We start from the raw sequence: 144179 nt of genomic DNA on the forward strand, positions 1-144179 counted from the left end.
TCGGCCCATCCCAAGTGTATTGATTGGACCACTAGAATGAGCTGCGCAGTTATTGGAGGTTTTAATTAAAGTAAATAAAAATGTCACAGTTTTAATAACAGTCTCGTCAACGCTCTTTTATTGGCGATTATCTAAAATGTTGAGACAATAATGAAACAAAAAACTATTTATTTATATCTCTTAGCCAAATCATTCCCAAAGGGGAAAATGTTTCTTGTACAGGCCTAATAATGTAGGTTGTAATGAATATAATAGCAACTAGCTTTATTGTTCTCTATCATTTGAAAAGTCTACGCTAAGGGCCGATTTTAGAGGAGAACAGGCGGTGCTACAGACCAGCCTCCACAAGTGAGGGGCCCGCACAATAGATAAAAAAAAATAATTCATATTTTGACGGGTCAGAAACTTTTATGGTTTCATTTTTTTTTTGCTTGTTTACAAACAATACTTTAAATCGTACAGTTGGCATCACTGTCATGGTTAAAAGCGTCCGCGTATAGTGTGACAGTCTTCAAATTATATATTCCGGATTAGTTAGATTGCGTAAACCCTAAAAATGTACATTTTTCTGGTTACTAAAATATGTATATTAAATAAAAAAATTTAACGAAAGACAATCAAATTTAATTTGAAAGTACTCTCCCGTATGGCATGGCATGCTATTTGATATTACTATTTTTATTAATATGTGGATTAAAGTTTTAGAAAAAGTGTAGGGGCCTCCACACACTTAAATCCGGCCCTGTCTACACTCATCCATTGGCGGAGACTGGCGGGGTTGAACATATGGGGACAACGATAACGTTGCAATTAAGAAACGCTACAAATCTTGACAAAATCTACACCAGAAAAGGTCAATATATAGGTCAATATGGATTGGACTCCATGTAAGAACATTTCCAAAGGAAGACTTCCACTAAAGCAGCAAATTAAAATTCTGGCTGCAACCAAAAGTGAAAAAAGACGCAAAGAAGAGGAAAGACTAAAAGATTTATTACAAGTTTCACAAGATGAAATAGAAAAGGCTCAAATAAAGGAACAATTGGAATCAATAAATATGTACAAGTATAAAGGGGCCGAGATACGGTGTAAGAAACCTAGAATGGCGGAAGAGCCTAGTAAAGTGTTCTTAGCGATAGAACAGAACACACAAAGGACAAGACAATAAAAACCATAAAAGACAAAGATGGAATGGAAACGCAAAATGGTTCTAAAATCTTCAAAAAATTGTATAAAAAAGAACTGACAGACATAGACATACAGGAAAAATTCATAGAAAACTGTAAGACAATAACGACGACAGAAAAATTAATTACAGACAGACTCTTTTACGTTAGAGGAATTGAGGGCTGCCCTAGACACTACACAAAACGACAGACACCCCTTTTACCTTAGAGGAATTGAGGGCTGCCCTAGACACTACACAAAACGACAGACACCCCTTTTACCTTAGAGGAATTGAGGGCTGCCCTAGACACTACACAAAACGACAGACAACCCTTTTACCTTAGAGGAATTGAGGGCTGCCCTAGACACTACACAAAACGACAGACACCCCTTTTACCTTAGAGGACTTGAGGGCTGCCCTAGACACTACACAAAACGACAGACACCCCGTTTACCTTAGAGAAATTGAGGGCTGCCCTTGACACTACACAAAACGACAGACACCCCTTTTACCTTACAGGAATTGAGGGCTGCCCTTGACACTACACAAAACGACAGACACCCCTTTTACCTTAGAGGAATTGAGGGCTGCCCTAGACACTACACAAAACGACAGACACTCTGTTTACCTTAGAGAAATTGAGGGCTGCCCTTGACACTACACAAAACGACAGACACCCCTTTTACCTTAGAGGAATTGAGGGCTGCCCTTGACACTACACAAAACGACAGACACCCCTTTTACCTTAGAGGAATTGAGGGCTGCCCTTGACACTACACAAAACGATAAAGCCCCAGGTTCGGACGGTTTGATGTAAGAATTCTTCAAAACTTTTTTCCCACATATAGGGCCCCTACTGCTAACACTTTTAAAGCAATGCTTGAAACAGAGAGAAGAAGAAAATGTACACATTTTTGCCTTAGGTTATTTGGACAAGAACCTGGCTTCCGAATCGAGGGGTCATGAGTTCAAATTCCTGTGAAAATTGGGGTTAAAAAATCTTTATTGATAGAACATTCCTAAGTCAAACCTAATCTGTGCCTGACAATTTTTGGGGGTAGTAAAGGAGGTCGGTCATTGTGCTGACCACATGACCCTCCTGTTAACCGTCGATTATAAAAACAAGCCAATCAAAGAGTACTAATTAAGCTGCTTGGTCGTGCGCCTCGGTCTGTAGTTTCGATGGTCCAGAGTTTGAATCCTGCTAGCTCCTTTTCCACGCCGTCATGCCGGAGGGCCTTTTGGGCTAGGATGCATCATGTAATAATCTTCATTTCTGTAGGAGCGTCGGAAACGTGGTCGAGAGGCCAAGTGCACTTGGCTTGGCTTGGCTACCTAGAAGGGGGCTCGAGGTTCGACACCCGACTCGGGTAGAGTACTGAGCGCCTAAAGGCAGCACGGAAAACCAACTCCTAGATACCCCCCCCCCCAACTAGTCCACAAATGAGATTGGACCAAAGCGCTCTGAGCATGCTATAAGCATGAAAGTAGCACTATATAAAAGCTACAATAATAAAACGTATAAAGCAAAGCAAAATGGAAATTTTTTGATTGCTATAAGCGTCCGTACATGAAAAATGTCAATCATATCCGTCATTATTAGGTCTACCGACTGATAAGAAGTTTGCAATTTAGTTATCTAGCAATACGAAGAAAGACACCCCATTTCATCATAAAGTATAAGAAATAAACCTAAGCACTTAATTAAGTGCCGCAATTCTCATTATAACGTGTGATAAGAATGAAATAAACTTATTTTGCTTCTGGCCTCGACTTCAAAAGACTGGAACATTCCTATATAAAGATGCAGATGTCTCAGTCCTAGAAAGGAGTCATTTTCCAGTGCTTTGAGAATAAGACCGAAGTAAGTCTTTATGTGTGTCTTAACTGTCATGTACTTCTTTTCGAAACCTTTAAATGTTGATTTGATATTTTTAACGTTCTTTTTAGCTTTGGTCTGAGGAAAAATTTTATTGTAAATTGGTCAATAGGACAGAGGGTGTCATGTGGACAGAACAATGATCGACCGCCCCAACTAATGTCAGTTAGAGCTAGGTGGACTCAGAGGCGCCCAAAGATCCCGAAATTAAAAAACATTCCTGTTTTCACCAGGATTCGAACCGGGGCCGCCCGGATAGGAAGCCAAGCACTTTACCGCTCAGACACCGCGACTCCAAGTCTTGTATTGAGCCCAATGTAATTAGCACATAGCATTGAGATATGTATTAGTTATCATGATTATCACACAGCTTGCCCCACATCTAGTTTTATCGGTTTAATCACCATTCTTCTTCTTCGTTCTCATTATTATATTGGAGCGTTCAGATGACTAGACCAATATACGAGATGAACTGCGCAGTGGTTTCCAAATTAGGGAGCTCTCCTTGTAGTTCATTCAATTTGTGTTAATAATGTGACTTGAATTGATCTTTTAAAAAAAGCACATGAGTATATTAAAAAGAAAAGCTTAGACATAACTAAATTGTTGGTTTTATGAAAAGTTTTAATTAATAGACTCCACTCTCTCTCTCTCTCCCTACTATTGTAGAAAAACCCCAATTATAGATGCCAAGAAAAAAACGGATACAAGGGTTATGCCTTGGAGTTTATTTATCAGTACACTTATAAAACCATCTCGGACAGCGCTCAAACTGACCATTTAGCTGGCTAACGGGTGCGCGAACGCGTTTTTTTTTTTTTTGTTGTTGTCTAGGAGGCTTCACTGTTAAGTAATGTGCCCCTTTCAGACCTTGAAATCTATGGTGCAGATGGTGTAAAGGTCATCTATTTCTGTGACCCACGGTTGAGGGTGTCGTGTGGCCAGCACAAAAAAAAACAACAACCGCCTTTACTTTCCCCCTGCTAATGTCAGGTACCCATTACAGCTGGGTGGGCTCAGAGGCGTCCAAAGATCCCGAATCCAAAAAATCCCAGTCTTCACCAGGACTCAAACCCGGAACCCCCGGAAGCCAAGCGCTTTGCCCCTCAGCCTCCGGCGTCACAGTGACTAGCTTGAGAAACACCGTAATAGTGTGTCTAAGTAAAGACGTATCCAACACCTTGCGTGCAACTCCACTTTAATAAGAGACGTGTTTTTGTCTTGTGTAGTAACATCTCTCTCTCCGTGATGACTTGAATCTTCAAATAAATGGGCTAATAAAATAGTATTGACCAGAAATCAATAACAATAAAGCAATTGAGTTAATTACGTTTTTAGTCTATAAACATGTTTTTTTTTTATTTCTCTGTCTCTCCCTCCACTCTACGCCCTCTCTCTCATACACCCTCTCTCACCATCTTTCTCTCTCTCTCTCTTTCTCTCTCTAGTTAACGACCTCTTGTATTCCACTCTCTCTTTCTCACTGTTTCACTCTCTCTTTCTCATTGTTTCACTCTCTCTTTCTCACTGTTTCACTCTCTCTTTCTCATTGTTTCACTCTCTCTTTCTCACTGTTTCACTCTCTCTTTCTCACTGTTTCACTCTCTCTTTCTCTCTCTTTCACTCTCTCTTTCTATTTCCTTCACTCACTCTCTCTCTCACTCTCTCTCTCTCTCTCTCATTTGCTCTTTTCCTATAACTGATGTACATTCTCTTTATGTAATGTAAAACGCGTAAAAAAAAAAAAAAGCAATAAGTAACTTTAATAAACCAACGGTCCGCAGGGAAGACAAGGGAGGTAAATGTTACCCATAACAGTATCAACCTATCATGCCTATTAAAAAATATATTTGTGTTTGTATGTTTTCAATTGACTAAGACTAAGACTAAGACTAAGACTAAGATTGCTTTATTGATCCTTACGGACATTTGTTGTGATTACAAGGACACTTTTCTCATATAAAGACAACACAACAGAATACTTTGCAGCCACCGCGGCCATATGTCTACTACTATTTTTGTTATTTTATCTTTTGAGATTAGATTGTCAAGTTACGATAGCTTGTTGAGACTTAAATAAAGCCTTCATATTTCAGTAGAGGCGAACTTATATTAAAAGAGCGATTAAATTTGTAATATGTATTATTTATGGTGCTCTGATTACAGTAATTACAGTAAATTGTTTTTTTTTTTCGTTCTTTTCTAATTAAGTGTTTTAAATATTTTAATGTAATGTAATAACTGAAGGGAGGCAACTCAACGAGACATAGATGTTTATTTACACGGAGACATGACAAACACATAGGACATCTGTCCTGAACACAGCATCTTCATCTCGGCTCTAGACTTGGGCGGAAATCGTTCTCTCTCTCTCTCATGTCAACATCCTTCCAAGTCTAGTCACTAATAGTGCGCACCTTCTGCACTATCTTGGATGGCGGTGCGCATGGCGGGGTTATAGCAGTAATTTATATTATGATCACTAAATACTATAAACAATCTTAATGCGTGACGTGTGCTATATAGAAAACTAGTGTCATTTAAAGCGTCAGTAGATTAGCTAGCTAGCTTGAGCGGGGGTACAAAAATTTAATAGTTTCATTTCTTTTTATCTATCATTCATATCATAGGTTACTTTTCAAGAGCAAAATAATCGCTCTTACAAACAGAGGCTTGGAAAGCGAAACGAGAGCCCGGGGTTAGAAAGTTTATTGTCTTCCCGATCCATTTTCCACGAACACCCCATAGAAATATAGGCTTATAAATAAAAAGTATTTAATAATAATATATTATAAGCAACCTTGGAATGTATTACCTGACTAAAATATCTATAATAATTATTTTTTTGGCTCCTCTCTGCGTGTGGCTGCCCTGGAGGGGGGGGGTGACCCGAGTTTCTGGCTTCGAACCGGGGGTCCCGGGTTCGAATCCTGGTGAAGACTGGGATTTTCAATTTCGGGATCTTTGGGAGGGTACCTGGCATTAGTTGGGGAAAAGTAAATGCGGTTGGTCGTTGTGCTGGCCACATGACACCCTCGTTAACCGTAGGCCACAAAAAACAGATGACCTTTATATCATCTGCCCTGTAGACCACAAGGTCTGAAGGGGAACTTTTACTTAACATTCTGATATGACATTGACTTCTGGCACCGGATGGCTAGTCAACAACTAAGCCGCTGTTTTATTATATTTTAAATTATTAAATTTGAACTAACTTGAATAAACGTTTTTTTGTGAATAACGGAGGTGTTACTTTAATTACTATGTAGACAAATTCAACTTAAGACGAAATGTAATAAACTGATTTTAAAACAAACTAACGATAAAAGATATAAGATAAGATCCTAGGGTCGTTTCTCTTTCTTAACATAGATATTATAACAGAGCCACTAATCTGGAGTCATTCTACAAGACTAACAATTAATGATCCCTTTCTTTATCATCTTCATTCTACAAGACTAACAATTAATGCTCCATTTCTTCATTCTACAAGACTAACAATTAATGCTCCCTTTCTTCATCTTCATTCTACAAGACTAACAATTAATGCTCCCTTTCTTCAGCCATTAGAAACACACACACACACTCCATAACTATATTCCATACCATAATATCGCCAACGGGCTCGTCTGCTGTATTCCTTATTATTGTTCCCATACGAAGCTACCAGGGGCGGACTGGGTATCAAAATCGGCCAGGGCATTACCATATAAACCGGCCCATAAATGGCATGTCATATATTTTCGGTGTGGGGGGGGGGGGGGGTGTTAAACCCCCTCCGCAATATATATATATATATATATATATATATATATATATATATATATATATATATATATATATATATATATATATATATATATATTAGTGTGTGTGTATATGTAATTAATCTTCATTACATTCTTATCTTTCATTCTTTTAAACGTTTTTTCTACTCTAGAATACTCTCTTCCTATAATTAGTGAAAGGTAGTACACACCGCCAAGGGACAGTTACAGATAGGAAGTCTGGGGGAGCGCCGTAAGCTCCCCCGAATCAGAGCATTATTTCCGTTCTTTTAAGCTTTAAAAAATGCATATTCTGAGGTATCTACAGTGCAATTAGCCTGCTACTCTTCCGCTAAAAAAATCAAAAAACTAAATCTTCTATTCACTGGAGTCCAGCGACTGGTAGAAAATGGTAAAATGCTTAAGTTTTATATTGGAAAAGGGGGGGGGGGACCACAAAACCACTTTTGGCTACGCTCATGAAATTTGGTGACTCTTGTTTGCTTAAGTTGGCTGCACTGGGGCAATAAGTAAAGTTTCCCTTTCAGACAATGAGATCTGAGGCCAGTGATGGTTTGAATTCCTCCCCTCTCGGCTACGCCCATGTGATTTATCATAGGTGTAAGCCTAATTCTATTCAAAATATATAAAGTTTGATAACGCATCGAAAACTGGATGTATGCTTTCGTAGGCTTACATAATGTATTCTATTTATAAATCTACATGTATGTAGTCTGAAAACTATAAACACTACAATAGCAGCCTTAATGAGTTTCAAACTTTTTGGTATTACTTATAGATTACAGACGTTTCTTCAAAAAAATAAAACAATTAGGTCCTACGCATTTCACGTGTCAATCTAGTCATGCATGTTGATCTGTGACTTAAAATATGCTAAATCATTGGTTTTCCTGCCTGACAACCCATTCCTTTAAAGTGGTATCACCACAAATACAAAACTAGGGTCTATCGAGCCGTCATCCTCCTCTACATTGCTCTATGCCTCAGAAACATGGATAGTGTACAATTAACATGCAAAGAAACTGAATCACTACCACGAATGCTGAATGCAAAATGGCAAGACAAAATGCCAGATACTGAAGTCCTTCAAAGAGCGGGTCTGCAAAGCATCCACACATCCTGATGCAGTCCCAGCTGCGATCGGCAGGACACGTATGCAGAATGAAAGACCACCGCATCCCTAAACGACTTGTATGGCCAACTAAGCGAAGGAAAGCGCTCTTAAGGTGGTCAAAGAAAACGCTTCAGGGACACCCTCAAAGCTTCTCTGAAGGCGTTCAGCATAGACCCATCCACCTGGGAGACAGAGGCACTTGACAGAGCATCATGACGTCGCGCTGTGAAAACCGGTGCACAGGTTGCTGAGGAAAAGAGAACAAAGCTGGCAGAAGAAAAAACGCCAGAGAAGAAAAGCAAGGCCAATGACACTAGCTCCAGCTGAAATAAACTGCCTAGTGTACGGCCGAACATTCCGGGCTCACCAGCCACACGAGGAGACAAAAAAAAACAATGCAAGGCCCTCGGCCCCCTGGATGACAAAGTGGTCATAATCGAACTAGGGTGGACGAACTATATATATTCCTTTAAAAGATAAGAGAAAGCAGAACTGTTAGAGAGGTACCTCTAAATGTGAAAAGCTCTTGCTTCGTCCTAGTACATTCTCAAAAACGAGATTTGTATATGAATATATTATTTAAAATATAAATGATTCTAAATCTCCTCTCATTAAATATCGGATGTGAGAGCGCTATATAATAGTATATAAATTATTGTAATTATTGTAATAATTTTCATCATCAATGACTTCATACTAATCATAAGTTTGCCGTTAATCACAGAGGTATAAAATTGATTTAGATCTACTCTAGATTTTTGTTTGAATTAAATAATATATTTTTTTGTAAGCCTTAAGTGTAGTATTTTTAGATCTATGTTATTACAAATAAACAACAAGAAACTTACTTTTTCTTTTCAAATCGCAGATAATAGAACTTTATACCCATATTGTGCTATGAATAAGTTGGGTGGTTTGCAATTTCGCGGTTGTGTGTATATGTTTAAGTTAACTTCTATTAAGTTTTGTTAACGAGCTGATTGTCTCCCCTTTTGACGCATTATATCAAGGTTTTTTAACTTAACCTCTCTCATCCCTCTTTTTCGTTAACTTTCATGGAACCATAAAAAAACGGGTGAGGGAAGGAGCAAAACAAAAATAGGAGTTCCATCAAAGGCCCATGCCGACCAGCAAAATGATCAGGCCAAACACGGTTTCGTAGACATCAAAGTAGTGTTGAAGGCCATGCCGCTGCATAGCAGAAAGTACGGTCTAAAGTTTTACAAATGATAATACGTACAGTGTATAGTGTAATTCTTAAAATTATATTCTTGTTGAATGTCAAACAAAATTAATTGTAATAATAATTTAAAAAAAAAACAACAAGAAAACATGTTCAAAAATTAAATGAATGAAAGTGGAATTTAAACAAAAAATACAAATGCATCTATAAATGTCTTTAGTATCAAAATAGATGTAAAGGAAAAGAGTATACATGGCAAAATTAAAACTTTGCTAACGCTTAACACATTTCATTTGAAACTAAAAATTATTTAATTAATATAAATAGTTTATAATATAACGTTTATAATAAATAAATAAATAAATATATAAATTGATGTAAAAACTTCTTTGTTATACATTTTATATATTATAAATATATATTTAATATGCAAAATAATATTAACGTTTAAATCACTTACAATTTTTGTTAAATAATTCGAAAACGAATAATTTCTTTCAATCAGCTCCTACAATAAAATTTAAAAAAAAGATGTCCTAGTCCTCTTGGCTAAGATCAAAATATCGTATGCTTATATTAAAATCCTCAAAGACCAGCTTAGGTGACAACTTTCTAGGTTGGCATAGAAGAAAGCCCCTGGTTGCATGCGGCCTCAGAACGAGATAGCTGGACGTCAATCACGAAGGCCGCGGGATACACATTTGAGACCAAAAGAAAATCTGCTGCCGAGGACAATCTAAATCGACCACCTGCGGACAATGGTTGTGCTTGCCCTGAATGTGGAAAAATATGTAGGTCACAGCTGGGACTCCGCAGCCACGGGAAATACTGCATTCCTCACTGATCTTCGGACTCGAAGACTAGCCTTATTAGTTGAGAGGATATTAATTAGGGAACCGGACTTTATAACACTTGAGTCTCCCCCAACAATTAATGCAGATTAATGCAGATTTGCTTGTTTCTAAATCAAAGTTTATTGTAGTTGGGATAGAGAATAAGAAATTGTACATCGAACAAGTGACAAAGACAGGCAGTCAATCGATTCATTGCGGATCTATTGATTTTCTCTTTCTGCATGGGATGTGGTTTACTTCCGAAAATTGGTTGGACATTCAAACCCTCAATCATGTTTGCAAATTGGGGCCACAATGCTGTAGCAGTAGATCTTCAAGGATTTTGGTAAGAGTATTTGCATTTTAGAGCCAGAGCTGAAAGGAGCATTTCTGCAAGGTTTAATTTCAACGACTGGATTGCATCGACCAGTAATTATTTCTCCATCTACGAGTGGGGAGTTCTCTCTGCCATATTTATTTGAAGATCCTCCAACTAGTACAGATAGAGCCATTGGTTATGTAGCTCCGCAGCTCCAGTACTTACATCGAAATGTACAAATCCAATGAGTACCCGTAGCTCCAGTACTTACATCGAAATGTACAAATCCAATGAGTACCCGTAGCTCCAGTACTTACATCGAAATGTACAAATCCAATGAGTACCCGTAGCTCCAGTACTTACATCGAAATGTACAAATCCAATGAGTACCCGTAGCTCCAGTACTTACATCGAGATATACAAATCCAATGAGTACCCGTAGCTCCAGTACTTACATCGAAATGTACAAATCCAATGAGTACCCGTAGCTCCAGTACTTACATCGAGATATACAAATCCAATGAGCACACGTAGCTCCAGTACTTACATCGAAATGTACAAATCCAATGAGCACCAGTAGATCCAGTACTTACATCGAAATATACAAATCCAATGAGTACCCGTAGCTCCAGTACTTACATCGAAATGTACAAATCCAATGAGTACCCGTAGCTCCAGTACTTACATCGAAATGTACAAATCCAATGAGTACCCGTAGCTCCAGTACTTACATCGAAATGTACAAATCCAATGAGTGCCCGTAGCTCCAGTACTTACATCGAGATATACAAATCCAATGAGTACCCGTAGCTCCAGTACTTACATCGAAATGTACAAATCCAATGAGCACCCGTAGCTCCAGTACTTACATCGAGATATACAAATCCAATGAGCACCCGTAGCTCCAGTACTTACATCGAAATGTACAAATCCAATGAGGAAAAAGTCAGATTCCTACACTCTTTGTAGTTTGGGACAAAAGACCAGGTCAATGGTATGGAGAGCACACAAGTTGTGCAGCATCTCTCAAACTTCTGGTATGCACCAATAGAAGAGGAGCATCACATCCATGTTATTTGGACAACCCTGAGGCATTTCATAGATTACTGTAACTGGTTTTTGAATAACCTAAAATTAATTTGAAATTATCTGAAAAACAAAGATCATAGTGTAGTACAGTGATGACCAAAATACAGCCCGCGGGCCAGATCCGGCCTCGACGTGGTTTCATCCGGCCCGCCGATATGTCGGTACAAAGTGTAGAAAATCCCCGCACCCTCCAAAAAAAAAAATGTTGAAAAATATTTTTTCATATATATTAGGGCCCTTAATTTTTCTCTGGTGGATCGGTACATTGACCTTTAATATTAGTGCATTTATAAAATGGGACTCTGAATGTAAAATCTACCTGTGAACGGATCTTTCCTTTCTGAAGAACATGAAAAAAAACAACAACGTTGATTGTAAAGAAAGTGTGGCTGCTTTAAAAAAGAACAATAGCATTATAAAACAAATATTCCGTCAATCTTGGTTTGAGCCGCGAATAAAAGATGGTTAAATTACGCCTAGAGATACAAAAACAAAAAGACAAGAAAATGGTTCGGTTGTAAAGCTAGCTGCAGTGTTGCTCATATTTTAAGTAGAGAATTGCAGCCATTTACTGACGCTTGGAGAAAAAAAAATTCAAATATCCCATTAATTAATGAGTACAAGATCTACGAATCAAATAGTTTCAGGTTAAATTTTATTTCGTTTTTTTGTACCTTTTCGTTCTTGTGGTGTAGTACCTGTTCGTATATCAGCTTAATATTCAAATTATTCGAAGTTGTCCTTTTAAGGGAATCGATACTTTTGAGTACCTTAGGTACTTACGCTCTTAGCATAATCCTAATGATCCAGTATGCTAGCGTTTGCGATACATGCATTGCACTAATAACGCAAGATCTTCGATTCCGAAGAAAAATGATGAATGCAGTAATTCACTTGACTACGAAAACTCATTTACGACCTGAATATTTCCCACATCTGATGCAGACAAAGCCGTTGTCTATTGGGGATCTATTTAAGTATTCTTTTATAAATAATTTGTTTTAACATGATCACCTTTGATGCTGTAATGAAGCTTAAATTTTAATTCAGCTAAAAAATACATCACTAAATAATCCTTATTTATATCTCTAGTGCGTAAAGATACTCCTTTAAGACTTTGCAATTCGATGGGGTAGGTGATATAAAGTTCTTCAGTTTCTATCATGATATATGAGTGCTGGGACAAGTCCCCAAAAGCCCGTGGAGTCTGGGAGCGCATGAGGCGCCCTGACCCACTTCCCCGTAGTGGAGGCTGTCCAGGCCTGAGCAAGCTATTATAGCACAGTGCAGGACAGGCCACTGTCCTGTTGGCTCATACTTCCCCACTGCGTGTAAGAAGAGGAAACCGTGCCTCATATTCTGTATGACTGCCCCAGACCTTCTGATCTCCGTCTCGACAGGTCTGGGAAACCCAAAATTCTCGACCTGTATGGCGACATTTATGCACTACGCAAGACAGCAGGGTTTCTGTCCAGGGCTTTTGCAAGAGAGGATTTGAGCCTCTCAAGCCATTACTCAAATGGTGTTTGATGATGATGATGATGATCATGATATATTAATAAAAAAAAAAAGTAAAGCACTGCTTTCTGACCTAGCTATCTATGGGGCAGATGATGTCAAGGTAGCCCACGGATAAAAAGGGTGACATAAGGCCAGTACAACGATCTATCGACTAACTTTTCCCCAACAAATATCAAGTACCCATTAGAGCTGCGCGGAATCATAGGCACCCTAAAAATTTCGAAATTAAAAAATCCCAGTCTTCACCAAGATTCGATCTCAAGACAATCGGGCGCCTTAGCACTCAGCCACCACGCACCTAAACATATAAATTAATAAAATAAAGTATTTTCATAAAAAAAATATTTTGTATGTCTGATAACCAGTGGCCATTGTGGTGTCACAACGACTTCAGAGCTTGTCGATTAGTCTGATTTGTAAAGCTTATTTCATGTCTCAAGGGAGGTAAACAAGTATAACGTTAAAACATATACAGATTGGAGGATTACGGTCCAGTAGATACATAGACAGATAATTAGATAGACAGACAGAGATGCCTCTGAAAAATCGGAAAAATCTTGGAAGACAACAGCCATCCGCTCCATTATAACTACGTCAAGTCGTCGCGAAGTGAGCGACTTCTATCTATCAAGGCTAGAACCAAGCGGTACAAAAACTCGTTCGTTCCTTACTCAGTCAGACTATATCAACGCCACTCGTTGATCAGGAAACATGTAAAGCACTAAGATGCCTGTGTGTAGTCGCTCAACGAACTCTTTATATTGTGTCTGTTCTTATTATGTAAATGTTTCTGTCTTATTAAAGAGCCCTTGTAATCACAACAAATTTCCATTAGGATCAATAAAGCAGTCTTAGTCTTAGTCTTAGATAGATAGATAGATAGATAGATAGATAGATAGATAGATAGATAGATAGATAGATAGATAGATAGATAGATAGATAGGTAAGTAGGTAGGTAGATAGATAGATAGATAGATAGATAGATAGATAGATAGATAGATAGATAGATAGATAGATAGATAGATAGATAGATAGATAGATAGATAGATAGATAGATAGATAGATAGATAGATAGCTGGTCTATCAATTACTAAATCGACTGAAACATCGACACGTATTTACGTTTTTTTCGAAGATTGGCTTATTTAGCCTTAATAGATTTAGCCCTAACAGATTTAACCCTAACAGATTTAGCCCTAACAGATTTAACCCTAACAGATTTAACCCTAACAGATTTAGCCCAGGCTCTGTGTCAAAATGACCCACATCAAAGAATCCTCTGGACGCATCTGTTATGTCGCCACACAAGTGAACCGATTAAGCCACTTGTGTATGTAACACGATAAAAAAAACTACATATTAGACTCTAATCACTAAGACAGAAACATTTCGACTGGGCGTTCTTTAGTGTGCACCCATTCTTTGTTATTTCACAAATTAATTAATTCAAGAAACAGGGAAATGGCCATTTTTATACGCCGATATGTGTCATATCACTGTACAACAATTTTTTTTTTTTTGTGTTCACTCGATTCTCATTGTTAAGTAAAAAGATGGAAGACGGAACATTTTTACGAAACAGTGAGTATCATTTTATTGTTATGCACACATGCGACTCGGCTACTGTGTCTACCTCACTGTCCCTGGTATTGATATAACCCACAGGGTTATTCTCATTAATTAAAACCTTGTGCGACACCCTGCTCCCCCACGTAATTAAATCTTCGAGTGGCTAGGAGCCCCCACTTCATGGCGTCCGTATTGTGGGTAATATAGATCTACGTCAATGAATCCACACAAAAAAAATAAAAAAAATTGAAATTGCCACTTTAGTTATTAGAGTTATTACAACTAAGACTGACTTATGTTCATTGTGGTGATAAAATACTGACGACATTCCAGTTATAAGTAAATATATACTTTTACTTTTTCTTCTTTTTTAAGTCATAGAAAGCGATTACCACTTTTTTTTGTCATAGGTAGTTCGAGGGTTTGTACAATTTAATAAATGCTATTACATTGAAAGAAAAAAAAAACGGAGAATAGAGTATCCAGTATTTAAAGATTTGTAGAGCGATTGAGAACTTACTTGCGCACTCAGGGTTCTGAAATAAGGTAAGGTTATGGTTTTAGTTTTATTAGTGCTTTAGTCAAATAGGGGGTAGGTTATACTCTGTTACTTAAAGAAGATATTTTTCAAAAGGCAATTTCTCTGTCATATATGACAAACCTTGTTTAGGTCTATGTCAGTGTTTCTTTATCACGTGACGTCTGTTCCAGACATTTTTAGACAGTCTACCATAGGATGCACTGGCCTTGGGGATACGCAGGTCGATTTCATTATTGATCTTTTCGTTTCTGGAGATTGTGCTGCCAAGAATCTGTCCACTGCATTTATATCATGTCCATTTATTTTGATGCTTGGATTCGAGTAAGCTTTCCCTAGAGCAGGCAAGAAAAAAATACCAGATACTGAAGTCCTTCGAAGAGCGGTCTGCAAAGCATCCACACAATCCTGATGCAGACCCAACTGCGATGGGCAGGACAAAGCGTTTTTTTTTAATTCATGTATTTAAATATTCTACTATTGATTGGTCAGAAAAAATAAGTGGCCTATTTGGAGATTTTAGCGATAAAGCGAACAATGTCAAGGACGCTAAATTGAAGGTCACTGTTGCCAACTTCATAAAAAAGAATTGTGCCTTAATTTTAACACTATCCCAATGCGTGACAGTTGATCTGATATCAAATCTCCTTTCTTACCTCTACTTAGTTGCTCATTTGTTTTTAAATTTTATTTAACTCTTTCTCTCCGTAATTATTTTCCCACGTTTTGACGGATTTTTTTTCATTTTGCCCAATACTATTTCACTTCCTCTTATGATTAAGCTTCAATAGCTTTGTCATTTGTTATCAGAAAATGTTTTATTTGGTATAGAATTAAAGGGGAACGCATGGTCTTTTTATATAACACAAAATAAAGTTTACAAAATTAAACATTAGTTAAATTTAATGAGCTCTAATCAGCGACGGTGTCGCCAATTAGGAGAGAAAGAGTTAAGTCATAGAGTGCAAGTGTAATACTTCCTCTATATTAGAATTACTTTGTGTTGTAACCCGAAGGGCTTTAAAAAAGTGCATATATACTTTTAGTTACAAAAAAACAACTAGCTTAACAACACGTCCTTTATTCTGTACGCCGGATACACCAAAAAATAAAAGCCGCCATGTATGAACATCTCCAAGAGATATTTTAAAAAATTACTTGACATTGTGTAAGATAAATAAAAACCTAGCAAACGCGACGCATGCAACTTGTAGTTCATTAGTGCGTTATACATATATATAAGTTCAATTGTTCCTGTGTATTATGGAGTGCATTTGTGTGTCTATTTATATTGGCTGAGGATTTTTTGCTGACAACTTTAAAGATGAAATAAGACGGACGAATTTATAAAGAGGAGAGAACAGCTGATGAAAATCTGTAGGAATTTGAGTACAAGTCAGTAACAAGTCAAAGTAAAGCTCCTCTTTCAGACCTTGCTATCTCTAGGGCAGATGATGTTAAGATCAACTGTTTCATAGGACAACGGTTAACGAGAATGGTGCTATGTGGTCAGCACAACGACCAACCACATTTACTTTCCCCCCAACTAAAGTCAGGTATACATTAGTGTTGGGTGTGCTAAGAGAGCCCTAAAAAATCCAGAAATTTAAAATCCCAGTCTTAATTTGAACCCAGGACCCCAGGTTCGGAAGCCAAGCGCTTAACCACTCAACCACCGCGGCATGAGTCGAAGTAAGAGAAAGAAAAATAAAAAAGTAAAAGTACCCTATCAGACATGCAGATGATCTATTTCTGTGGCCACGGTTAACTAGGATGTCATGTGGCCAGCAAAACGACCAACTAATGTCGGGTACCCATTATAACTTGATGGACTCAAAAACGCCCAATGATTTAGAAATTAAAAAAAAATACAGTCATCACCATGATTCGAACCCGGGACCATCCCGTTTGGAAGCAAATCGAGTTGCCACCCATCAACTGCGACACCAGACTGTGTGCTTATTGAAGTGTTGAAGCGAGATGTGTTTCGCTTAAATTATCTAACACATTGTGATTTCATTGTCCTTCTATAATTATAGCTTCTACATGTATCTACATTGCAATGGAAAACTTTGGAAGCAATATTAAGAAATAGGGGTCATTGTATTGTATATTTACATAACATTTATGGACACGATTTCGTCAATTGGTAAAATACTAGCCATTATATTAGCCACGGCCTGCGGCCATAGTTAGGTATTACTGATATGGTGGATTGGATTTAGACCTATATTAAACATTTTTAAATAAAAGTAAAGAATGACAATAGGTTTAGACCTACCGTTTGTCTGTCTTTTTTTTTCTTCCCAATTAGGATATCAAAAACAATTTTTATAATCTGATTTTGTGGTATCTTTCATTTTTTAAAATGGCCACTGGGTTAATGACGCCTTAGGCGCCGATTCCCTGCTGAAATTTTCCACTAGGCGCAACGGCTTGTCTTTATCTTCTAAAAGCGAAATGTTTTGTTTTTAAAATAAAATATGCAATATGCTTTAACCTTAAAAAGATACACAATTTTAAAACTATTTGGAAGTTAAAATAAGGATGAATGATAATTACACAGCACATATCGATAACATTTACAGATATGTTTCGTTTGCCAAAATAACAGAAACATGCAAACACTTTGCATGATTAGTTTTTGAATGAAACCAAAGTGTGCGCTCACAGTAGACTGAAAGTTGACATTAAAGCTAAATCACACATCAATTAGAATTGTACAAAACTGCCTGAAATCACTGAAATTAACTTATAGATAATTAGATATTTCTAACTATTTTTTTTTTAATTGCTATATTGTATAGCACATTTTTATCTGTCTGTCTGTCTGTCTGGTAAAAAGTGTACACCTTATTTCTCCCACACCCATTCTCGGATCAAGTTGAAACTTCGCACAATTATTCATTGGCATCGACAAAGCATCATCATCTTCATCTTTCCTTTGCGTTCCTCATGGAACATAGGGCCTCAGTAAAAACACGACACTCTCCACGGTCTCTTGCTAGTTTTAAACTTGCCAGCTTTTTCATGTCCTCTCGGCTTCATACCGCATCACCATGTTCGTTTTGGTCTTCCTCTAGGTCTTGTTCCCTGGGGGTTCCACTCTAAGGCCTGCCTAGCTCTGTTGCTGGTATCTTTTCTAAGGGTGTGACCAATCCATTTCTACTTCCTCTCTAAGATCTGCACTTCTATATTTTTCTGTCCACTCATCTCCCACAGTTTGGTGCTTTCTTTTTTTGTCGTACCAGTGTATTTTTAGATGTTTCTCAGGCATCTGTTGATGAAGGTCTGTACTTGTTTTGTTGTTGTTGCTTCAGTTGTTCTCCATGACATTAGAGTTAAAGATTCTTAGTTTAGTTTTGTTAGAGATGTGGGGACATTTCCAGATTGGTTTTATGTGTGTAAATGTCTGACTCGCTAGATTTATACGAAGTTTAATGTCTTCTGCTGTTCCACCTGATACACTGACTACACTCCCAAGGTATATAAAACTATGTACTTGTTCTATGGTCTGAGAATCCAGTTCTATGTCTCCAATTTGTTTGTCGTTTATTTTAAGACAAATATGAATCTATAAAAAAAAACACATAACCAATGAGTCAATTAATTACTAGTAATTAATTATTTTATTTGATACCAAAACAATTGAAAAAGCTATTTGTCCCTCACGCATGCTCGGATCAAATTGAAACTTTAAACAATTATTTATTGTACCAAATAAAACATGAATCAATTTTTAAAAAATAAAATTAGTCAACTAATTATTGGTAATTAATTATTTTGTTTGATATCGAAATGATTTCTAATTTAGGTTCCAATACCATATCCTACAAAATGTTTATATTTCATTGACATAAAAAAATATGGGCCAGTATGAGGGTCGAATCCACAACATTATTATGAGATAACCATAAACCAGCCACCACTTCCGTGTTCGAAATTTTACCTTGAACTAAATTGTTCATTTTTGTTTACTTCAAATGTTCACACTCCATTTTCCATCCATGAAGAATGTGTTAGCTAATAGCAGGAACTAGCACAATGTTTACCTATGAATGTTTACCTCTGACTGTTTACCTGTGAATGTTTACTTCTGAATGTTTACCTGTGAATGTTTACCTCTGAATGTTTACCTGTGAATGTTTACCTCTGAATGTTTACCTGTAAATGTTTACCTGTAAATGTTTACCTGTGAATGTTTACCTGTAAATGTTTACCTCTGAATGTTTACCTCTGAATGTTTACCTCTGAATGTTTACCTCTGAATGTTTACCTCTGAATGTTTACCTCTGAATGTTTACCTCTGAATGTTTACATGTAAATTTTTACCTCTGAATGTTTACCTCTGAGTGTTTACATCTGAATGTTTACCTCTGAATGTTTACCTCTGAATGTTTACCTCTGAATGTTTACCTCTGAATGTTTACCTCTGTTTCACGTTCTCTTCATGTGCTTCTTCTACAGATGGTGCTGTCAAGTGTGATAAAACTGATTCCCTTATTGTTGCTGGTCCTCTCATTTAGCCTTGGAACTCCAGTCAAAGATGACCTGGAACCACCCACAACGCTTGAGGTAATCACATCTATCACTTGATTACTTAGTCATTGTCAGAGGCTTCACTAAGGGTTTTGTCACCCGGTGCGGTTAGCTTAGGATGTCACCCCACATAAACTTTCTCCAGTAAACACTATCATTAGTGATGTCACCCGGTGCGGACTGCACCCCTGAACCCCCCAGGTGACGCCTTTAGTCATTGTTGTGTATCGTGTACGAAACCCTGCGAAGACTGGGATTTTAAGGTACAGTATTGAAGAACGTCCAAGAGTCCACTAAGCTCGGGTAACGAACGGTATTAGACCTTAGTTGGAGACAATAAATGTGATTTGGTGTTGTGCTGGCTACACGACACCCTCGCTAACCGCTGCCTAAAGAAACAGATGATCATTACGTCATATGTCTCATAAATCACAAGGTCTGAACGTAAACTTCACAATCTCAATAACCTGAAGATTTGTTTTTCCTGATTAATACCGGAAATGGCCTAAAAACAGACATGTCTGGTCCCTGCAAATTAAAAAAAAAAAGAGCCTCACAGAAAAAAAAAATTACTACGAGATTACTTTTTATAGCTTACATAACAATTTTTTATGTATCTGAAATATATTTCTAACTCTTTTAAGTGTAAATTTTCATAATGATTCATAAAACAAAATAGAGACACAGATTTATATTACATATAATCACACAGTTAATGAATTTGAAAGCACTTTGGTTGTTTTTCTTCATTGAGTTGAATCGAATACTCTTGGATCTCTAAAGCCAATGGAATCTCCCATTCATCTGCCTGTCTGAACAAATTGTTCTGTCTGGGATGGATCCAAGCAGATGTAATTTGTAACATTCCTTTTGCCAAAGGCTAATATCTCAACACACTCGGGGGATAGGCGAGGCTAAAGGCCGAGCACACAGGGGAAACTCCCCCATATTCCTTCTCCTTACCCCAATGAGCCTTGCAGGTGTCTGCCATAAATCGCGGCACCGTGAAATATTGTGTACGGACAGTGACATTTTTGTTGTCACGGCCACCCTTACGAATTACTTGACCCTACGAAATGGATTCTTGTCTCTCTTCTCATTTCTTTTTGTGTGCAATAATAACTATTACTTTTAATTAGATGATAATATAAACATGCATGGTGTCACCGTGTTGTTTTATATGTTATGAATGTGGCTGTGGTTATCAATGTAGGCGTGGTGGTGACATTGGGTTCTTGTTACAAATCACTGAATAATGAAATGACGCTGGGTGTAGCAGACACAATAAGTAGTTTAATATAACACCACATAGTGAATACACCATACAATTCGACCCAGGAATGGTCAGTATTAATCCAACAGTAATATACGAATATCACAACTTAGTACTTATTCTATAACCAACTACTTTAAACATCTAACTCTACTGCTTATATCTTAAGTGACTCAATACAAGTGCTTGCTACAAGATCTCTATCTGGACTGACTGCCTTTAACTCTCTGGTTCACCTAAGGTCAAAAGTGTTCACCTTAGTGCAACATGGGTTGTGAATAAGATTCACAATATGGAATTAACATACACAATACAGAATTAGGGTTTCTACTCTATGGCACCAACTTTGAGGTGGTGACACATGGGAAGCAACTCAAACGCAATAGGCGCCAGTGGCTTAATTAATTAAAGTTACGTCACTGGTGCGACACGCTAAATATGTTAACCCTTAAAGTCCTACATCTTTATAAGCCTGTGACAAGAGCCATGACTGACAGCGATATGCTTAATGTAAATTACGGGGCCCTTGCCAGGCGCGGGGCCCAATTTGGGGCAATCGGTCAAATCGGAATAAGGCAGGCCCTGTTTGTTGTGGCTTTCTTCAATACCCATCAGTGCCATGGACTCAATCTAAAGGCACACCATCCAGGGGTTTGGTTAGCTTCCTTATTGACCTAATTGTCTATATTAAAGACCGTTTCCACCCTGGGCGCCACTTCGAGGCCGGGAAGCATTTCACAGGGAACTACTGTATTTTAAAAAAGCAACTATTTTAATAACAGTTTATAGGTTGTTGTTGTTTTTTTTTTTCAAATTAACAGCCCGAAACACCAGCGCCACCTAATGTAGAGGAGTCTGTTACAAAGGAGGAAGTGGAATCAAATGAGGAGTATGAGGATGCAGGAGGCGAACAAAGTCAAGTAGTAGAAAGGGAGCTAAGCAGGTCATTAAAATACTTATATTTATCTAATACATATTTTCACACTAAAAGTTACTAGCAGTAGTCTGCTCTTTGATTACACATTTCAACATCTCGTTTGCGTTCTTTAAGGAACAAAATTCAGTAGGAAAGAAAACAAATCGATATGAAGAAATGCGGTAGCAATATAATGGAAGCTAATGATAAACGTAATGAAACTAAAAGAGGAAGATTTAAGAGATTTTGTAATAAATTCACAAACAAACACCGTCAAAGACGCCCTCTTAAATAAGAAAAATCACTGTTGCCAATTCATACCAAAAAAATTATACTTGGTGTTGCAATGTAAGGATATTGGACATTTAATTCTACAGTTATGAGAAGCAGAAAGAAATAACTATATAGTGTATTAAAATACCTTCGGTCTCAGTACTGTCGTATTCCGTACACCAGAATCTGAACCATTCAACATGAAAATGAGAACTGACAAAATAAGAAAGCTACAATTTGTGTTAAAATTTCATAATATGTAGATGTGGAATAGGACGCGTGGTGGATGAGCGGTAAGGAGCTTGGCTTCCGAACGAGGTCCCGGGTTCGAATCTTGGTGAAATATGTGATTTTAACTTCGGAATATTTGGGCGCCTCTCAGTCCACCCAGCTCTAGTGGGTACCTGACATTAGTTGGAGAAAAGTAAAGGCGGCTGGTCGTTGTGCTGACCACATGACACCCTCGTTAATCGTGGGCCACAGAAACAGATGACCTTCACATCCTCGGCCCTACAGATCGGAAGGGGAAAGGGGAACTTAACTTTTTACTTATATGTGGAATGTGTAGCCGAGAGGCCAACACCGCTTGGCTACTGCTTGGCCACCTAACGAGAGGGCTCGAGTTGTGTTTGCGCAGCACGGAAACCTTCTCCCAGATAACCCCCTCCTCCCAAATTCTAGTTTCGGAAACGGGCTCACAATATCTCGGCGTCGACTTCACTGGACGGTGTGGGGTGGAGTGTGTGATAAATATGAGACATTGTCTTACATTACAAGCGTTGAGAACTGACACAAGTGCAGACATCAACAACAGACAAGCACTATGCTTCGCTACCTTCATGCGACACAGGACAAAAAAAAATGACTTGTTATTACACACGGGCTCCATTGCGGGCTAGGAAATGTGGTAACAGGTGTATTTGATCACCATATGTGTATGTATAGAGATAACTTTATAAAATAAATATGTAATAAAAAAAAATGTGTATATGACCAAATTCATTTAGCCTTCACGGAGAGATATGCAATTTTACACTCTCAAACTTCAGATAATTATGTATTTAATACAAATAGTATCTGAACAATTAACAAAGAAAATATGGACACTATTTTATGTTCAAAAAAAGGTCGCAGTGACAGAGTTGTAGAGTGCTTGGCTTTCGAGCCTAGGGTCCTGGGTTCGAATCTCGGTGAGGACTGCGATTTGAACTGCGGGTATTTTTAGGGCGCCCCTGACTCGGCCCAACTCTAATGGGTACATGAATTTAGTTAGTGAAGTTGAAGGCCGTTGGCCCGTTGTGCTGGCCACATGACTCCCTGCTCATTAACCGTGGGCCACATGACTCCCTTCTCATTAACCGTGGGCCACATGACTCCCTGCTCATTAACCGTGGGCCACATGACTCCCTGCTCATCAACCGTGGGCCACATGACTCCCTGCTCATTAACCGTGGGCCACATGACTCCCTGCTTATTAACCGTGGGCCACATGACTCCCTTCTCATTAACCGTGGGACACATGACTCCCTTCTCATTAACCGTGGGACACATGACTCCCTGCTCATTAACCGTGGGCCACATGACTCCCTGCTCATTAACCGTGGGCCACATGACTCCCTGCTCATTAACCGTGGGCCACATGACTCCCTGCTCATTAACCGTGGGCCACATGACTCCCTGCTCATTAACCGTGGGCCACATGACTCCCTGCTCATTAACCGTGGGCCACAGAAACAGATGACCTTAACATCATCTGCCCTATAGATCGCAAGGTCTGGGAGTGGAACTTAAATACTTTTTTACTTTACGTACGCACACAATGCTCATTTTAAACATTAATTATTTGTTGTGTTGTGAGTCATGCCGCATGCTGGCTGAGTGGTAAAGCGCTTGGCTTTCGAATCTAGGGACTCAAGTTCGAATCCCTATGGATAGATGACAGGGCGAGTGGTATGCTCTTTGGAATGTCACGATTGTTTCGGGCTCTACCCTTTCCGCTGCCATCACCGGTCATAGTACGGAGATGTTTGGGTTTGAATGTAATCATCTTGAAACCTTAAGGAACTACTGAAATATTTAAAATATCGTAACCACAGAAAATAGGGGTGTTTCAGCTCTGGGATTTCAGAACGACCCTAATGTTTACCTACCCTGGATGGGTATCTGATATACGATAGGTAATTAATGGTGGATAGTTTCCAATAAAATAAGTATGCTTCATTGAGATTAATAGATTTTAAAATTCCAGTATATTTCAACAACAAATGTATGCAGTGTAATTGACTAATAACGTGAGCCTTTTGTTTTTAAATTCCAGATAAATAATAATATATATATATGCTCCAGTTTTGAACTTGGTTGCAATAATTCAAATTGGTTTCTTTTATAATTTTTTTTTTCTAACTGTAACATAGATTCACTTACTTTTATTTATTTTTTTCATAAATAAAGTCTTACTTTGAACATAATAATTCCGTCCCTTTTTCTATAATTTCGAGTAAAGAGGTTTGACATTTCCACCAGAAGCACTTGAGAACTGCAAGCTACCAATAACCACAATCTTACCACCCTTGATACAAATTGCTCATTTAAAATATGATAGCCGAGGAGTCGTGGTGACTGAGTGGTTAAGCGCTTGTAGTTCCAGGTTCAAATCCTGGTGAAGACTGGGATTTTTTTTTCGGGAGCCTTAGGGCGCCTCTGAATCCACACCGCATGACAGTAGTTGGGGAAAAGTAAAAGCGGATGATTGTGCTGGCCACACGACACCCTTGTTAACAATTGACCTTTACACCATCTGCCGTATAAATCGCAAGGTCTGAATATGGAAATTTACTTTTTTTTGTTCTAATAGTACAGTGATCCATTATGAATTATCAAGAATAAATGCATAGTCAATCTCGTTTATTAAAAAAAAAAAGATAATAAGGCATGTCTTCGAGTCCGAAGATTAACGAGGAACGCAATAATTCCCGTGGTTACTGGTTACATTCCATTATTCTGCTAATTAACAAAACTTTATGTATAGCTGTTACAATAGGTAATATTTAATAATCTTTCTTTCTTTATATTAATTCTATGTAATGTTTTAAAACAAACCGGTTCGCTTTTGGAAGACCTACAGTAGCCGTTACACTTAAACTTAGCACGCTAGATAAAACGGTGATAATAGATTTGATTTTAAATAGCTTTCTTAGTTTTTGATAGCTTAAAGTAACAGTTGAAGAGGCGGACAGACAGACTACACACAACTAAATGCGGCTATTCACCTTACCGGGAAAGAAGGTGCTATTAATAATAAAAAAAACATATTTCTTGAAATATTTTTTCTTTATGTTTACCATGTACTGTGTTTGTATCTCTCAGACCAGGCAGTGTGTACAGGATCACTCTAGTGGAGAAGGGCACGACCAGAGGCAGGAGAGCAGTCAGCAACACGAATAAAATCTGGCCAAAAAAGATCCCTTATATCATTGAGACCTCTTACAGAAACAAAGGTAATGTCAATCCTGATGACAAACGTAATTATAGGAGACCAAAAGCCTCAGTAAAGCCTCAGTAAAATACTGCAAGAGTACATTTACATTTTAAACTGAATTGTGTGCCCAGACCGCTATCAACGCGTATACCTATTCAATACTAATACTACTACTACTACTAATAATAATAATCTAAAACAACAATATACCCCATCGTTATATCAACCGAGGGGATAATAACAACTGACCTCACAGACACCTTCAAGGCCCTTGGCATTCCTAGGAACATCCTCGCTGCCTGTCAGAGGGCGGTACTGCTTCAGACCTGCCACAACACCAGAAAAATCCTCGGTGGAAACTGATAAAGGGACTACGATGAATTTTGTTTCCCTTAACGAAACTCGACCCTGGCTTCGTCAGAGAATGAATGCTCGTTCTTTTATAATAATAATAATAATAATAACAATAATAACAACCCTCCACCAAGATCACTAATTTTAGTGTGTGAGACTCATGGCCGTCATTTTAAACTTGGTGTCAGAATTTTTCGCGCTTAGATGTGGAAAAAGGACTCAATGAGATGTACCTAGACTCTGATACAATTATTAACACATTGTACATTTAGGCAACAGGTGGGGGTTAGAGAATAACAGAAAGTTTTATTTATAATGCAGTATTAGGATGAGAAACTAAGTTGACCACAGGCGGACAATGGTTATGTCTGCGCTGTTTGTGGCTAAATATGTAGGTCACAGGTAGGGCTGCGAAGCCAAGTGAAATACTGCAATCCTCATTAAACTTCCACCTCGAAGTTAAACTTCCAAGCCTTTTTTTTTTTAGATTTATTATTATGAGATAATGAAACACACACCAATTAAAGTTCTTAGGACGCCTCAATTTTATTGAGGATACCACTTCTGACACCAGTTTTTGTGAACAAGCGTAACGAACTCAACGAAAGGGAATCATACTGGACGAAGATATTTATTTACATAAAGTAAAACATTTTTTTCCTTTTTGCTTTTCATTCTTTCTATTTTGTTTACTTTCTTTGTTTTTCGACTTTTCTTCGTTTTTTTTTTTCCTTTTTTTTTTTTTGCTCAGCACACCGAAATGCTTACGTTAACTCTTTCTCTCTGTAATTATTTACCACATTCTGGTGGAATCAACGCTGGTATCGTCTGTTAGGAGAGAAAGAGTTAATGACATTTTTCCGTATCTGTTTTCGGAAACGCTATTTACACACTCCCCTTGCAGGTATCTACTACACGATAGTACTGAAGCGAGCCATGCAGTATCTCATGGACAGGGTTTGCATCACATTGGTAGACGTGACGGGTCAGATCAGCGACACAGCCTGGTTGACAAACAACGGGTTCGAAACACAGTCTTACATCCGGATTACTGACAACGGAAAGTAACGAGTTTTTTTTTAAACATAAATTTCTTTTCTATTTGTGTCATATGAGGCACTTCTATACAAAGTTTATACAGCTTCCTACTTCTGTAATGTTTACTCCAGTGTTACCAAACCTAGGGCCGCGGGCTATATCCGACCTGTATCGCGGTGCGCATCTGGTCATTCGAAATTACTGCCTAAACTGTATATTGAAACATCATAGGCTGGGTTCCATAAGATTACTGCCTACAATGTATGGTGAAGCCTCAGGGGATGGGTTCCATAAGATTGCTGCCTACAGTAAATGATAAAGCCTTAGATGCTGGGTTCCATAAAATTGCTGCCTATAATATATGATGAAGCTTTAGAAGCTAGGTTCCTTAAAAATTACTGCCTACATTGTATGATGAAGCTTCAGAGGCTTGGTTCCATAAGATTGTGGCCTACAGTGTAGGATGGAGCCTTAGAGGCTGGGTTCCCCAAGAATTGACGCCCAAGCCAATCAATGGTTTTATACCTTTAATTAACTTGTAGATCTATTTCTGATACTAAATGCTTCATATATATTTGTTCTGTTACTCACTCTAGTTGTGTTGGAGAAATTGGTCCATCAAATTACGGCGGTCGACTTGTCTCCCCTTGTTCGGATTTCGTAAGTATTAAAGGGAAAAAAATAAATAGTTAAGAGCATTGCAAAAGTAATTAATTGTAGAATATTTATGAATGAATTATACTGGCTGTAGCTGGCGTCACGATTTTTTCCACGTGTTTATCTCATTTTTTCACTATATTTTTTTTACAAAGTTTATATCAACTCACAACGTCTGTCTGTCTGTCTGTCCGTCTGGTACAATTTATGTACACGTTATTTCCCTCACATCTCATTCCCGGATCAAGTTGAAACTTTGCACATTTTTCATTGTCCCTAAAATAAAAAGACATTAATTAATCAAAAAATTTACACATTAATTAGTTAATTATCGGTAATTAATTAATTAGTGGTAATTAATTGCTTAATCAAATTAATTAGTTAATTAATTAATTTAGTTTGATATTGATCAAGGGAACTAAATCTTAAAGTACTTATACATGTGACTATAAATACACAGTTCTTCCCATTAGATACGTTTGATGATTGAGTGTCGGCTCTTCGTTAAATTTTGCTTGCTTCTAGATAACATTAAGAAAATAAGTTTTAGAATATGTCTTCAGTTAAATCTGATTAGTGTAGGAATAATATGAATAATATCTCTAACTCTTGTAAGTGTTCACTCTTCCTTTGTACCATTAGAGCAGTGATGCTCAACCTAATTCGACCTGCGGGCCATTTTAATTTCCGACACTCGTGTCGCGGGCCACATGAACGAAAACGTAGGCCTACAAAAACGATAGACCTGAAACCCGTAGATCCTTTGCTTAATTAATTAATGGGATATTTGAAATGTATATTTTTTTCCCCGCCCCAGAAGATAGCTTCATTTCAGTACTAAAAATATCAGCAACATTGGGCTTCATCTCTGTACTTAGAATATGTGCTAGTTCTACAACCGAGTCATTTTCCTGTCTCTTTTTGGTAAAATATTCCCATCAATCCTCCAATTTCTAGGCCTAGTTTAACAACCTTTTATTCGCGGTTCAAACCAAGAATGCCGTCATATTTGTTTCATAATGTCGTTTATATGTTGTTTTATTTTAAATAGCCACACTTTCTCTATAAAACAAATATGTTGGCCTATTATCATGTTCCACAAAAAAAAGTAAAGAACCGTGTCACTTTTCTTGGTTGAAAACGTACATTCTACACTCAGATACCTATTTCATAAACGCACAAATGTTAAATGTCAAGGTACCAATCAATCAGGAGAAAAATTGAGGGCTCTAAGCCCCCTAACGTAAGTACAGATACATTTTTGCACCTTCTAATTCTTTTTTTTTTGGGGGGGGGGGGGAAATGGGGGGGGATTTTCTACACTTTGTGCCTACATTTCGGCGGGCCGGATGGAATCACGTGGTGGGCCGGATCTGGCCCGTGGGCCGTATTTTGGGCATCACTGCATTAGAGCATAGAGCAGATTGCCTGAGTCAGCCACAAAACCCATTACTTACAGTCTTTATAATTAACATACCCAACTAGATAGAGACTTGGATACGCTTAGGACTTAATAATCTTCTTAATTTGAAGGAACGTCTCTAGTTTATAAGAAGCGACAAGATATAGATATTGCTAGACGCTTCCGCGCTGTCTCTTATGCAGATTAGTCTGACGGATGTAGCACTCAAATAACGAGATCCAGTAAAACAGTCGAAAGGCCAACAGTATAATTTAGTCGACGCTGATAGTGACAAGTCGAACAAGAAGTTTGATAATAATGAACGGAACCGTCGAATGTCGTCAAGCTAAATCTCAATGTCCATACAAACACTGCCTCTCTCTCTTAAGCCTTCGAAAGTTTATACTTCGCTATTCTTCCTAAAATCCTAGTCTAGTTTTTACTAGTCGCATCATTGTCTCTAAGTTAAAACAAATCACTAATTGATAATCGTGTCACAACGGTGATAGAAATCTTCACTTCTGAAAGAACAGCCTAAACATGTATAACTGTCAAAACAGTGTGACTTTATAGAAATTAGATATTTTAGTGGACAGGGCAGATGATGTTAAGGCAATCTATTTCTGTCGCTTACGTTTAACGAGGGTGTCATGTGGCCAGCAAAACGACCTTTAATTTTACTTTACTTTTCAACCAGTAAGGTCAGGTTACCATAGTGCTGGATGGACTCAGAGACGCCCCTAAGGATCCCGAAATATAATAAATCCCAGTATTCGAACCCATGACCCCTCCATCCCCATCCGATTCGGAAGCCAATCGCTTTACCATTCAGCCACTGCGCCTTCAAGTCTTGAGAATGTCAATATATGTGTGCTTCTGATATTAAGATTGTTATCAAGTTTTAACGAAAGTCTATATCTAATGCTACAGTGGATCAACCTCCATGAAATGGGTCACGCCTTGGGTTCAATGCATGTACAGGAGAGCTCATACCGTGACAACTACATGACTCTCTACCCAGATAACATTCAGCCAAGTAAGTTTTCAGTTGTCTGTAGTTCGATTCTGATAATACTATTTATAAGCTGTATTTGTACATAAAAAAGATGCCAGGTGGAAATGGAGCTGGTAAGCCCTGTAATGCAACTCATCTAGGTGAGGCAGCGTGGCCGTAAAGGGCTACTCTGGTTTAAAGCCGCTGTCTTGAAATGTTAGGGAACATCCGCTGAATTGTGATGTTAGGGAACAGCAGCTGCCTTGTGATGTTAGGGAACAGCCGCTGCCTTGTGATATTAGGGAACAGCCGCTGCCTTGTGATGTTAGGAAACAGCAGCTGCCTTGTGATGTTAGGAAACAGCCGCTGCCTTGTGATATTAGGGAACAGCCGCTGCCTTGTGATGTTAGGAAACAGCAGCTGCCTTGTGATGTTAGGAAACAGCAGCTGCCTTGTGATGTTAGGGAACAGCCGCTGCCATTAGGAGTCTTTCCATAGCCACTGCATCTAAGGTTAATGTAAGCTGCATCAGTCAAGAGAAAGAAAAAGAAAGCTGCTCTATCAGCTAAAATTAGGACAAATTCATAAACATGCACGAACTGCGGCAAACTCTACCGCTCCAGAATTGGCTTGACCAGTCACTCCAGATTCTGCCCCGTCTCAAGACGAAACCAAACCAGTGTCTCATCTGGATTCATCCATTGTCTTCTGAGCCAGAGGGCGCCATATACCTTGCGGCGCACTGCAGGCTCTCTCTCGTACCTCAGAGAGTGTTAGACATTCATTAGAGACCTAACAATCATCAAACACACTAATGACAAGAATTATAACGATGATGATTATTCTAATTATATAAAGTAAATATTTGAGTGGAATTAGCATAATATGTTTGTATCGAGGTTGATTCGTAGAATATTTTTCTTAACTATTTTTGTTTTGTCTTTCGAAGGTCTCCTGTATTCTTACAGAAAGTACGCCAATGCTTCAGCTTTGATCAGCAGTTACTTTGATCCTAAATCAGTTCTAATGTACAGCCCAGGAGTGAGTAGTCCTAGAGTTAGTCACATTAACGTAATGGTCAATCCGTTTTAGTCAGCAATCACTACTTTCACTTATAAACAGTGGAGTAGTGAGCATAACTGGAGACCCGTGCACAGCACTTTATTGGCGCACCCCCCTATATATATTTATTTGCTATATATGATGCAAATTAATATTGTAGATCTACATATAGCAATAAAATGTAAATATTGTCGTTTTAATGTCTATTTAATTTGTAACGTTGAACGCTGTTATAACAGTTGAACTCATACACGGTTCACTGAATTACAATACTCAATCAAATTTGTCTATAATTAAACGTGTTCACTGAGAGCTTAATTATACACATTTCTAAGTTGTGATGAACACAGATCATTGTATCCAACACGCCGGTGTGCTAATTAGGGTAAAGTTCAAATGGCGTAACGGCTATTTATAAGACAAATCAAGAAACTAAATAGGGCCTAAGTCTAATTATGTGAGAATGTGTGTTAATTACAAATATATTTTATAGAACTGGATTTTGTTAAAAATTGAAAATATCCAGAAAATTTTTTTTGTCTTCGACATCTTTGGGCACCCCTCCGTTCTGCGAGTGGCGCCCCCCTTGCTCCCCTCACTCCGCCTCTGCTTCTAATGTTATATGAATGATAAGTTTACATGTGGCCTGAACCGATGACAATCGTTATAGAAGGCCTCAACACTGACCTGCAACGTCACAACATGTGGGCAGTTTAGACCAATAGCTGGTTGCCACATCGTACTGACCTGTGACGTGGCAACGAGCTATTGGTCTAAAATGCCCACAGGTTGTGACGTTGCAAGTCAGTGTTCAGTCTTTCTATAACGATGGCTCTCCCCTGAACAGTGCAAAGTCTGAAACAATGGGACAATGGTCTTCACTTATGTCACCACGTGGAGGCCGGAAATTTCGAGATTTCAAGCCTATAACCATCTTCCCACCAATGTTTCATCCCATAATTTTCAAAAAGATTGAACTATACTACTATTTTAAATGTTCACAGACCTGGTCTCGTAACGGCCTTGACACTTACTCCACGATCAGAGATGATTTCTTCAACACAGCCAGCGACACGTCCACCGATGACGTCATGTTCTACGACCTGTCTCAGCTGTACAAGTGTCGAGGTAAGACAGAGACAGCTTCAGGACAAAGACTTTGTACACTTTTAAACTAACGATTTGGGTCTTACCCATCAGAGACTAAGAGACACAGTTCCCTATGTTCCCTCGTTGTTTACATTTTGACTTCTAATTTCATTCTAAAAACATTTTACATAAATGATTTATTTCTTTTTTCAAAATGTATTGGGTCTTAACATCAGAGACTAGGAGACATAGTTCCTATGTTCTTAATCATTCTCAAACTTTTTTCTTAACGGAACAATTAATGTTGCGGGACACTTTGCTTGATTTTCTTACAGAAATTAATTCACGTGTTGGCCTACGTGTTAATTATTCCAGTAGTTCCGCACAGCGCAGTTTGGGGAACACTGTTCTAAACTTTAAATATTTGAAGATTGCCATATTCTTAAGTTTATTCCTAATCCTTATTTAAGTTTCGATTTTTAAGTCGATACTACTATGCTAAAAAGTGAACATAAATGTATATAGGCCCTATATATGCTATATCATCGGCCTCGTTTAGTTGTAGAGCGACTATAGTTCATCTCGAACACTTTTTCATGTGGCTGTGGAGCCCAATTTTGGGGAAACACTCCCGTCCAAATATGAGATGAAAGCCTGGGCATTGTTTATGATTGGATCGATGTCGCCCACACAGCAGTTCCCCCCCTCTCCGCGCAGCTGATGTGACCAAAGGAACGGAATATCCGATACAGATTGGGACCAGTAGCGCCTCAGGATCTGCAAGGATGTAGCATAGTGTGCCACAATCTGCCTAAGGGTCCACCAGCTCCTGATTTTTCCTCAGGGTTGTCTCCCGAAGCCTTTACTGTGTTTACGTATAGCCGCAAAACAGGGGAGGTTTGGATTCAGAGTTTTCCTTCTCCTAGATGGGTAGCCAACCTAGGCTGATGAGCCCCTCCTGCCAGAAGCTTACTGGTTTAGGCGCCATTTGCTCACCTTTGCCCCTTCTCCTGTCATTGATAACAGTTCCGCCGGGTTCACTATCTGAACCACATGTAAAGGCCAGGAGTTGGACTGTTTGTCAGAGGCTATTTGAGACTCATGCAATTGGAAGCATTTTATAGGTAATGATGAGCTTAGAACCATTACCACTTCCGGCGTTAACAACCTTGCGGAATATATATATATATATATTACATATGTATACATATATCAAATGAATAGTTTATCAATACTACTGTTTTATGACACTGGATATACCCATAAGCTAGCTATTTATGGATGTGCTTTCATTTTACGAAAATCTCCAATATTCATATAAAAAGCTACTAGCAAGCGTAATGCTAACGCTACATCAAATTAATTCCTATAAAAAAAATGACTGTTAAATCAATGGTTATATAAAAATTCTTATTTCCTAACACAAATGCATAACTGTTCTGCTTTTAGAAACAGTATCCAAGAAATCTGGTTACATTTATTTTTGGTAATCACATTAAAGGGAAACAATCTAAATGTAACTGTAACCAGTTATTGGTGAGCGAATTCTATGGACCTCATTCCTTCGTTACATTTTCCAGAGACATTCTGCAGCGAGACAGACGTGGACTGCTCCCCTGGGTACTACACACTAATCAAAGGCGAATGTCGCTGTGTCTGCCCCAGCGAAAGAGAGGAGAGCACTAACTGTAAAACTTTAAGGAACGGACGTAAGTGTTGGCACATTTCATTCAAGTGACTACTTCCCTTAGTATGGGTCCTTTTTTTTCTCTCCCCTTCCCTCATCATGTTCAATTTACGGTAGCTGACACAAAGGAGCGCATTTCAAACTACTAGACAGCTACTGTTGAGTACAGACATTTAAAAAAAAAATAGAGATTCAATCGAAACTTTGAAATACAAAGCTTCTTCTGCGTAAGGTGAAACAAAATATTTAGGTTACAGCTGGGTCTAAATTACTATAAAATACAGCAATTTTCTTTAAACTTTGTAAATAATACCTTATATTATTATCAAACCAAATCTATGAGTTATAGATGGACTGTTTTTTCTTGGCTAACTTCCATTATCCTATGTACTAGCCAAATATTACCCGCGGCCCGCGGGTCTTAATTTGCTTATCACTGATATGGTCAGCTGTCACAGTCTCGATTGACATGACCTGTTATATATTCACCTCGGGTTAAGAGGGTGAAAAGACACGTGAAACTCCTGATATAGAAACAGGAAGTAAGAATGACTAAATTGACTTTTAGTCAGTAGTATCTTTTGGTCAATGGAGAACAGTATTAACATTTGAGTTGAGTAGAGTCGTCTCTGGGACTTGAGACAGCACACGTATTTCTAATAGTGGTTTTCTGTACAGAGTTGAATACATATTATTGAAGTTTATTGTCACCCGCTGTGATGCGGACGTATTCTAGTAGAGAAGTTATATAGTAAAGGACTTTTATGTTTGATACCGCTGTTATGCGGGCGCAACTATATTTCTATGAATTAGATAATTTTTGTAACGACTAGCAGTGCGATATATTATTATTTATTTGTCTGCTGAAGATCTACTCAAGTCTTGGTATACCATTCATGTCCGTTATGTGTTAAGTGGACACACGAACCCCCGCATTCTTCAACATTACAAACATTAACAACTAGCATAATCTTTACATCAGCGATATAGTGTATTACGAAAAACAATTATAATACTGTTATAAATAAAGCGAATGCGTGAATGTAAAAGTATTGTAAATGGAGCTATTAATTAGATAATTGACCTAATTCTAAAATTTGAATCAAAAAGTTTGCTTATCGACCTAATTCTATTATTTTAATCAAACGTTTGCATATATATATTTTTAAATCTAGAGTCTAGAAACCATTATAATAGATGTAGATCTAAATGTACACTTATGTCTAATCCTAGGCTCTAAAACTCATAGTAGGCCTACATATTCCTACTTAGGCTACTTACCTAGATCTATACATAGGTTACTATATATTACATTAATGCAGCTTAATCTTAAACTACTATACATCTATAATATCGTTTTCGTTTAATTAGGCTATTAAATTAATTTACAGCATCTACAACAGCAAAGTGGCCACTCACGCCTTTTGTTTTATTTGCTGGAGGGCCACAGCATACATGTCCCGTCGGATTTACCCCTGGATGGTACTCTTTCACCGGCACCAGCCAAATATCCCAGGCTGTCACCAAGCCACCAGTTCTCTTTCCTGTCAGTGGTAAGACCAACGACATCCCTCTGTGTACCAAGGACGCCCCCAGCGATACGCCTATAGACTGGGAGTCCTGGCCTCCTGGTGGTCAGTACTGTATGGTCAAGCCAGCTAGTGAGTCTTGCGGAGGAGGTAAGATACAAGGGAGAGAGAGAGAGAGAGAAAGTAAGAGAGAAAGTAAGAGAGAAAGTAAAGGATAATAAGTAATGAAGTGGAGGTAGAGTTAGAGAGAGAGTGAGAGATGGTAAGAAAAGACTAAGTAAAAGAAAGAGAGAGGGAGGGTAGCAAACTTATTAATAGAGTGGTAAGAAGAAATTGAGAGAGAGAGAGAGAGAGAGAGAGGGGTGATGACTAAGTGAAAGTAGAGCAAAGAAAAAGAGAAATGGTCTAAGATTGGGAATGGAGAAACAGCTTGGTAAAGAGAGAGAGAGAGAGACAGAATAACAGAAAGGAATAACGAGGTGAGAAAAGGGAGTGAAGTCACACAAAGGTATACACAGAGAAAGAACTGTAGTGTGTGCTATTTGAATAAAATAATGAATATTCTTTTGTAGAAAGAAAGAGGGACAGATAAACTATTTGATTGATTGATTGATATTTTACAACTATTAAAAGAAAAAAATGTACCAACAAAAATATTTGTATTCACTTATAGGCTATTCCCCTTTACAATGGAAGCCTGACATTGAAAGAAATCAAATATTTTATTAATGTTCTCCAATGGTATATATAAATAGGCCTATATATATCTATCTAGTCCTGTTTAAGTATACCCGTCAACTGTTACGAATTTTGTTGGAACCTTTGGGACACCACTAGTCAGTCAACAAATTCCAATAATTTCTCTCTCCTGGCATTCTTAGAAATATAACCATATTTAAGGTTAGGTTAGAGGTGACAATTTCGATACGACAAGAACCAAGACAATTTGAAAGATCCAGTAAGTCTCTTTGGTATATGGTTGATTTATAAATTTATAACACGAAGTCTAAAAACATCTTTAGGCAAGAAACTACCCGCAAGGTAACTCAGCGCAACTTCTAGATCTGTGTCATAAATTCAAGTTGATTGCACTCTGTCGTTATTATTCCAGGGTTTGTGGAGTCCAGACTGGAAGTCCAATCGTTAGCAGCGGTCAGGTACAACGGAAGTATTGGTGACACAGTGGTAAACGGCAACAACATCACCCAGAAATACTGCTGCAGGTTTCAGGAATCCACAACTTTCCCAATAGACCTGCCCAACCGTGACCCTTTTAGACTGATGGTTCGAAGTACTTGCCCTAAAATAAGAGGTGAGATTTACATACATGTAGTGGACATATATATTCTAATAGTAAACTATATAGGATATACGAGCGTATGAGAGTAGGGTTTGATGTTATTAAGGACTTCTTACTATATACATAATTTATATGTATAATTACTAACTTGACATTAACTTTGGCTTTTACAAGAGCCTAACTCAGCGTACCCAGTCCTGTAGCATAGGCATGGTCTCTAACCACAACTCTAGCAAGCATGATTTCTAAAGACGAACCTAATGTCATGTGTTTTAGAACTAATGATGTATTTATGTGTATTATATAATAATATATATTTATGTGTATTGCATGTTTTTTATGGTGTATGATGAGCTTGTGCCTACATGTTACTTTGATAATTACTTAAACAGTTTTTGTGTAACTTTCCAGTAGTCTAGAAAACTAAATCGTCATAACATATATATTTCAATAATTATTAATAGTTTTTTTTTTATTTGTTATAATTTTAACAAGCAAGGTGCATAAATTTTTTGTAGGTCTTAAATCAGTGTTAACAAGAAACAACTTGTGGTCATCCATCTACACACTGACCAATGCCAGCACTTCCCCGTATTGGCCATTCTCGACCTGCTTGACCACATTCTCCTGCTACTACCTGCCCCCTGTCTACGGTCAGTGTTTACATTTATATGTTCAGGCTTCGTGTTATCTATAATATACATTTTTATCTTAGTCAAACGGGGGAGGGGGGGGAAGTAGCTGGGTGGTAAAAATATTTCAAGAAGACTCGATTTCGATGCTCAATTGGAGCTGAGTTGAGTTTGTTGAGCGCCCACTGGTCCACTAAAGAGATTGGACTATAGCAAACTGAGCATGTTAGTGGCGCTATACAAAAGCAATAAAAAAAAAAGGTTCCTTAAGTCATGGCGGAGACAGAAGTGTATCTTTAATGTCCTCCCACAACAGGAGAGTGGGGGGGGGGGGTAAAATTAAAGAAAATATATAAATATTTACCTTAATTAAAGAGTGAAACGTTTAGACGAATCGGGTAAACCCGACCCGCAGCCCGCGGGTCATATTCGGCTAGTATAGATATAGCTACAATACTGATCCAAACTGCTACAATTACACTTAATATATGTTGTATTTTTAAAAGTATTTTGCATATTTTTTATTGTTTATATATTTCTTTCTAAATACGTTAATAGGCCTACTCGTATTTTTAGTTGAGAAAAAATAAATGTTTCATGCATGTATTTGAAATGTAATAGTTTCGAACTAGTTGTCTTGGTACAGTGGTACTAATATAAGCTTTCTATCAGTTTGTTTTCAATAAATGTCTTCATTTTTCAAGCTGTCTATGTGTCTCTATGGAATAAGGGATTACTCAAACAGGCCAATATACGTGTTATTTATGTCGTGTGAAAATTCGCCGGGCTTAATATCTAAGCCACACGAGCAGGCAAGGTGCTGGACTTAGTTGTCAGAGGCTATTTGAGACGCATGCCATTAGGAGTATTTTATAGACAATGGGAGCTTAACCCCATTGACACCCCTGGCCATGACAACCTTTGAAACTAACTAACAGGTGAAGGGGTGAAGGCGGATACCTGGCGCCATAAAACCGGGAGCTTCGGGCAGATGGAGCTCGTCAGCCTAGTAAAGCAGTTCATCTAGGAGAGGGGTACTCTGACTTTAAACCCCCGCTGCCTTGCGGTACCGAGGCTTCAGGAGACAACCTCGAGGAGAAATCAGGAGTGAAGCCCCTTAGGCGTTGGGAGTATCAGCTACGAAATTCCCACCGGCAGCTTCTGCAACTGAGCTGGTGTCAAATGTAACGCGATGCATTCCTTTGGATCACATCAGCAAGGTCAAGAGAGGGATCATGACGCATGGGCCACCCATGACCCCTTTATCCAAGGCCCAGGAATACGCCCCGGAGAGGAAACTCTGGTGCTGCTGCAAAGCGTGTGAAAATACATTCCTTCATTGGGGTGAGGGTTAAGGTGGTTCTGTCATGGCCTGTGGTAGAAAGCTATTCTACTAGTCAAGGGGTTTCAGGCTTCAGCGATATATTCTAGGCCTGCTTTGATGAAAAGGAAACGGATCCGAGACTTTATTAAACTGATTCTTTATATATTCTTAGTTCCAGAATTAAAGCTTTGTATTTTTCGTTGAGGGGGTCTTTTAATTATTATTTGGAATTAAGAGTTAAGGTTAGGGATTCGAATCGATATTTTCTAAGTGTTCAGTAATTGTTTAAAAGAAGAAATCTATACTAAATTATATCACCCGAAACGCATTATCTGATTAAAACAATCCCATCGGAACATTGCGTCACTATTGTATCTAACAATCAAATATAAAGAGCGTTACATATGATATAACCACACAACTTTTCATCGCATTCAGAGAATGGAATTTCTTCAGTTTGCCGGTTAAATTGTAAGCTATATCTAGTAGTATACCAAACATCTAGTGTCTTTGAGGCCAGCGAAATAATTTAAATGGCAATGCCAAGGAAAGTAAATGTACTTGTTACAGGAAGTTTTATTTTCTTTTTTCCAGGATGTAATCAAGACATAACTCTGGATGCCACCACAAGGACAGCAACAGTTACCACCCCTGGCTTCCCAACTGCAAGAGAACCCAACAGAAGATGTTTCTACAACTTCAACGTAATGATACACCTGATAAATTAAAATGCCAATATCTATATAGGAAGAATTTAATCTTCATTATCACTAAGCGTGCTTAATACTTTGTATGTTTTTTATTAGGTGCTAAAATAATTTAAATGAACTGAACGGGTTCTCTGTTATTGGATTATTCATTATTCTACAGACTTTTAACTTTATTGAAATACTGAACTATTTATTAGATTTTAACACTCAATGACCATCTACCAATAGAGAATACACACTTGATAGCACTATAAGCTCACAGCCTTGTTTGATTGATCTATCTAACACAGCCTCATTTAAGTGACTGATTTATCCAATACAGCCTCATTTAAATGATTATCTAGCACAGCCTCATTTGACTGATTCATCTAATACAGCCTCTTATTATTTATTTATCAAACACAGCTTCGTATGAGTGATTTATCAAACACATCTTCGTTTAAGTGAATAATTTATCCAACACAGCCTCGTTCGACTGATTTATCTAACGCCGCTTCATTTAAGGGATTGATTTATGTAATACATTTATTAATTTATCCAACACAGCCTCGACTTTTCTTTTCAGGTTCCTCCTGGGTCACAAATCAAACTAACATTCAATACATTTGATTTGAGTGTGGCCAGTGATGACAACTTTCTTATCAAACGTTACCACAAGTGGCAGGATCCGTACAGGTCAGAGATCTAAGTAGCTTTTCAAGCCCTTAGAAAAAAATATAACAAGTTATTGGCCCTACAAATCTTATGAGACAGTTCTAATAATGATTTTATATCATTGAAAAGACAGTTTTATGACTGTGTTTTATCTATCTATCTATCTATCTCTAAATCCTGACTTACTCCTTGATTTAACTTTGAGTTTTTTTCTGTTTTAAATAGTTACCTATTAAGTCTAAATGATTAGAATTAGAAGATTTCCCTCAGTAAGCATCTAATTTCAGTCTTAGATCCATATTGTAATGTATCTGTTTTATATACTGACACTTTGCTGTTCTATACTGACGCTTTGCTGTTCTATAATGACACTTTTCTGTTCTATCCTGGCGTAGAATCGACGAGACCAATTTCCCGAAGGATACCATCAGTGAGGGAGACTATCTTAGTGTAGAGTACTGGTCAGGGTTTGATGTGACCACCAAGAAGGGAGTCAGTTTCACTGCCAGTGTGATACTACGTGAGTTTTAACAGTCTCTTATTGTCTATGTCTTACTTCTTAGTTTCTCGCCTAAAAAAAAGTTCCCCTTTCAGACTATAGAGTAGATGATGTAAAGGTCATCTGTTTGGGTGGCCTACAGTTAATGAGGGTATCATGTGGCCAGCACAACGACCAACCGCCTTTACTTTTCCCCAACTAATGTCAGGTATCCATTAGAGGCTCTCAAAGATCCTGGAATTAAAAATCCCAGTCTTCACCAGGATTTGAAGCCAGGACCTCCCGGTTCGGATGGCAAGAACTTTACCACTCAGCCGCAGCGCCTCCATTTCTCACCTAGGTTTTACTTTTAATGTGCTCATTACATGCATTTGGTTTGGCTTGTTTGTTTTACCGTTGTTGTTGTTCTATAATTATTCAATTTGCTTGGTTGTTATTTTGTGATTTTAACTCTTTTATTGCTATTTGTTTTCATTCCTTTGTTTTATACCTTTGTTCTAGTTTTCATTTTTTTTTTTTGTCTAACGCAATACAATCAAGTCCATATGACAAAAAGATAATACCTTTGTACAAACTTCATCTAAGTGATTAATGATTGAAAGACTAACAAGTAGAATGTATATGTATAATCACTTATGGTTGTTACGTTTAGGTGCAATTGACCATTCCAGCAAGTGGTCAAGAGTTCAAATCGTGTTGAATTTTTATTTATTTTCGACTTCGAAAAAATCCCCTGTCTTGCTATATTACAATTCAATTATTCTTCACACATACTTATGAGAGGAATGTTGATTTGTCATTGTACTGGCTATATAACACCATCGTGTACTTAGTTTACGGTATACCATTAGCCAATCAAAGTGATAATTGTTTCACTGGCCCTTTTCATTTTTGTTTGTTTTCAAAGCTGAAGAACTCTGCTATGATAGCGCACAGAAAGGGGCAGACTACTCAGGAAATACTTACATCACAGAAACGTACGAGGAGTGTCTCCCTTGGTCCCAGACAGTGGACTGTGATAACTTTCCAGAGTAAGAGACGGATTATGATTATTCATGACGTTATTTATAGAGTCGCTGTGTTTATGTGTCTTAGAAAGCATCTAACAAGTTAAGGGTTACCAGACATCCGGCAAAAGGACACATCCTCCTTTTTTATGTCAGGTCCTCCATCCATTTTGACCTAAGATGTAAAAATGTTCTGCTTTTGCTCTCTTCTATACAACAATGCCAATGACATATCATCCAATAATCGAACCTATTTCTTCATATCTTCAGGCTTAATCTCACAAACTCAATGTTATTTGACCAGTAGGCTACTGATACTTTAATCCTTTGCAGGGCAGAATTTATTAGATTTTAACACTCAATCGCTAGCTTTCAATTGCACAGCAACATAGAAGCTCTTCAAGTTCTGCATAAACAATTTATCGAAGTATAAGGTTTGTCTTGGAGTCAGCTAACAACCATTTCCTCCTGAGCGATGCGGTGAGGCTGAGAAGCATTGTCCAGGATAGTAGTAGATCTAGCCCTAAATTACTTCCCTTTCTCAATACTCATTGTTTTGGCCGGAAGTGTATAACCTATTCTCATCTATATTTTAAAATATTTTGTGAGAATTAGCAAATATTTAAGATCCTTCGTAATATTGTACCAACAAACACTTACCCATAATAAATTTCTATTCTGTACACACAGCACTGATGCTCTTTGGCTTCTACGATCAGAAAACTCATGTAGGAATCCAGAAGGAAGCATGTTGCAGCCCTGGTGTTATATCAGTAGAAACGGCACCTGTTGTCAGAAACGGTACTGCGACGTCTGTCAACTTCGTAAGTTTAAACAGTCTGACAGAGCTGTAACTTAGATCTACAGGCCGGCCCAAAAGTAGGGTTACAGTTTGGTCTTAGGCCACTTCAACCTATGCGGCGGAAGTGGGCCCCGCACTTTTATAATTCTAGGTGTAAATTATTAAATTAAACCATTTTAACTTATCATTAAAGGGTTCCTGGAATTCTCTTAAAATTATAAAATATAAGAAAAAGTCATGAAAATCTCCTGAAATTATTAAAATCTTCTGAAAACTGATGCAAATCTCCTTAAAACAGACAAAATTGTCATTTCGGGGTGTCATTCAATATGGATCCATTGTCAGCTTTCATTCAATAAAAATGTAATAATAAGCCGAATTTTAACCAAAATAAGAAGTTCAAATGCTTAATTTACTTCAATAGCCACTGGCATAAATCTATATCAAATTCTTAGGAAAAAAAAACAAAAGCGATATTTTGCTAGTTGATAGTAAATCTAAAAGACAGATCTGAATGTTTATCAGCTTTTTGTTGAAAAAATAATATCTACTGTAGATGGCTTGTAAAGTTAATTTGACAGTGATTTTGTACTTAGTAAAGTATAAATAAAATGCAAAGACGAATTTCTTTTCTAATACAAAATCTTAATTTTCACTTATTATCCTTATCATAACCCAAATTACGCCCCACGCAATCTTTTTCGCATAGGGCCTTGCAACCTGTAGTATCTGCCCTGGTTACAGTTATTTAACTACCTTCTATATGGTTGAACTGTGCGTCAGAGCGTCCTGGAGAGTTTGACGAATGTTGAAGGAAGACATCTTGAGCATCTGAGAGAGATTAGATTGTTTGTGTTCATGTTAACAAGTATAACAAATTCCCCACTGTTCTAGTGTCGAATTTTCTACTAAATATTCTTCGTGGTCACTGTAGACCTATTGTTGTCCACCCTGTAGTATCACAGTACAACAAAAAGAAATAATAATAATACTTATAATAGTTATAAGAATAATCTTTAATATCCATAAAGAAATTTGTCTTACAATTTGTGCATTACACCAAACAAAACGTAACTATAGAAAACTAAAATATACATTCACACCAGACTCACTCATAATTTAAATGTGAAATGTTTATATCAGATAATTGAATTAATAAAATTGTCAAATCAGAAAATCCTGACCCAAAGGGAGATTTTTTAATATTTCAATTGTGGTTGGTCTCAGAAAATCTTAACTTAAGCTGCAATTAACAATTTAAGAAAGCATCTAGCATTGATTGTGCAACTATGAATCTGTATCATAGATTTATGTTTGATCTTTTAATTAGAGCTAATTTTCTAGATGATGAGGTGGTAATGTCTTATCCTAGTGTAACATGTGCTTTATGCTGACACTTCCAGCTGTTAGATGTGTACAATCTAGAATAGGATTGGATATTTACTATTTATTTGTGTACTTGCTTAACTCTGTGTACCCCCTAGGGGAGCTAAGATGACCTCATCTCTCCACCAAACTCAGTTCTGAAGAAACTATCTTTGTCTTTTCCCTATTCATTCCAATATTCTTTTCCGTGCATGTTCAGGCCAGCCCAATATCCCTTTTCTTTATGAACTCCATTCAATTGCCTGCGTTGCAGCTTAGGTGTGGACTTTCATCACAAGGTGTGTCCTATCCACCTCCATTTTCCCATTTCTAATATCTTGGGCTGTGGGTTTCTGCTTAGTTCTCTCCCTTAAGTTGACAGCAGAGTTTGCGTACTTCATGATAATCAGCTGACAAGAATTGATAATACAAAAAGATATTTCGCATTGGGTTCGCATTCTCCTATTTGTATTTTATTTCTTTTATGAATAATTGTTAATTTCAATGACATTTTTTTATCAGAGACTATTGTTGACATCATCAAGAACTGCGCTGCTCTGATGGCTGCTGATCCTGACTTCTGCTCAACTTCTCTCAGTAAAAATGGTTGTGCCAAATCTTGTGGCTACACGCCACTACCTTTAACTAGAGGTAAGACTAACATATGATTGTCTTTCAATTTCTGTCTGTCTTCATTTCCTATCTGTTTATCTTTTGTGTTTCTCAATATAGCCGTCAAGATCCATAGGCATAGAACATGCATTACAGTCCAGTATGAAGTTACTGCTGGAGAGAGGGGCAGAAGGCTCAAAGAGAGCTTTAATAAATGTCCTCAACAGGCCCTGACTTTGTTTGCATTAGATGGAACAAATGTTTTTTTGTCATAACTGCTTGTTGATTAACATGAACGAATAATAACAAAACTCTAGATATAAACTATAGGCACCATATCAGCTATTTATTCTTTCGCCATCTTGGTTGACAACAACATTTTACAAGGGATGTTACTCCAAAACACTGAGTGGTACAACCTATATAAAAACATACATCAACACTGCTTAGCCACAAAAAAATACTGAATTCTTCTTTAATTTTCAGACTGAAAGACAGTGCCTGTCTAATTGTACAGGAACAAACCAATTATTACTACCAAAATTAGAGTTTTTTTTTCACTAGCTAGATCTATACAGAAAATCTTATTATAAAATTAGTATTATAATTATATTATATATATATATTATACTTTCCTGATTATCGATGTCTGGGACCTTACATATAGGGATCATATAGTAGTAAATCTATGTAATATTAACTGGCTAATTGTGAGTCTTCTTATATAAAATGTAACTATTTATATGCTTATGTTTAGGAACATGTGAGCCCCCAACTGTTCCATCTGATGGTACTCAGTCCAGTGATGCTAAGTCCACCTACAATGAAGGGGACATTGTCCAGGTCAAGTGCACAGATTCTCCAGCAGATCCGGTGTCTGAGATGAAATGTACTAGCTCTGGATGGACAGCCTTATCCTCGGCATGCAGAGGTGACCAGAGCTTAACTTGTAAAATGTTTGTTGTAAAATGTTTTACATGTTTCGAATGTTCCTTCAGAGTTGAAGATAATTACTTCCTAGTCCAAACCTCCCGCAGGACGACGGGGGATGGGAGCGGGCAGGGTTTGAACCTGGGACCATCGATAAATCTGAACGACAGTATAGCGTGCAAACCGCATGACCAGGCAGCCATCCAACTTATTTCTCAGTACTTTGATGGTTTCCAACTTAACATTCACATAACATCAGCAATAACAATTTTGACTCTTTTGTGAGAGAAAATCTTGATTTACTACAAAAATCGAAACTTAAAAATTTTTAGATTTTCTCATTTAACAGTATTTCTTTATGTCATAATGTTTGCAAAGAAAAATCATTCACCTGATGAACCATAAAAATAACATTTATAATTTTTTTAAATATTATATCGTTACACATACAAAGAATGCATCACAAATGAAGAGACTGGTAACAGGATTAATACAGTAATTGGACCCCCATGATGACCCACTAACCGCTGTCCAAAAACCCAAACTTAAACTCTATGACCACATTACAAGGTCCTCAGGGCTTGCAAAGATCTTCCTTCAAGGAACAGTACCAGGAACAAGGGGAAGATGCAGACAAAAAAGGCGATGGGAAGACATCAAAGAATGGACAGGCCTGTCAGTGATTGAAATTCTATCCAAGGCGAAACAGAGAGGATTGGAGAAAGATTTTGTGGGTTGCCCCAACGGCTTAGAGGGATAGGTGAAAGTTGTTACATCTACAAACTTGTGCATATCATGTGATTGTCTCAATTGTAATGAAGTCTAGAAGGTTATAGACAAAATTGCTGTAATAAAAAAACTTTGATAAAAAAATATAGAAATTTTATTTTAAGAGTTCCCTTCCATTACATTCTAGATGAAAAATTAAGTTCTTGCTAAAATTCTCTGTTGATACAAGAATATGTTTAAATATAAAAACACAAAATCACACCAAACCTTTTTTTTTTTTTGTTTCAGGAGGATGCGATGACAAAGTCAGTTTCTGCCAGGACATTTTAAGATCATTTCCCAGATTCTGTTCTCACACAAAAACAAGGGCTACAGCGACTCAGTATTGTGCCAAATCCTGTAGTATTTGCTCAGGTAATTATTATAAGTTTAGATAATTTGCAATTGTTTATGCACTCTAAACTATTATTCATTTTACTATTGCTTCTGTTTATATATCTTGAGTGAATGTGTACTATTTATGGGTGCACTATATAGCTACTTCTGTCTTGGAAGACAATGGATGCGCCTAGATGAGTCACCGCTTTGATTTCGTCTTGAGACAAGTCAGAATCTGGAGAGACTGATTAAGCCAATTTTAAGTCGGCAGAGTTTGCCACAGTTCGTGCATGTATATGCATCTGTCCTGGGGCTAGCTGACAGGGCAGCTTTCTTTTTCTTTCTCTTCACTGATGCAGCTTTTGGTCTCAACGAAGCTAGAACCAGCATGCAAAATCTTGTCTGTTGGGCTATCTCCTCCCACAGAATTTCGTTGATGCCTGTGGTTCTTATGTCTTGCTAGCTAACAGCTCTGTAGGTTAGTCTTGGGTGGCCCTTGGGTCTGACTTGGGTGCACTGGAAATATCAGAACTAGTCCACCCTAAGAGGGTTTCCAAACAGTGCCCCTTTAAGCAAATATATTTTGAAACTGTAAAAGAAATTACAAATACTAATACTTATGATAATCAAATTGGCACTTGAAGATTTTTTAGTATAGAGTAGGCTTTTTTCTAGTATATGTAGTGTGTTATTCAAAGGCTTAGTGATATCTGGAAACACTGGAACCACCTACACACAAAACACATTACCTAACTCTTCACTGCATGAATACAAATAATGTTTATTTACTATGAATGATAATTTTATGATAATCAGAATGCAATTGATAACTTTCGAAAAAATAAATATGATACAAACACTGATGTAAATCTATGACAAGAAATACATGAGTTATCCTATCATTACACCCAGCACTATCATTACACCCAGCACTATCATCATCCCCAGCACTGTCATCATCCCCAGCACTATCATTACACCCAGCACTATGATCAGCATTTCCATAATCATCTCCACAGGCATCATCAACCATATCATCCATGTTATAATCACCAGCATTTTTATTAACATCCACTTTATCAGTGTAATTCCAATATGCCTCTATCACCACCATTATCCCACTAATCTTTACAAATGTCAACTTCATTGCTGTCATCACTACTATGTTATTATCATCATTGTCTTTTTGTAATGAAAATGAATTTCCCAGCAAGCAGCACCTGCAGTTCTCCCAGTGTTAGCACTTTCACTAGGACATCCAGTGCGGAAAGTGTCAGTGGTGGGGTATTCATGAGCTTTACCTGTAGTCCTGGGCTCTACTACTGGTCAGGAGACAGAGAGCGGGCCTGTGGATTGAATGGAGATCTTTTGGGGAATAATTTGGACTGCCAAGGTCAGTAATTATTCGTGTTCATGTTTTTAAAGATCTATCTTGGCCCACTGGTCATTAGTGGTCATGTAATAGACTAGACTGCTGATGTCAGTTGAAGTTTTGTAAACATTTAAATCAACTGTTTTAACATTTTAATGATTGGAATAGCCTCATAAATACTTAAAATTAAATTTAAAACATAATTAAAAATGTATACAGTATATCTAGATTAGAAAAATAGATTTTTGTATCTTCCTATGTGCATATATTTGAAATATCCAACAAAGTAAAAAAAAATAATTATAATAGTATATTAGAATGTTTTATTCAAAATCTTACAGAATGAGAATTACCTTATATATCATGCATAGCTCGAGGTGTATTAAAAAAAACACCCAAATATATACAGATTATATAATTATACATACTTAACTAATTATTATAAAATATTTATATGCTAGTCTATGATAATAGTCAAATGCCAATCCAGTTTATTAATGCATATAGTTTCTTTTTTATAGTTCAGCCACCTATCACTGATGTGAACTTGAACTTGGTCAGAAAGAGGCTTGACCTTCTGAAGACTGGCACAGCGTACTTAATGGACTTTGATACATACAGGTTGTAGTCTTAAAACACTTGCAGTGATTGGTTGTAGTTTGAATCTTTGTGTCACCAATTGCCTTGAGTTGATTGGTTTTCATTGAGTCGTCATTTTTCTAGAGATTTTACAACTTTCTTAAACTAGTAGACGATGTCACTAATCAATAACTTTTTTGTCTCTTAATAACAAACACATCAAACAGATTTTCATATTTTCCGGCAAAAATGAAGATTAATATTTCCTAACCTTAACCCAAACCTCCAGCTGGTTAGCAGGATTTGAAGCCAGAACCATCTTGATGACATTCTGGAGCTCAAACCACAGGGCTAGAGTTCCAGCCTTTATTTATTAAGTTAAACAGCTGGCACTTATGTGTCCAACAGACTTTAGCCAAATTTTTCAATCTACAGTGTGTAAGGTCACATGTTAAAGATAGTTTCCTTTTATAAGTCATTCTGCACAATGTGCATACAGAGTTCCTAGTGCATGTCTGCCTATAAGAGTTGCCATGCTGTGAAGTTAGATGGTGGGCTTAGCTTAGGGCTTAGGTCCTCCCGCGCCGTTCGGCGCATTGGGCGGCAAGCTGTCTCCATAATGATCTGTCACTGGCAATGTCTGAAGCCTCTTCCCATCTGGTGTCCACTGTTCTGAGGTCCTCCATGAAGGTGTGTCGCCAGGTAATACGAGGACGTCCCTGTTTGCGCTTTCCTCGTTTTGGCTTCCATGTTATCGCAACTCTTGGTGTGCGTAATTCATTTTGACGTAGAACATGTCCCGCAAACCTCATGCGACGCTCAGTCACAACCTCACTAAGTGTTCGACTCCCAGTTCGGCAAAGGATTTCCTTGTTTGAGATCCGGTCTGTGTAACTGACTCCCAAAATCCGTCTCAGCCATCTCTGTTGAGCCACATTTAGTCTTTTCTCAATTTTGACAGATGACTTCCATGTCTCACATGCATATGTAGCAGTTGGAATGACGATTGTGTTGAGAAGGTGTATTTTTGTCTCGAGTCCAATGGCTTGGCTAGTCCAAATAGGCTGCAGCCTTTGGAAAATGCTCCCTGCCTTTCCTATTCGGCACGCTACATCATGGTAAGCATCTCCATCATTTGTTATGATGCTGCCAAGGTACGTGAACTTGTCCAGCTCTTCAAGCTTTGACTCGCCAAGTCTGACGGGGACACCCTTTGCCTTATATCCCACTCGCATAATTTTAGTCTTATCCAAGTTTATGCGGAGGCCAATTTTGGGTGCCTCTCTGTCTAGGCTCTCCGTCATTTCTTGAATGCATTTATTTGTAGCCCCGAGTAGTGCAACATCATCAGCAAAGTCCAAGTCCGTCAATTGGAGTTGTTCATGCCATGGAATACCAAAGGCAGTCTGGTTCATTGCTCTCCTCATTATGTAGTCGATGGCTAGGAGGAAAAGGAAGGGAGATAAGATGCACCCCTGTCTAACACCTGTCTCGATTGTAAAAAACTCTGTTGTTCCCTCTTCTGTTTTAATGCAGCAACTAGACTGACTGTAAAGGTGTCGTAGGATCTGGACGAATTTTTCTGGTATACCGTATTCTCTAACTATTTTCCATAGTGATTCTCGGTGGACACTATCAAACGCTTTTTTGAAGTCCACGAAACTGATCGTTAGCCGTTGTTGGTACTCAAGACTTTGTTCTATGATATTTCGTAAAACGAAAATCTGCTCTGTACATGATCTGCCTCTTCGGAAACCTGCTTGTTCTTCTCTGAGCCTTTCATCTACAGACTGTTGAAGCCGTCTCAACAAAACAGTGCTGAAAACTTTGCCTGGGACAGAGAGGAGAGTAATGCCCCTCCAGTTGTTACAGTCTGCCAAGTTGCCCTTTTTTGGAAGCTTTACAATCACTCCCTTTTGCCAGTCCTCTGGGACTTTTGAAGTTCGCCAACAGAGATTTAAAAGATCAGTCATTCTGTTAACAATGCACTGTCCCCCATATTTTAGCATTTCTGCTGATATCATGTCTAGTCCTGGTGCTTTGTTATTCTTTAGCACTGCAATGGCCATGGTAACCTCCTCAGCAGTTATTGGGTCTGTCTTGACCTTGAGATCATTGTCTGGAGAGGGGTCCTTGAATATGTAAGTTAGGTCTGGCGACAGTTGGTTAAGGGTCTCTTTAAAGTGCTCTACCCATCTTGCATCCTGTTCTTCTTTCGTTAACAAAGTTTTGCCTTGCTTGTCTTTTATTGGTGCCCCATGTCCACTCTTTGCTCCAGTGAGATCTCGGACAATACGATGGAGGGTTTTTGTGTCATTTCTGCTTGCAGCTGCTTGTGCCTCTTGTCCCTTCTGCTCAATCCAGTCCCGTTTATCTTGCCGACAGCTTCTCTTTACTTTCAGATCTGCTTCCCTATAGGCTTCTTCCGCTAGGCTGCGATCCTGTGTTTCATTTTTCTGATCTCGTCTACGTTTGGCCTCTTTCCTCTCATCTATCAATTTCCATGTTCTGTCTTGTATCCACCGTTCCTTGTATGAACCTCGCCTCCTTCCGATAACTTCTTCTGCGCACCCAATAGTGGTATATTTGAAGTTGGCCCACTCTTCTTCAAGGGTCAATATATCTGCAAGAGCCTCAAAGCGGTTCGTTAGTTTCAATTGGAACTGTGCTGCAGTATTGCCGTCTTTAAGCTTCTCTACATTAAATGGGCGGGGTCGTGTGGCTCGTTTTGGTTGGCGTTTCAATCGGAGCTTACATTTGCCACTGACAAGGTAGTGGTCTGAGCCGATATCAGCTCCTCTGCGGGTCCGCACGTCTAACAGAGATGACCTCCATCGTTTGGAGATGCAAATGTAATCTATCTCGTTGAAGGTTTCTCCATTTGGTGCACCCTGTAAAACCACTATTGCTACAGAAACGGCAAACTCGACACATAATGAAAACTATACATGCGGCGAGGGCGGCCAAACCCTGATGACGGTGTTGGATCAAAGCCAACTGGAAGTCCAATACCCGATACATGGCAAGCCTTTCAACGCAAGGAAACCGACTCTTATAGGCACGTGGAATGTAAGAACCCTGAATCAATGCGGTAAACTGGCCCAACTTTTAAGAGAGTTTGACTCATATCGGCTGGACATCCTTGGGATCTGCGAGATGCGGTGGACGTCAAGTGGAAAAATAATCAATGATGGCAAGACAATAATATATTCAGGACATGACAAGGAGCACATTGGTGGTGTAGGAATCATCATGTCTAAAATAGCAGCTTCAGCGCTAATTGCTTGGAAGCCGATCAGTGACCGCATCATTACAGCTCGACTCCAAACAAAGCAAATTAAAGTCACTACCATCCAAGCTTATGCCCCTACAGAGGATGCAGAAGATACCATCAAAGATCAGTTCTATAATCAACTACAAACCACTCTTGATGAAACACCTACTCACGACCTAATTCTACTGATGGGAGATTTTAACGCCAAAATCAATCCCAACCGAACTGGCTTTGAATATGTAATGGGACCATATGGCTCTGCAGAAAACATCAGTGATAATGGCGAGCGTTTGATTTCTCTCTGCGCATCCAACAGCCTTTCAATTGGAAACACATATTTTAAGCACAAACAAGTTAGATGGTGATATGGCAGGAATAAAACAGACAAATAGACATGTAATTGAGACAGGAAGCAGAAAAAGCTGAAGTTAACCAATGGGTCTCATTAGAATTTCAATAGAAATCACATAAGATTAAAGTGGACCTGAGGGATAAGACAATCAAAAGATAAATTATCTAAGTGGAGGTATAATAGGGATCACCTTGGATTGAAGTGGAGATTATTTAAAAAAATAACAGTAGAAAAAATCTTTTAAAAAGATTATCTTATAAATTTCCCCCTCTGTCTTCAATCACAACTTTACATAAGAAGTATTTCAATTAAATCCGTTATTCCTCGTTATAGAGCCAAAGTCCTGTGCTGTTACATTTGTTGATGGAACTGAATGGTCACCTTCTTTATAGTATTACTTAAAACATACCTTACTATTAGAGTTTTAAAATTTTAACATGTGGCTCCAATTTCTTTTCATGTCAGAGTTCCTTTCAAAGGAGTTATCACAAGATGGTATTACTTCTGTAAAACTCCAGGTGTCATGACATTTGCTGTTTATAGAAAAGTGAAGTAAGTTCAAGTTTTAGGATGTTTAATGTAACATGCTGTAATTGTTCTCTTATTTCTTTATAAAACTAAATTGACTATGGCAGGTAAATTCTCTTGGATGCTTGTTCAGAATTTCTAGGCCAAATATCATGCAAGACAATGGGGGATGTCAGCATTGAAATCTGGTACCATCAAGATGACAGTTCAGAGCGCTTACCACATGACCAGGCAGCCATCCAGACTTCTGTTGTTTTTTTTCTCTTTCCTCTCTCAGACCACTATCTACCCCACCCCTTTCTGTATTTCCTTTCACCTCTAATTATCTTTATCTTTCTCATTCTCTCTTTTGTTTGTTTGAACCTTAACCCTCTTCTCATGATTATGTCTGATATTTGAATCTTTCTGCTATACTCTCTAAACTTAACTCTGTCTCTCATTCACTTTCACTTTATTCTCTCAATCTCTGATTGTTACGCTCATTTCTCTTGGTCTCTTTTTTTCTTTTCTGTTACCCTCTTATTCTCTTTTTTTCCCCCCGTTTTTTTTTTCCTTCTTTTGTTAAATTATGTCTAATGTTTTATACATCTTGCTATTTTATTATATTTATTTTTCTCCTTGCTTCTCATCTTATGTTTGTTGCACACAGCCACTAGCTGTTTTTTTTTTCAAATTATAGCCCTTTTTACAATACTTACAAAGACTCACTCTGTCTGTCTGTATAAAAAGTAAAAAGTTAGAACATGTTTTTTTCTCTACATAAACTACATACAATATATGTTTCTTTGTTTCTATGTTTCTCCCATGTTCCATTGCGCAATTTTTCATAGAACCTGACAAGACACGAATCAATAAAAACAAAATTAACCAATCAATTAATTATTTGTTGGTGATAAATTCTCTTGTTTGATATTGAAATAAAGGGAATAAATTTTACTTAACGAGAGAGAGATGTCGATGTGTATATGGATTAATCCCCTTTACTACATTTTGACACATTTTTTTCTCTCTCACTTCCCATTCTCATATCGTTTTAATTTCGCACAATTATTTAAAGCTGATGACAATACAGAAAAAAAAAGAAACAATTAGTTAATGTTAATCATTTAGTACTAATTAATTGATTTCATTTGTATAACAGAATGGCAGCTAAACCCTGTAATTTTCAGTAAATGGTAGTAAATAGAAGCTATTTCCCTTATATTTAAGCTTTGTTTTTAAAAAGTATTCATTTTTATATCTTGCTACTATATTCTGTTGTCAATTATTCCTTAAAGGATATTACCATCATATTAATGTCTCTTTCATATAAAACAAAATATAAAAATCTCTGTTCATTAAGACTTAATTAAAAAAAAACGTTTTTTTGTCTCCATAGCAACGTATTCACCTATGTGGGAGCAAACAACGTTACATGCCAGCCAGATTATCTGATGACGTATTACGTTCCACTCCAGGACCAGATCTCAGTGCAAGAAAAAGATGTGTTCGCAGTCTTCTCTGCTGTAGCCAACACACTGTATGTCTCTGATTGCAACTCCAATGACAAAGTGTTGGTCAATCAGGTCATTGCTGCAAACAATTTCAACGAACTAGCCACTAAACCGGTTTCAGGAACTTATTGTCTGGTTCCATCTTATGCAGCCAGAGTTCAGCCAGGTATTTTAGTGTATTAATGTATTTAATTGTGGATACAACGTGTTATACTCTATCAATCAGGTGATGGTATTTTATAAACAATGTTTTGATTGGTCTTTCAGATGCCTAAGTCAGAGATTTATTTTATTTTTGATTTAAAAATTGCCTATTACTTTCCACCCTAACAAAGTTTTCATAGAAAGAAAATGTGTTTAGTCTTGATTGAGCAGTATATACCTAAAATGAAAGGAGGGGGGTAGAGATTGAAACAAGATATAGACTAGGAATTTTTTAAAGGAGATTTGACTCCAGAAGAGTTGTGTTTGTGAATGGCAGCATGGAAACCTTCTCTTAGATACTGACCTGTTCATAATGAACCATAAGGCACTGAACTCAGCAGAGTTGTGTTTGTGAATGGCAGCATGGAAACCTTCTCTTAGATACTCACCTGTTCATAATGACCCATAAGGCACTGAACGTGTTATGCAAAAGGAACAATACTAAGAAATTTTTTTTAAATTTTAAATTAATGCAATCTCTTTATTTGTTTATAGACATACATTATAAATCTTTTTTTTATATAAATTCTAGTTAAAATTTGTGATATGTTACTTTTGAATAAGTAAGAACCATAAAGAAGTGACTTATTAAGTTATTATCTTAACAAAATATTCAATAGTTTTGCATATATCAGATTACTAAATTGTCCTGGAATAAAAAGAACTGAATGTAGGGAACTCTGAAAGAGATTAACAGTCAATCATTTAGTTTAAAAAAAACATTTTTTGAGCAAAATTATGGACAAATAAAAGTGAATTCAGCCTATTTTTGTTGTGACCAGTTGTGCTAGTGATGATCTGGTGTGGCCTACACAACACTATGCCTTTTTAATTTTCTATTCCTCTACTATAGATGTAAAACATGTTATCACTGTTTTTTATTTTTACTAAAAACTCAGATCTGTAGAGAGATTTGTCGCACAGAGCTGTGTCTCTAAAGGATTGCTTTATACAAAGCACAACAATAATAGAGAAGAAGCACAAATGTGTTTGAATATTTTTATACGAGTTTGTCTGATCAGAATTCTCTGTACTTCGTCAGACACAATTATACAGGAGGCCTAATTGGTAAAGCGCTTACCTTCCAAACTGAGGGCCCTGGGTTCAAATCCTGGTGAAGACTGGGATTTTTTAATTCGGGATATTTGGGCGCTTCTGAGTCCACCCAGCTCCAATGGGTACCTGATATTAGTTGGGGAAAAGTAAAGGCAATTTTACACAAATAAAGCATTCCCCTCAAGTCCTGTAAGAAACTTTACCACCATACTATACACAGAAGACAACAATGATATAAATTAAGCGATTTGAATTGTTGCTAAACTGCTTAACATCCTAATCTGTATCTTAGAATTCTTTATTATTATTAACTAAATATAATTATTTTTATATACTGTTCACAAAACTATAAAATTATTTCCTTGCAGCTTAACTCTAGGAGTACTGACCTATGCAATGAACAAAACAGAATCTCAATGTTGAAAATTCTTGTATCTAAATATTCTATTGTATGCCACTTCTTTGTATAAAAGTTATTTTTAGAAATAAACTGCCCTGACCTATATATATATACATATATAATTATGCATTGTTTTTTTTAGTAAAAGTGTGTCACTTATGAGAGAGAGAAAGAGAGATGGTAATGGAAAGAGCTTAGATTAATAAAATATTAGGAAAAAAATAATAAATAGATTACAGAGAAAAGAGAAATTAGAGAGATTATAGGAAGTAGTTTTAGTTTTGAAAAGAAATAAGATTATTTTACTGTTAAAATTAAAAAGGATTATAGAGTTGCAGATGGACAGATCAATGTAAGTAGAGACCTAATCCCCAGTAGAAGAGACATTAAACAGAAAATAAATGGTTTAGAAAGGCTTACAGACGTTTCAGACCATAAGAAAATTTCCTGCCATTGACGGGGACACAAAGGGTGAAAAGAAAACCTATATTAACCACGCTGAACCATGGTTATGTCTGCTCTGGTGGTGACAAAATATATAGGTCGCAGCTGGGACTGCTTAGCCAGGTCATACTGTAAACTTTGTTAACCTTCTGACTTGGAGAAAGGCCCCATTTAGGCATGGTGACGTAGAGAAATGCAAATATTTATAAGCCATAGTACTAAGCTACTAGTCAAAACAATGAATGAAACTTTTTATACTTCTACCATCAGTAGTCTAATTCACTTTCCTGGTGTAATGATGCTTCACTGGCACAAAGATACAACTAAATAGACTAATTCAAAAAGCCACCACACGGCTACCATCCTGGTGAAGACTGGGATTTTTTTAATTTCGGGATCTTTGGGCGCCTCTGAGTCCACCCACCTCTAATGGGTACCTGACATTAGTTGGGGAAAAGTAAAGGTGGTTGGTCGTTGTGCTGGCAACATGACACCCTTGTTAACCGTAAGCCACAGAAACAGATGACCTTTACATTATCTGCCCTATAGACCACAAGGTCTTAATGGGGAAACTTTACTTTTGTACTTTACTTATTCTGACTATGCGTCCTAAATGCTCACTAATTATTATTATTGTGTTGGGCATGCAGGCTGAGAGGTGCACATGTACATATGGGCTATGTACAGGCATAGCCACTTTATTCGTGAAACTGCATGGACATGACCACCATTTCGCACTACTGGAAACACTAAATTTTAGTTAATAGAACCAAATATCAAGAGGACACAAATAAAGCGTTTTTTTTTCATTTTTCTCAACTCGACCAAATTGTGTCTTGATCACATTCTTGATCTAGGCCCTTTGATTAAAAAACTCCTTTTCGCAACTTTCAGTCAGGGTGTTTCAAGGTCATTTATAGTCATCGAGAAGTACACAGAAGCTTTGTCCATACTACGCTGGTTGTTTGTGAGTGTGTGTGTTAATGTTTGTACAATGTTTTATATGTTTCGGATGTTTCTTCAGAGTTGAAGATAATCTGAATCCTAGTCCAAATTTCTTGCAGGACGACGGGGGGGGGGGGGGGGGGGGGCTGGCAGCGGGCAGGGTATGAACAAGGTGCCGATCGACAGAGCGCTTACCACACGACCAGGCAGCCATACTCTATTGTTCCAGTAGTAGTAGTAGATTGTAGTCAAACTGTCAATTGGTTTGGACCAATAAAATATTATCTTATGCTATCTTAAAATAGAAATGATAAAATAAAAAAAACTTAGAGTGACAACACCAAGAAACGACACAAAAAGTTATTTTAGAAAGACTTTTAATCACTCTTGTTACATGTTTTATTAAAGAAACAGATTGTTGTATAGGTAGCCCAACGGTTAGTTATGTTTGGAAGATTGTGGCGGATAACTAAGGAAGACTGTACGGATTCAAAGAGGAATATTGTTGGTGATAAGGGATGTAGTACCTGATTTTAAGAGGAAGATTGTAGGTGATGTCAGGAAGTCTGTATATAATTTAAAGATGAAGATTGTAGGTGATGTCAGGAAGTCTGTGTATAATTTAAAGATGAAGATTGTAGGTGATGTCAGGAAGTCTGTATATGATTTAAAGATGAAGATTGTAGGTGATGTCAGGAAGTCTGTATATGATTTAAAGATGAAGATTGTAGGTGATGTCAGGAAGTCTGTATATGATATGATTTAAAGATGAAGATTGTGGGTGATGTAAGGAAGATTGTAGATCATGTATAGAAGTTGTAATTGAAAGAAGAAGATTGTAGGTGATGTAAGGAAGTTTGTAGGTGGTGTAAGGAAGTTTGTAGGTGGTGTAAGGAAGTTTGTAGGTGATTTACAGAGGAAGATTAAGGGGATGGAAGGACAATTCGGGACGATGTTTGGAAGACTTGGTCAACTTAACCTTTGACGTAATTTGAAAGCTCCCATAGCTTAAATAGACCCCGGTGGACAACGTCGTTGTCTGTCTTAGATGTGGCAAAATATGCAGGTCGCAATTGGGTTTTGCGTGGTCACGTGAAATGCTGCACTCAACTTTAATCTTTGGAATCAAAGGCAACAGTTTACTATCTATCTACTTAATTCAAGGCAGGAGCGTGGTGGCTGAGAAGTACAGAGCTTGACTTCCGAAATAAAGGCCACGGGCTCTAATCTCTGTGAAGACTAGGTTTTTGAATTTTGGGAGTTTTAAGGCACTCATGATTCCGACAACTCCAATAGGTACCTGACATTAGCTTGGGACAAAATAAAGGTGGTTGATCGTTGTGCTGGCCACATGACACTTCACATCATCAGCCCTATTTATTATGTTAGGATTCATTAAATTACCGTATGTAACATTATATTACGTCATATCCCCCTATTTAACTCTTTCTCTCCGTAATTATTTACCAAATTCTGGTAGAATCAACGCTGGTATCGTCAGTTAGGAGAAAAAGAGTTAATATACACTATTTTAATTAATTACACAAGATTACAATGATAAAGATAATAAAAGAAAGGAGGCGCGGTTGCTGAGCGGTAAAGCGCTTGGCTTCCGAGGTTCGAATCCTGGTGAAAACTTGGAATTTTAATTTTGGGATCTTCGGGCGTCTCTGAGTCCATCCAGCTCTAATGTATCCCTGACATAAGTTGGGCAAAAGTAAACGCAGTTGGTCGTTGTGCTGACCACATGACACCCTAGTTAACCGTAGGCCACAGAAACAGATGACCTTTACATCATCTGCCCTATATATCGAAAGGTCTGAAAGGGGACTTTACTTTTTTTTTTACTTATATATCTCAAGTTCGGAAAATGGTACCTTACATTTATTTGTTGTTTACTAAACTATCGGAAACATGGACAATTGTTTCTATATCAAGTAAATAAAAGTGTGGGGTCGAACGTAATGTAAAGATATAGAGTGCAAATGTCTAGAAGGAGAAATGGATTGGTTCCATGACACACAGAGGGGAATCTAAACATATATATTTAAAAAAAAATTAAACATAAAAACTCAAACATGTCAACAGTTATTAAAAGATTTAGCAACTAAAACATATTTTTAAAATAATTAACGAAATAATAAATTTAACAAATAAAATATGGATGAATGTATTGAAGGAATAAACCGACTCAATCTATGGTCTGCCATTGCTGTAACGTGAAAAGTGGATCATGTCTGAAAGTCTAAATACTATTTTTGTTCGCTTTCATAGTTTCTACATTTATGCATAAAAATTATATCAAAATGATTTTTTTATAACTCTAGTGAAAATTTAGTGACATAACAACGTAAAGGTTTTCAGTTGGATAGTTAAATGATTTTTTTTTTTAACAAAAAAGGACTTTTGGGGAAGTTTTCATTCAATTAGATTTGTAGTTCATGATTATGGAATTGTGAGTTTGAAGAACTGTTCTAGATTTTAAAATGGCTGGTGAGAGTTTGAGCCGTGCAGGTCTAAGCGAGGCAGCTTCATGGTCTGAACTGGGGAGTTGAATGTATTCTGGCGGTGGGGTACGACCTTTGACCTCGAAGTCTTCAAGATGACCAATAGCACTATGATTGTTATGGCAAGGCACGAAGCGAAGACCCCCAGGACGATGACTGCGGCCAAGTAGTCCCGTTGGTTGGTACACACCTCTGACACACCAGTGCCACCTAAAGAGAAACAAAATAAAATATGTTCATACTCTTCCGAAAATTTCGCTAATGCAAGTTAATAGTATTATTGCTAGTAATTAGGAAAAGTTAGTTCCCTTTAAGCATTTTCACGTTTTTCTTTTTTAACTTGATTTGTTTGTTTTTAAATCATTTCGAACTTCTATCATTTGTGGGATATATTTTAACTAAGACTGCAATCGCCCAGTCACAAAGATAAAGGCACATTCCATATGCTAGAACAAATTTGTACCAATGCTCCTTCTTCCCTATTGATATTAAAGCATGGAATGGGTTGCCTGAGCCAGCTGGGACAACCAGTGACTTGGCAGAATTTAGGTCATTGGTTAACGTGCATGACTCGTAAGACATAATCATCTTCTTTTTGAAATAACGTCTGTATTTTATAAGATAAGAAGATTGACAAAAGTACAGGGGTCTGGTGAGCTTTTGCCCCAAGACATTCGGCAAGCACGACCCTGCATTATAAGTACGCGCCATTCTCTTCATAAACCAAAAGCCCTACTTATAGGTAATTAACCCAGTTGCTGTGTATGAAAAAAAACCGTAACAAAAAAAGTTTTTGGCCCTCGAAGGTATGATCACTGCACTTTGACCAGACCTTAATCAGCATGGGAAAGAGGTGGATCTCTACTTTAAGGCAGTCCAGGTCATACCAATTATTTGCCAAGATAATCTTTCAGCAATCAAAAGAATCTTTTAAGTTGCAAGATTTTTCTTTCCACGTTAGTGCTAGATATATAAGCTCCAGTAATGTCGGTTGTTATTCAAGTTTTTTAGTCTTTTGTTTTAATCTGTAATCTTATTCTGCAAAGAAATCTGTGCTGTTGTTAAATCATTTAAGTCAATGCAACATTTGTGACAGTCAGCTGACAGCTCCAACTCTTATTTTAAACGTTTGTAGCTAGGTAACAATTTTTCCAAAATTTATCACCGACTTCGCAACTATAGTAAAGTATAATGTTTGTAGCATTACAAACAAGATTTAATAAAGTATAAAGTGTAAAGAATAAATATGTGATAAGTAACAATTTTTCCAAAATTTATCACCGACTTCGCAACTATAGTAAAGTATAATGTTTGTAGCATTACAAACAAGATTTAATAAAGTATAAAGTGTAAAGAATAAATATGTGATAAGTAACAGTGAGATTTATTTTTTATAGCTATTATAAGACTTAGTGAAGTATAAAGCTAGTATATTATTTATATTATTTATCTGTCTGGCATTTTCGTCTGGAGAGACACAATTTTCCCTTTGCAACTTCTCACGTGACCAAGAGACCAATCCTTGATACATTTACGGTCACGTGTTAGGGACTTGCAATAACCAGACGCAGCAGCGTTCTCTGGACTCTATAAAGTATAAAGCTGGTATAAGCAATAATGAAGTATAAAACCTTGGCGTGCACATCATTAAGGTTTCGCAGTATGTTTGGAAGAGAAAATCTTTTTGTGTTTTTTTGTGGGTTTTTTTTTTTTTTTTTGGTGGGGGGGGGGTGATAGAGATTTAATCATATACTGTGTGAGATGGGTGGCCAGAGAAATATCGAGGTGTAGATCTTAGAGAAAAAGTGGAGAAGAATTGGTCACATCCTCAGAAAAGTGACCAACAACAGAGCTAGACAGGCCTTAGAGAGGAACTCCCAAGACACAAGACGTAGAGGAAGACCCACACGTGGCGACACGTTGTACTAGAGGAAGCCGAGAGTACAGGTTAAAGCTGTTAAGCCATTAAACAACTAGCAAGAGACCGTGGAGATGGGCCCCCTTTTATACTAGGGCTCTATGTTCCATGAGGAACGCAAAGGAAAGATTACAATGATGAAATTACTTTCTTTTTTCTGTATATAGTGGATATGAGACTATAGGCCTACTCAGTTTTTTTTTCAATGACGTTTTTTTTGTCTACTTAATGTGATACAAAATGAACATACCACTTGTGTCTGCTTCATCAGGGTCAAGGACTTTGACACTTCCAGTGACAGTTGAGTTCCCAGCAGTGGCCTCCCTACGTTTTCTCTTTAGTCCTTCGCCCGTTGCTGTGGAGTTGTTCTCAGGGGCGGCAGGGGGTGGTGCTGTGGTCGAATTGTCTGCCGATGGTGCTGTGGTCGAATTGTCTGCCGATGGTGCTGTGGTCGTGAAATTCTGACTGGCGGCGGTGGTGTTTGAGGCTTGGGCTGGTGTGTTGTCTATGAACAATAAAAATGACATGTCTATATACAATATAAATGACAAAGTGTAACACTAAAGTTTGCCTTGTATCTACAAGCAATGTTACAAGCAATGCTACAAACAATGTTACAAGCAATGTTACAAGCAATGTTACAAGCAATGCTACAAACAATGTTACAAGCAATGTTACAAGCAATGTTACAAGCAATGTTACTAGCAATGAAAAGGTAAATCTTTGGGCAAATACTTTTTAGAGTGTAAAGAATAGCAGAGAAGGATTGAGGAGATAATATTAAAGAGTCTTTGTTACTTCGTATTTTTTTTGTCCCTACTTAGCCAAGACATTCTACAGCTTTAGGTAAAGTTTGAAATGATCAATCTAAATATGTATAAATGAACTATACAGATATTAATAAATTAGAATTCGAAAAAAATAAAAAGAATATCTCGAGATTAAAAATACATTTGTGACCTCTTAACATAACTAGAAGCTAGCAATATTTTCTGCCTCCTCAATAGTAACTGTTTCAGGCACTTTAACCACAATCGAACAATATGAAAGGAGGCCGGGAACAACTATAAAAAGGCATAACCCCCCCCCCTCCCACACACACACACACACAAGTCTCTCTGGTTGGTTTGCAGGATTAAGCCTGTTCAGTAGCTCCTGGAAATCCTCGAAGCAACTATTCTCTCTTTCATCAGTTGTTTTCTCCACTCTTGTCCTTTACTGGTCTCTTTTACTTTGCAAATCTAATAGATATCTTCTTGATGATAGATCTGCTCTGATACTGCGTTTCTGTTTTTGAATATTGCTTTAGTGCCTTTGCTTTTGCTGCTCTTGTTTTCCAGCTGTTCACGTCTGCTTTCGTCTCTCTTCTTTCCTCGATCTTCTGAGGAGCTTCTGCTGACATCCACTCTTTGGGGGTGTATGACTTGACTCAGTACTTCTTGGCATGTGGTGGTCAATTCTTCTTCTTCCTCGTTCAGATTTTTATGTTGGAGCGTTCAGATAACTAGACTAATAATAGGGAGATGAACTGCGCAGCGGTTTCAAAATCAGTGAGCTCTCCATATAGTTTTCTTTCTATTGGGGTGTTTTGGGGCTAGTGTCTTGTACGGGCCTCATGGTAAAGAGAGCAGTTTTGAAGAACAGAGGAGATCATTGTTTCTTTCACTTTCCGCCATTTCTATTCTACTGTCTCCTCTTCTAGCAGCTCTTCTAGATGCTGAAATTTGTTTGATAGGGTGACCTTGAACTCTTCCTGTTTTATGCAGTCTTTCAGAGCGTAGATGTTGTGTTGTTGTTGGCTGAATCCTCCTCTTGTCCGATCTTTTTTTCAACTACAGTTTCACTAGTGTGACCAGTAATAATAAAAATAAACAAAAATAATAAAATTCACTTTTAATAGTGACAAATACTGATATTTTTTACTATAATTTGTACTTTGTGAATAAACATACTATTTATATAAATTTATTTAATTTAATGGTTGTAAAATATGAAAATGATTAATATTCCAATCTAACAGACTGATAGGAACTGATTTACGCGATTGCAATAATAGAGATAAATTTAAAAATAGCGGAAGGCCAACAAGCAACAATCTCTCAATAGGTGTACATGTTGTTAAATAATCAGCAAACTGCTCTTCGCTCTGTAACGTTGCCACAAGTACAAAGCTAGCCATCGAGCTGTCATCCTCCTCACACTTACTTCTGCTTAAAAATATTTACTACCAGTCGACCGGCGGCGTAGCATACGCCGCTATTTTGCAGGGCCGGCCTTAGGCCACTGCAACCTATGCGACCGTAGTGGGCCCCGTACTTTCATCCGTTTCGCATAGGACCCCACAATGGTTAAGTCCGGCTCTGCAAAAAATTACAAACACTAAATAGCAGCGCCGGACTTAACCATTGTGACCAACAAGTCATGGGAGGACAAGTAATCTACTATGTATATTCACCCGTCACTAAATAGCAGGCCCGGACTTGACCATTGTGGAGCCCTATGCGAAACGGATTTCGCGGGCCAAGTTTGGGTAGGGAAGTGTATAATAAGTGAAATTTAATTAAGAGTTTGTATTAGAAAATAAATTCGTCTATGCATTTTATTCATTCTTTACTACGTACAGAATTACTTTACGAGCCTTGCGTGTAGCAAAGTCATACAGTATATCATAATAATTCTGTTTCCTACATAGATCACGCTCAATAGCAAGAATTACCAAATGTTTCAATCTATTTTTGAGAATTGTTGATCTCAAGTAATTCTTCATTAGTTTGAGGCGCGAGAAACTTCTTTTACCAGATTACACAATTACGGATAATGCATTTAATGTTTTTATTAATCGCGCGTAGGATTGAATGACACCCCAAAATGACAATTTTTTTTTATATTTCATGAGATTTGTATGAGTTTTCAAAAGATTTTTAATAATTTTCGGAGATTTCCATGACTTTTTCGTATATTTTGCAATTTCAGGAGATTTCCAGGAGCTCCTGGTAAATCAGGCAGCCGCGGGAAATCTGTTATAAGATATAAAATGGTTTAATTTAATAATTTACTCCTAGAATTAGCGCGGGTCCTATGAAAGTGTGGGGCCCACTGCGGTCGCATAGGTTGCAGTGGCCTAAGGCCGGCCCTGCAAAATAGCGGCGTATGCTACGCCGCCGGTCGACTGGTAGTAAATATTTTTAAACAGAAGTAAGTGTGAGGAGGATGACAGCAATTATCTTCTTTTTTGAAGTTAAGTCTGTAATATATAAGATAATGTAAAGGGCTTGCTGGCTACGGCCTGACTGTGATAAAAAGTATAAACGACTGAAATGCTACGACAAGATACGATACGATACAATACTTTACAATACGATAGAATACAATGAATATGAAGATAAGACGGTAGAATATGATACGATACTATATATCAGAATAGTATTCGCTCATACAATACAATAGACTACGATACGATAGAACATCATGCGATACAATACGTTAAATTACAACACGATACTAAATAGAATACGATACGCTAGAATACGATGCGATACTATAGAAATCGATACGATACGCTTGAATACAATACTAGACCATACAATACGATACGGGGATTTTCGATGTCATAGGATTCGATACGAAGCTGACGTAAATACTGTTCAGAAATAGAACAAGAACGCTTACCTTTGGTCGTATTACTGACGTCTGTCGAGGAACACGTTGGCATCTGTCGAAAACAAAATGTTTTGCTCATGAAACACACTTTTTAGTCTTTCTTTGTTATACAAATTAAACACTTGTAGCATTATGACGACCCTGAAAATGTTCAGGTAGCCACCCCCCTGTCTCTCTTTCCCCCCCCCCCCCTCCTCGTCGAAGTAGCCCTTAAGGGTCGAGATTACTTCCTTTTATGACCCTTTGACCAACGGAAGGCTTTTACTCGTGGCCAGGAATGAGAGATTGTATCTTCACCGACCCCTCTGTTCGGAGGTCCCCCATCGACTGGATGATCAGCACATTCGTTTTAATGTAGAGTCCTGAGGCCGAGCCTTCGAGGAGTTCCCACATATACATAGCAACATTGAAAAAACTATCTTTCAGAATCTCATATGGAGAACTGTCCTTCCCATGATGCATGCAATGCACGTAGTCATGTACTATGACCTGTAGTGCTATTTATAGCGGTTGGGGATTTTCCATTGCGAATAAGAATCGACAGTTACTGTAAACCTAGATGCTTTACAGCAGTGTTTCTCAAACGATAATGGGGGAAGGGTCGTGCCCTCCTTGAAGGGCAATGGGCACGACGCCCTGACAACGTGGTGCGGGAACAAAACCGGTAATTTCATTTTTCAACAAATATTGTAGTTTCATAGGAGTTATAAAACCCATCTTTGAATATAAGCCAAGAAAAAATGAAATTTTAAAGTTAAAATATTTAGGTAAGGCAGCGATTCTGCATCCCTAGAGTGCAAACCGCAAGGGTAGCACGAAGCAGTGACAGAAGAGACAAAAAAAAAATGACACAAATTAAATATTTCCGACGTCACACCAAATTCAAAGTAAATTGAATCGCGCTAAACGTGACCAAAACATGACCGCTACTAGGCTTGTCGCTTTTAACAAGATAAACCTTTCTGTCGCTAGGAAAAACAAGAAAATCGGTTGGAGAGATGATTACGTCCCGGACTTCTCTGAGATGTTTACAATGCTTCCCAGGCTACTCATCTGGCGGGGAAATATCTTTTTTTCTGCTTGCGTCATAATTAAAAGGTTGAGAAACACTGCAATGGGGTCTGGGTAATAAATATTATAAATTAGTTTAATGACTTTCTAGGTAAATTTTTTTTAACTTGATGGAAATATTGTAGTCTTTCACCTCAGCCACGGTTTGACCAACGGAAGGCTTTTACTCGTGGCCAGGAATGAGAGATTGTATCTTCACCGACCCCTCTGTTCGGAGGTCCCCCATCGACTGGATGATTTTTTAAAAAAATTCAACCTTCAACGGGTCTCGAACTAAGGGCTCTTATTGTTAACAGTCTAGTAGTTTCACTTAGCCACTGTAGCTTTTCCAAAACTCTTAAATCGAAACTGACCTGGCACTCGACAGAGCTGCTGCAAAGTTTGATGGCGCAGGTGAAATTTACGATATTATTATTGCCGTTAAACCTAAACGCCTTCAGAGAAATCTCAAACGAGGCGCTGTCTGGTCGTCTGCTGGTGACGTCGATACTTTTGTATCTCATTACTGGACATCTGAAATACAAAGGACAATTTCTGTTCAAATAGTAAATGGTCATTTAACTGCACGAACTAAAGGTAATAGAGATGTTGGATCCCTCGGAGATTTAGATGTGGTTCTAACGACCATTGGAGGAAACCTTTAATAGGCCCAGATTCTACACTGCCTTTGGCTTAACTTATTAGACAATCACAAATATATGACATCGTGAAAAAAAATCTGTTTTCTTTTGTGAATTACACTGTGGTTTGTCTTCTTTTAAAAAATAACTAAAAGATTTATTGAGCACTTCTTCAACCCCATGTGTTGTTTTTTTTTATTTGAACATTTAAAAATATACAAAGTTCCCTTAAATTATTTCCCTTTCTTCTGGTGGGGTTATAACTATGAAATTCATTGACAAAATCTAGATTAGCCATAATTTTAATAAAAACTTTAACTGCATTTTATTTTTATTTTGTGATTATTCAAACTTTGTTTCATCCTCTATATTATTTTCCAAAGGGTTTTGACTGATTAATTTTTTTTTGGAGGGGGGGGGGTCATTTGAAGCCGAAGTTGACTGAATACTTGTTTTTATGTAAGAATTTATACAAACAAATGGAAATGTAGGTAACGCTATATTTAGGCATAACAGGAAGTCTAAAATGAACAATATTAAAACTCTTGAATACAAGAGTTCACAAAGCCTGAGTGATAAAAAAAGGGTCTGACCAAAAAAGCAACAAAGGGCTCATTTACTACTTTCATATTGAATTCAAAAAACTGAACAAAAGTCTGCGATTGTGTTTACATTTTTGTTTTTTTTCGCGGTGGTGACGGGAGTGTTATGGAATTCGTGTGTGTGTGTGTGTTTCTATGGTGACGGCAACAAGAGGCTTGCGATTGGTTGTGAAGGATGCAATATAGGTGGCATTGTCGTCTCTTGATCTAATGGCAGACGACTCCAGAACGTGAGACGGAAAGGATGTGCTATTGTAGTGAGTTAGATTTTGTTAAAGAATATTATAACTTAAGTCTACTCCAGTTACTTTATCTCAGTTATGCCCAACGTAATTCGACTTGCGGGCCATTTCACTTTTCGACACTCGTGTCGTGGGCCACATGACCGAAAAGGTATTAGAAGCCTCTGGATCTAGTAGCCTACTTACATTAATTAATGGGGTGTCTGAAATTTTTCTTTCTTTTTTTACGCGCCTCTACTTAAAATGCGAGCGACATTTTAGCCAGCTTACCAACAAATCATTTTCTTCTTTTGTTTCTCCTCCAATCTCTTGGCGTAGTTTAACCATTTTTTTTAACTGAGACTCAAACCAAGAAGGACAACATAATTGTTTTATAATGCCGTTTATATGTGGTTCTTTTCTAAAACAGCCAAACTTTCTTTATAAATCAAATACGTTGGCTTATTATCACGTTTCACAAAAAAAATTAAAGATCCATTCAACTTTTCCTGGTATATTCTAACTTCAGAGTTTCTTCGGGTCTTCCATGTCATAACGTACATTTACTAATGTAAAAGGCCATTGTACCAATCCATCAGAGAAAAAGAGAGGCCCTAACGTACTTCAAGATACTTTTCAACTTAAAAAAAGAGGGGGGATTTTCTACACTTTGTGTCGACGTTTCTGCGGGCCGGATGAAACCACGTCGCGGGCCATATCTTGCCCGCCGGCCGTATTTTGGGCATCACTGCTTTATCTCATTTCAACTTAGTTTTGTTTATATTATAAATAAAGCTCTATTTAGTCTTTTTCACAAGAGGGAGTTATTTAAGTTATTTGTTTTCTTAGGATACATTACGCCTACAGCGGTTTAGCTGTCCACCAGCAATTTGGAACCATAAGTCAACGACCGGTAACAACAAGGGGCAAGGGGATTTAAAAATAAATAAATAAATATTAAAAGTATCATAATCTGATACTAGAATTACCAGGCCAAAAGGATAAGGCTAAAATATGTTATCAATACGATAGCTGGATGGAGTTATAGATAATGCGCTGTTGCCTACAGGGCAGATGATGTAAAGGTCATCTGTTTCTGTGGCCTACGGCTAACAAGGGGTCATGTGGCCAGCACAACGACCAACCACCTTTACTTTTCCCCAACTAATGTAGGATAAAGCTGGGTGTCTCCGAGGAGACCTAAAGATCCCGAAATTCAAAATAAAATTCTTCTATGAGATTCAAACCCAAGACCTTATGTTTGGAAGCCAAGCGCTTTACCACGTTGTATCAGAGATGGCTGTCTATTCCTAATTTTAATGACCACATTATTTAAAATCAGTGAATTTCGATAATTAAAATTCTCCAGAAGCGTGGCAGGTTACGGGCGCAGACTGTTCAATTCAGCAATAAAACAACCATTCCTTCATGGGCTATTGCCGAAACTAAGTGATAATGACGTAATTAGATATAAATAGACACACACTCCTTACCCATTTGTTAGGAACTGTATTTTGGAAGTGCTGGGACCGTCACTAGCCGTGCAGTTCTCTACCTTCAAGAGACTCGGCCCTAAAAGTTCGCACACAAACAGTAATTTTAAACGAAATAATATCCTACAGTTACATATAGTCTGCAATAGCAGAATGTTCCAGATCAGACAGTATCACAAAAGCTGCAAACACCTAAGTTCCATAAAGTAGCAAATAAAGAAACAACTAGAAACATCTTGAAAATACGTCTTTTTTTAAGACAATACCTCCTATACAAAATTTTACAGAGCGACTGTTTTTCTCTTAACAGTTAACTCTTTCTCTCCGTAATTATTTACCACATTCTGATGGAATCAACGTGTGTATCGTCGGTTAGGAGAGAAAGAGTTAATGAAAGTTAGATAAAGCGAATGTATTTATCTACTAGACTTTATAATTTTCCAATGACTGTCCTTTCGATCTAGCCTTAGAAGAAGAAAATGTTCCTAAACATTAATTTATTAATCTCTTGAATAAACAAGGCGTGGTCTAATCGAACAAATAAGATGGTTTGCGATTGAATCAACCTATTCAAGTCACCCTTTCGGAGTAGAGCCTTCTGGGTGGGTGGACGCGATTCTTAAGAATTTTCCAAGAAATTTGACAGTTGATGTATATCTTTGCGAAAAGAATTACTACTATAAGTATTGAAAGCATAAAAAGAAAATAATTGAAATTTGGCTTGAGAAATAGAAAATATTTATCTTGAAGGCAGTATACGTCTTCGGGTATTTCCGCATGTAGGCATTAATGCAGCGGTTCTCAACCTTTTATGCTCGCCGACCCCTTTTTACAATCCCCCACTCTGCCGCGACCCCCTCTCCTCTTCCCCCCCCCCACACACACACATTCAGCATTAGAAGAGTAGACAATAACAATCCACATTTTCGATAGTTTTAGGCGACCCCTGGCAAATCGTCAATCGACCCCCAAGAGGGTCGCGACCCCACAGGTTGAGAACCCCTGCATTAATGCATTAATCCTTCAAGAGTTGAATAAATTATAATGTTCAGGAACATTGTGCGCACCGCCATCTAGGTCTAGATCTAAAGGCCTATCATTGGAAAATGATAAAGTCTAGTAGATTTATTCATTGGCTTAACCAGGACTATTTGTGGGGAGGGGGGGGGGAAACGGGGTAACAAATGTTCCATTTTTTTAAAATTATAGCATTCATTGGTTACTAAGATAAAAAATATTCTCTCTGCTCGTTTAAATTATGTTTTGAAAAATATTTCTTTTGTTATATATGTTCAAGCGGCTTCTAGCCTAACAAATAGATGAATACAAATGAGAAATAATTAATATCTGAGCAAGTCAATGTCTCCGAAAACTCATTAAGTGCATCAGAGGAGTGGAATGGATTGCTGAGGTTGTAATAGATTCAGCAGTGTTGACCCAGCCACCACCAACACCGCTGGCTCACTAGATACATAGGGCGGGATACATTACCAATCAAAACACATCGTTTAATATTTTGAAAACTTTCAATAACAATTTGGTTTAGAGGGCTAGGTTTAAAAAGATTACAATTTCGAAACTTTACTTAAGGATGCATTGATATTTATTTCATACTTGCCTTTAATGACTATTTTGATAGGGTCACCAAGTCTAACTGCAGATTTATCTGTTAAAGTTTTGGAATCAACGCTCTGAATCTCAAGAGTGACGCTGCTTGACGATGAAGTGAAATTCACCTCTTTATAACTGAAATAGCCAATCAACAAAAAATTAAATGTAATAACAGAAAAAATAATATTAAAAAAGAATAATAAAACTAAAAAAATGTTTTCAGGGGCAGTAGAGAAATCTACGAGTAAAATCCACTTGTTAAATGCATTTTGGGTTAATAGACAATTCACACACATTTGACTAAAATAGTATGTCTTTAGTGCAAGTTATTGCGTGTGTGTTTATGCGTATTTGATGATGTAATACAAGTACTGTGTTGACTAAGATGCTATATCGTGTACCGGACACCTCATCTGTCCCCTTGACTTTTGTCGTAGGGGACGCTGCGACTATTCGCGTCACTAAAAAACATCAATTCTTTTCGGTCAGAAGTTACTCTTAGAAGAATATCAAGAGAGAGAGTCATGTTTAGTCTTACCCGTTGTCCGGCCAAATCTTATTTGGATGACCCTTTCTTCGTGCTCCCTGCCCTGTACCTTGAAGTATGACTTTGGACAGTGAGTCATGTCTTACAATAGGACCAAACCGGCTCAGCTTTCGTCTCTACACATTATGGAGGAGTTTCTCACTTTTGCCAGCCAGTGTTGATGCGTAAGATCACAAGCCCATTGATCTTCTTCTCCAGGTATTTGATTCCCAGAAGTATTTCAACTTTTCTGTGGCATTTACTCTCAAAGGCTTGAATTTTGTTCATCCTTATCGGTCAGTGTCCCACTTTCACAGGTAAAAAGAAGTACAGAGAGACCTCCTCATTGTTAAGTGTCCCACTTTCACAGGTAAACAGAAGTACAAAGAGACCACCTCATTGTTCAGTGTCCCACTTTCACAGGTAAACAGAAGTACAGAGAGACCACCTCATTGTTAAGTGTCCCACTTTCACAGGTAAAAAGAAGTACAGAGAGACCACCTCATTGTTAAGTGTCCCACTTTCACAGGTAAAAAGAAGTACAGAGAGACCACTAACAGTATAAAAAGAGAGGGATGTCTGGTAAATTGGTGTAGACACGGAGACCAGGTGCGAGTGGCAAGAAAAGTACATCTAGATTAGGTTTGAGAGATAAGTGTAGAGATAAGTTGAGCGATAAGTGTGGATATAAGTTGAGAGATAAGTTGATAGATAAGTTTAGAGAAAAGTGTGGAGAAAAGTGTAGAGATAAGTTGAGAGAAAAGTGTAGAGATAAGTTGAGAGATAAGTGTAGAGATAAGTGTAGAGATAAGTGTAGAGATAAGTTGAGAGAAAAGTGTACGGATAAGTTGAGAGAAAAGTGTATAGATAAGTTGAGAGATAAGTGTAGAGATAAGTTGAGAGAAAAGTGTAGAGATAAGTGTAGAGATAAGCTGAGAGATAAGTGTAGAAATAAGTGTAGAGATAAGTGTAGAGATAAGTGAAGAGATAAGTGTAGAGGTAAGTGTAGAGATAAGTTTAGAGTTAAGTAGAGATAAGTGTAGAGAAAAGTGTAGAGGTAAGTTGAGAAGGTGAGAAATAAGTTGAGAGACACCTTGTGAGATAAGCCCCAATTACCTTAAGGTGTGACTGACTTTGTAGTTTATAACTTTCCACACTGATATTGGACATTTTCATACAATGTTTGTAAAATATTTTGCATGTTTTGGAACTATTATTATCCATCTTTTTTGTGTATCAGGTGTAAACATTAAAGTAATGCTGTTAAGCTTAGTTGTTGTTTTTTTAATGTACATGATAATTTTTGAGCACATTTTAGCACCCTGGCGAAAACATCTCCATAAAAGTCATCCATAGCCTCCCAATATACACCCGAAGACATAAAAGTCATCCATAGCCGCCCAATATACACCTGGAGACAAAAAAGTCATCCATAGCCGCCCAATATACACCTGGAGACAGAAAAGTCATCCATAGCGCCCAATATACACCTGGAGACAGAAAAGTCATCCATAGCCGCCCAATATACACCTGGAGACAGAAAAGTCATCCATAGCGCCCAATATACACCTGGAGACAGAAAAGTCATCCATAGCCGCCCAATATACACCTGGAGACAAAAAAGTCATCCATAGCCGCCCAATCTACACCTGGAGACATAAAAGTCATCCATAGCCGCCCAATATACACCTGGAGACAGAAAAAGGTTGAGATCTGAAACTCCACCACTATTTACCCTGAACCTTGTTCCTCCACGAGTGTGGTCTGACTGCTGACAAAGATCGTATCTCCGCCCTGCACAGTACATTGGGCTGTGACTAGCTGATCCACTGGAGACTTGAATTCCTTGTCATACTGGACAAAGAATTTTCGAACAAATGTTGTCGATGAGGGCGTATCCTAAAATAAAACATGATCATAAAAAATTAACAGAATTATTTGTTTTTATCGAGGCCGTACAATCAAAGTTGTTGACAGATATATTTCTATTGTGGCACTATTATTATTCAATTATTATGCATAATCTCTAATCCTAGTGGTTACGGCCTTTGATTCAAGAGTATTTTTGACGTCACTTTGTAACAGACGAAAACATATAGACCAGTGGCGTAGCATCCATGCCTCGAATGAATGAGCCCGGGCCCACGACCACAGCCTGAGGCTTACCAACCATGGAGGAAAGTTCATTGAACATGGGCCCATCATTCGTGTCATAATTAGGCCCACGTGAGCCCTCGAAAAATATGAATAGCTTTATTTGTACAAGCCGATTTAAACAATAGAATTTAAAAAGGTACAATATTTGCATTTGAAGTCGTCTGGTAAATTTACCGATATACCTGACAGTCTGACTTGTGCATAGGTATGTCATGTACCAGACTTCTCGATTTTTTTATGTCGTACACTAACTTGCTAAGTTTGTCCAAATAAGCTTCAGACTTTGGAAAATGCTCTCTGCCTTTCCTATTCGGTACGCTACATCATGGTAGGCATCCCCAACGTTTTTTATGATGCTGCCAAGGTATGTGAACTTGTCCAACTCTTCAAGCTTTGACTCGCCAAGTCTGACGGGGCACCCTTTGCCTTATATCCCACTCGCAAAATTTTAGTCTTATCCAAGTTTATGCGGAGGCCAATTTTGGTTGCCACTCTATCTAGGCTTATTCTAGGCTCTCCGTCATTTCTTGAATGCTATTATTTGTAGCCCCGAGTAGTACTACGTCATCGGCGAAGTCCAAGTTCGTCATTCGGTTTTGCTCACGCCATGGAATACTAAAGGCAGTCTGGTTCGTTGCTCTCCCCATTGAGTAGTCGATGGCTAGGAGGAAGAGGAAGGGAGATGAGAGCCCCCCCCCCCTTGAAGATCTCTATCATTGTATTTACTGATCTTTCTGTTCGTTTTAAGTCATTTCTTTTTCACTCTGTTTTCTAGCTGTTTTTATGGCTTTAAAGTCACGGCTGGGGCTACGTAGTCAAGGAAAATAATGTAGGCTATTCCTCATTGATCTTTGGACTCGAACACAAGCCTTATTATGTCTTTAAATACAAAGCTATCACACCTTCAAGCTCTTAGTGAATCTTTTCTTTTTTTTTTTTCAGTTAAAAAAAAAATTCGATACAAAAAAAAAGTAAAATTTCTCACATTTTTCAAAGTTGCATCTCCACATTTACTCCCAATGTGCTTGAGTTCGATGCCGTATCCCTTCAGAAGTGTACTGTTTTTAACAAACGGGGGAATCTAAAAAGAAAAAAAAGAAAAAGTTATTTGAATGAGAGTTACAATTTGTAAGTGCTACAGAAGGATTCTAGGCATTGATGACATTCTGACCATTTCCAACCAAAATAAAAACGCATGCTAAGACTTACGGCAAAATTTTAAGTGTTATGACACAAATCGTAAATAAACACATTTAGCCACGTCATAATATTGATAAAACAATGAAAAATACGTATCACGTGACAGCCACTATGGATTACATAATTTGTATAGAAGACATATAGAATCACGTGGCTTAATGTTGTTTGTTTACGATTGGTGAATGAGGTCCAATAGACGCGAAAAGTAATTTGTTTCATTAAAAGGGAAAGGTTTTTGACGCTACTAGTAAAAAAACAAACTAGGATTTGAGGAGGAATAGCGAAAAGTAACGAGATTACTACTGAAGGCTTTAGAGAGAGAAAGGTTTTATGGACGTAGAGATTGAGTTGGACGGACGTTGTTAGGCGGTCCTCTTCATTATTATTAAACTTGTTAATTGACAGGTCAACGGCGTCTTGTACCTCTGTATTGTTGGTTTTTGGCCTGTGTGTTATTTCTCTATTTGAGTGTTACCTCCATTTGGACTTATCCACACAATATATAGCGCGGAGGTATACAACATAAGTTCCTCAGGACTCGCAAAGACCTTCCTGCAGGGAACAGTTCCAGGAAAAAGAAGAAGAGGCAGACACAGAAAGCGGTGGGAAGACAAAATTAAAGAATGTACGCGACTGTCATTTTAAGAAAGTCTAGGCAAAAAACAATAAGAGCCTCTCAAAAAGGAATGGAGAAAGAAGGTCGACGGATCACGTGTGTTACCCCAACATTTCAACAAACTATTAGGGGATACATAAAGCGGGAAGCTTCTTGCGAGGGTGAAGATCTATAAATTATACAATTAAGCTTCTACTACTTTCAAGTAACACACACACACACACACATTTGTTAGCACGAAGTTATTGGTAGTTTGAACTACCAGTAACACACACACACACACACACATTTGTTAGCACGAAGTTATTGGTAGTTTGAGCTACCAGTAACACACACACACACACATTTGTTAGCACGAAGTTATTGGTAGTTTGAACTACCAGTAACACACACACACACACACACACACATTTGTTAGCACGAAGTTATTGGTAGTTTGAACTACCAGTAACACACACACACACACACACATTTGTTAGCACGAAGTTATTGGTAGTTTGAGCTACCAGTAACACACACACACACACACAAGCACACACATACCATGTATGTCTCCGATAATCCATTTTAAAAATTAGTAGCACATAAATGTGAGAACTCTAGTTACCGTAATGTTGCCTGTCTCAATAAAGAAACACTCCCCTGGTTTGTCGTAGCCGTATACATAGATGTATCCCTGGAACTGGGGATCCCCGTAAGGATTTATGTTGACATACATTGCGTCATAGGTACAATCTACTTGTACTGAAAATAAATTTATGTTTTATAAAAACGAGCTCAATGTCAAAGTAAGTGATGATGTCTAGGTAAGCAATGATGATAATTAATAAGCATATTATCTAGGAAACTAATGATAATGTCTAAATAAGCAATGAAGATATCTAGCGTATTGTTTTGGTAACTGATGATGAGCGATGTCAAAGTAAGTGATGATGTCTAGGTAAGCGATGATGATGATAATCATATTATCTTGGTAACTATTTATAATGTGTAGATAAGCTATGATGGTATCTAGCCTATTCCCTCTGTATTGATGATGTCTAGATAATTAATATATAGCCTATTATCTAGTTAATTGATGATGATGTCTAGATAAGCGATAAGGTTATCTAGCCTATTATCTACGTAACATGTTGGTTTCTATATTAGTGATGGTAATGTTAAGCCTATTATCTAGGTAACAGATGATAATGTCTAGATAAGTGATGGTGATTTCTAGCCGACTATCTAGGTAGATGATGATTATGTCTATGTGAGTGATGATGATGTCAAGATAAGTAATGATGATATCTAGCCTATTATCTAGGTAACAGATGTTGGTTTCTAGATAAGTGATGGTGATGTTAAGCCTATTATGTAGGTAACAGATGATAAAGTCTAGATAAGTGATGGCACTGTGATGGTGATTTCTAGCCGACTACCTAGGTAGATGATAATTATGTCTATGTGAGTGATGATGATGTCAAGATAAGTAATGATGATATCTAGCCTATTATCTAGGTAACATATGTTGGTTTCTATATAAGTGATGGTGATGTTAAGCCTATTATCTGGGTAACAGATGATAATGTCTAGATAAGTGATGGTGATTTCTAGCCGACTACCTAGGTAGATGATAATTATGTCTATGTGAGTGATGATGATGTCAAGATAAGTAATGATGATATCTAGCCTATTATCTAGGTAACAGATGTTGGTTTTTAGATAAGTGATGGTGATGTTAAGCCTATTATCTAGGTAACAGATGATAATGTCTAGATAAGTGATGGCACTGTGATGGTGATTTCTAGCCGACTATCTAGGTAGATGATAATTATGTCTATGTGAGTGATGATGATGTAAAGATAAGTAATGATGATATCTAGCCTATTATCTAGGTAACAGATGTTGGTTTCTAGATAAGTGATGGTGATGTTTAGCCTATTATCTTGGTAACAGATGATAATGTCTAGATAAGTGATGGCACTGTGATGGTGATTTCTAGCCGACTATCTAGGTAGATGATAATTATGTCTATGTGAGTGATGATGATGTCAAGATAAGTAATGATGATATCTAGACTATTATCTAGGTAACAGATGTTGGTTTCTAGATAAGTGATGGTGATGTTTAGCCTATTATCTAGGTAACAGATGATAAGTGATGGTGATGTCTAGCCGACTATCTAGGTAGATGATAATTATGTCTATGTGAGTGATGATGATGTCAAGATAAGTAATAATGATATCTAGCCTATTATCTAGGTAACAGATGTTGGTTTGTAGATAAGTGATGGTGATGTTAAGCCTATTATCTAGGTAACAGATGATAATGTCTAGATAAGTGATGGCACTGTGATGGTGATTTCTAGCCGACTATCTAGGTAGATGATAATTATGTCTATGTGAGTGATGATGATGTCAAGATAAGTAATGATGATATCTAGCCTATTATCTAGGTAACAGATGTTGGTTTCTAGATAAGTGATGGTGATGTTTAGCCTATTATCTAGGTAACAGATGATAAGTGATGGTGATGTCTAGCCGACTATCTAGGTAGATGATAATTATGTCTATGTGAGTGATGATGATGTCAAGATAGGTAATGATGATATCTAGCCTATTATCTAGGTAACAGATGTTGGTTTCTAGATAAGTGATGGTGATGTTAAGCCTATTATCTAGGTAACAGATGATAATGTCTAGATAAGTGATGGCACTGTGATGGTGATTTCTAGCCGACTATCTAGGTAGATGATGATTATGTCTATGTGAGTGATGATGATGTCAAGATAAGTAATGATGATATCTAGCCTATTATCTAGGTAACAGATGTTGGTTTCTAGATAAGTGATGGTGATGTTTAGCCTATTATCTAGGTAACACATGATAAGTGATGGTGATGTCTAGCCGACTATCTAGGTAGATGATAATTATGTCTATGTGAGTGATGATGATGTCAAGATAGGTAATGATGATATCTAGCCTATTATCTAGGTAACAGATGTTGGTTTCTAGATAAGTGATGGTGAAAATAAATTTATGTTTTATAAAAACGAGCTCAATGTCAAAGTAAGTGATGATGTCTAGGTAAGCAATGATGATAATTAATAAGCATATTATCTAGGAAACTAATGATAATGTCTAAATAAGCAATGAAGATATCTAGCGTATTGTTTTGGTAACTGATGATGAGCGATGTCAAAGTAAGTGATGATGTCTAGGTAAGCGATGATGATGATAATCATATTATCTTGGTAACTATTTATAATGTGTAGATAAGCTATGATGGTATCTAGCCTATTCCCTCTGTATTGATGATGTCTAGATAATTAATATATAGCCTATTATCTAGTTAATTGATGATGATGTCTAGATAAGCGATAAGGTTATCTAGCCTATTATCTACGTAACATGTTGGTTTCTATATTAGTGATGGTAATGTTAAGCCTATTATCTAGGTAACAGATGATAATGTCTAGATAAGTGATGGTGATTTCTAGCCGACTATCTAGGTAGATGATGATTATGTCTATGTGAGTGATGATGATGTCAAGATAAGTAATGATGATATCTAGCCTATTATCTAGGTAACAGATGTTGGTTTCTAGATAAGTGATGGTGATGTTAAGCCTATTATGTAGGTAACAGATGATAAGTCTAGATAAGTGATGGCACTGTGATGGTGATTTCTAGCCGACTACCTAAGTAGATGATAATTATGTCTATGTGAGTGATGATGATGTCAAGATAAGTAATGATGATATCTAGCCTATTATCTAGGTAACATATGTTGGTTTCTATATAAGTGATGGTGATGTTAAGCCTATTATCTGGGTAACAGATGATAATGTCTAGATAAGTGATGGTGATTTCTAGCCGACTACCTAGGTAGATGATAATTATGTCTATGTGAGTGATGATGATGTCAAGATAAGTAATGATGATATCTAGCCTATTATCTAGGTAACAGATGTTGGTTTTTAGATAAGTGATGGTGATGTTAAGCCTATTATCTAGGTAACAGATGATAATGTCTAGATAAGTGATGGCACTGTGATGGTGATTTCTAGCCGACTATCTAGGTAGATGATAATTATGTCTATGTGAGTGATGATGATGTAAAGATAAGTAATGATGATATCTAGCCTATTATCTAGGTAACAGATGTTGGTTTCTAGATAAGTGATGGTGATGTTTAGCCTATTATCTTGGTAACAGATGATAATGTCTAGATAAGTGATGGCACTGTGATGGTGATTTCTAGCCGACTATCTAGGTAGATGATAATTATGTCTATGTGAGTGATGATGATGTCAAGATAAGTAATGATGATATCTAGCCTATTATCTAGGTAACAGATGTTGGTTTCTAGATAAGTGATGGTGATGTTTAGCCTATTATCTAGGTAACAGATGATAAGTGATGGTGATGTCTAGCCGACTATCTAGGTAGATGATAATTATGTCTATGTGAGTGATGATGATGTCAAGATAAGTAATAATGATATCTAGCCTATTATCTAGGTAACAGATGTTGGTTTCTAGATAAGTGATGGTGATGTTTAGCCTATTATCTAGGTAACAGATGATAATGTCTAGATAAGTGATGGCACTGTGATGGTGATTTCTAGCCGACTATCTAGGTAGATGATAATTATGTCTATGTGAGTGATGATGATGTCAAGATAAGTAATGATGATATCTAGCCTATTATCTAGGTAACAGATGTTGGTTTCTAGATAAGTGATGGTGATGTTTAGCCTATTATCTAGGTAACAGATGATAAGTGATGGTGATGTCTAGCCGACTATCTAGGTAGATGATAATTATGTCTATGTGAGTGATGATGATGTCAAGATAGGTAATGATGATATCTAGCCTATTATCTAGGTAACAGATGTTGGTTTCTAGATAAGTGATGGTGATGTTAAGCCTATTATCTAGGTAACAGATGATAATGTCTAGATAAGTGATGGCACTGTGATGGTGATGTCTAGCCGACTATCTAGGTAGATGATAATTATGTCTATGTGAGTGATGATGATGTCAAGATAAGTAATAATGATATCTAGCCTATTATCTAGGTAACAGATGTTGGTTTCTACATAAGTGATGGTGATGTTTAGCCTATTATCTAGGTAACAGATAATAATGTCTAGATAAATAATAGTGATTTCTAGCCGACTATCTACGTAGATAATGATTATGTCTATGTGAGTGATGATGATGTCAAGATAAGTACTGATGATATCTAGCCTATTATCTAGGTAGATGATGATATTGCCTATATGAATGATGATGATTCCTAGTCTATAATGTAGATATCTGATGATAATATCTACACAAGTGATGACGATAGAATAGACCCATGGTGTTTAACAACATCTCGGAATGTATTTGTTCATTCATATTTTTTTAGTAATAAAATTTAATGTGTAAAAAAAGTTTTATGTCATTTGAATTTTTGTTTTGTTTTTGTTACGTAACAAAGTTTCAGACCCCCCCCCCCCCGCTATTCCCCCTTGTAACAAATCGTATCAAATTTTTCACCCCCCCTTTTTTTTATAGTCATTACGTAATATCCGAACGTTCCGTTTAGTTCGCCTGCATGTATTTATAAAGCTCAAACACATTTCTGACATGGAATGGTAGTCAGTAGCAGTTGGAAACTAAAGGTCACTAAAGGGAGTGGGGATTATTGTCTAAATTTAGACAACTAGTTATGTTAAGACTAATACCCAAGTTTCAAGCAAATACCTAAGTTACATAAATACCTAATACCTAAGAGTATTTTTAAAGAGTAGTGAGAGCTTACCTCTTTGCAGAGTGCAGCTTTCTCCGTAATTACCCTCAGGGCATTCAGAAGCTTAAAGATAAACACATTTATAAATAATCATTATACAGTTATCTTTCGGGTATATTGTAGGTTATAAGCAATGCCTAGTAATTAATATTTTAAGTGAATGTATTTATGTCATTGAGTAATTAATACTAATTATTTATTATTATTGAAATGAATATACAACCAACGGATATGTCAAATGTTAGAGCGTGCATATTTGCTTTCATTGATTTGATGAGAAATTGAGAAATAAACTCCTGTGTTTAATTAATTTTATGAATTGTTACAAGCACATTAGTAGTTTAAGAAAAACAAATTTTTTTTTAACAAATCAATTATTAGTATCAACACGACCATCACCGTTATCTCTCCTTTGTGTTCCTTGTGGAACATAGGGACTCAGTAAAAACATTTATGTTCCTCGTGAACATAGGGCCTCAGTAAAAACATTTGTGTTCTTTGTGTAACATAGGCCCAGAGTAAAAAAAAAACATTTGTGTTCCTTGTGGAACATAGGGCCTCAGTAAAAAAGTTTGTGTTCCTCGTGGAACATAGTGCTTCAGTAAAAACATTTGTGTTCCTCGTGGAAAATAGGGCGTCAGTAAAAACATTTGTGTTCCTCGTGGAACCTAGGGCCTCAGTAAAAAAAAGTTTGTGTTCCTCGTGGAACATAGTGCTTCAGTAAAAACATTTGTGTTCCTCGTGGAACATAGTGCTTCAGTAAAAACATTTGTGTTCCTCGTGGAACCTAGGGCCTCAGTAAAAAAAAGTTTGTGTTCCTCGTGGAACATAGGGCCTCAGTAAAAAAAAACATTTGTGTTCCTCGTGGAACATAGGGCCTCAGTAAAAAAAACATTTGTGTTCCTCGTGGAACATAGGGCCTCAGTAAAAAAAACATTTGTGTTCCTCGTGGAACATAGGGCCTCAGTAAAAAAAACATTTGTGTTCCTCGTGGAACATAGGGCCTCAGTAAAAACATTTGTGCTCCTCGTGGAACATAGGGCCTCAGTAAAAAAAACATTTGTGTTCCTCGTGGAACATAGGGCCTCAGTAAAAAACATTTGTATTTTTTGTGAAATATAGGGCCTCAGTAAAAACATTTGTATTCCTTGTGAAACATAGGACCTCAGTAAATAACATTTGTGTTCCTTGTGGAACATAGGCCCTCACTAAAAAACATTTGTTTTACTTGTAGAACATAGGGCCTCAGTAAAAACATTTGTGTTCCTTGTGTAACATAGGGCCTCAGTAAAAACATTTGTGCCCCTTGTGGAACATAGGGCCTCAGTAAAAAACATTTGTGTTCCTCGTGGAACATAGGGCCTCAGTAAAAACACGCCACTCTCCACGGTCTCTTGTTAGTTTTTTTAATGGCTTCCCAGCTCTTTCCTGTCCTCTTGGCTTCATCTAGTACACTGATTCGCCATGTTCTTATAAGATATTTCTACTGAACTAATAGAATGTAAGCTCCTCTGATCGTTTACTATGGCGATTTATTAGTGACTTTGAAAATTTGGAGATATTTACACTGTGGTTAACTTCAAAGCAGTTACAACAAAAAAAATCGAAATAGTTTTCATCACAGCAACATGCCATTTGGATGAAATTGTAAAATCGATCATTTTAAAATTCTCAAATCAGGTTTTTATGTTTAGGCTTCATTATCTGAATCGCTAACAATTACCATAAGTTTAAAAATATTGACACTACATTATTTACATAACGAATTCAGTGTTTTAATTTAGCGCAATTTTATAGTTTGTGATCAGGTAATTACTAATACGATACAAGAGGCGCACTGGCTGATCTGTAAAGCGCTTTGCTTATGATACGAAGGGAGAGTAACCATTAAAGGATTACGGGCACGACATGGCCTAAATTGTGCCGATGTGTAAAAAACTCGAACTAATGCTCTGAAACGGGGTCCGGGGTTCGAATCCTGGTGAAGACTGGGATTTTCAATTACGGTATCTTCGATCGCCTCTGAGTCCATAATGGGTCGCTGACATTAGCTGGGGAAAAGTAAAAGCGGTTGGACGTTGTGCTGGCCACATGACACCCTCGTTAACCAAAGAAACAGATGACCTTACCTTACTTTATTATTATAGGAGCTACTTATTTAGCGCTACTTTCATGCTTATAGCATGCTCAGAGCGCTTTTGGTCCAATCTCATTTGTGGACCAGTGGAGGGGAGGGGGTATCTAGGAGTTGGTTTTCCGTGTTGCCTTTAGGGTAAGGGTTAGTGGACTCTGCCTGAGTCGGGTGTCGAACCTCGAGCCCCCTTCTAGGTAGCCAAGCCAAGTTCAAGCGCACTTGGCCTTTCGACCACACTTCCTACTTGCGCATGAATGTTAAGACTTGGACTCAACAACAATAAAAAAGATGTGAGTGGTTAAACGTAAAAAAGGCCATAAAGACACAGGAGTAAAAGTAAGATAGTGAGTGGTTAAACGTAAAAAGACCCTAAAGACACAGAAGTAAAAGTAAGATAGTGAGTGGTTAAACGTAAAAAGACCCTAAAGACACAGAAGTAAAAGTAAGATAGTGAGTGGTTAAACGTAAAAAGACCCAAAAGACACAGAAGTAAAAGTAAGATAGTGAGTGGTTAAACGTAAAAAGACCCAAAAGACACAGAAGTAAAAGTAAGATAGTGAGTGGTTAAACGTAAAAAGACCCTAAAGACACAGAAGTAAAAGTAAGATAGTGAGTGGTTAAACGTAAAAAGACCCAAAAGACACAGAAGTAAAAGTAAGATAGTGAGTGGTTAAACGTAAAAAGACCCAAAAGACACAGAAGTAAAAGTAAGATAGTGAGTGGTTAAGCGTAAAAAGACCATAAAGACACACAAGTGGGGACAAGAAACTCCGTCATTCCTAACCCCCGAAGGAAACTCCGTCCCATTGGTCAAGTCTTAAGGGCACTAGTCTGGTCGCTTTTTATTTTTGACCCTCTATAAAGTTCTCCGTGTGGATTCTTAGTAAGACTATAACACAAGAACATCCAATGTCTGACCTATGTTTCGCATAGCGAAGGGCGTTTTTAAACCAACCTTTCTCTTTGTTCTTGTTTTTTAATAAAAAAAAAAACAACCTCAAGAAACATACATTTAAACATTTTAAATTGTACTACTTAATATTTCTCCTCTTAATCAACTCAGAAATAAATGAAAATAGTGTCATTGGAAGCCATTTATCTCTATTCACGTAAAGTATACTGCCCTTAGCTGATCTGGAGTACCTAACAATTATAATTAGTACCACAAATTTGGAGCGAAATAGCAACTTCTGTGAAATTTAATATACATTGCAACAGGCTGTGTGTAAAATAAATAAATAAAATACAATTATAAAATAACAGGAGAAGGGGCGAAGGCGCCTTAAGTAGTCAGCTTTGGGCACGAGGGGCTTGTTAACCATGGCTGGCTACCCACCTAGGAGAAGGAAAACTTTGAATTCAAACCTCTGTTGCCTTTCAGCTATACCCAATCATGGGAAAGACTTCGGGAGTCAACCCTGAAGAAAAATCAGGAGCTGGCGACGCTAAGGCAGTTTGCAGCACACAGTGCTTCACCCTGGCAGAACCTGCGATGCCGCTGACCCCAAACTGTATCGGCAATATATATATTAACATCAATATCTATATAATTATTGTAAGAATACCACGATATCATCCACAGAAATGCATACAAATAGCTTTACATAAACTAGAAGCGTATTTGTACAATCCCACGGAACATTAATTTCGAGAACTGAGGGACAAGTTGTACAAAGCTTATTAAAACTCTTGTCTGTCTTGTCAAAAGTGTGTACACGTTATTTCTCCCAAACCCATTCTCAGATTAAGTTGAAATTTCACTCAATTATTTATTGGCATAGGCAAGGCATGAATAATTTTTTTTTTAATAATCAATGACTCAATTACTGGTAATTAATTATTTTTTAAACCAACAAGGGAAACTAATCCTGTAGTATTCACTCATATTTGTCTAACTTGTTGGCATTCTCCGATCATGTTAATACTTTAAATAATCATCTATTGTACCTAACAAAACATGAATAAATAAAAAAAAAAGTTAATTCATTATTGGTAATTAATTATTTTGTTTGATATGAAACAAGGGAAATAACGTGTACTTTTTTGATAGATATAGCTTTAAGGGTGGAGTTCTTCCCCTGTAAATAAGCTTTGTTTCTTAAAAAATATTTTTTTCCTTGTTAAAAAAAAAGTCTTACTGATGTTAGCACATCGATAGTTGGAAGCAGGATCTGCTGGTATACATATACACTCGCCAGAAGTCTGATTACAGGTTTCTTGATTCAGGCAATCAGAACCTTGCCTACGACAATCAAAGTCGAAGATTGAAGTCGCTCCTACCAGATTAGGAAAATAATGTATTCATTTAATATGAGGTAATAATGAGTTTAATATACATTGTTAATCCACGATTTCATCTTTTAATGCATACTCATTACACATATCATTTTTGAAAGAGAGAAAATGGTGAATTCAAAAATGGTGAATTCAAAAATGGTGAATTCAAAAATGGTGAATTCAAAAATGGTGAACTCAAAAATGGGGAATTAAAAAAAAAATGGTGAATTTAAAAATGGTGAACTCAAAAATGGTGAATTCAAAAATGGTGAACTCAAAAATGGTGAATTCAAAAATGGGGAACTCAAAAATGGTGAACTCAAAAATGGTGAACTCAAAAATGGTGAACTCATAAATGGTGAATTCAAAAATGGGGAACTCAAAAATGGTGAACTCAAAAATGGTGAATTCAAAAATGGTGAGCTCAAAAATGGTGAATTCAAAAATGGTGAATTCAAAAATGGTGAATTCATTGTAAAGAAAGTAGGGACTGCACTGACCAGGAAAGGAACCATGGACCCTCCTGTTTGGCAACTACGCTTAGCAGCAACACAGTGACAAGGGAACTAAACACAACGCAGTGACAAGGGAACTAAACACCAGCCCAACCAGATCTCGCGCTTACCACCAAGAGTGTTCAACAACAATTGGAAAAGGTCCGATACAGCTGTAAGGCATATATTAGAAAAACAACGGCCCTGTCTTAACGGCTTATCTTTTTTTTTAAATGACGTTACACTAGCACATGATAATAATAACAATAATAATAATAATAATAATAAAGGGACTACTATGAATTTTTTTTCTTTTTAACGAAACTCGACCCTGGCAGCGCCAGATAATGACTACTCGTTCGTTTCTGACATATTATCATTATTATTATTATTATCTAAAATAATGTTACCTAAACTAACAATACACCTCATATCAACCAAGGGGATAATGACAACTGACCTCACAGATACCTTCAAGGCTCTTAATATTTCTAAGAAAAATCTCGTTGCCTGTCAGAGGGCGGTACTGCTGCAGAACTGCCACATCACCAGAAAATTTCTTCAGTGGACACTAATAAAGGGACTACAATGGATTTTGTTTCTTTTTTTTTTTTTTAATTTGACCCTGGCAGTGCCAGAGAAAGAATACTCATTCGTATTAAACATAATAATATTAAGGCATAACTTCGAGTCCGATGATAAGAAGCGCTGCAGTGTTTTTCTCTATGGTTGCTACTCAAGTCTTCTCCTCATTCTTAAATAACATAACCGGTGTCTCCGGATTGAGTTCCCTTTTCGCCGTCTATGTCTGTCCTCGGCAGATTTACTTTGGGAATCGAAATTTGCGAGAGATCTCTAGCTGTCTCGTTCGGAAGCCGCCTGCCTTCTATGTCAGTTAAAGCAAGCTGGTGGATGAGCGTTATAGAACATAATGCTAAGGTAGTTTTATGTTGATATCAACAGTTGGGGTTGGAAGAACACAGATCAGCATAGACACACTTGACATAACATTATGTCATGTTATGATAGCCTTATGTACTGGTATGATAGTGTTATATCATGGTATGATAGCATTAAGTTCTGTTATGGTAGCATTATGTCCTGGTATGATAGTGTTATGTCATGTTATGATAGCATTATGTCCTGGTATGATAGCATTATGTCCTGGTATGATAGTGTTATGTCATGGTATGATAGCATTATGTCCTGTTATGATAGCATTATGTCCTGGTATGATAGCATTATGTTATGTTATGATAGCATTATGTCCTGTTATGATAGCATTATGTCCTGGTATGATAACATTATGTCCTGTTATGATAGCATTATGTCCTGGTATGATAGTGTTATGTCATGGTATGATAGCATTAAGTCCTGTTGTGATAGCCTTATGCCCTGGTATGACAGCATTGTTTCCTGTTATGATAGCATGTCCTGTTGTGATAGCATTATGTCTGTCATGATAACATTATGTCCTGTTTTGATAGCAATATGTCTTGTTTTGATAGCAATATGTCCTGTTATAATAACATTATGTCCTGTTATGATAACATTATGTCCTGTTTTGATAGCATTATGTCCTGTTTTGATAGCATTATGTCCTGTTTTGATAACATTATGTCCTGTTATGATAGCATTATGTCCTGTTATGATAGCATTATGTCCTGTTATGATAGCATTATGTCCTGTTATGATAGCATTATGTCCTGTTATGATAGCATTATGTCACCTGGACTCATGACAAGTATAAAGATTGTGTTGCCTTTAGTCGTAAGAGGCCATACAAAACTCGTTTCCTATAAATGTTTATTCAATTAGTGGATGTATGATTATATTAAACATGCCTTTAATAAAGATATTTAAAAATCATAAACCATTAATAAAATACAAATAAAAATAATTTAATGTAATGACAGGGCTGGTAAGTATGGGACCGAGAGTATGTGCGGTGGTCGAGTGGTAAGGCTTTTGGCTTCTGGCCCGGGGTCAAATCCTGATGAAGACTGGGATTTTTTAATTTTGAGATCTGGAGTCCACGCAGCTCTATTGGGTACCTTAACCGTTAGCCACAGAAACTGATATAAGCTTAAAAAGTGAGTACCTTAAGCGTCACAGAAAATAATTAAACCTTAGTACGTACCTGTCAAAACTAGCAGACAAGCCGATAGTGTTATTACTGCCCGGAACATTGTTCTTCTCGACAGAACCTTTGAATTAAAAAACATACAAAATCTGAATTATTCTCAGCCCGTATAATCAAGTCATTGTCATGTCGTTCAAAGTTTGAGGAGTAGTTTTTCCAAGGGCTGGGACTCTCATTTCAGAACCGAAATGTGTAGAACGAAAATTATAAAACAAAAAAAACTAAACACCGAAGTTAATTTAATTCTAGAATGTTATTGTTGTCTAACATTGCGTGATGTTAATTAGGAAATTTAACAAAGTTTCGTCCCAAGACGTGGCGACACACAGCACAAGCTAGAGCAGAATAGGAAACAGACGCACCACTCTTAACAGTTTCAATATTTTGTTTTTACAAGCTTGTATACACTCTGTCTGTCTGGTAAAAAGTTTGTACACCGTAATATTCCCTCACCCATTTTTTCGGATCAAGATAAAATTTTGCACAATTATTTCTTTTACCTGACAAAACAAAAATCTTCTTCTTCGTTCTCATTGTTATGTTGGAGTGTTCAGATGACTAGGCCAATACATGAGATGAACTGCGCAGTGGTTTCCAAATCAGGGAGCTCTCCATATAGTTTTCTTTCTATTGGGGTGTTTTGTGGCCAGTGTCTTATACGGGCCTCTTGGTAAAGAGAGCAGTTTTGGAGGACGTGGTCTGCATTCTCTGCTGATACTCCACATGGGCAGATTTCACTGGTTCCAATTTTGAGCTTCCGGTACATGTGTTGTCGCATTCTGTTGTGTCCGGTCCTGAGTCGAAAGATTAGACGTTGGTCTTGTCGGGATAGCTTATAGTAAGCGTCATCTTTCTTGTGATTTGGATGAGAGCTCGTCCATTTCTCATTTATTTTACTTACAATTAATTTTTTCAATTCTTCTGGATAGAGTGCAGATTTCTAATTTGAGTTTGTGTTTCCACACCAACTATCCTTGTAACCTTGTTACAGTTCTGTTTCAGTTTCCTGTCTGGTGATGGGGGGAAGACGGAAATTGTAGGGAGGGGGGACGGGTAAATGTTTGTACAGCAGTCTTCACAATTCAGCAGGTCGAACCCACTAAATATTGTTAGTTTGTATGACAATCTATACTATAAAATAGAATGTAAGGCGTATGTATGTATGTATGTGCCGAATAGAAATCAAAACCGTTTGACCAATCTTGATAAAACTTGGCATAAATGTTCCTTGGGTACTAACTGGGACCGTAGTGTATGTATTGTAGCCCTAAAACAAACATAAGACCCTCAAAAAAAAAGTTGACCGACTCTATGAAAGTATGGTATCATGTTGACATGAGCAAAGATCGAAAGGATTTAGATCTAGATCTAATTTTAAGAACTACACTTTGCTCAAATTGTTTTTTACTTTGACACATGAAAATTACTAAATATAGTCTATTGATTTCATTATTTAATCAAATTAAGCTTCAGATTTGTGTTTCAAAAGCATTTTTACATAAATTCGTTCCTTATATCTGCGAATTTGGAATTCCTGACGTACATTTTTTCATTAAACTTTACCCCAAAAGGTTACACATCTCTCTATTCCTAGGTCTAAAACTCGAATTCAACTCTAAGATGATAGAACGTCTCTTCGCAAAGATAGTTTTATACTTCAACACATGAACATACCAATTATAGTCCATTCATTTCATATTTAAATCAAATTAACATTTAAATTTGTTTCTCCAAAGCATTTTTCATACATTCGTTCGCTAAAGCTGCGAAGCTGTGTTGAGATATATTCTATTAGTTTCATTCATGAATCGCGTAATCTAATAAAAAAGGTCACGCATGCGCAGAGCGAAGCCTTTACGCACGCGCAGAATGAACTCTATCCAAGATTAGTCTAGATCTAGATCTATGTCTAACTCAAGATCTACTTTATACTGTAACACATGAACATACAAAATTAGGTCTATTCATTTATTATTTTCATCAAATATATGTAGGCCTACAAGTAAATGTTTTTATTTGAAAAATGAATTTGAGTCGATTAGCAATTTGATAGCTCCATTCATACTATCTTTATATTCACGCATTCACGCATTCCGCATCGCTTATAAAATTATTATTTCGTTTAATTGTTTACAAAGCACTCTCAGTGACTATATCGAAAGTGATACACAAATTAAGACCCGCGGGCCGCGGGTAATATATGTCTAGTTTTAATATAAATATCTATAATTTTGTTATAATATTTGAAGGATGTATGCAAAGTGTTTTTGACCATTTTTTAACTAATATCTGTTAGTGTTTAGATTTAGACAATTTTCAATGCCGTTACTCCTTCACTGTAATAACCTTTGTTCTAAGCAGTGCTTAGTTCCTAAGTTTATCTGTGCAATCCGGAAAAGAATCGAGAAGAAGATGAGGACCCTAATAGTCACCCCACTTCACGCAGACGTTGCCACCCAGGTCCAATGTTGGGCAGACCATCGCTCTGCTTCTTCCTGTCCTGTATATTAAATCTTATTCACAGTCTCCGTCACTGTGGATTCTCATACATTGAAGCTAATTCATAAATAGCAAGATTTTTTTTTTATAGTATCCGGTTTACTTATGCGGAGTAATGCAGTGGCATAGTAGCCATTGCCCAAAGTGGTTCTAAGCACCCGGAACCACAAACAATAATAACCCAAACGGGCTCTTTTACAGTAATATTTTTTTTTATGTGTTCGCAGTAAGAATTTTTATATTCGTAGATATTTTTACTTGACATCATTGTCTATGTAATTATTCTTTATTTATCTGATATATCTAGGATGGCTGCCTGGTCGTGCGGTTTGCGCGCTAGACTGTCGTTCAGATTTATCGATGGTCGAGGGTTCAAACCCTGCCCGCTCCCATCCCCCGTCACCCTGCGGGAGGTTTGGATTAGGAAGTAAACTATCTTTAACTCTGAAGGAACATCCGAAACATGTAAAACATTTTACAAACATCTATCAATAGCGAAACGATTTAAATTTATTTATGTAGTTTGAAATCGATTGAATTTAGGACATTTTTTTTTATTAAACAGTACATTATTTCATTTCATTCCGACATTTAACTCTTTCTCTCCTAACTGACGATACCAACGTTGATTCCACCAGAATGTGGTCAATAATTACGAAGAGAAAGGGTTAAAAGTAAAATAGTATAATAATAATAAGAAGAAGAAGAAGAAGAAAATTCTCGTTGCCTGTCAGACTGCGGTACCGCTGCCGACCAGCCACATCACCAGAAAATTCCTCAGTGGACACTGATAATGGACTACAATGAATTTTGTTTCTCTCTAATGAAACTCGACCCTGAAAGTGCCAGAGAATGAAGAAGCCGACTTGTTCGTATCTAACATAAAAGTAATAAAAATAGTAATAATAATAATAATCTATGAAAACAAAGGGGTAAATATTCTAGTAGATGGTTTGTTTGTTCTTTATTTCTTTAATATTACGTATTTATCAACTAGTTGTGTTCATTTCAAGAATTCTAGGAATTGAACATGTTGGAAATGTATCTTTACTTTTTGCAATTGAATACAATGAAATGAGCTATTCTTTTTGTATATTATGGTACGAAGAAATGTTTTGCGATGTCAAAACATCAAATACAGTAAATTGCTTGTAAAGGTTGAAAAAAAACAACATAGGTCGTCTGCTAATTATTAGTTGGAACGCGTGTGTGCGCATGACCGGAAGTGTGATAGTTTGAGACATGGACAGGGACGCGAGTGTGATATTTGCTATAAGAAATAATCAAATGTTGTGTTGATGATGACCAAGTTATTGCACAGCGAGAACCCCCCGAGGGACACCTACACGCATAGCAAGAAACGAGTGTACTTTCTAGTCAACTAAAATAGTAGAGAGCTGTTAATATATCATATATGTGTGTGTCGTGTATGGCTGCATGGTAGTGCGGTATGCGCGCTGGACTGTCATTCCGACTTCTCGATGGTCCTAGGTTCATACCTACTGTTGTCCCTGCCCGCTGTCATTCCTACTTCTCGATGGTCCCAGGTTCATACCTACTGTTGTCCCTGCCCGCTGTCATTCCGACTTCTCGATGGTCCTAGGTTCATACCTACTGTTGTCCCTGCCCGCTGTCATTCCTACTTCTCGATGGTCCCAGGTTCATACCTACTGTTGTGCCCTGCCCGCTGTCATTCCTACTTCTCGATGGTCCTAGGTTCATACCTACTGTTGTCCCTGCCCGCTGTCATTCCTACTTCTCGATGGTCCCAGGTTCATACCTACTGTTGTGCCCTGCCCGCTGTCATTCCTACTTCTCGATGGTCCTAGGTTCATACCTACTGTTGTGCCCTGCCCGCTGTCATTCCTACTTCTCGATGGTCCCAGGTTCATACCTACTGTTGTGCCCTGCCCGCTGTCATTCCTACTTCTCGATGGTCCTAGGTTCATACCTACTGTTGTCCCTGCCCGCTGTCATTCCTACTTCTCGATGGTCCCAGGTTCATACCTACTGTTGTGCCCTGCCCGCTGTCATTCCTACTTCTCGATGGTCCTAGGTTCATACCTACTGTTGTGCCCTGCCCGCTGTCATTCCTACTTCTCGATGGTCCCAGGTTCATACCTACTGTTGTGCCCTGCCCGCTGTCATTCCTACTTCTCGATGGTCCTAGGTTCATACCTACTGTTGTGCCCTGTCCGCTGTCATTCCTACTTCTCGATGGTCCCAGGTTCATACCTACTGTTGTGCCCTGCCCGCTGTCATTCCTACTTCTCGATGGTCCTAGGTTCATACCTACTGTTGTGCCCTGCCCGCTGTCATTCCTACTTCTCGATGGTCCCAGGTTCATACCTACTGTTGTGCCCTGCCCGCTGTCATTCCTACTTCTCGATGGTCCTAGGTTCATACCTACTGTTGTGCCCTGCCCGCTGTCATTCCTACTTCTCGATGGTCCCAGGTTCATACCTACTGTTGTCCCTGCCCGCTGTCATTCCTACTTCTCGATGGTCCTAGGTTCATACCTACTGTTGTGCCCTGCCCGCTGCCATCCCCCGTCGTCCTGCAGGAGGTTTAGACTAAATTATCTTCAAAGATATTCGAAAACGATGTTCTTGAAAAATACAAGATCTATGACTCTATGTATACCTGTGATTTTTTTTTTCAAAATCTCACATTTTTGGCCACACAGGGAAAACTCGTGGTCGACCGTTATATGAATTTTAAAATCTTTTATTTTCGTAAAATTAATTTTGGCTAGTCCTTTTGTGAATGAAATATTTCCGAATACGGTCATAGGAAAGAAAAACAACTTACGATTTACGTCACTCGGCTTATAGCACTATACTGAAACCTTTTCTTTACAAACAAGCAGGGGCGTAGCTAGGAATTTTCCATTGTTCGGGGGCCCGGGGGGCTTGACCTCTTTGGGGGCCCCTGCATTAGCTTAATACCAAATTTTCAATTAAAAAAAAAACACTCATTTGGGGCCCCTTCAAGTGGGGGCCCGGGGGGATTTTCAAATTCTTCCCCCTCCTCCCCCCACCCTAGCTACGCCACTGCAAACAAGAAAGGGACAGATGATGTAAATGTCATCTGTTTGTGTGGCCAACGATTAACAAGGGCGTCATGTGGCCTTTACTTTTTCCCCACTAATGTCAGAGCTAGGTAGACTCAGAGGCGCCCAAATATCTCGATATTAAAAATACCAGTCATCACTAGGATTCGAACCCGGGACCCCGGTTCAATAGCCAAGCGTTTTGCCGCTTAACCAACGCAGCTCCTTAATGAATCAGAAGGCCTAATTAAACAGTTGCTCTGTTATCCTTTTCACCTAATTAAAAGACACCTTTCACGGCTCTCCGCAATCAAAGCGTGAACAATTTGTAAAACACGCTAAACACAATAACCCAACAGAGCTCGGCCAATTTTATTTCATTATCTACATACGTACGACCAAGGCAGTCTAGTTTTTGTGAGCTGAAAATTGATCATCGTAACAGAGGTTCTCAGCAGAAACGCTTTCAAGACCAGCTTAGGCGCCAACTTGCATTAACTGACATGGATAAAAGAAAGCCCTTGGCAGCAGGCGGCTTCATAACTAGACTTAATAAAGGCTGCGGGAGACACATTTGAGGGCAAAAAGAAAATCCCCTGCCAAAGACAGACGTAGACGATGGAAGGAGAGTTTGTCTGTGCTGAATGTGGCAAAAATATGTAGGCCGCAGCAGGGCTGAGTAGCCGCTTGATATACTTTACATCTCTACGATCTTCAGACTCCAAGACAAGCTTTATTATCATTTTGTATGTAATCATTGTAAAACAACCCAGCGCTTTAAGGGTTAAAGAATAGCACTTGATTTTCGGATCAATTTCGCTTTATTACACTTACGAGGTGCTTATTTTTTTACTAAATTTCTTTTTTTTAATTGCGCCACTTTCTATATTGCCTCTGTACTAATATATTTGTGTGTATGTGTGTGTGTTTCCAACCACATTGCTGTAAAAGTGTTATGTATATTTTTCAAACTACATGGCCTATCAGCCCTTTGTATACCAAATAATTTGCTATTTATGTGTATCCGTCATGGAGTCTTGCATATGACTGACTGGGCTCTGTACTTGTTAACACCTATAGCTATTCAATTAGTAAAGGGATTTTTTTTTTAATTCTTAATAATAATAATAAAAATAATAAGGTTTGTTTTCGAGTCCAAAGATTAATGAGGAATTCAGTATTTCGCATGACTACGCTGCCCCAGCTGTGACTTACATATTTTGCAAGTGCTTACTAATATTATATTTAGAGATTTTATGTAAAGTGCTACTAACCAATTTTAATTAATATTTTTTGTTTTCATATTTAGTTCAATTTCGAATTTATTTCACTTTCTGTGGATTGATTTATACTTTATTGCCTTATTGTTCCTTAAATTTAACTCCTTCTCTCCTAACAGACGATACCAACGTTGATTCCACCAGAATGTGGTAAATAATTACGGAGAGAAGGATTTAAATTATATTATTTTAAAGTTTTAAATAAAGAATTTTGTTCACAGATGATTGAAGCATTGTAAAATCTCTCCACTTTTGTCAAAGGTATCCATTCATATAAAAAAAAAAGTGGAAAATACAACCAGAGTGAAGAAATTAAAAAAAAAAAGGGTTAAGTTCTCATGTTTCTTACTGTTTTTATTTTTTAAACATTTTTTTTTTCCTGTTTGCTCTGAAAGATTTGGTATGATTTGTGAACTATTTCTGTGTAGGAATTAAATTTCATTTAAAAATAAAAACATAGGAACATAAAAACAAAAAAACACAGATTTAATTTGAAAATGTTAGAACTTGATAAAAGTTTCTTGCATGTATATCATCTCTGGAATGTGGTGGTGCCCCCCTCCACCTTTCTTATCTTATATAATACAGACGTTACTTCGAAAAAGAAGATGATTACGTCCTACGCGTCATGCATTTAGTCATGCATATTAACCAATGACTTAAATTCTGCCAAGTCACTGGTTTTCCTGGCTAGCTCAGGCAACCCATTCCATGCTCTAATAGCACTAGGGAAGAAGGAGTATTTGTACAAATTTGTCCTAGCATATGGGACGAGGAATGTGCCTTTATCTTTGTGTCTTTCAGAGTATTTTATTAAATTTTGTTTTTGTATTTGAAGATTATGGTTCAGTGTTTTATGTATGATTGCTACTTTACTTTTGAGCCTTCTGTCCTGAAGGCTTTCTAAATTTAGTGATTTTACTAAAGGTGTTACTCTAGTCAAATGTGAATATTCGTTTGTTATGAATCGCACTGCTTTATTTTGTGTCTGTTCTAGTTTCTTAATGTTTTCTTGAGTTGAGGGGTCCCAAACGGAGGATGCATATTCTATTATTGGCCTAACCAAGGTTAAATAACATTTTAGTTTTATGTTCTTATTTGATTTATAGAAATTTCTTTTAATAAACCCTAATGCTTTGTTTGATTTTTTTGTAGTTTCATCAATATGTGGTTTCCATGACAGTTTTTCATTTATTATAACACCTAGGTATTTTGCGTTTTTAGTCTGTGTTACTGGTTTGCCATGAATAAGATAAGTGGAATTAATTTGTTTTAGTTTTTTTGTTACTCTTAACAACTGACATTTTTCTGGGTGGAAAGACATGCTCCAATTTGATTCCCATTTCTGAAATTCATCCTTTAGTAGGTTAAGTGCAATAAAACAAAATAGAGCTATCCCCTATGTATCAGTGCATACACAAAGAGGCGTTTCGCTGCAGGTGCTGCCTTTCTGAAGATGATGATTTGATTTTAGATGTTGAATGTAAAAGAAACTCTGGCCAAGATGAAGGAAACGTTTCAATGAATCAGTTGAATGATATAGACTTCAATACTTTAAGGTATTGTTTCGTTTTGTCGTGTGCCAATTTCACAAAAGGAAAAGTAAGCCAGTTTTTTTTTTTAAATGCTTCTAACGCTTCCTATTGGGCATGATTTAATCACGTAATATTTAGAAATTAAGTTTCTTTTTTTTTTTTTTTAATTATTTTTCAACTAATTCTATAGAAATGAGATTCAAATTAGTAACTTAATAAGTGGTGGACATAAAGTCCGAAAATGGAATATAAAAAGACGTATGAAGCATAGTTATCAGAATTGGAAAATCGGAAAACAAGGGCACCCGGCTACTAATACAATTGACAAGAAAGTCGTTGCTATTATTGATGTAAGAAAAAAACCAATGGAAGGATAAATTGCACGGATTGTTTCTATAAAATCAGAATATTGGACATTTCGTGACCAGATTAACGACGAGTCTTTATTTCTTCTTCTTCGTTCTCATTTTTCATGTCGGAGGGTTCATATCAGTAATCCTATATCTGAGATGAACCGAGCAGTGGTTTCCAGATCAGGCAGTTCTCCATATAAATTTTTATTCTACAGGAGGGTTTTGGGGCCAGAGTCTTGTTCGGAGCTCTTAATATAGTGTGCAGCTTTGAAGGACATGATCAGCATTCAATGGTGATGCTCCACAGGGGAAGGTTTCGATAGTCCCGACTTTTAGCTTCCAGAACATAAGTTGTCTCATTCTGTTGGGTCCGGTTCTGTCTCAAAAAATTATGCGTTGATCATGTCGAGATAGCTTATAATAGGCGTCCTTTTTCTTATAATTGGGATGTGAGCTGGTCTAATTCTCGTTTATTTAGTCTTCATTGAATATAGAATTTCCATAAGATGATTGAAATGCTGTGTGAATAAAACCCATAACTGAAAGTGTATCTATAATGTTAGCAAGTGTAAAAATGTTTTAGAAAACCACGTAAAAGATATATTTATAAGAGTTAAAATTCCTGTAAGCTCATTAGTATTTTGTTTGACAGCACACCTGACATAGTGCACACTGATCGGATTCATAAGTCATAAGATTTTAAGAAAGAAAAAAGCTGATGAGATTTACTTAGTTACATCAGTTTAAATGTCTAGAAAGGGGTTAGCTTGAACTTATGATATGTCGATCTCAGGTGTATAAAAAATGCTGCTTCGGTGTATGAATATGAAAAAAAGGGAGCCATAAAGGAGTACAGGAAATGTTAAGAACCAACAGAAAAGCTTTTTAACAGATGTGTATAACATTCACGTAATCTACATCGTCAACATTCCTTTCAGAAAATGCTTCTTGCTTAAAATTTTTGGTACTATTGAGATCATTTTTTTTTTTTCGTTCTAAAAGTATAGCCTTTAGAGATGCAGCTGAACATCTGTTGCCAGGTATCTTTTATTTTACTTATCGTTGCTTTATTTATTTTTTTTTTGGCTGGAAGGTTTACAGGGAGGCCAAAGATACATAAGAGTAGTCCTACCTTTAAACTATTGACAAACTGGTGGGTCATTAAACTTTTTTTAAAACCAAAAAGCATAACACGTTCGACAAAGGAACAGACAACACGTTCACAATGGGCTAATTATTTTTAAATGAAATAGTTCAAGAAATTAATTATAAGTGGTTGATACGCTTTTAAGTTTGAAATGCAGAAATAAAAAAAAAACAAAAAAACATTGTAATTTACTTTAGGTTGCATTGTTGCAAAATTGAACTATAGATACATTTTCATTATTAGTTGTTTAACTATCAATTAATGTCATTAATTATAAATTGTGTATTATGACACAACAGACCACATTTTTTTAACGGGGAGGGGCGGGGATAACACCCTGAAATGACCGCACCGGGTGACACCTAGTCTAGTGACGCCACTGGTTGCAAGTCTACCAAAAGCAAAGCATTCGCGGGGCTTACCATATTTTTAATAAATAGAACTTTCCTGATTTTAGGGCCTCCTGCATTTGAAAGGGGAAAAACAAACTGACAATAACAAATAATGTAAACGTCCGGTCGAGAACAAGATTAAAGAATCTGCGATGTAGGCCAATAAAAAGCAGCAGTCAGTCACCAAGAAATTGTAGAATGATCAAAGTAAGAAGCGTTACAACTCCACAGTGAATATCGGTACAATGATTGTAAAATGCTTTATATGTGTCGGACGTTCCTTCAGATTCTAAAGATAATAAAGTTGTAGCCTTAAACTCCTGCAGGACGGCAGGAGATGGCCCGGGGGGGGGGGTTCAAACCCAAGACCAATGAGACCATAGAACGTCAGTCCAGAGCGCATTCTACAGGACCGGACAGCCAACTGGAAAGTGGTCACTAAATACTCCTATATAACTTATTATATACTTCGATGATGATGATACTCTTTTATTCTTTCAGTGCGGGGCTACTCTCAGTGGGTAACTTCGCTAGCGTTGCTGGTGAAGACCTAGTTTATCTTTATAATAAAATCAAATATCTTAAATTTCATAATAAAATAAAAAGTTATGTTAGTTTTAGTAACTCTCACCACCCTGCAGATTTTTATTCGTTTAGGAAAACCTCAATCGTTTCGATCAAAATAGTTCGCAGTTAAAGAGTTAATCCTGCGTTAAAGTTTAAGAATAAAGATTCAGTTATAAGTCCAAATTGTTACCTATAGACCTTGCCAGTTAGGCCTACTGCCTAGTAAATAGGCTTTGTAAAAAGAACCGATTACAATGTAGGTAAAAATAAATCATAATTAATGACAAAATGATGAAATGGTTGAAACGGTTCAATCACTGCAGATGTTACATTTGGCAATTGTTGACAAATAGATAAAAAAAAAAACTACAACACTGCTTTATACCGCTCTCTAACCCAAACCAACTCACGTACACTCATGCAAACACACATCTCTATTTTTAATCCGTACATATGCAAGATACAGAGTTTAAAAAAAATCTGGGCGTTGTCCCAGATAAAGCATCTTGCTATTGGATTATTGATGGACGCTTACTAAATACACTCAACGGGCAATCCGTCTAATCGTGTGTTTATTTTAGCCTGAGCATAAACACGATGGACTCAAGATACTGGGAGAAAGTGTACTCATAAATAAACATTAACACTTCGCAACAGAAGACAGCTCTCACCACACACTAACTGTTTTGTTCATCTTTCAATAAAGTCTCAAGAATTTTATTGATTAATTGTTAGAAAAACATATAGACTCTTCTACTAGCTAGCAATGGAGAGTAGAGGACAAAGACTTTAAACAAATAAAGATTTTAACTCGTAGAAAGAGTATAATAGTCAGTGAATAGCGCTAAGAAAGCTTAACTCTAGAAATAGTAAAACAGTGAATAGCACTACAAAACAAAGGTTTTAACGCGTAGAACTAAAATGTAAAAATGTTTTACATGTTTCGGATGTTCCTTCAGAGTTGAAGATAGTTTACTTCCTAGTCCAAACCTCCCGCAATGTCAGTAATAGTACTACAAAACAAAGGTCTTAACGCGTAGAACTAGTCAGAAATAGCACTTCAAAACAAAGGTTTTAACGCGTAGAATTTGTCAGTAATAGCACTACAAAACAAAGGTTTTAACGCGTAGAATTTGTCAGTAATAGCACTACAAAACAAAGGTTTTAACGCGTAGAACTAGCCAGTAATAGCACTACAAAACAAAGGTTTTAACGCGTAGAACTAGTCAGTAATAGCACTACAAAACAAAGGTTTTAACGCGTAGAATTTGTCAGTAATAGCACTACAAAACAAAGGTTTTCACACGTAGAACTAGTCAGTAATAGCACTACAAAACAAAGGTTTTAACGCGTAGAACTAGTCAGTAATAGCACTACAAAACAAAGGTTTTAAAGCTTAGAATTTGTCAGTAATAACACTACAAAACAAAGGTTTTAACTCAAAGAACTAGACAGTAATAGTAGGCCTATTACAAAACCAAAGTTTTAACTCATAGAACTAGTCTGTAATTGTAGGCCTACTTCAAAACATAGGTTTTAACTCATGGAACTAGACGGTTATAGTACTACAAAACAAAGGTTTTAACTCATAGAACTAGTCAGTAATAGTACTATAAAACAAAGGTTTTAACTCATAGAACTAGGCATTAATAGTATAACAAAACAAAAGGTTTTAACTCATAGAACTAGTACAACAGTACAATTAGGGCTAAACAAAGACGTTGAGCTCATGTATAGAAAACTTCAGACTCGCCTCTTAGAAGACTTCGGACTCGCCTCTTAGAAGATTTCGGACTCGCCTCTTAGAAGACTTCAGACTCGCCTCTTAGAAGACTTCGGACTCGCCTCTTAGAAGATTTCGGACTCGCCTCTTAGAAGATTTCGAACACGTCTCTATCGGAAAAACTAACGTAGCGGAGGTTATGTTTCGGCTTCTAGTTGACCGACACTTCATATAGAAAGGTCTGTCAATCTCGTTCTCAGACCAGTGCTGTTCACAGTCCCAGGATCTAAACTCTTAAGGAAATCTTTATGAAGATCTACTAAGGGTTTGGCCAAATTTAAATGATCATTCGTCATGTGATATGTCGCTCATTAGAACTTACGAACCGAAATAATGTATGTAAGTTGGATTTCAATTTAGAATAATAGTTGTAGGCCTGCAACTGAAAAATAATGGCGAGTTTTTTTTCTAGTTAATTTAAAAGAAAGCTGAAAATATTAAAAATATAAAATGCCGCGAAAATCCTGTCGGAAACAATCCTAACCCCTAACCCTAACTTTTTTTTTCCAAAATCTCTTTTCTTTTACTTCTATTTGATTCTAGTGGAAGATTATTCATAGACATTAAAAGCTCTTTTAAAACCGATACATTTTCATAAATTTTTCAGAGATTTAACCTTCTTTATTCTTAGAGCATTATATTTGTGGTTTCCTTTAAAAAAAAAAAAAAGACGTACTAACAAGTATGGCTCGCTACCTTGAACCAAAACAAAACAAAAAAAAAGAAAAAAAAAACAAGTATGAACAATATCAGAACAATGTTATGGGATCAAGAAACTCACTATTTTGTCTTGTGTGTTTTCGGCAATGGAATCTTCTACTGATTAATAAAAAAAAAAGAAGAAAATAAAGACTTCATTGGGATTTAAACTCTTTCCCCTCCTCAGGTAGACGGTTTATATCACATCTCGTGATTATATCCATCCATTCCAGTGGCACTGCATCCATCATTATCTATAGTCTTCCACTCCTATCGACCTATTTACATTGACATTTTTCATGACGACCTTCACAAGTAAATCCTACTTATTAATTATACTTATTACCGTAAGCACTCATTCTCCGTCACCAAAAAAAAAAGTAGATTGGCTAGTAATAATGTTAAATGATATTTTGAACAAATTCTTGCTACAAAACACGTCTTATCAATCTAGAGTTGTGTATCCTACCTAATACAGCTGACGATAATGCCGCTTTTCTAGCATCATTCACACTGCATGGCTAACATCTTTTTCTAGCGTTACCATAGAATCTTTTTTTAGAAACACACACACACTCGGCATATGTAGTACAGTAAGGCGGCTCCTCATCCATATAATATAACTTTTTATTGAAGAGTTTCCGCTATCAAGTTTTATGAATAACTTTATTTTATTTTAATGAAGCATTTTTCGTTTACTAAGTATTTCTCAACATTTCTGACGGCTTTTTTTGGTTTAAAAGTTTTAGATCTTATTGGGAAACACGGATACAGGCAGGGCCGGCCCTAGCATTTGCGGGGCTCTATGCGAAACGGATCGCGCGGGGCCTAGTCTGGGTAGAGATAAGCATAATGTCAAAATTATTTTTTTTTAATTAGAAAATAGGCTTACTTTCGTCTTTGCAATAAATTTTTATCAAATGAAAGCTCGCAATGCCACTTTTTATTTATTGGCACCCCAAAATGTCAATTTCGTCTATTCTTCAGGGGATTTGAATAAATTCAAAAAAATTCAGGACTTTATCGTATATTTTGCCTTTTCATGAGCTTTCCTGGAGGCCCTGGAAAATCAGGAGGTCGCGAAAACCCTGTTATTTTATATACGTTATAATAGTTTAATTTAATAATGTACACTTAGAATTATCACGGGGCCTATGAAAGCGCGGGGCCCACTGCGACCGCATAGGCTGCAGTGGCCTAAGGCCGGCCCTGGATACAGGTACATAATTTGAATTAATCTAGCATCTTTCTTTTTTTTTTTTTGTATGCTATTGTGCAATATTTTATTTTTGTGTGCCATAACCATTTTCAGCTAGAGGCTGGTTTGGACAGTTCAAAGGCATTATTTACTGCGCTAGGTTGGACACCTATCTTGCATAGGGGATTACCGCATGCCAGATGGGATCTTTTTTGGCGAGATTAAAAGCAGGACGGGGTTAAAGAGGTGTCTCCGGAAGTGACGTAAAGATAAATTCAGGCTAATCTTTGCATGGAGGAAATCAACTGGCCTTTGAAAAAAGACAATGGACCTCATTCACCAATCGTAAACAAACAACATTTAGCTACCTGATTCTCTATCTCTTCTATACAAATTACGATCTAATTTTTAATACAAAATGGCTATCACGTGACAGTTTTTTTCTTTATTTTTATCAATGTAATCACGTGACTAAATGTTGTTTGTTTACGATTGGTGAATGAGGTCCATTGGAGAGCTCTCACGAAGGTCGCGGGAAACACATTGGAGGCCCATAGAAGAGCTCTTGTCGAAGACATGCGCAGACGATAGGAAAGCTTAAAGAAACATTCGGAAGTCCACGGCTTGGTCTGCAACAGATGTGGCAAAAGTAGCAGGACCGAACTCGATTTGCGTGGTCCAGTGAAATAGTCAGCCGATCCATTAATCTTTAAAACCAAAGATAATGCTTTATATGCCTACCTAAAGGTCTTATTGAGGATGCTCATTATAAAAATAAAGTTTTAATGAAGTTTCAAATTTCAGTAGTGTGTCTTGTGCTATATTCTTAAGTACCGGCATCAGACACAGTGTGTACAAAGGGACCGACCACTCAACCATTATCACACAATTGTATCTCATGACTAACTTTTTTTATTACCAAAAATAAATATTCAACAGTAAGTTTTATTTACACATTTGTCTACCTGCACCCTTAAGCTATTAACATTAATAAAATGTGCTTTTCATTTATTTGCAATTTTTTTTTTTGCGTTCTGTTAATTAGGATGACTGCCTGGTCGTGCGGTTTGTGCTCTGGACTGTCGTTCAGATGTATCGATGGTCCTGGGTTCAAACCCTGCCCGCTCACATCCCCCGTCGTCCTGCGGGAGGTTTGGACTGGGAAGTAATTATCTTCTACTCTGAAGGAACATCCGAAACATGTAAAACATTTTACAAGGAACTCCATTGTTTCCGATTATTTTTAAACATTGGAAAAAAATTTATATATCTTAAAAAGGTTACTAATTGTGAGTGGATTAAAAGGTTTACTTGTTTGACACTCAGTCTATGTTGAAAATCAATTTACGAATTACGAATTATATATATATAAACTGAGAACTGAGATCAAACATTTATACAGATGGCTGACTGGTCGTGCAACATGCGCGCTGGACTGTCGTTCGGACTTCTCGATAGACCCGGGTTCATACCCTACCCGTTGCGACCCCCCCCCCCCTCGTCCTGCAGAAGGCTTGGACTAGGAAGTAAATTATCTTCAACTCTGAATGAACATCTGAAACATGTAAAACATGTTTACAACCAAGTGATCCTCTCTCTAAAATCAAAATGGTCTTATTAAAATGTTTAGAAAACTCATTTGGAAAGAAAAAAGCTTTTGAATACGTTTTGAATAAGATAGAAGGTAGATATTTTTTTCTCTTATAAAATAAGTATTTAGTATTAATAACTAATAAGTTAGAAAAGTTTTATAATAAGATAGAAGGTATATATTTTTTTTTACTCTTAAAAATAAGTATTCAACTAAAGCTCACTATTATGGACATAACATTTTACTAAATCAAATTTCAAGTACTGTAACTTTCACCACTGCCTAGTACTGGTGTAATATTGTATTTGATTCGTGTCATACCACTGTCATTACAAATGAATACATACGTGTTTTCAATGTATTAACTCCGTGGCTGTTCACATCCCCACACACACACGCGACTGGTCCAACAAATCTGACGTCAAGACTACAACAGATGGGCAGGTCTGAGCCATCAATACAAAGTCTGATGTGTGAGAACACACAAAAAAAAAAAAACAACAACAGTTAAAAGAAACGGGTCTCGCTATAGATCGTACAGACTCTGTCTCCTTCTCATGACACACTTAAATAGGCATGTATTGAATAGATTTGTGAGTACCTGGTTCAATAGAAAGTTGCGTCCTTGTAAGTCAATTTAGTATTGATACATGATAATCAAAACTTGAGTCACACGACATACTTATGGTTGGAGAAAATAGATCAATTAATACAACTTTCCGTTGTATGTTGGTAAGAGCAATGCAAATGATAGGTCACCTATTAAAATCTTCTACTGGTGAGAATTCTGGGTCTACTCACTCTTACAATATTCGGAAGAAGACAATTGAATATACATATATTACATATATTAAATACACAGTATCAGTGGCGAAGCTAGGGTTGTAGGAGAGGGGGTCCAAATATGAAAATTATACCGGGTCCCATCTTGAGGCGTCCCCAAATGAGTGTTCCATTTTTTTTTTTTTACATTAAATATTTATCCAATGCCATTTGCATTTTATGTTGTTATGGAAATTAGAGACCATGTTGCATGTATTCCACACATTAGACGTATATATTTATTCAGTACATTATCTCATGTCATGATGTTGAATGTCAAAATGCGGGAACTCTAAAGAGGCTAAGCCCCCCACCCGAGCCCCAAAATCCCTTGCTACGTCATTTACAATAGACTGTTAAATGTGAATTTATTGGTTCAATAGAAGGTGAGTCCATGTGAGTCAGTTTATTATCGATGGATGATAATGATGATAGTCCCACATGATAGTTAGAAGTGTGGTCGAGAGGCTAAGTACGCTTGATCTTGGCTTGGCTACCTATGAAAGAGGTTCGAATCGAGTAGAGTTGTCTTTACTGAGCGCCTAAAGGCAGCACGGAAAACTTTCTTCCAGATACCCCCCTCCCCCCACCGGTGACACACAAGACTGGACCACAGCGCTCTGACCACGCTATAAGCACGAAAGCAGCGCTATATAAAAGATATAATTAATTTATTTTAATTGTATAATTAAAACTTAAGTCACACGACATTAGGATAAGGTTCGAAAAAAAGGAATATTTAGTAAAACTGTCTCTTTATGTTGGAAAAAACAATATTTACAATATTGTAACATTAAATTAAACCTTCTTTTGTTAAAAAATACCGTTCTTTTCTCCTAGAGCATGGAATGGGTTGCATGAGCGAGCCAGGAAATCCAATGACTTGGCAGAATTTATAATAAGGCTTGTCTTCGAGTCCGAGGATCAGCGAGGAATGCAGTATTTCCGGTAGCTGCGCAGCCCCCAACTGTGATCTACATATTTTGCCACACCCAGAATTTACGTCATGACAAAAGGCATGACGCGTAGGACGTATGCTAATCATTGCGCAGGGCCCAGTCTATGTAGGGATAATGATAATAAGTGAAAATTAAGAGTTTGTACTAGAAAACAAATTCGTCTTTGCATTTTATTTATTCTTTAAACGTACACGATTTAATTTGTAAAAATATCGCTGTTTTTTTAAAGATTGAGATAGATTTAGATATATATATAGATCTAGATCTATGTCTATGATCTATAGGGACCCCTCAACTCAAGAAAACATTAAGAAACTGGAACAGACACAAAATAGAGCAGTGAGATTCATAACAAACGAATATTCACATTTCACTAGAGTAACACCTTTAGTAAAATCACTAAATTTAGAAAGCCTTCAGGACAGAAGACTCAAAAGTAAAGTAGCAATTATTCATAAAACACTGAACCATAATCTTCAAATACAAAAACAAAATTGAATAAAATACTCTGAAAGACACAAAGATAAAGACACATTCCTCGTCCCATATGCTAGGACAAATTTGTACACATGCTCCTTCTTCCCTAGTGCTATTATAGCATGGAATGGATTGCCTGAGCTAGCTAGGAAAACAAGTGACTTGGCAGAATTTAAGTCATTGGTTAATATGCATGACTAGATGCGTGACGCGTAGGACGTAATCATCTTCCATTTTGAAGTAACGTCTGTATTATATAAGATAAGATATCGCACGTAGAATTGACGTTTTCAATATTGAATGACATCCCAACACGATAATTTTGTCCATTTTTCCTGGAGATTTTCATGAGTTTTCTGGAGATTTAGAATTAGCGCAGGGCCTATAAAAGTGCGGGGCCAAAAGCGACCGCATAGGTTGCAGTGGCCTAAGGCCGGTCCTGCATTCATATTGTGTACTTCTTGTGTTTCAGTGAAATAACAAAACTGTTTTACCAAAGTGAAGGCTACACTCCTAATAAAACATACATTACATTCACTTCAATACTTGATTAGATCCAGACTAAATATTCTTTTCAAATGGCTTATACCAAGAACGCACTACTATTTTTACAAAGCTTATAGGCCTATTAATCAACTCACTCTGTCAGGTTAAAAAGTGTGTACACGTTATTTCTCTTACACCAAATCTCGGATTAAGATGAAACTGCGCACAAAGGAACCAATTAGACAATTAATTACTTGTAATTCATTATTTTTTTTAATAGCAACAAGGTAAACTAATACGTCAGTATTCACAAATTTGGCTAAATGTGTTGGGTTTAGTCCCCATAAATAATTGTTAACGCTATTTCTGTCTCAAGCATTCTCCGATCAAGTTGATACTGTAAACGATTATGTATTGTACCTAACAAAACATGAATCAATAAACAAAAATACTCAGCTATTGGTAATTAATTATTTTGTTTGATATCGAATAAGGGAAATTAGGCATACTTGTAGCCTACATTATTGATATAAATAGTTTTAAGGACGAAGTTCTTCCTCTTTAGATTAAGCTTTTTTTTTTAAAAAAAAAAAAAGGATTTTTTATATTTTGCATGTTTCTTATTAATTTTCCATTCCAATTTCCGAATCTTTTTTTTTTCATATTGAATTGTTCCTTAGTTCCACGTGTGAACATATTACCAAAAAAAATGTACAGATAAAATGGCAGAAATTCTATATTGAGAAAACCAGACAGTTTACCGGCCCATATACCTCCACACCGTCTGCTTATGTCCCAGTGGAAAAGTGGCCAGATAAATTCAAGTGAGTAACAAGAAAAAGTAGAAAAAGTCCACAAAATCAAATGTTTATAAGAAAGTATACCAGTCAAATCTAGTCAACAGTATATTCGTTACAGCTGGGTAAAATATTTCATAGCAACAATGAATTTCTAATAAAACAGATATACACAATAGAACGATACGTTTGTAGCTATGAATAGCTGAACAATGACTCTACAACATTAGATTGTTTATAAAGTGTAGCACAGAGTAATTAATGTCTTGGCTAACTTATTTATCTCAGCCTCTGATCGATTTCATGTCAAGATTTGTACCGTAGAGAGTTTCAACTTGAAGTTCAAAACTAAAGTATGACTCAACGTCTTTACCTTGTCAATATATGACCGGTGGGTTAGAGTCTGTAAATCTGCTAGCCGTAGAGAGTTTCAACTTGAGGTTCAAAACTAAAGTATGACTCAACGTCTTTACCTTGTCAATATATGACCTGTGGGTTAGAGTCTGTAAATCTGCTAGCCGTAGAGAGTTTCAACTTGAGGTTCAAAACTAAAGTATGACTCAACGTCTTTACCTTGTCAATATATGACCTGTGGGTTAGAGTCTGAGTCTGTAAATCTGCTAGCCGAATTCTTATCTTATCTTATAAAATACAGACGTTACTTCAAAAAAAAAAAAGATGATAACATCCTACACGTGTTAATAGGTCAAACTAGTCATGCATGTTAACCAATGGCAGACGTTACTTCAAAAAAGAGGATGATTACGTCCTACGCGTCATGCATCTAGTCATGCATTGTTATTATTATTATTATAGCTTTTTATATAGCGCTACTTTCATGCTTATAGCATGCTCAGAGCGCTTTGAATGTTCTAAAATATTACGATTTCGGATTTTCACTATCTTTTCTAGTTTACGAGATCTAAACGGGACGGACGGACAGACCGTTCACACAAAACTAATAGCTTCTTTTCTCCTTTCGGGGCCGCTAAAATAAAGTTGATGACAGTGTCTACTTCAATACCATAATTTTTTTATTTTTTTTTTATATATGCACGATATTGGTAAGACGGATTTCTCAAATCTGGTGTGGTGTTAAGTCTATACCTGTGGTCCCTTTTGTGGCATCTCGGTTATGAGCAAATCCCCCCCCCCCCCCCCCACCAACGTATTGCCCATCTGCTTGGCATCAGCTTCCATAAAAGCGGTGCTATGTATTCTTCTTTCCTTGGGGCTTCCAGGTTAGGGCTTGCCTTGTTATGTTAGATGCAGGCTTGCGAAGATATGTAGCCTTCCTTGCAATATAATAAGAAGAAAGTCCAGCTGAGCGGAATAAAGTTTTCGGGGGACCGAAGTAAAATAACGAGCAGCTTGATTTGAAATAATGTGGTACATTTAAGAAAATAAAAAGTAAAGTTCCACTTTCAGACTTTGCGATCCATAGGGCAGATGATGTAAAGGGCATCTGTTTTTGTGGCCCACGGTTAATGAGGATATTATGAGGCCAGCACAACGACCAAGCGCGTTTACTTTTCCCCAACTAATGTCAGAGCTGGGTGGACTCAGAGGCACTAAAAACCAGAAATTAAACATCCTAGTCTTCACCAGGATTCGAACCCGGGACCTTCGGTTCTGAAGACAAGTGCTTTATCACTCAGCCAACGCGCCTCCTCACTTCATACAACCAGAAGTCATTTAAAGGTGGATCTTTTTTTCAAATTAGAGTCAGAATCTAGATCAGTTCAAATTTCAGAGTGATATCGTTATGAAAGAAAACTCCGATCCCGAGAAGATCTTATAAAATAAATTTATTTCCATTTTAGCACTAGTTAGACCTATTCGTAAATTACTTCAATGGTTCTTGGCACTCCCAAAAGGAGCTATTATAGGATACCTGGTGATCATCCCCACATCCGGTTTCTCTCTGATCCAGAAAGTCAATAAGTGAAGCAGTCTAGAGCGTTGAACGACATACCAGGCAACAAAGAGTGGTAAAGCGCTGGGCTTCAGAAACAAGGAGTTCAGATCCTGGTGAGGAGTGGGAATTTTTAGCTTCTGAGACCACCCAAAATAAATAAAATTATGGCTTTTATATAGCGCTACTTTCATGCTTATAGCATGATATCTAAGTTGTGGCGGGGGTATCTAGGAGAAGGTTTATCCGTGCTGCCTTTAGGCGCTCAGTAAACACAACTCTGCCCGAGTCGGGTGTCGAACCTCGAGCCCCCTTCATAGGTAGCCAAGCCAAGCCAAGTACAAGCACACTTTGCCTCTCGACCACTAATGGGTACCTTACAAACATTTGGGAATTGAAAGCGATTGGTCATTCTACCAGTCACATGACACCCTTATCAACTGTAGACCACAGAAACAGATAAACTTTACATCATCTTCCCCAATAGATCCAGGGTTTGAAAGGGGAACCTACTAGCTGACATTTTATCCACTAAGTTGATTGTTAAAAATACCTTTAAAACTGTGATAAGGGGGCACTATAGATTTGATAACTGATTCTCCATTAGCCATTTCAGAACAAATTTGGGATTGTGGTTTAAACTAGATTGGGATGTTATGTACATTTTATATAGCTTCGAGTGTAATAAATATGGATATATATTCCCTTTTTAGATTGAAAGGGTTGGTCAGAATTAGAAATGTTCAGGTGTGTGCTTCTTAAAAGTTATTTAAGACGTAAATAGATAAATACAGAAAGTTGTTTTTACAATAACAAGTTGCTGAAGCCAAATAGGAATAGATTTACTAAAGAGATTTTAAATTTACTAACAAGCAAAATATTCAAAAAATCTTTCTGAAAAAATAAAGCTTATCTAAAGGGGAAGAAATCCTCCTTTAAAACTGTATTTATCAGTAATGTACAAGTTATTTTCCTTATTCAATAGTAAACAAAATAATTAATAACCAATAATTAATTGACTATTTGTATTTTTGTTTAATGATTCATGTTTTGTTAGGTACAATAAATAATTGTATCAATCTGATTGGAGAATGCGTGAGGAAGAAATAGCATTAACAATTATTTAAGGGGACTAAACCCAACAAATTTAGCCATATCTGTGAATACTGAAGTATTAGATTCCCTTGTTGGTATTAAACAAACAAACAAAAAAATTACCAATAATAATTCTCTAATTATTTTTTTGTTTATTCATGTCTTGTCTAGGTCAATGAATAATTGTGCGAAAATTCAACCTGAGAATGGGTATGAGAGAAATAACGTTTATGCACTTTGTACCAGACAGACAGAAGTGCTGCACCAACCTCCTCCAAATAAATCTGTCACAGAACCAAACATTCTCATAGATGGCCAGAAATTAGCAAACGTCATAAGCTCAAACTTTCAAGAGCTCTTTCAAGGAATGCAATATCGACATTCATGGCAGGAAAGCACTAGCTCTCGATCGCTCTTTATCGCATGAAGCTGTGAGTCTCTGTGTCTCAAGATTTGAAGCAAGAAGAGTGGCCAGGGCGAAAGAGCCCCAAACCAACAAAAAGCTGAGAGAAGAAGCAGGCCTATCTGCAACTGACCTAGCTTACCCATGCCAAGTATGCGGCTGGCTTCTTAAAGCAAGGATTGGACTTTACAGTCATCTTGGGAGTCCATAGGAAATGAGAAATGTGCTCATCTTCGACCACGAAGGAGGAGCTATATACCAGACAGACAGAGTTGATACAAGCTTTGGAAAAGAAATGGTTAAGATTACTGTTTGAAAAAAAGGTAAATGTTCGTATATTAGTTCCAGCGTAACAACTAAAAGTAACAAAAACAGAGCTTTGTTCACCAAAATTTGTGATTAACTTTTATTACTTTCAAAACACTCACTTTTAAATACAAAATGGTCCAAGATTCGACATTGCAAGAAGTGACTTTTTTTGTACAAAACAGACAGCCATATCACAATTATCTTACAAAAACTTATTTCCTAATCTGTTTGGTAAATTTCTTAAGAGAAATATATCATCAACACTTGGGTTGAGTTTAGAAAAGACCAAAAGGAAAAAAAATAATTTTAAATCTCATTACAATTAATTATCAGGAGAACATGTATTAGGTCAAATGAATGAACAAATGTAATACTGTTTTATAATGAATGATATAGTTTGAATACTATCTATGGAACCTGTGGTTCAGTGGTCTTGAATGTCCCGGATTCAAACACTACCCACAGCCATCAACTGTCATCCTGCTGGAGGTTTTGGGCAAAGATGTAATTATCTTCAGAAACTGAAGGAACATCCGAAGCATAAATAACAAGAATGATATAAGTATAATTTTAATCTGAACATATGGCATGAATGATTAAGTTGGATTTCAAGACTATGGAGGAAATTGATGATGTAGGTATGAATTTGATTATTATTAGAAAAGGGAAAAGAAATGTATTTTTATAATTAGAATATAAAAATAATTTCTTCTTTTTTATAAATAACATCTATGTTTAATAAAAATGATAAATAGTTTATTGCAGTTAAAATAAGAATACATTTTGGGAGTTCAAAGATAAAAAATAATTACCATACCTTTAGTTTATTTATAAATATTTACAAACTTTTGCTACAGTGTAAACAATAATAAAGACATATTGCATTCAAAATACTTTTTAAAAAAAACTAACAAAACATTTAAAATACTAGCAAAATACAAAAGACATTTAAAATTCTAAAAGAAAACAAAATAAACAATAAAAAAATAACAATTCCATATCCTAAAAAAATACAGAAAACATTTGAAATACTGACGCAAAATATTCCAAATACAAACAGAATACAGAAATCATTCCAAATACTAACAAAAAACATTCCAAATACTAACAAAAAACAGAAAACATTCAAAGTACTAACAAAAAACATTCCATATCCTAACAAAAAACATAAAACATTCAAAGTACTAACAAAAAACATTCCATATCCTAACGAAATTCAGAAAACATTCAAAGGACTATCAAAAAAAACTTCCAAATACAAACAGAATACAGAAAACATTTGAACTACTAACTGATAATAAAAGACATTCCAGTATCTGCTAGGATTGTTCAATCATTCAATCTATTACAGTAATTCATTCATAGTTGGTGCAAAGGTAAACTTAAACACTGGCGCTGTCCCATTTCCTGTGGAGATATATTGCACCATGATGCTGGAAGAAAATTGTCTTGGACTCACATTGGCTACCTGGGGAAAGAAAAAAAGATGGTCTTTCTCTAATGAATAGTCACTATTAAAATCGGGAATATAAATGGGCTATGTTTAAAACATCAATGAAATTATTAAAAAAACTAATAACTAGCACTCTGATGAATGAATATCTTGACTAACAACAAATACACATTTTAAGGTATGTTTTAAAGTGCAGTATAACTGAGATATGTCTGAAGTACTGAGGTATGTCTGATGTACTGAGGTATGTCTGATGTACTGAGGTATGTCTGATGTACTGAGATATGTCTGATGTACTAAGATATGTCTGATGTACTGAGATATGTCTGATGTACTGAGGTATGTCTGATGTACTGAGGTATGTCTGATGTACTGAGATATGTCTGATGTACTGAGATATGTCTGATGTACTGAGATATGTCTGATGTACTGATATATGTCTGATGTACTGAGATATGTCTGATGTACTGAGATATGTCTGAAGTACTGAGGTATGTCTGATGTACTGAGATATGTCTGATGTACTGAGATATGTCTGATGTACTGAGATATGTCTGATGTACTGAGATATGTCTGATGTACTGAGATATGTCTGATGTACTGAGATATGTCTGATGTACTGAGATATGTCTGAAGTACTGAGGTATGTCTGATGTACTGAGATATGTCTGATGTATGTCTGATGTACTGAGATATGTCTGATGTACTAAGATATGTCTGAAGTACTGAGGTATGTCTGATGTACTGAGATATGTCTGATGTACTGAGATATGTCTGAAGTACTGAGGTATGTCTGATGTACTGAGATATGTCTGATGTACTGAGGTATGTCTGGTGTTCTGAGGTAAGTCTGATGTACTGAGGTATGTCTGAAGTACTGAGGTATGTCTGATGAACTGAGGTATGTCTGATGTACTGAGATATGTCTGAAGTACTGAGGTATGTCTGATGTACTGAGGTATGTCTGATGTACTGAGATATGTCTGAAGTACTGAGATATGTCTGAAGTACTGAGGTATGTCTGATGTACTGAGGTATGTCTGATGTACTGAGATATGTCTGATGTACTGAGATATGTCTGATGTACTGAGATATGTCTGATGTACTGAGATATGTCTGATGTACTGAGATATGTCTGATGTTCTGAGGTATGTCTGATGTACTGAGGTATGTCTGATGTACTGAGGTATGTCTGAAGTACTGAGATATGTCTGATGTACTGAGATATGTCTGATGTACTAAGATATGTCTGATGTACTGAGATATGTCTGATGTACTGAGATATGTCTGATGTACTGAGATATGTCTGATGTACTGAGATATGTCTGATGTACTAAGATATGTCTGATGTACTGAGATATGTCTGATGTACTGAGGTATGTCTGATGTACTGAGATATGTCTGATGTACTGAGATATGTCTGATGTACTAAGATATGTCTGATGTACTGAGATATGTCTGATGTACTGAGGTATGTCTGATGTACTGAGATATGTCTAATGTACTGAGATATGTCTGATGTACTGAGATATGTCTGATGTACTGAGATATGTCTGATGTACTGAGATATGTCTGAAGTACTGAGGTATGTCTGATGTACTGAGATATGTCTGATGTATGTCTGATGTACTGAGATATGTCTGATGTACTAAGATATGTCTGAAGTACTGAGGTATGTCTGATGTACTGAGATATGTCTGATGTACTGAGATATGTCTGAAGTACTGAGGTATGTCTGATGTACTGAGATATGTCTGATGTACTGAGATATGTCTGATGTACTGAGGTATGTCTGGTGTTCTGAGGTATGTCTGATGTACTGAGGTATGTCTGATGAACTGAGGTATGTCTGATGTACTCAGATATGTCTGAAGTACTGAGATATGTCTGAAGTACTGAGGTATGTCTGATGTACTGAGGTATGTCTGATGTACTGAGATATGTCTGAAGTACTGAGATATGTCTGAAGTACTGAGGTATGTCTGATATACTGAGGTATGTCTGATGTACTGAGATATGTCTGATGTACTGAGATATGTCTGATGTACTTAGATATGTCTGATGTACTGAGATATGTCTGATGTACTAAGATATGTCTGATGTACTAAGATATGTCTGATGTACTAAGATATGTCTGATGTACTGAGATATGTCTGATGTACTGAGATATGTCTGATGTACTGAGATATGTCTGATGTTCTGAGGTATGTCTGATGTTCTTAGGTATGTCTAATGTAAGAAAGGTCTGATTTAATGAGAAAAATCTTATTTACTGAGATAGGTGTATGCCCTGAAATATGTCTGATTTATTGAGATATGACAATACACAGCACAACTAAGGTAATCATTGCATTTTTCTAAATTAAACAAGTGTAAAAACTACAGGTACTCAATCGCCACCTTTGGCTGTAAAATGACTACAGCTCATTTTATGGTAGAAGAATTAAGTGTCTGGGGATCGGCTACGGTTGGAACATTGTTTCCCAAATAGCAGTTCCCCCACTCTAGAAAGCAGTAAAATACAATGCAACACTTTTCCCATACAGTTTGGGTAGAACAGCGAAACAGCAGAAGTTAAGATTCAATGTTTTCCTTCTAGGTAAGGTAGCCCAATAAAGGTTAACTAGCCATTCCCCTCTGGCCCAAATAACTACTTACATTGCAATAAGTACTGATCAATGGATCTGTGTCTAAAGTCCCCTGGTAGACCGCCACATAGCTAGTATCACAGTCTAAGCCTGCAGACACTTCATCAAACTTGAAGTAGGAAGTTCTGTGAGGTGAAATGTACCAGGAGCAGGTTTGATTCTGAAGATATCTGTTGGGGAACTCTGGACTTGTGAAGACACCGTAACTCAGACCTGTCAAGTTACCACCACAGCCTGAACCTAAGGGAAACACAGATGTAAAGAAAGTTTAAAATTTAAAATAAAATATACATCTGATGCTGTGCTGATTCTCCAAATATGTCAAAGGTACTGAGTACAATTTATAATATTACTACCTTGAATTTATTTGATGTAACCTCTAAAGAAAAGCATTCATAAAACTTTTACTGGCATTGGGAAGAATCATCTTAGCAGTTTTGAGTCAATATTACGGCCTATAATTTTAGAGTTCCTTATTAGAAAAACTACCTCTCTTACTTAAAGTATTTTTTGAAACTTTGGTAACAATGCCATTTTATTTAATATTTAAACATGTATTGATTACTACAATGAAAATACAACTTTTTAGCCCATTGAGAAATAAATTGACTGGCATTGCCCCTTCTCTTTGTCAGGACTTTGGGCACCCTCTTAAGAGGCTGCCATGCCCCCTCCCTTCACAGTTTAAGTAATACTACTTTAAATCCATAATTGTTTGACCCCTCCCCATTCCAACACTACTAAGGCCTCCTTCAGTTGCAAAGTGACTGTGAATCATCTCATAGAAAAGAGATGAACATCTGGGCATTAGTTATGAGTGATTCCCCCCATTTTCCATCCTTAAAAAAATATTTAATTGTACAATAAAAATGTATCTCCTAGAGTTTGTGAAAGGTAATAAAGGTTGGTGCACTGCCATAAATCTGGAGCTGTATTTATATATTGTAAGCAAGCTACAAGCAGACACTTCTTAATCATGACAGTGTTGCCAAACATAAGATATAATGTATTCTCTACAACAATGAAAAAAAAAAAAAAAGGAAAATATAATGGCTTCTGGTTTCATCCTTCCTGCAAAGCCTTTCTTAGGTGGATAGCCAGCCAAGGCTAACGAGCCCCTCCTGTCTAAAGCTTACTGGTTTAGATGCCAGTTACTCACTTTCGCCCCTACTCCTGACAGTGATTACAGTTCTGCAGAACCCAATATACAAGTTACACCTAAAGACTTTTTCAACTTGTACAAAATTGGATAAAAAGGAGACAGCAACATAAATACTTTGAGTTTTTAATTCTTTCTCTCCTACTTAATGATACCCTCGTTGATTGGACCTCATTAAATTAAATTAATTTTTGGTTTTAGAAAGTATAATTGGTTATATAAGAAGAGCATGCATTCTCCTATGATTCTATACCAAAAGTAACGTTTTCTGTTATTGAAGTTTAATCATAAAAGGGTAGAATGTACAAAGAGTTAAAGCAGCACAGTGGCTAGATTCTGATATCAACTAAAATTTCTGGTTTCAAATCCACTAGTCGATCGCTTCAGTCACATTTGGCCATCCCCCCAAAAATATCTGTACATTGCAAATTTGTCCCCTGAACATCATTTCTCTTGCCAACTCTCTACTAAGATTGTGTTGAATTTTACTTCCCTTCTTACTGGTGGCCACATGTCAACAGAATAAAGACATTTAAATAAATTGCTCTTCTATTGCTCATGCTATAGCATTCTTTTGGTGCATTCTGGTCCAAGCTCTTTTGTGGACATGTGTGGATGTGAGGTTTCTGTTCCTGGATGCCCTGAATGCTGAGGATCTTACATGCATAAGAAGTGACATTGAGAGACCCTGTAATGTCTATTCTATAATAAATATTAATGACCCAAACAAATAATATTGATTACCTTGGGTTGAAGCTATGTAAATGAGATCAAATCCCATTCCACCGACTGAAATGTCTGTCAAAAATTGCAATGTAGCTCTGTTATCACGTAAAAATACAGGATTCGGGAGAGTTCGTCCACAGAGAGTAGCCACGACCTGGGAGGAGCTGTTTTTCACCTGTTACAAGACATGAGGTAGTAAAAAAAGTGAACTCATTCTGTCCTTGTTCAATCAATACCTACTTTAGTTTCGAAGCCCAGGTAAGAAAAAAGGAGGGCTTGAAGTGGGGCTAGTGGCCCCACCCTGTAATACCTCAGTTGCAACAGAAATGGCAAACTTTAAATATTAAGATAATTTTACATGCAGTGAGGGCAGCCAACCCCCAATGGCGGTGTTGGACCAAACCCAACAGGACGTCCAATGCCTGATACATGGCAAATCTTTCAATGAAAAGAAACTGACCTAATTGGTACATGGAACTTAAGGGCGCCTCCATCAGACATGACTGATCTAAACTAATTGATACAATTACACTTTGTATTAAAGTTTTTTTTGTTTTTTTAAAGTATTTTTTGTTTTTCTTGTATTTAAATTTTAGAATGTTGGATGGCTGCATGGTTGTATGGTATGCACTCTGGACTGTCATCTTGATGATTCCGGATTGAAACCCAGCCTGCACCCATCTCATCTTTCCTGGGGAAAGTTTGTGAGTTAGTGTGCTTGAGTGACAAGTAATGGTATTGTAACTGTGTATTGATCAACTTTGTTGTTATTTTCACAAGTGAACTGATAAGCAAGGCAAGTTTTGTTTTATGCAAGACTGTAAGAATGGGCCAGTTTACAGTAGAGCACATGAGATAGCCTTGTTTAAAATGATTAGTGAATTAAGTTGTTGCATTCTTAATCTGTACTATTTCAGATGGGGCTAGGATGAAATCATCTTCAACTCTGAAGGACTGATTGAGGCATGTGAAACACAGGTGAATAAAAGATGTACTCTACAATATTGTTATCACCCTGCCTTGCACCAGCGCTTGTGGTGCGCACCAGTGCTTGTGGTGCGTACCAGCACAAAATCAAACAAGGAAGATGCTGTATTGGATGGCTGCCTGGTCGTGAGGTTTGCGCGCTGGACTGTCGTTCGGATTTATCGACGGTCGAGGGTTCAAACCCTGCCCGCTCCCATCCCCCGTCGTCCTGCGGGAGGTCTGGACTAGGAAGTAAACTATCTTCAACTCTGAAGGAACATCCGAAACATGTAAAACAAACAAACATTAGAAGAAAGAACAGTGTATCAAGTTATTAGGGAGAGTCTGAATTGTTGGGGAACTAAGGAGCTGTCTTTTGTTCTGCCTGAAGACTGTAATAGGGACTTGGAGCGTATTAGGGAAGGCTGTCATTGGTCCTATTAAGGTTTGGTGGAGAAAGGATTGGTAGAATTAGTAACAAGACTCTTGGAATGCAGAAGTCTGCTATGTGTTTGTCCTGGTAAATAAACACATTTATTTACTGTAGAACTTCGTTGAGTTGCCTGCCTTAGATTTACAACAATATTATTTGTACTGTAATGATTATATATATATATATATAGTTTCATCTACAAAGCACCTTTTTCTCCAGCTCAAAGCTACAGGATGGAATGTAATCATTTATAGAACAATTAAACAGAAGGAATGCTTTGAGAAAAACTGAAAAGCTTGACCACTGACCGTTAACAAATCATATACACAGTTTGGGTGTGCTTCCAGGTTAAATTCTCTAAAGTAAAGAGCCACTGAGGTATTGTTTGCTGTTTGAATGGTGTAGGTACAGTTGTGGTTGTTTTGATAACTGAAGGGAAACCCTGAACTAAATATTCTTCCACTGGGCTGGCTGTAGCTTCTCTGGCAACCTGGAACAAAAATACAAAATCTTATGGAAAGAAAACACTCGCCAAATAAAGTCTTCCATATTCTAAATAAATAAACCTTTGCCTTGCAATTCAGCTACCCCTCGGTGTGTTTTAATTGCATTGTTGCTTAATGATTAGGAAAAAAAAGATTCAGGAGCCAAAAAAATAATCAAGATAATGAATATAGCTATAAACAATAAGAATATAAAATTGTAACAGTGCTCTCTCTCTATTGTTGTCCCCTATCATGTCTTCTCATAATAGAACAACAATATTATGAAGACTGATAATCTAGAAATATTCTTTTTTATGAAACCAAAAATGCTACAAAGAATCTTAAAACATGTTTACATCTACATTTAGAAAATAAATGCAAAACACTGTAGTCTATGACATATATTTCTTGCCAAGAAATGAATCTACATTACAATTTATAATCTAAATACCAATTATTAATTTATCATGAATCTATATTAACAATTGCCTAAAAAATGCTAGATAGGAGAAAAAATAATGTATAAAAAGGATAGATAAATTTAAGTTTAATATTTACTTATAATAATAAGATTTGTCTTCGAGTCCGAAGTTAATGATTAAAGCGGTCAACGTAAAAGAGGTGCCCCACAGAATTTTACTTATACTGCCATTTTCTAAACAAATTATTTTGTCGACAAACAAAATCTAGAAATATACTTCACAAAATTTTTTTTACAACTGTGGTTAATGTTTCTGACTGCTTATACAAACAAACAACTTTTGACATTCCTTTTGATCATTCTGTGTACCATCATCACATAAACAACCTCATAAGTCCAACTCTCACTTAAGTTTAAAACAAAAAGCAGGTCTTGTCTTAGAATGTCCTAATGATAGGTTAAGACTAAATCTTTATGTTAAATATTCAAACCTGCAGTAGAAACATCTAAGCTAAACTTAGAGGTAGATGTTCCATTGTACAAGACTTTAGCACTCTCAGAAAGAGAATAGAATGGGTCATGTAGAGATGGGTCACACAAATCAACATTTTGTCCGGCTGCTACCTGCAATATAAAAAATGTATTCAAGTACGGTCCTAGGAACAGGGTTATCATTGCTGGAGACTGAGAAACATCAATGGAGAAAGGCAGTTTTTTTTTTTAAAGATAGTAGTAATATTCTATTGAGTTTGTTTATTTATAGGGATACTTTCAGTGTCATTTTATTATTTTATGAAACATGTTTTTTCCTACATAACTTTAGGTGACTTTAATTGTTTGATAAACCTAGACTTGTAAGTTTACTAAGTCTTAAGTCAGAAGCTCACAACAACTTGTTATATTTTTTTAATAACTACAATAAGGCTTGTCTTTAATAAATATATACCCTTTTGCTTTGGGGGCTTAGGGTCACTATCAGAATAAATATAGTAAAAAAAAAAATTACAAAAGAAGTCTTTCAAGGTTGTGCAAAAAAAAAGTAAGTAAGCGTAAGGTGGTACATAAACAAAATTATTTTTAAATTACATTTTCTTCAAACAAAAGTAATCAAGCAGGATGTCAGCCAGGCTGTAAAAAGTGAAAAACAGTCCATGTAGCAGATATTTGTGTCAGTGGTGCTCTATGGCTAGATTCATTGGACTCCTTCAGTTGTATAACAACTATAATGGTTCGCTAAATGAAATGAAAGCCTGGGCATTGGCTAAGGTCAGGAGGATGTCCCCCACCCAGCAGTTCCCATATCTTCTTGCAGATGATGTGTTCATAGGAATGGCTAAAACTGGGTACAGTTTAGAATCACCTGTACTGTGTGCTACAACCCCCAGATTTTTTTTTCTCAGGGTCAGATACCGAAGCTAGGTCTGGGTATAACCATGAGGCAGTAAGAGGTTCAGATTCAAAAGTTTCCCTTCTCCTTGGACTAGACATTTAATTGTCATGAAGAAGAAATTGTTTTGCCAATGTTCTTCCATTCTCAACTCTTATTCCCTTTCAATGGGACAGTCTGAAACCTAGACGAAAGACTTACCAAAGGTTCATCAGTCACATATAATGTGGCTCCACCAGAACACAGGCGGCTGGTCATGTTGATCTGAATCTCATTGTTTCTTGGAACATTTATCAGCCAGGAGCACAGAACAGGCTGCCCGTAGGTATTGGGATAACCAGGTGAGATCACCTGGCTAGGGGATGAAGCATTGACAAACCCACCACAAATCCCTGTTGAAAATAAATTAGTTAAGTTACAAACTCTTGACCAACAGGCTGACTCCAAAATATTAGTGATAACATTGGACAGACAAATTGTGATTTAGTTCTTCAATTGTTTTTGTAAGCACTGGATATTCCTTCAGAAAAGAAGAAATGTTCTAGCCAAGCAGGATGGCAGGTGTTGTCAGTGGGCAGGAAGAAGCTGAAACCATTCTAATGATGGTCAGAAGTGCACACCTTAAATACCAGCATGGCCTGCAGAGAATATCAAAGTTAAATGTAAATGAGCCTCAATGGCTGGACAGAAGTTTGAGAGGTGAGAGAATTGCTTCAAGAGCATGATATGGCCTGCAGACATAGTTTGGACAACACTTCTATAACCAGAACTATACCAGCAAAACATCCATCCTGATATTGTCATGGCCTGCAGAGAATATCAAAGTTTAATGTAAATGAGCCTCAATGGCTGGACAGAAGTTTGAGAGGTGAGAGAATTGCTTCAAGAGCATGATATGGCCTGCAGACATAGTTTGGACAACAATTCTATAACCAGAACTATACCAGCAAAACATCCATCCTGATATTGTCATGGCCTGCAGAGAATATCAAAGTTTAATGTAAATGAGCCTCAATGGCTGGACAGAAGTTTGAGAGGTGAGAGAATTGCTTCAAGAGCATCATATGGCCTGCAGACATAGTTTGGACAACACTTCTATAACCAGAACTATACCAGCAAAACATCCATCCTGATATTGTCATGGCCTGCAGAGAATATCAAAGTTTAATGTAAATGAGCCTCAATGGCTGGACAGAAGTTTGAGAGGTGAGAGAATTGCTTCAAGAGCATGATATGGCCTGCAGACATAGTTTGGACAACACTTCTATAACCAGAACTATACCAGCAAAACATCCATCCTGATATTGTCATGGCCTGCAGAGAATATCAAAGTTTAATGTAAATGAGCCTCAATGGCTGGACAGAAGTTTGAGAGGTGAGAGAATTGCTTCAAGACCATGATATGGCCTGCAGACATAGTTTGGACAACACTTCTATAACCAGAACTATACCAGCAAAACATCCATCCTGATATTGTCATGGCCTGCAGAGAATATCAAAGTTTAATGTAAATGAGCCTCAATGGCTGGACAGAAGTTTGAGAGGTGAGAGAATTGCTTCAAGAGCATGATATGGCCTGCAGACATAGTTTGGACAACACTTCTATAACCAGAACTATACCAGCAAAACATCCATCCTGATATTGTCATGGCCTGCAGAGAATATCAAAGTTTAATGTAAATGAGCCTCAATGGCTGGACAGAAGTTTGAGAGGTGAGAGAATTGCTTCAAGACCATGATATGGCCTGCAGACATAGTTTGGACAACACTTCTATAACCAGAACTATACCAGCAAAACATACATCCTGATATTGTCATGGCCTGCAGAGAATATCAAAGTTTAATGTAAATGAGCCTCAATGGCTGGACAGAAGTTTGAGAGGTGAGAGAATTGCTTCAAGAGCATGATATGGCCTGCAGACATAGTTTGGACAACACTTCTATAACCAGAACTATACCAGCAAAACATCCATCCTGATATTGTCATGGCCTGCAGAGAATATCAAAGTTTAATGTAAATGAGCCTCAATGGCTGGACAGAAGTTTGAGAGGTGAGAGAATTGCTTCAAGACCATGATATGGCCTGCAGACATAGTTTGGACAACACTTCTATAACCAGAGCTTCAAGAGCATGATATGGCCCGCAGGACATAGTTTGGACAAAACTTCTACAACCAGAGCTCTACCAGCAAAACATCTAAACAGAAGGAGTCTGGAAATATTCAAATGGCAGAAACTAGCTAGAAAAGAAAGCTGTCTATTTGTAAGGAAACTGCAACTTACTGTTCTGTTCAGCAAAGGTTAGTGTGAAGGTTGCAGCAGAGCTCAAGGCACTTGTTTCCAGGATTATTTTCACAGTATTCTTGGTAGATTTCAATGAGATAGGAGTCAAGGCACCACAATATTTGCCTCCCAGGAAGTCATTGAGTCCCTCTTTTACCTTGAGTTGATGACAAAAATTTAGTACTATAGTTATTTGAATGAAATAGGATATTTTCAAGTTTCTATATCACTGTTTCCAACATTGTTCCTGTCTAAAACAAAACCTAGGGACATGATTGAGACGTAATCATCTTTTTTTAAAGTAATGTCTGTATTTTATAGAAAAGATAATTGACAAAAACTTAATTTGTGCTTCAGAAAGAAAAAAACATTTCTAGTCAATAGTTTAACAATTGTGGAGGGAATTTACTTTTTAATGTATGTAATTTCTTATTCAAAATATTCTTTTATAACTATAGTGTTGAATTTTTGAAATAAAACAGACAATGTTGAGGGTGGAAACCTATCGGTAAATATATCTATTAAACCCGTCACTATTTGTTCATTCTATGACAATTTTAGTTAAACAAGTATGAATTTAAGAAAGGATGTACTTTTATTGCATTGACCTTGCTTTCTTTATTGCATTCATTTTTATTGGTTAATTATGGCATGATTAGGAATTAGTTTGGAGGCAAAGTTATTTTGTCCCTCAGAAACTATGTCGCATGATCGAGAGATCAATTTTATCAAGCATATTAAGACGGCCCCCCCCCACCAGAAGTAACTTAGACTTAGGCTTAGGTCCTGCCGCGCCGTTCGGCGCATTGGGCGGCAAGCTGTCTCCATAAAGATCTGTCACTGGCAATGTCTGAAGCCTCCTCCCACCTGGTGTCCACTGTTCTGAGGTCCTCCATGAAGGTGTGTCGCCAAGTAATACGAGGACGTCCCTGTTTGCGCTTTCCTCGTTTTGGCTTCCATGTTATCGCAACTCTTGGTGTGCATAATTCATTTTGACGTAGAACATGTCCCGCAAACCTCATGTGACGCTCAGTCACAACCTCACCAAGTGTTTGACTCCCAGTTCGGCATAGGATTTCCTTGTTTGAGACCCGATCTGTGTAACTCACTCCCAAAATCCGTCTCAGCCATCTCTGTTGAGCCACATTTAGTCTTTTCTCAATTTTGACAGATGACTTCCACGTCTCACATGCATATGTAGCAGTTGGAATGACGATTGTGTTGAGAAGGTGTATTTTTGTCTCGAGTCCAATGGCTTGGCTAGTCCAAATAGGCTGCAGCCTTTGGAAAATGCTCCCTGTCTTTCCTATTCGGTTTCCCAGAAGTAAACATATCCCTAATTAATACAAAGAACAACCTCTGACTCTAAGGTATTGCAAATAAGACTATTAAATCAACTTACATTTCATGATTAAAATAAAAGATAGATAAAAAAAATATTTTTTACCAGGATGTAGTCAGTCTCACATCCGGCTGGGGTCGGAATATTTATGTTTGTGATATTTAGGCTGACAATTTTATCCTCACCTGCAAGAGTACAGAATATAAATAAACTATTAAGGAAAAAATCCTGATGGCATGGCACATCGATTATATTGTACTAGGTATATGGGAGCAGGGGCACATCAGGTGACACTGGCCCTAGTGACAGTATTGTATGGAAGTGCAGATACAATGTTGTTTTTTTTAGTCGGAAAGATCGTATAATTAATAATAATTATATGTATAATTACTCTTTTATGTAACAAATCTATCACCTCTTTGACAGCAGAGTCAGGAATTCATATAACCGACACATTTTCTGTTAATGTTATTGTACATGTAGATGTTAGATATTTAATGTAAAAAAAAATCAACTTTATTTGATTTTATTGATAAGATCAAATTTTTAATCCAATGATTTTCAATGTCATTTCAGAGTTAAGTAGATATTTTAAACATGAAAAACATAAAAATATTTTATTAAAGAAGAAAATATAAAAAGAAATATTTAAAAAAAGGTTACATTACGTAGTTTGGATCAGTCATGTAATTAAATTTTTAATAGATCTAGATTCTCACTTGTTTGAGATACCAAACAAAATAATTAAAATCCGATAGTCAATTAACTAACTGATTAATTTTGAAAAATTGATTCTTGTGTTGTAAGATAAAAAAAAATAATTCTGCGAAATTTCAGCTTGATCTGAGCTTAGGTATGGGAAAAATAACATGTAAAAACTTTATGCCAAACAGACAGACAGAGTGAGTTGATCTAGGCTATGTAAAGATACAAAGCTTATATGAAGTGTAGTTGTATCAGATAGTTTGGATCAGTCGTGTAGTTAAATTTGTAATAGATCTAGACCAACCACAATCAAGGCGATTAAAAATTGTTACCAATTGTTTCTGTTTAGCGCTATTTCTTGTTTTTAGCTTTTGTAATGGTCAACAAATCTTATGTGGTGCCCCAATAAAATAATAGATAGGGGAAAGACGGTGAAGGTGAGCTTTCTCAATATGCTATGATTCTATCACCTACCTTGACCATTTGGGAAAAAAAAAAGGGGGGGGGGAAGAAAAGGATATCTGAGAGAATTTTACCTTATTTGGTTTGTAAAAGCATCTAAAAGAAAAAAAAAAGGAGAATGACCTGATTTCAAACTCAGGGCTCATGCTTCCTCAATCTGAAATTATAACCACAATTTCTTTCTCTTGTTCAAGATACCAAATAAAAAAATTAATTACTAATAGCTAGTTATATTCTTGTGTTGTCAGGTTTAGTAAATGATTGTTCAAATTTTCAGCTTGATCCAAGATTGGGTGTCAGAGAAATAATGTGTGCAAACTTTTTATCAGTCAGACAGAGTGAGTCGATATAAGCTTTGTGAAAATAGATATTCAGTTACAATGTTTGTATATATCTATTACCATAAATTACTACTACAACAGAAGATCTAATAAATATATAGAATATCGTTGTCTGCCAGGGGTCTATTTAAGTTCACTTTTCAAAGTGCAGACCTGTCTTAGAGAAAGCTTTTCAATTACAACTACAAAAATTTGTTATGAATAATTCAGGGCGACCAACACAACTCTTATTGAAATAGAGTTAGTACCTACTTTTACATTCTATGAAATGTTTCCAAAAATGGCACTGACCTACAGTTATATCCCAAATGCAATAAAGTCCTGGCTCATTCTGTCCAGTGTTTGCAATGTTAGGGGCAGTAATTGTTCCTTGAGTTTGATTCAATGTACCACCACAGCCAGATGCAGGACCTGTTTTAAATATAAAATAGTTGACAATTAATATTCATATCATTTTTTTTCTTTTTGAACTGCCTTCATGTAGCACTTCTTTTTTGCCCTTATAGCTTTTTCAATGCACAATGATCTAACATCTTTTTTGTAACACATCTTTTTATGCTTATAGATTCATTAATTAAAAGTAATCTGTCTTTTCTCATGTATCAAATTTGTAGAGCTTCATAGGAAAAAAACAACAACTGAACAGACTTAAGACAGTAGTAGCACTTTTCCTAAGAATGACTGTACTCTCCTTAAATTGGTAAGCATTTTTTAAAACTATGACTAAATCCTTTAAGCTTCAGAAAATTGACTGCTAGTATTTTTTTTTTCAGGTTGACCTGCACAAGAAACTCATAATTATCATTTCTTCACCCTTTTACTTCAGAAGGTCAGAGCAAATACAAATCTCATAATTTTGTAAAACTGATCAAATGGTTACGTTAGTTGTCCTTATGAATTACAGAGTATATATGAGAAATAAACCTTTTAACACTAAGGGGGCATCAGAAATCAATGGTAAGTTTAAACTTGAGAGTGACCATGTCAGATAAACTCTAATCCAATGATGCTTCTCTTCTTCATGCATTTCCATAGTTGAAAAAAAAGATGGATGTCTCAGATTGGATTTCAGCCCAGACTTGTGTAATACAAATTAAAAAACTTTTGGACATCACGCTGGACATACATCTCACGCCAACACTATCCTCTAAACTAGAAAAGAAGAGTAAGCAGAAGTGGTCAACTAACAAATAACTGATTGGGCAATGTTTGTAAAATGTTTGACATTTTTCGGACATTCCTTCAGAGTTGAAGATAATTTACCTCCTAGTCTAAACCTCCTACAGGACGACAGGTAATGGCAGCCGGCAGGGTAGGACCATCAAGAAGCCCAAACGACAGACCAGTGCGCATACTGCACGACCAGACAGCCACCCATGTATGGGAGGCTACAGGCTTCACACCTGTTACACCATTGCAAATGACTTCCGAAAGGGAGGAAAGAGAACTAAGGCAGCAGTAATATAACAGCTACTCACACAAGGAATGTTACAGTGAAAAAAAAAATACATTTCTTTCTTCACTTGGTCTCATACAGGATAAAACAACGCACTTTCAATTTCACAATAATATATCATTACCAAAAAAAAAAACCTTGCAAAAGATTAATCCATTGATGAATTCTCTAGAATCAGAAATTATTTTCCTTGTTCTGAGAAAAATATTCACATTGCCCTTTTTCCTGAGCATGTCTTGATTAAACCTGAATCAAGTTTCGGCTTCCAAAAAGAACTTTTTACATTCAGCATTGAACCAAAGGGAAATATACATTCCACTTTCATGGAATAGAAATACACTAAGAAGTTAACCTTGGACAACGTTAAAAAAAAGCTTACAGTCCATAGACAAAATGAATAAATGACAAATAAGTAAACATGTTTAAAGAAGACAAAAGAGAAGTTTATCAAAAGGAAAACAATCTAATTTAAATTGAAAACATTTAGGGAAGAAGTTTTAAAAAAAAGTTATTTGAAATAATTGTGATAGAAATATATTTATGAGGAAAAGTCTATTCCAAATGGATGGTAAGAGCATTGCTCAGGTGACAAAGAAATGAAAATCCGATATATATAACTAGCCAGATAAGACCTGGGACATGCCGGCCCTAGTTTGGGTATTACTGATCTATTGGATTGGATTTAGGTCTCTGTCCAACATGGCGAATGTTCACTTAACATTTCTTTTTGCCATGAAAATGAAAGCAGAGTGTGAAAATGAGTTTACTCATTCAGCTGACATATCGATATCTAATATAAAATACTGTGAAAACGGGTTTACCTGATTTGTTAAAAAAAATTCATTCTTTAATAAAGATAAATTTAGCCCTTTTTTTATTTTTTTTTATTTTTAGGGCTCTCCAGTTGTAGTGGGACATAAAACATACCGTGTCGGCCATGATCTAAGAAACACTTTTGCCAAGTTGTATTAAGATTGGTCAAACGGTTTTGATTTCTGTTCAGGACATACATACATACTACATACATTCTACGTTATACATTAGATGACTACCTACCATATGTTGACAAGTAGGTAGCATTGAAAGGGTAATCTTGTCTGCTCCCGAAGAAAATCTCTGGTGCTGTCACATATTTGATAAGCATAGTACTGTTAGAAGACCTCACCATTTTATAGGCATAGGTTTGGCTGCAGTAAGTCCCCAAGGATGGAGAAGTTGTATTTGGGCCATCAAAGATTTCAATATAGTTTTGGATGCAAGAAGTTTGTCTAGTATAAAACAAAGTACTGAACCTAAAAGAAAAGAAAAAAAAAAAAGAAAAAGATTAGCTTTTACCTTAAGTTTTTTTTTAAAATGTCCCAATGCAGCTAATGGTGATGTTAATAAAGTTTTAATCAAATAGTTGACCAATAAAATGGAATTTCTTTACAAAACAATTGAAATCCCTAATGAGAATATCTCCTTTTATTTATTCAATAGCTGGATATGACCCGTGGCCTGCAGGTCTTAGTTAGGGCATTTCTGATCTGCTCGATTGATATCAGGTTTAAGTCAAACATGGAGAACGTTCCCGTCACATCTTTTAAATTTTGCCACAAAAATAAAAGTAGAGTGGATTTACCCGTTCCCTCGACACATTCACATGAAATACAAAATATTTTGAAAACGGATTTACCGATTTGTTAAGAAGTTTGGTTCTTTAAATGGAGATGCAATTAGGTACTCTTTGTCTATTTTTAGGGTCTCTGCCATGACCAATGGAACAGTTATGCCAAGTTTTATCAAGATAGGTCAATTGGTTGTGATTTTTATTTCCACTTTATGTATTACATTAGTTATTATTTATAATAGTTTAATGAAAAAAACTTACTTTAAAAGGACAACCTTATTAGATTCAACTGAGATAGTCCAGAAGCATTCACTTGAACCGGTGAAGTTCCCATGAAAAGAATGAGGCTGGATGACCCCAGAGGTACTGTTCAAGTAGCCCCCACAGTCTAAAGTCGAAATCCAGTGAAGAGGAAAACAGTTGGACAAAAACAATCCACAAGATTAAGTAAGAACTCTTCAGAAATAACATACATGTGACATTATTGGTATATTACAAACTAGAAAAATATAAAAAACTACTTTTTTTTTTAAAACAAAACTTATATTAAGCGTAGAAGTATCAATTAAAAGTTTATAAAAAAAAAAGAATGGCCTGAATTCGAAGTCATGGGCTTAAGTCTATTAACCCGACATACTAACTACTAAGCCACCCTATAAACATGCCCATTACGGCCCAGTATCAGTTTTAATTAGGGTTATCCCCCTTTGCCCTAATTGCAGCCCTAAATAGCCCAAATCGCGCCCTAATGGGCGCGCATACCGTTTGCACATTGGCGTCATTAGGTTCCCATAAGGGACCAATACGGGCTACCCTAATCGTGCCAATATCGGCCCAGAATGGGTAAACCCACTTCCGGATTCATTGGGGATTTCCAGAATCGCGCCCTAATCAAGCCCATACTAGCCCCAATGGTTTAGTAACTGAGATTTTCATTGGGGTTTAATTAGGGATAACCCTTATTGTGCCAATATCGGTCCGATGCTGGCCTGAATGGTTTAGTAACTGAAATATTTATTAGGGTTCAATTAGGGATAACCCTTATTGTGCCATTATCGGTCCAATGCTGGCCCTAATGGTTTAGTAATTGAAATATTAATTAGGGTTCAATTAGGGATAACCCTTATTGTGCCATTATCGGTCCAATGCTGGCCCTAATGGTTTAGTAACTGAAATATTTATTAGGGCTCAATTAGGTATTATCATGCAAATACTGTCTCCGATGGTTTAGTCATTAAATTTTATTATGGCTTAATTAGGAATAATCTTTAATGTTTTTCAATACTGTAGTTTAAAACAAATTCATTAGTGATTTTTTGTTTATAATGCCCTTTTTGTTCAAATGCAGCTCAATGGTTTAGTATGAGATTTTTAACCTTTTACATAGGTCTACTTTCACACTGATGATTTAGATCTAGCAATAGAATTATTTGACATAATTGTTTGGAAATTATAATAATTGAATCAGTGCATGATTTCTATATACATCTAGCTATAATGTCAACATATTTATAAAGTAATGGACAAGTTAAATTACATTTTTGGGTTTGAACACTATCAAACAATACAATTTTTGGTAACGTACTATATAAGACTTGCATGCTCTGATCATTTATTCTTAAATCAAACTTACACAATTAACTTTTTTTTATTTTTTATTCATGGAATAATTAACCAACACAAAAGACAAATATAACAGCACAAACAAGATATCAAGACAGCATTTTCATTCAATTCTTAGCATTCTTTACAAGCTGACTTCAAGACTGGTGGCAATAATTCATATTTTGACTTCCATGCAGCAGCTGGAACAAACAAACAAACAAATAAATATTATAGTCATGTAATAAAACTACCTTCAAGCTGTATTAATAATAAAAAGAATCTAACAATTAAACATCAGAAGACCTTACATTTATCTATTACATTTATCTATGTGGACATACTATTTAACGGTTATATTTCCAGCCCTTGATGATAAAGGGTGCTCAAAAATTAGGTTGCTTCTAAAGCCTATTAAGCAACACAAAAATTAATGGTATTTCAAAATTTGGAGTTCAATCTTCTCCTTAAATTAAATGTTATGAATTGGTGTCAGCAAATGTGGCACTGGTATTTGACTATGCTAAAAGTGCAATGGCAGACTAGATCGAGCTAGGCTTCAATTCATTCAATATTATATTTTGTCCAATTTATTTATATTAACTTTATCACAGGCTCTTACTAATACAACTATATTCTGTTGTAATTAGAGTTCTATGGTAATTTTAAAAATAAGTTGGCTGAAAAGTTATTCTAGAATTAAAATAAACAATTATCACAGTGAAACTTAAAAAAAACATTAAAAAAAAAAACCACAACCAGCATATTTCAAAATTAGGATAGCATTTCTTTATTTACATTTAATAAATTCCATCCCATTAACAATTTACTTTCAGATTGCTGATCAGTAATCTAAAAGCAAAATTTAATTCTTACCTTCTTGAGCAGGCTTGCTTATGAAAAGATGATGAACAGCATCTGTACTGCATGCATAGATTATTATTAACCTAAAAGATTAATGTCAACTTCCCCTAAAGAAAATGTGGCGATCTGTTAAAAAAAAATAAAAAAATAAATAAATAAAAACATAAAAAATGTTTAAAGAATGCAAAAAAAATAATATTACAATAGAGGCAAAACACAAAATGTTTAAGGTAAGGTATACAAGAAGGATTGTTGCTATATAATGACATTAGGTCAAAAACAATTCTATGTAGGCCCTATTTTCACTGTATAAATGTTCATTATAATTTTTTATGCAAATTAATAATGAACTTAAATCTCAGTGAAATTACAAAAAGCTGAAGATATTGCTCTCGAACATTGTTTCACAAGATTAACATTTATTTTACATTTTCTTTATTTAATCGATTTGATCTCATTAAAATTTTCATTTGGTTTGGGGGGATGGGGGGGGGGGGGGGGGGGTCACTGATCAGTAATCTTAAAGAAAAATTTATTCTTCGTACCTTTTTGAGCAGGCTTCCTCATGAAAAGATATTGAACAGCATCTGTAGTGCATACATAGACAATTCTTATTGTCAGCTGCCCTTAAAGAAAACTGGCATTCTAAAAAAAAAAAAAAAAAAAAAAAAAAATTACAATAAAGACAAATGTTTATGGTATGGTGTATAAGAAAAACTGTTGCTATAGCCTAATGATGAGACTCTGTATTTTTTCTTTAACAGTATCCACACAATGAAATTTTAAAAAGCCTAAGCCTTAGCTAAGCCTATAGAATGAATCCTAGATCAAATTGTAGAAAAATGTATAATATAATAATTAGTATTAAGACCTCTAGATATTCTAGCTAGATCTAAATATAATCTAGATCTATGTCTAGTTTATAGATCTAGAATTTCTAGATCTGTATAGATCTATTTAATTCTATTACATAGAGCCTAGAGTCTTTAAAATGTACAAAAAATAAAATCTAACATATATTGAGTATTGGTGAATAAAGATGTAACGCTACCTGGACTTGGTTATGTGGTATGCACGATGGACTGTTTGGTCGCTTCGTTGGTCTCTGCATGGTCGTCTGGTTCATACCCTGCAACTGCCATCACTTCCCTAAGCTCCTTTGAGGTTTAGACTACCAAGTAGATATCTTCAACTCTGAGGAACATTTAAAAAAAAAAAAAAAACAATGTCAATATAGGGCTATAGTCTATAGCAGCTATAGGGTTAGCCGTTAGTGGCGTTAGTCTATTATATATAGGCCCCTAATATAGATATACTATATATATACATATTTTTCTAGACATATTTCAATATCTGATTTTAAAACCAATATAAACGTTTGATTTTATTTATTTGTATAAATTTAAACATTCTTAGATTCTAAACTCTAGACTAGATTTTCAAGATCTGGAGTGTAGGCCTAATATTGTACATTAGTCTCTACAAAGTAAATATCTATATTATAAGATTATAAGTCTATACTATAGGTCTAGGACTATAACTAGTTACTAGATCTAGAATTATTTAATCTAAATGACCTATCGCCTATAGTATGAAAAAATTAAAGATTAGTCTGTATTAACAATATATTAATTAAATATTCTATATCTACTAAATTTTCTAATAACAACTAGATTTTAGAATCTAGACTATTCTAGACTATCTTTTATTAGATCTAGATCTAAGTTTACTAAGTCTTAGTATATCTTATAAGTCTAGGTCAATTTTTTCTAACCTCAAAATATTTGAATTAGAATAGAACTAAAATCTATAGATGAGTATGAGTACTATGAGTATAATAATTATTATATTAATATACCAAAGTGTCCAAAGTCCTAAGTCTAAGTATTAGTTTACAGTTACGTGACTAGATAGGCATATAGACTAGATCTAATATTCTGCCCTAAAAGTTAAAAGGTAGTAGATTTAGATTTAAGATCTAGTAAGTCCTTAACTAAATCTAATTCTATGCTGCAGATGCATTAGCCATTTCATGGTAGATTCTAGAAACTAGATCTAGAATCTATTCTAAATAGTAAATCAGTAAATCTAGTCATAACGCATGAATGTTAATCACTTAAGTCTAAGTCGTCTAGATCTAGATTTAATAGGTCTCAAGTCTAGATATAATATATATATTAATAATATTATATCGTACTAGATCTAGTAGCCTATTACTACTAGATCTATTAGATATTATAATAAAACTAGTCTAGAGAGATCTATAGAATAATATATAATCTCTAGATCTAGATTCTTAGCATTCTAGTAGATTATCTAGATATATCTATAAATCTATTCTAAGTCTAGACCTAATCTACTATCTAGATTAGATCTGTTAGTAGTGTTAGAGTACTTAGAGATTCATCATCTGATGATGATCTGTACTTGTGATAGGCTTAAGACTTTAACTTATAAGTTACGACCATTCCAAATGAATTTCCATGGCTGCTGCCATGAGTTGAAGAACATATATGCATTGATATCAAGAAGTACAGCTCATATAATTATTTATAATAGATCTATTATATTAATGAAAGTCTAGATTGACTAGACCTTGACTAGAATGACTATAGCTCTATAACTTGTAGTATAACTAATAACTTAACAGATTTAGATCTAGATCTAGCTAGCTCTAATTTGATCCACGTGTGTACGCTCTAGAGTGAAGACTAAATAATCCAGTTTGTGCCGAATATCGCGAGCTTAAAAGAAATAAATGCTTCTTTTTCATTGGTCGAAAAAAATGTTAAAATGTATAAAACTTTTTTTAAAAATCTAAATCTAAAAAAAAAACAACAAAAAAACAAATATGTTCTCCTTTAACTTTAGATTCTATGTGTGATTAAATATTACTAGATATAGATATATTTTTTTTAGTGTGCACATTAAAAAATCAGACACACACACACACACACACTATTTGATTACGAAAAGTCTGCATTGGGCCCATACGGGTAAAACTTCACTATTCCAGTTAGGGATTTCCCCAATAGAACCCTAATTAATTTTTTTTTAAATCTTAATATTACTTACAAAAAGGATTCAAAGCAACATTTAGCTTTAAGACGATTAATAATACATTTTAAAACATCATAATATTGTTTTTTATGTTATAATAAAGATTCCATCATGTTGGTTCTGGCGTGATTGGGGAAATCCCACACCGGCACGAAAGCGGAAAGACGTTAACGGCCCAATAACTAAAATCCCACACCGATCCGTTAACGTTTTTATAGGGGCGATTGTAAGTAGGTCAATCTACCCAATGAAACCTTATTACCCCACACCGCGCCAGAATGGTTTCCATGGGGCTTTGTTTATAGGGCAGGGAGTGCTTACAAAAATAGAAGGTTTTATTGTTAGTTTTAAACTTAAAAAGCATCCACCTATTACTTTCTAATAGTTTTATACCACCAAATTAGTCAAGTACAAGGTTTTTCCCTTGTTCGATACCAAACAAAATAATTAATTACAAATAGTTAATTAACAAATTGGTAAATTTTTTAAATTGATTCTTGTGTTGTCAAGTAAAAGAAATAATTGTGCAAAATTTCATCTTGATCAAGGGTTGGGTGTGAGAGAAATAACGTGTATAAAGTTTTTACCAGACAGAGTGAGTTGATATAAGCTTTGTTAAAAAAACGTTTATTGTTATTAAGTTCAATGTAAGTTGAGATAGATAGTTGACTTTACACATCTTGTTTTTTATAGCCAGCATTTTTGCTGCTGAGCTGTAGGCTCTTTTGTAGTCTGAGACAAGGAAAAATAGCTTTTTTTTCCCCAGCTGTTCCATTCTGACGTACTTCTTCTAGCCAGCTTTTTGCTGCTGAGCTGTGAGCTCTTTTGCAGACAGTGCCAAGGAAAAATAGTGTGCTGCTTTCTTCAGTTGTTCAGCACTGCCGTACAGAGTGTAATTTATGTTAGGTTGCAGTGGTAATTGGGTCTGTTTAAGGTGAATTAAACTGGGGCATTTAAGAGGGTATATGATTCAGAGCTACATGAAAATCAACTTTACACATGTCACTCTGACATAAATAATGAAAAACTGTTTTTAAGTCTGAAGATTAAGGAAGATTGTAAAATATCCAATGATGAGCTTTCTATTTTTTTCCCTTATCAAATACAGGTGAAATCCTTGTCATCTGGGGATCAATGTTATTATTGGATGTTTACACCAATATTAAGTTTCTCTTTGGGTCTTATCACTTTTTGTGATTTTACATAATTTCCCAGTTGTCCCTTTTGAAAGTTTGAAGCTTACAAGTGTAAAAATAAGCAACTATTTCAAGTAATTGTGTTCATTATCGTTGGCAAGCAGTTATCTTCCATTCAGGAAAGTTGCCCCTCCAATCAGAGTTAATTCCATTTGAAACAGCAAACAAGAAACAACAGCTATAATGTTTTCTTCTAAACTATAAACCTTCAAACATATATTATTTTAATCAGAAACATTCTGTCATTTTTTCCCGTATAAATATAAAACAAAATTTATCATATAAACAAAACAAAAAAAACTATGAAAAAAGTCCAGTACATTAAAATGGTCTTTATATTATTACCTGACGATTCGTACTGTGCAGAGAAACCTTTAGATGTCTCAGAACTTGTGGCTTCAAATATCAGCTTAAGCCAACCTTGTGAGTGAAAAACTTGATTACTGAAACGACAAATCCTTCTGTAATTGCCAAAGGCAGTATTGAGTTGCACCAAAACATTATCCTCATTTTGACAGTAGAAATGATTCCACCTTCTGCTCCACCAGCCCCTAGTCTCTGAGAAATATTTGAAAAGAATATTTTTTAAAAAAAAGTACACTCCTAAAAACAAAAAATTGGACATAAATATTTTTACTTTATCTGATGAGAAAAAAATCAAGAGCTTGTGATCCTAGGCAGCTTCAAGCACAATGTCTTACATTCTGGCAGGCCTATGATGCTTCTGACAACCAAACTGCTTCAGGTGTTATGTTTCCCTTTCAGACCTTGCAATCTATGGAGCAGATGATGTTAAGGTCATCTGTTTCTATGGCCAACAGTTATCAAGCAGGGTGTTATGCGGCCAGCACAACAGCCAACCACCTTTACTTTCCCCAACTAAAGTCAGGTAGGTACTCATTAGAGTTGGGTGGACTCAGGGGCGCCCTAAAAATTCTGAAATTCAAAATCTTAGTCTTCAACGAGATTTGAACCCAGGACCCCAGGTCCTTGCCAGTCAACGCGCCCCCAGTTCAGGTATTGTCATTATACTAATTCCATCAATCGCAAGCTTTGGTTGTTTTTGTCTCAGTCTTTTTTTTCATTCTACTTCAAGACTGAGGCGCCCACTTCAGGACACGTAATTGTCATTGTAACCACTAATATTGACAAATTGCAAGGTCTATCTAGTTGTAGTTATTTTACACAATTGTCATTGTGGATTGTCCTTAACTAATTCTCTGTTCACACATGCTGGCGCCATATTTGCCATTTACCTTCTACCTCACGTTTCAAAGTCTCGACCTAGATCTGGTCTTATTAATCCATCAGCAGCATGGAGAAGAGAGATTTGTTGTTTTTGCAACAATGTTCTGACCACAGCCAATGCCCAGGCTCTTAACCTCCATGTGAGACATGGAGGTCATCTGCCAATAGTGAGAAAAACATTATCCTCATCAAAGATGGCTGAGACAGATTTTAGGAATCAGTTATAGAGATCAGGACTCAAGGAAATCCTATGTCGAACTGGGAGTCGAACACTTAGTGAGGTTGTGAAAGAGCATTGCATGAGGTTTGTGGGACATGTCCTCTGACAGAATGAATTACGCATACCAAGAGTTGCGATGACATGGAGATAATTATGATTAGTATTACTTGGCGCCCCACTTTCATGGAGGACCTCAGAACAGTGGACACCAGTTGGGAAAAGGCTTCATACATTGCCACTGACAGATCTTTGTGGAGACAGCTTGCCACCCAATGGGCCAAATGGTGCAGGAAGATCTAAGTCTAAGTCTACTTAAGGAAGGTGATGCTTATCTATCATTTCTCATTTTATTTATTTAATATTTCATTATTGAAAGGGGTATTCCCACTGAAGCCCTGTGTGACGTGTCATAAAACAATCTTTTTTTTTTATGTCATTTGAAACTATTTCATTGAAAACAAGCAATAGAAAAAGAAATAGTTTTAAAGACAAAGCTTATCAAGGGAACAGAACTGCTAACTACTGCCATTTATCTGAAAATTACAGAGTTTAGCTCCCTTTCTGCAATATAAAACAAAATTAGTCAATTTGTACTAAATGATTAACTAACAAGTTTAATTTTTTAATTGATTCCTGTATTGTCATCAACTATGAATAATTATGCAAAATTTCTGCTTGATCCAAAAATGGGGTGTGGGAGAAACATGTGAAAATGGAGGACCACAGTAGTGGGAAGAGGCTTCAGACATTGCCAGTAACCGATCTATGTTGAGACAGCTTGCCACCCAATGCGCCTAAAAGCTAAGTATGTATGTAAGGACGAAACACCTAAAAGATGGCATTAGTTGATGGAAAGGTATGAACACGCTTCAGATAGTGGTTTCATTTCTCTATTTAAAATGTGAGAAACATTGTAGCTAGCTCTATACCACCGACTTATTTCTTTCTTTTTTTTTTTTGGTAAATATTATCATCAACCCTCCAGTTTTTAGGCGCGTTTTTACAATCTTTTATTGGCGGCTCAAATCAAGAATGCCGTCATATTTGTTTTGTATGTTGTTTTTTTTTAAACAAGCACACTTTCTTTACAAATTAAATGTTGGCTAATTATTATGTTCACCTTTCCTGGTAGATTCTACATTCAGAGTCCCATTTCAGAAACGCACAAGTGTTAAAAGGTTAATAGTGAAAAGGTTGGGGGGGGGGGGGGGTTTTCTATACTTTGTTCTGATGTTTTGGCGGGCCGGATAGAACCACGTCGGGGGCCGGATGTGGCCCGTGGGCCAAATTTTGGGCATCACTGTATTAAAGCATTAAAGAAAAAAAAGTGTGCTCATTGAGCAAGTGAAATCGTTACCTCTTGCAAGCTGCATGTCTGTGAACTGAAGCTTGATCAGTTTTTGATCCCCAGGTTTTATCAGGTAAGTACATAAGGTGTGTGGATAGTAATTGTTGGGGTAATTGGGAGATGTAACTACACCACTTTCAGCTGTATAGACACCACCACATGCTGAAAAGGAAAAAAAAATAAACAATAAAAAATTCAAGCAAAGAAGAGTTACTTTTACATTGACCAACTTCATCAATGCTTTCAAATATAAAAAAAAAAAATGACAATGTAAATATTAAATTTTCGTTAAAAAAAAATAAATAATTATTTTCATACCGCGACTCCAGTGCAAAGAAAAGCCAAGTCCATTAGTGTGGTCATCTGATCTGAATTTCACAACCAATTTATTCAAGGAAGAACTGATATTGACAGGAGCTATGTTAGAACACGATCTCCCCAAAGATACTTCTGTTCCATCTTGCAAGACATTAAATAACTAGATATGTGTAAAACAAAAAAAAAAGTTATATAGTTACATATGATGCAGATAAAGTTATTGACGCAATGAACAAAGTTGAGTTATAATTGTTGCATCAGAAACAAACAAGAAGACCAGTAACAGTTAGACACTTCCACCAGCTCTCTTCATTATTGAACTATTTCACAAAACAAATGTCACAGACAAAAATAGTGAACTTATTGAATCTTTGTGAATACAGAGAGCAAAAATGTAAATAGTGAGCAGAGTTAGGTGTATTTGGTATTTGGTTGATGTGAAGTCAGGTAAGTGGACTTAGGGATATGAACGTAGTATAAATGGAAGCTAGAAAGTTATTATATTCATTTTGTATCTTTCTTAACCACGACAGTGTTACCAACCATAAGATTTTAAGTACTGTGGGTAAAAATGATCAAAAAATAAAACTCTCTGATCTGTTGAAATTATTTTTTAAAATCTCTTTCATGGGGGCCCCTCTCTTGTGGATAGTAGCCCCACCTGCCCTCCCTTAAATCCAGCCCTGCAAACAGTGTATGTTACTTCTGTCTTGGAGACCCTTTCTAGTTAAACAGATTCAACTGCCTTTTTAAAAGAATCACATTAAGCTCTATGCAAAGCAAAAGGCATAAAAGAAACTGGGTGGAATATAAAAAGGAACAATACTTTGTGTATATGTTGAGAACATTATTTCAGCAGGGATTCCACAATATATTTTGAGGTAGAAATAGAGAAATATGCTGGGAATAAAAATATATAGGTCTTGCTAACATGGAGGCGCGGTGGCTGAGCGGTAAAGCGCTTGGCTTCCAAACCGGGGACGGGGTTCGAATCCTAAGTGAAGACTGAGATTTTTAATTTTGGGATCCTCAAGCGCCTCTGAGTCCACCCAGCTCTAATGGGCACCTGACATTAGTTAGGGAAAAGTAAAGGCGGTTGGTCGTTGTGCTGGCCACATGACAACCTTGTTAACCGTAGGCCACAGAAAGAGATGACCTTTACATCATCTGCCCTATAGACCACAAGGTCTGAAAGGGGGGACTACTTGCTAACATGATGTAGCCACTCATATAGACAGCTAGGATACTTGGTCTTGCACACCAAGTGCCACAAGGTCAACCCATAAATGATAAGTTAGAACTACTAGTAGCCAATAGAGCTTTTAGAAATGCTTTAAAGATATCCTCTGTTGAGATAGGTTGTGTTGTGTCGTCTTTATATGAGAAAAGAGTCCTTGTAATCAAAATTTCCATAAGGATCAATAAAGCAGTCTTAGTCTTAGAAAGTAAAGTAGCAATAATACTTAAACCTCTGAACCAAAATTTACAAACGCAATAACACAAACTTTATAAAATACTCGGAAAGACACCAACATAAAGGCACATTGTTTTAGTCCAAGTGGTGTTATAAGAGCTTCTTCATCTTTAATGATAGAATCAGCCAGGTAAATGAATCAAAATAAGTTTAGGCCTCTAATTAACATGTAAAACTAGGCTAATAACTACCATACTTAGAACGTATTTGGTTAAAAACTACCATACGTAGGATGTAATAATCTTCACTTATAAGGGAACGACTGCATTTATAAGATAAAGAAATGTATGAATACATGACTTATAACATCTTCAAATGGGTATTTACATCTGGGAGAAAATAGTGCCTATTTGAAGGACTGTATACAAAGATTCCTGGCTCTCACACACACACACACAAAAACATGCTGAAATCTGGACAAAACATTTAAAATGAAACAGCCTAAAATGGTTTCATATGTCCCATTCTGCTTAAATTATTGGATTAGTTTCTCAGTGACAGAGTTCCTGCACAAGACATGACATTACCTCCAAATAATCCCATTCGCAGTTATCATGTGCTATGTCGAACGGCGAGTCAAACTGCAACATTATGTAGAATCCGCTGTCCACAAGGATGTCCCACCTGCATTCAATGTTGTGAGGGTAACTACGTGGATAGTTGGGAGACTTGATCCATCCACTGGTGCCTTGTTGAAGTCCACCACAGGCTGACCAAAAGTCAAGTCATTAGGCATTGCACACAAAATTTTGATGGTACTATGAACTATTTAGTGGTACATGGTGGCTGAGCGGTAAAGCTCTTGGCTTCCAAACTGGGGGTCTCTGGTTCAAATCCTGGTATAGACGGATTTTTAATTTTGGGATCTTTAGGCGCTTTTGAGTCCACCCAGCTCTAATTGGTACCTGACATTAGTTGGAGAAAAGTAAAGGAGGTTGGTCGTTGTGCTGGCCACCTGACAACCTGGTTAACTGTAGGCCACAGAAACAGATGACCTTTACATCATCTGCCCTATAGACCACATGGTCTGAAAGGGGAGCTTTACTTTACTTATGTACTTATAAACCTAGATCTAGATGCTTAAAAGAAACATTGGCAGTGTTGATTATAACCTCTGTGTTTATTGTGGCCATAATAAACAACATTCTTCAAACTAAACTCTAGAAAGCTAGTGTTGGTTCTTGTAGCCTTTTTCTTTTCTCAGGGTACATAATTTGTTTTGATTAGCAAAAACAAAAAATTTGATGGATGTTGATATGTATTGCAAGTATTATGTCCCTTTGCCTGGGTTAGCAATGTCCCCTGTGTTAATTAGTTTAGCTTTAGTCAAAATGGCGACTTAATAAACAGCTTTGTTTGGAGCTGAACTCCACAACAGACAGTACATCAACAAAAAGTGAAAAGGTAAAACTTCACAAGACTTAATGGTTAATGATTTCAATTTGAGGTGAAACAATAAGGTTCTGGAGGTCTTATGGCAACTTACCTAATTGATCTTCCACATAATTTAATGAAAATCCTGATCTGCTATCAATAGGTCTGTTGAAGACTCCAGTCAGCCTCATTACATTACTGTGTGACTTCATTTCTGCTGGTAATGTGATGTTGCAATATTTTTCTGTGTTGTTCAAAAAGGGAGAGTCAGAAAAGCCACCATTTTGAATTGAAAGGAAGCCATCTGCACAACTTAGGTTGAAGCGTGCTGGCCTGATCTGTAATAAAGAATCAAATAGTTCAATATAAAAAAAACACAGAAAATAATTACTTCAAATACAATACTTTAATAGACGTGTTATCTTCCCAAATAAGAATGTTTAATACAAAAAAGAATTATATGACTGATAATGTTTTGTTTTTGTATTTAAAATTGCTTTTGAATAGCCAATCTTTTGCTGCTGGTAAAGTCATTGGCAAACATTCTTAAAAAAGCTAAAAAAAGATTCTAGAAATAAAAAAATCACCCTTCGGGTCAGGATTTCATGATTTGAAGAGAGATAAGATACATAAGATAATTTTTATTGATCCAATCAAATGGAAATTTAGTTTGACTACAATTGACAACCTCGGCGTAACTACTGTACAATAACAAATACAAACAAGATTCACACACAAAAACACAAACAAGACACTGATAGCAAAGACTTTTTTGTTCCCCTCAAATCATTAAAAAGAAACTATCTGATATAAACTTTTCACATGTTAATTATGAGTGAGTATGGTGTAAAAGTACATTTTGGTTTTCTATAGTTATTATGTTTTGTTTGGTGTAATGCATAAATTGTAAGACAAAGTTCTTTACAGATAATAAAGATTATTATAATTAAACAGCAAGCTCAGTGCAATACTGTTCAATCACTTTGTGGATATGTAGGGGGAGGGAGTATCTGGAATAATGTTTCTGTGCTGCCTTTCTGTGGCATTTTATATCTCAAGAGATGATCTTTTCCATTTCCAACTTCTTGTGTGACTAAAGAGGCCAATTCTTGATACACAGCTGCAGTCTCAGTTTGGGCATATGTAATCCCAAGGCGCCATTGTACTTTCACCTTTCTTTCTACTTCTGGTGTGTATGGCATCTGCAATCCAGGGACCTTCCTTTATGCTCGTTCCCCATGGGGATCTGTCCAGTGCATCTTTGTCCCCTTTGTTTACATCAGTAACACTTCAAAGTGGATGACCAGCAACTCTCCTGCCTTCTCTTAGTTCACCATTAAGAATATTTTGTGGAGGTCAAATCTTGTGGCATATCTGTGAACCTGGCCAAGCCAGCCAAGGCGTCTGCTGCTGATAACAGCGTGGATGTCCTGGCACCCTGCTCTTCGCAGCACTTCCTCATTGTTTAATTTATCTTGCCACCTCATTTTAAAGATCCCCCTTAGACATCGGAGGTGGAAGATATTCAGCTATGTTTCCTGCCATGAGTAGGTTGACCATGTTTCTCTGCCTTTAGACACTCAGTAAACACAAAGCTAAAGTTGGGATTCATGCTAAAATCTTAATGATGGATTTGAAAATGATATGGCTAGCCAGTCAACTTATGCCACTCTACCAGAGATCCCACAACAATGATATGGCTAGCCAGTCAACTTATGCCACTCTACCAGAGATCCCACAACAATGATATGGCTAGCCAGTCAACTTATGCCACTCTACCAGAGATCCCACAACAATGATATGGCCAGCCAGTCAACTTATGCCACTCTACCAGAGATCCCACAACAATGATATGGCTAGCCAGTCAACTTATGCCACTCTACCAGAGATCCCACAACAATGATATGGCTAGCCAGTCAACTTATGCCACTCTACCAGAGATCCCACAACAATGATATGGCTAGCCAGTCAACTTATGCCACTCTACCAGAGATCCCACAACAATGATATGGCCAGCCAGTCAACTTATGCCACTCTACCAGAGATCCCACAACAATGATATGGCTAGCCAGTCAACTTATGCCACTCTACCAGAGATCCCACAACAATGATATGGCTAGCCAGTCAACTTATGCCACTCTACCAGAGATCCCACAACAATGATATGGCTAGCCAGTCAACTTATGCCACTCTACCAGAGATCCCACAACAATGATATGGCCAGCCAGTCAACTTATGCCACTCTACCAGAGATCCCACAACAATGATATGGCCAGCCAGTCAACTTATGCCACTCTACCAGAGATCCCACAACAATGATATGGCT

General features: G+C 36.8%; 3 protein-coding genes and 1 long non-coding RNA gene across 5 annotated transcripts in view; 1 reads left to right on the forward strand and 3 right to left on the reverse strand.

The window, feature by feature from the left end:
- Positions 1-2999: 2999 nt before the first annotated feature.
- Positions 3000-55597, forward strand: LOC106058174 (uncharacterized). The gene is made up of 26 exons (XM_056045612.1): positions 3000-3032; positions 19469-19576; positions 21635-21756; positions 25369-25499; positions 26739-26898; positions 27469-27532; positions 29862-29967; positions 30875-30966; positions 31992-32115; positions 33657-33785; positions 35155-35442; positions 36404-36604; positions 37111-37245; positions 39143-39252; positions 39824-39933; positions 40308-40432; positions 41319-41442; positions 42109-42242; positions 44108-44236; positions 44955-45128; positions 46145-46270; positions 47445-47627; positions 48128-48227; positions 52277-52363; positions 53718-53998; positions 55461-55597. The coding sequence occupies exons 2-26, from the start codon at positions 19469-19471 to the stop codon at positions 55463-55465; spliced, it is 3348 nt and encodes a 1115-aa protein (XP_055901587.1). The 5' UTR covers positions 3000-3032; the 3' UTR covers positions 55466-55597.
- Positions 55598-57241: 1644 nt separating this feature from the next.
- Positions 57242-104506, reverse strand: LOC106080342 (uncharacterized). The gene is made up of 13 exons (XM_056045620.1): positions 104358-104506; positions 87912-87978; positions 85139-85276; positions 80879-80929; positions 75691-75827; positions 74253-74348; positions 72846-73009; positions 70592-70719; positions 68974-69052; positions 66391-66550; positions 64976-65018; positions 61557-61811; positions 57242-59598 (listed from the first exon to the last, which is right to left on the reverse strand). The coding sequence occupies exons 2-13, from the start codon at positions 87958-87960 to the stop codon at positions 59363-59365; spliced, it is 1536 nt and encodes a 511-aa protein (XP_055901595.1). The 5' UTR covers positions 87961-87978; positions 104358-104506; the 3' UTR covers positions 57242-59362.
- Positions 104507-110481: 5975 nt separating this feature from the next.
- Positions 110482-144179, reverse strand: part of LOC106055031 (cubilin-like) — a 143520-nt gene continuing 109822 nt past the window's right edge. For both annotated transcript variants that reach the window (XM_056045610.1, XM_056045611.1), the window contains exons 54-69: positions 141966-142191; positions 141007-141188; positions 139006-139165; positions 138697-138849; positions 136217-136429; positions 129411-129537; positions 128597-128832; positions 126376-126495; positions 124682-124761; positions 123235-123391; positions 121153-121343; positions 120056-120188; positions 118967-119148; positions 117278-117434; positions 115385-115614; positions 110482-112741 (exon numbers count right to left, since the gene is read on the reverse strand). In XM_056045610.1, the coding sequence (XP_055901585.1) occupies positions 112619-112741; positions 115385-115614; positions 117278-117434; positions 118967-119148; positions 120056-120188; positions 121153-121343; positions 123235-123391; positions 124682-124761; positions 126376-126495; positions 128597-128832; positions 129411-129537; positions 136217-136429; positions 138697-138849; positions 139006-139165; positions 141007-141188; positions 141966-142191 (2670 nt within the window). In that variant the 3' untranslated portion in view covers positions 110482-112618. The remainder of the gene's footprint in view (positions 112742-115384; positions 115615-117277; positions 117435-118966; positions 119149-120055; positions 120189-121152; positions 121344-123234; positions 123392-124681; positions 124762-126375; positions 126496-128596; positions 128833-129410; positions 129538-136216; positions 136430-138696; positions 138850-139005; positions 139166-141006; positions 141189-141965; positions 142192-144179) is intronic.
- LOC129928993 (uncharacterized) lies at positions 130787-134455 on the reverse strand. Its single transcript, XR_008780442.1, has 5 exons — positions 134264-134455; positions 132667-132809; positions 132161-132260; positions 131628-131741; positions 130787-130954 (listed from the first exon to the last, which is right to left on the reverse strand). It is a non-coding gene; the product is annotated as an uncharacterized LOC129928993 (long non-coding RNA).

The sequence above is a fragment of the Biomphalaria glabrata genome, chromosome 11, assembly GCF_947242115.1.
Source record: "Biomphalaria glabrata chromosome 11, xgBioGlab47.1, whole genome shotgun sequence".
Lineage (NCBI taxonomy): Eukaryota > Metazoa > Mollusca > Gastropoda > Planorbidae > Biomphalaria > Biomphalaria glabrata.

Coding starts and splice junctions, on each gene's coding strand:
- LOC106058174 (XM_056045612.1), top strand. CDS start 19,469: ATGGTGCTGTCAAGTGTGATAAAACTGATTCCCTTATTGTTGCTGGTC. Junction 33,786..35,154: donor TAAAACTTTAAGGAACGGAC/GTAAGTGTTGGC, acceptor ATTAATTTACAG/CATCTACAACAGCAAAGTGG. Junction 45,129..46,144: donor CTTATCCTCGGCATGCAGAG/GTGACCAGAGCT, acceptor TTTTTGTTTCAG/GAGGATGCGATGACAAAGTC.
- LOC106080342 (XM_056045620.1), bottom strand. CDS start 87,960: ATGTTCCGGGCAGTAATAACACTATCGGCTTGTCTGCTAGTTTTGACA. Junction 73,010..74,252: donor GAGATGCAACTTTGAAAAAT/GTGAGAAATTTT, acceptor GTTTTATTTTAG/GATACGCCCTCATCGACAAC. Junction 61,812..64,975: donor CGTCAGTAATACGACCAAAG/GTAAGCGTTCTT, acceptor TATTGTTCATAG/ACAACACACCAGCCCAAGCC.